Source organism: Taudactylus pleione, unplaced genomic scaffold, assembly GCF_031769625.1.
Source record: "Taudactylus pleione unplaced genomic scaffold, aTauple2 ptg000256l, whole genome shotgun sequence".
Lineage (NCBI taxonomy): Eukaryota > Metazoa > Chordata > Amphibia > Anura > Myobatrachidae > Taudactylus > Taudactylus pleione.
The window spans coordinates 9,056,321-9,200,499 of NW_028284658.1; the positions used below are offsets into that span (position 1 = coordinate 9,056,321).

A 144,179-nucleotide genomic window follows, 5' to 3' on the forward strand; every position below is an offset into this window, starting at 1 on the left:
AGTCATTTGGATGCTTCAGACATGCACATTGCAGCCTGTACAGCCTCCCACAGAGTCCTCAGTACACTTCACGCAGTACTGTACATCGCGGTACTGGAGGCCCCATCCCCTCAGCGTCACATCATGACATAATCATCTTTGGTGAAACGACACATAGGTTTTACTTGCACAATCTCCCTGAAATGATTTTTCAGAAAGCACTAATTAGGAAGTACTATATATGGGGAGAGATAAAGCGGATGCAGATAAGGTACCAACCAATCAGCTATTAACTGTCTCTTTACAGGCTGTTTGAAAAAAAATGAGTTAGGAGCTGATTGGTTGGTACTTTATCTCTCTCCAAGGATTAGTACATCTACCCATATCTACCATATGTAATAAAATAAGTATGTTTCATCAAATTATACTAGGAAATTCACTAATTTTGCTGCCACCCACGAAGCAGTATTAATTGGTCAATTGCCATTTTTGTCATCTTTATACAATCAACACAATCGACTGTCCCTTACAGCAGCAGATTACCTTTAACGTGTTTGCTAATGTTGAAAATAAGGGGTGGTATATCTTTATTACCAGTGACAATATATAATGTATACACCTGTATTTTTACTTCCATCCACTGAGCATCAGGTGTTTTTTTATCTACAACTGACATCCTTTCCACGTGAAGTTCCGTTGTGCTCATCTTAACCCATCCTCTGCGATGTAACCACTGATGATGATGTCTGCACAGCACTCTGCACCAGCCACCGCCACTGTAATTACTATGTGACGTCACAAGCACCGCCTACTACCGTCGCTGTGATGTCACATCTCCCTCCCTCAGCACTGTCAGCAGTACCAGTGACGTCACAAGCAGGTAGAGATGGCGGAGCCGGGCCCAGGGCGATCTCTGGGCTCTTACTCCCCCGTAGACTACATGAGCATCACCAGCTTTCCCCGCCTGCCTGAAGAGGAAACCGGTGGAGAGCCGGGGCCGAGGACCGGGGAGGACGATACCTTCCTGGGGGAGCATGAATCTGGTAACCTTGCGCAGACATGCTAGATGGTGTATTATACATGTGTGCATATACAGGGCATATGCATGCTTCATCTGCAATAAACACACGACAGCAAGAATAACCATCGCTGTTTCTATCCCTTGAAGTGGTTAACACATCGCATGAATCAGTGTATTTTACTTATGCATCACTTCTACCAGTGTGTCTGTCTCTCCATCACATGTACCAGTGCCTATACCTTTCCATCACATGTACCAGTGTACCTGTTTATCCATCACATGTACCAGTGTACCTGTTTATCCATCACATGTACCAGTGTACCTGTTTATCCATCACATGTACCAGTGTACCTGTTTATCCATCACATGTACCAGTGTACCTGTTTATCCATCACATGTACCAGTGTACCTGTTTATCCATCACATGTACCAGTGTACCTGTTTATCCATCACATGTACCAGTGTACCTGTTTATCCATCACATGTACCAGTGTACCTGTCTATCCATCACATGTCCCAGTGCCTATACCTTTCCATCACATGTACCAGTGTACCTGTTTATCCATCACATCTACCAGTGTACCTGTTTATCCATCACATGTACCAGTGTACCTGTTTATCCATCACATGTACCAGTATGTCTGTCTATCCATCACATGTCCCAGTGCTTATACCTTTCCATCACATGTACCAGTGTACCTGTTTATCCATCACATGTACCAGTGTACCTGTTTATCCATCACATGTACCAGTGTACCTGTCTATCCATCACATGTCCCAGTGCCTATACCTTTCCATCACATGTACCAGTGTACCTGTTTATCCATCACATCTACCAGTGTACCTGTTTATCCATCACATGTACCAGTGTACCTGTTTATCCATCACATGTACCAGTATGTCTGTCTATCCATCACATGTCCCAGTGCTTATACCTTTCCATCACATGTACCAGTGTACCTGTTTATCCATCACATGTACCAGTGTCTCTGACTATCCATCACATGTACCAGTGTCTCTATCCATCACAAGTACCAGTGTCTCTGACTATCCATCACATGTATCAGTGTCTCTGACTATCCATCACATGTGCCAGTGTCTCTATCCATCACATGTACCAGTGTCTCTGACCAGGGCCGTAACTAGGGGGGGGCTGCGGGGTCATGTGCATCGGGCGCCTTCCTCCAGCGGCACCGGCCACATACTTCTCTGTGCCGGAGGTCTGCAGATAGAGACCTCCGGCAGCGGTGCGCGCCGGACAGTGGTCACTGAAAATCGGCGCAAGATCCCGCCCTCCCTCCTCCTCTCGGAAGTTAGGGTAAGAGCTCAGGGGGGGAGGAGGGGGCGGAGAGGGACGGCAGTGCTGCACAGGGCGCACTGCCGTCTAGCTACGACGCTGCTCTGACTATCCATCACATGTACCAGTGTCTCTATCCATTACATGTACCAGTGTATCTGACTATCCATCACATGTGACAGTGTCTCTATCCATCACATGCACCAGTGTCTCTGACTATCCATCACATGTACCAGTGTCTCTATCCATCACATGTACCAGTGTCTCTATCCATTACATGTACCAGTGTCTCTGACTATCCATCACATGTACCAGTGTCTCTGACTATCCATCACATGTACCAGTGTCTCTGACTATCCATCACATGTACCAGTGTCTCTATCCATCACATGTACCAGTGTCTCTATCCATCACAAGTACCAGTGTCTCTGACTATCCATCACATGTACCAGTGTCTTTGACTATCCATCACATGTACCAGTGTCTCTATCCATCACATGTACCAGTGTCTCTATCCATCACAAGTACCAGTGTCTCTGACTATCCATCACATGTACCAGTCAGTGTCTCTATCCATTACATGTACCAGTGTCTCTGACTATCCATCACATGTACCAGTGTCTCTATCCATCACTTATACCAGTGTCTCTGACTATCCATCACATGTAACAGTGTCTCTGACTATCCATCACATGTACCAGTGTCTTTGACTATCCATCACATGTACCAGTGTCTCTATCCATCACAAGTACCAGTGTCTCTGACTATCCATCACATGTACCAGTCAGTGTCTCTATCCATTACATGTACCAGTGTCTCTGACTATCCATCACATGTACCAGTGTCTCTATCCATCACTTATACCAGTGTCTCTGACTATCCATCACATGTAACAGTGTCTCTGACTATCCATCACATGTACCAGTGTCTTTGACTATCCATCACATGTACCAGTGTCTCTATCCATCACATGTCCCAGTGTCTCTGACTATCCATCACATGTACCAGTGTCTCTATCCATCACATGTCCCAGTATCTCTGACTATCCATCACATGTACCAGTGTCTTTGACTATCCATCACATGTACCAGTGTCTCTGACTATCCATCACATGTACCAGTGTCTCTGACTATCCATCACATGTACCAGTGTCTCTATCCATCACATGTACCAGTGTCTCTGACTATCCATTACATGTACCAGTGTCTCTGCATATCCATCACATGTGCCAGTGTACTTGCCTATCCATCATATGTACTAGTGAATTTAATTATCCATCTATCCATCAGTGTATCTGCCTATACATCACATGTACCAGTGCATCAGCCTATACATCACATGTACCAGTGAACCTGTTCATCCATCGCATGCACCAGTGATCCTGTTTAACCATCATATGTACCAGTTTATTTGTCTATCCATTATATGTGCCAGTGTGTCTGTGTATCCATCACATGTACCAGTGCCTATATCTTTACATCACATGTACCAGTGTACCTTTTTAGCCATCACATGCACCAGTGAACCTGTTTATCCATCACATTTACCAGTTTATCTGTCGATCCATCACATGTACTAGTGCCTCTGCTTATCCATCACATGTACCAGTAGCGCCTCTGGCTATCCATCACATGTACCAGTGTCTCTAACTATCCCAGTGTCTCTGACTATCCATCACATGTACCAGTGTCTCTATCCATCACATGTACCAGTGTCTCTGACTATCCATCACATGTACCAGTGTCTCTATCCATCACATGTACCAGTGTCTCTGACTATCCATCACATGTACCAGTGTCTCTGACTATCCATTACATGTACCAGTGTCTCTGACTATCCATCACATGTACCAGTGAACTTGTTTATCCATCAAATGTACAGTCTATCCATCATATGTACCCGTGTCTCTGCCTATCCCTCACATGGGATTCGGTATGAAATACCGCCGGCCGCATTCCCGGCAGTGCCTGGCCGACAAAAGCAGAGTTCCCGGCAGCGGAAGCCCGACAGCGCTGGAAATCCCGATCGTCGCTAAGGTAAGTGTAAACTAACCTAACCTAACCCCCTAACCCTAACCCTCCTTAGGGGTGCCTAACCCTAACCTCCCCCCCAAGTGCCTAACCCTAAACCCCCCTCTAAGTGCCTAACCCTAACCCCCCCTTCCCCGCTGCCTAAACCTAAGTCCCCCGGCGGGGTGCCTATCCCTAAGTCCCCCCCCCGGGTGCCCTAAACCTAACCCCCCCCCCTGCGCGGCTGTGCGCTCGGGACGCCCGGCATCCCTTCTATCGGGATGCCGGCGCGCCGGTCATTTATCCCATGCCGGGAAAAAGCAGTTGGGAAGTCGGCTGTCAGGATTCCGGCAGCCGGCATCCCGGTTGTATACCCTCACATGTACCAGTGCTTCTGTTTATCCATCACATGTATCAGTGCCTCTGACTATTCATCAATTGTACCATGATATATGTCTATCCATCACATGTACCAGTGTCTCTGACTATCCATTACATGTACCAGTGTCTCTGACTATCCATCACATGTACCAGTGAACTTGTTTATCCATCAAATGTACAGTCTATCCATCATATGTACCCGTGTCTCTGCCTATCCCTCACATGGGATTTGGTATGAAATACCGCCGGCCGCATTCCCGGCAGTGCCTGGCCGACAAAAGCAGAGTTCCCGGCAGCGGAAGCCCGACAGCGCTGGAAATCCCGATCGTCGCTAAGGTAAGTGTAAACTAACCTAACCTAACCCCCTAACCCTAACCCTCCTTAGGGGTGCCTAACCCTAACCTCCCCCCCAAGTGCCTAACCCTAAACCCCCCTCTAAGTGCCTAACCCTAACCCCCCCTTCCCCGCTGCCTAAACCTAAGTCCCCCGGCGGGGTGCCTATCCCTAAGTCCCCCCCCCGGGTGCCCTAAACCTAACCCCCCCCTGCGCGGCTGTGCGCTCGGGACGCCCGGCATCCCTTCTATCGGGATGCCGGCGCGCCGGTCATTTATCCCATGCCGGGAAAAAGCAGTTGGGAAGTCGGCTGTCAGGATTCCGGCAGCCGGCATCCCGATTGTATACCCTCACATGTACCAGTGCTTCTGTTTATCCATCACATGTATCAGTGCCTCTGACTATTCATCAATTGTACCATGATATATGTCTATCCATCGCATGCACCAATGTATCTGTCTATCCATCACATGTACCAGTTTATTTGTATATCCGTAACATGTTTCTGTGTATTTGTTCATCCATCACATGTACAGTGTCTCTGACTATCCATTACATGTGCAGTGTCTCTTTCTATCCATCACATATACCGGTGTACCTGCCTATACATCACATGTACTGGTGTACCTGTCTATCCATCACCTGGTGTACCTGTCTATCAATCACATGTACCGGTCATTGTTACCTGTCTATCACTCTCATGTCCCAGTGTATGCCTATCCAGTACACTAATATATGTATCTGTCTATCCAGCACATGTACCAGTGGATCTGGCCACTGGATTGATAGTAGAAGTGAGACAGGCAATTGGTCGACAGGGACAAAATGTTGACAGAATTAAAAGGTCGACAGGTAAATTGGTCAACATGGATTTGGGTCGACAGGGTCAAAGGTCAACATGGTCAAAATTTCAAAATTTAAATAGTCAACACAGAAAAAGGTTGACACATTCTTTTTTGTTATTTTAACCCTAATCCTAACCCAACCCCAAGAGCATAACCCTACTCAGTGACAAACGCAGGATTTCTAGAGGGGGGTTTTCAAATGCCTGATTTTAAAGCGAGCTTGGCCAGTTCATGAAGAGGGCATCATTAACACTTAGGGGTCTATTTACTAAGACTCTGCATTAATGCCACTCCTGCTTTGCCTGCTACCGCTGTGAAGCAGGAGCTGGCTAACGCATCTGTTACTAAAAATAGACCAGCCGAGGAGGGTGAACGTTAAGTCGCCCCCTCGGCGGTAACAGCTGAGACTCCCTTCCCTTACAGCCCTGTGTAACTCACCATCTCCGGCCGGCTGACCGGCAGCAGCAGCAGCAGCAGCAGTGACTTTTTTTTGTCAACAAACTCTATTTACAAACGGCCAACCTGACACAGCTCAAGTCCTGCTTCTCCTGTGAGGAGAAGCAGGTATCGGCAGCTACAGGAGGCGATATCAGCACTGGAGAAGTCAGCAGCCCGGTAAGTGACATCTCCTCTAATGGAGCATACACACGGTCAGATTTGTCAGATGAACGACTTGAACGATTTAACCAAAGATTTGAACGATTGAACGATTTCTGACTGCATTAAAATTAAAGGAATCATCCAAGTCTTACTGCAAACACATCAGATATCGTTATCTGACCATCGGAAACGTGCATCGTTCAAGTCGTTCATCTGACAGATATGTCAGATTTTCCTTCAGATATGAACGATTGAACTATTTTTTAAATCGGTATCGTTCAGATCTGAAGAAAAATCTGACCGTGTGTATGCACCATTAGTAATACCTGAGACACTTGGCGCTGCCATAGGTGTTTATGGCAGTGCTTAGTGCCCCAGGTGCAGTGTGATATTTCAGCCTGCACTTAGCGCTGGCAGGCTGCAGGCAGAGAAAATCCCTTTAGTACATACTGAGAAGCGGTATATACAGGGATTTTATCTGTCTTTAGCGTTTTTCCCCCTTTTCTTCCCTTAGTAACTAGACTCCTTAAACAGCTATAATATGTGTCTTACAAAGTGCAGGGTATGTCACAATTCAGACATATACAGTGCCAGCAAACATAGATAACCCATTAGATGTGACAGTAGGGCAATCCAGCCTGAGCTGAATGTTTTTATTTCAAATGTGGGCATCATTCCAGAGCATTGAAGCAAATCTGGAAGTTTGGGGTAGCGGCAGAAGATCCTAGCACTGCCCTGGACATATATGCACACATTTTCCTGATCTCCTAGTCGGTGCAAAGGTGTAATCATTACTGGTTGTGTTAATTATTTCACAGTAAAATTGGGATTTTTGAAAAAACGTGAGCCTCCTGCGAATTTCGGGAGAGTAGGCAAGTATGGGCCTGCAAATTTCTCGTTAAATCTCCCCATCCTGCCCTCTAACATCTATTAGAGCAAATTCAGTCAGCAAAAATATGTTGTTATTGGCACACCAATACTTAAGTAGTGATTTCATCAACTCAATCCATACCTGGCTATATATTTAATCATCATCCTCTCAGGCGTTTCAAAGGGGTCCATAAACATTATGAGACTGCTGTGTGTATTTTGCCCTCCCATTATGTTTTTTTACATTTGATGTGAATCTACATTTTATGTCAATATAGCTTAATATTCTATATCAGTAGTGATCATTCCATAAAAATAACTATTAAAATATTGTTTTTACATGTATTATTATGTCAGGACTCTTCCATATTGTTTTATCAAGGTAAAGTGAGACAACATCTAAAGCAGGGATGTGGAACCTCAGGCCCAGGGGCCGTATAAGGCCCCCAGAATCATTTGGTCTGGCCCTTAGAGCTTTTTTCTCATCTGGATATCAGGGTGCATATAATGGCACCTTGCGGCCAGAATCTATGCAGCAGTGCCGCCTGGAGTGTCCTTAGGACGCTTCAGACGTCACACCGCTGCCCTTACAGCTCTCCTGAGCATCCTCAGGATGCTCCAGGCATTGCTGTAATCACTGGCGATTGTGGCCCCGTCCCCATGCGACATCACATGGAGGGGTGTGGCCTGCACCGAGTCCACGAATAATGTTATATATATAAAAATGGCCTTCGACAGAAAAAAGGATCCCCACCCCTGATCTAAAGCCTCAAAAAATACAGTGCCCCTAGAGGCCACATAATTGCTAACAACAAAGTATTGCCTTCTGTAAAAATCTTCAAAACCTGAATGTAGTACTTCTCGGAGACTGGAAGTATTATTGCTTTGCCACATGTAAATAACATCATGAATTTTTTTATATAGCACCTAATAATAGCATATTATGCAGCGTTTAACATTCCCTCTATCATTTGTACCAAAGATAAGGCTGGTGCAATTGCCCATTAGTAATGGTGACAACTATAATACCAAGCGTATGGATGAGACTTCAGAGGTTTGTGCAACGCCGCATACAGGCGAATATATACATTTAGTTCCGTGCATGCACAGCTGACTTGTGTTCAACTATTATGTTCATTTGCTCATTGCTATAGATTACAAAACGTATTTCCTCTTTTCCAGTTTTCTTAAATGTTCCCCATTATATTTTTTTAAACACTGTGTAAGTCTATAGCTGTATGATTTACAGTTATTTATTTATTAATCAATGATGTTTATTTTTAGTTATTTTTTGAGGTTTATTTGCACCTTGAAATCTTATTAATACCCCTATCTCACATAGTGAGACCCGGGTTTTTGCTATGTGTGAATGCAAACGACCCGGGTCGAAGTCTGCTCTGTACCCAGGAAATTCACAGGTTAATAAACCGGGTCGTCAGTCTGTAAGATATATTAGTGAATGGCCAGAAGACCCAACACCTCTCCCATTCATTTTATTGACAAAAATTATTTGCACATTAAGTAAAATGCCTAGTAAGGTATGCAGATTATTTTTCTTTAGTCTTCTCCATAAAGTAGTGTGTGTGTGTGTGCTGGGTTTTTTTTTTTTTTTTACCCACAATATAGTTTTATGTATAGTTTTTTTTTAGAACCAGCATTTTAAGAGTACAATAGTTACTTCATATTCGCCTACAAAGAGTTAATTAAAATGACTACAAAAAGGTAACAGTCTATATCAGAAATATTCTGATATTCGCAGATGTGACGGTAAAAGATTTCTACACAGGAAGTACGGCAAAAACTAACATACTTTAAAGATTTATGAGATATTTCAACCTGTTAAATATAACTCATTCTAATAGTTTAGTGTCACAGTACATGATAAAACATGTAAAAACAAAGACGGTATGTTTTACGCCATTACATGCTGGCTATAAAGTAACAGGCATTAGGAGGGGTATATGATAAACAATGTAAGGATGACGTATCATATTTTTTTCACTTAGTCAGGGATTTGGTGAACATAAGAGAAGCTAAAGTGAGGATGTTTGGTGTTTGTTCCTACCTGAGGCTGGAGTACAGAGGAACCCGTCCTGACAGTGTAAAGCTGTCCTGTTCTTGGTACATTTGACCACCCCCTGTGTCCTATCTGTACATCTATCCACTCTCTGCGTCATTGTGATGTGATGTTTCAGGTTCAGCATACATTCTCTGCCAACATCTTCATATCTTAACAGCAAGCAGTGTGTGTTCATTTTATGGGTGCAAAAAGTATGTGTAACTGGAATGTTCAGATTGTACCCCCACCCTCCTAGCAAGTAACTTTGCACCTTGGTAAAACCTACTATACTGCACTGCAGGTGGGGCAGATTAAAAATGTGCAGAGAGATTTAGATGTGAGAGGGGCATGTCCTAACTCAAATCTAAATTACAGTGTAAATATAAAGCTGTCCAGCATTTGTGGGCTACATGCAATAGCAGCCAGTATTTAACCTGCATGCAAAAAGCAGAAAATGTATGTGCACCCATTACATTGCTACATGGCTTGTTCAGGTGCAAAGTAACTTGTTTTTTTTTTTGCTTTGTTCCCAACTCAGAATCAGCCCCTATATCTTTAATACAGATTTGCCCTGCCATGTACTGAATACTACAGAGATAGGCACTGCACATATTGCAGAGACGTGTTTCCCTCTGTATAGTACACAATCACACACTGCCCTGTATATAGCGCAGAAACACATAATGCTCTGTATATAATACAGACACGCACTGTCCTGTATATGATGCAAAGTGCAGAGACAAGAACTGTTTTGTATATAATACAGACACGCACTGCCTTTTATATAGTGCAGAGAGACAAACTGCCCTGTATATAGTGCAGAGACACACACTGACCTATATATAGTGCAGAGACACTCACTACCCTGTATATAGTGCAGAGGCACGCCCTGACCTGTATATAGGGCCTTATTCAACAGTGCATGCTAGTACAGTGCTGAACGCAGATTCCCAATGATCGGGAATCTGCGCAGGCACCTGACCCGTTCTGCGCATGTGCAGAACGGGTCTGCGATCCCGCACGCAGACTGGCAGCAGACTGTCATTGATTGATAGTCTGCTACCGTTTGAGGGCGAGGGGGCGGCGATGACCTCCGTTTCCCGAGACGGAGGCATGTCACCGCCATTGGGGGGGAGGGAAGAGACCAGGATCTTTGTTGGCTGACGGAGATTTCCCGTCCTCTTCCTCTCATCTGCGGCGGCCGGCTTGTGTGACCCCATGGGTCCCCTTAGCCGGCTAATGTTCCACAGATTATCCGATGCTGCCTTGGACAAAGCAGCTCAAATAAGTAATGCACAGGAGGCGTGATGCCTCCTGCTGCATTACCATATCTGCAAGGATCGCAATTGCAAAGCTGCCTGTGTGCAGCTAAGCAATTGCAATCCTATCTGGATCAGGCCCGTACTGCAGAGACACTTGCTGCCCTGTATATAGTGCAGAGAAACGCACTGCCATATATATATAGTGCAAGTGCAGAAACACGCACTGCCCTGTCTATAGAGCAAGTGCAAAGACATGCACTGTCCTGTATATAGTACAAATGCAGAGACACACAGTGCCCTGTATATAGTGCAGAGACACGCACTGCCATATATATAGTGCAAGTGCAGAGACACGCACTGCCATATATATAGTGCAAGTGCAGAGACACGCACTGCCCTGTATATAGAGCAAGTGCAAAGACATGCACTGCCCTGTATATAGTGCAAATGCAGAGACACACAGTGCCCTGTATATAGTGCAGAGACACGCAGTGCCCTGTATATAGTGCAGAGAGATGTACTGATCTGTATATAGAGCAGAGACGCACACTGCCCTGTATATAGTGCACTGCCAAATATATTGTACAGAGAGACGCAGTGCCATGTATAAAGTGCAGAGACACGCTCTACCCAATATAAAGTGCAGAGACACGGACACACAGTGCCATATATATTGTACAGAGACACGCAGTGCCCTGTATATAGTGCAGAGAGATGCACTGATGAGCAGAGACACGCACTGCCCTGTACAAAGTGCAGAGACATGTACTGCCATATATATTGTACAGAGACACGCAGTGCCCTGTATATAGTGCAGAGACACGCACTGCCATGTATAAAGTGCAGAGACACACACTGCCATGTATAAAGTGCAGAGACACGTAATGCCATGTATAAAGTGCACAGACACGCACTGCCATGTATTTAGTGCAGAGACACAGAATGCCATATATATATAGTGCAGAGACACGCAGTGCCATGTATAAAGTGCAGAGACACGCACTGCCATGTATAAAGTGCAGAGACACGCAATGCCATGTATATAGTGCAGAGACACGCACTGCCATGTATTTAGTGCAGAGACACGGAATGCCATATATATATATATATATATATATATATATATAGTGCAGAGACACACACTGCCATGTACAAAGTGCAGAGACACGCACTGCCATGTATATAGTGCAGAGACACGCACTGCCATGTATTTAGTGCAGAGACACGGAATGCCATGTATAAAGTACAGAGACACGCACTGCCATGTATATAGTGCAGAGACATGGAATGCCATGTATAAAGTGCAGAGACGCACTGCCATGTATATAGTGCAGAGGCACGCACTGCATGTATAAAGTGCAGAGACGCACTGCCATGTATATAGTGTAGAGACACGGAATGCCATATATAGTGCAGAGGCACGCACTGCATGTATAAAGTGCAGAGGCACGCACTGCCATGTATAAAGTGCAGAGGCACGCACTGCCATGTATAAAGTGCAGAGGCACGCACTGCCATGTATATAGTGCAGAGACACGGAATGCCATATATATAGTGCAGAGGCACCTACTGCATGCATAAAGTGCAGAGACACGCACTGCCATGTATAAAGTGCAGAGGCACACACTGCCATGTATATAGTGCAGAGACACGGAATGCCATATATATAGTACAGAGGCACACACTGCATGTGTAAAGTGCAGAGACATGCACTGCCATGTATAAAGTGCAGAGGCATGCACTGCCATGTATATAGTGCAGAGACACGGAATGCCATATATAGACTGCAGAGGCACGGAATGCCATATATATAGTGCAGAGACATGCACTGCCATGTATAAAGTGCAGAGGCACGCACTGCCATGTATATAGTGCAGAGGCACGCACTACCATGTATATAGTGCAGAGACATGGAATGCCATATATATAGTGCAGAGGCATGCACTGCATGTATAAAGTGCAGAGACACGCACTGCCATGTATATAGTGCAGAGACACGGAATCCATGTATAAAGTGCAGAGACACGCATTTTCCTGTGTATAATACAGAGTCACGCACTGCTGTGAGTACAATACAGAGACGCTCAATGCCCTGTGTAAAATACAGAGACTCTAATGCTCTGCAGAGAGTACAAGTAAAAACACAGCTCTGTATATTAAAGGTATATAAGGGTTAAATTTAGGGATTTACTGTAGAAATCTGATATCTCTTGAATACTTTGTTAATCTCAGGACTTCAATTTTTATGTTTTAAGCAAAGGAGTTTAGGGCTATTAGCATTTGGAAGCATAGAAGAGTACATAACCTTGTTGAATCCCTCGTCAGGTATAGAGACCATTTGTCAGGGGTACCAGCTGAAAAAGAGCAGAAGCAACTCACAGCTCCACAGTTGTAGCATCACTACCCTGCTCCGCTTGTTTGCTTCTCTTTTATACGGTAAACTGTCATTTTTATTAACCATCCTTTTTTTTCTGTGGCAGGTAATCTTTTAAACGTGATAGATATTGTATTGCCATATATATATAGTGCAAGTGCAGAAACGCGCACTGCCCTGTCTATAGAGCAGGTGCAAAGACATGCACTGCCCTGTATATAGTACAAATGCAGAGACACACAGTGCCCTGTATATAGTGCAGAGACACGCACTGCCACATATATAGTGCAAGTGCAAAGACACGCACTGCCCTGTATATAGAGCAAGTGCAAAGACATGCACTGCCCTGTATATAGTGCAAATGCAGAGACACACAGTGCCCTGTATATAGTGCAGAGACACGCACTGCCACATATATAGTGCAAGTGCAAAGACACGCACTGCCCTGTATATAGAGCAAGTGCAAAGACATGCACTGCCCTGTATATAGTGCAAATGCAGAGACACACAGTGCCCTGTATATAGTGCAGAGAGATGTACTGATCTGTATATAGAGCAGAGACGCACACTGCCCTGTATATAGTGCACTGCCAAATATATTGAACAGAGAGATGCAGTGCCATGTATAAAGTGCAGAGACACGCACTACCCGGTATAAAGTGCAGAGACACGGACACACAGTGCCATATATATTGTACAGAGACACGCAGTGCCCTGTATATAGTGCAGAGAGATGCACTGATGAGCAGAGACACGCACTGCCCTGTATAAAGTGCAGAGACATGCACTGCCATATATATTGTACAGAGACACGCAGTGCCCTGTATATAGTGCAGAGACATGCACTGCCATATATATTGTACAGAGACACGCAGTGCCTTGTATAAAGTGCAGAGACATGCACTGCCATATATATTGTACAGAGACACGCAGTGCCCTGTATATAGTGCAGAGACACGCACTGCCATGTATAAAGTGCAGAGACACACACTGCCATGTATAAAGTGCAGAGACACGTAATGCCATGTATGAAGTGCACAGACACGCACTGCCATGTATTTAGTGCAGAGACACGGAATGCCATATATATATAGTGCAGAGACATGCACTGCCATGTATAAAGTGCAGAGACATGCAATGCCATGTATAAAGCGCAGAGACACACACTGCCATGTATATAGTGCAGAGACATGGAATGCCATGTATATAGTTCAGAGACACGCACTGCCATGTATTTAGTGCAGAGACACGGAATGCCATGCATAAAGTGCAGAGACACGCACTGCCATGTATATAGTGCAGAGACATGGAATGCCATGTATAAAGTGCAGAGACGCACTGCCATGTATATAGTGCAGAGGCACGCACTGCATGTATAAAGTGCAGAGACACGCACTGCCATGTATATAGTGTAGAGACACGGAATGCCATATATATAGTGCAGAGGCACGCACTGCATGTATAAAGTGCAGAGACACGCACTGCCATGTATATAGTGCAGAGACACGGAATCCTTGTATAAACTGCAGAGACACGCATTTTCCTGTGTATAATACAGAGTCATGCACTGCTGTGAGTACAATGCAGAGACACTCAATGCCCTGTGTAAAATACAGAGACACTAATGCTCTGCAGAGAGTACAAGTAAAAACACAGCTCTGTATATTAAAGGTATATAAGGGTTAAATTTAGGGATTTACTGTAGAAATCTGATATCTCTTGAGTACTGTGTTAATCTCAGGACTTCAGTTTTTATGTTTTAAGCAAAGGAGTTTAGGGCTATTAGCATCTGGAAGCATAGAAGAGCACATAACCTTGTTGAATCCCTCGTCAGGTATAGAGACCATTTGTCAGGGGTACCAGCTGAAAAAGAGCAGAAGCAACTCACAGCTCCACAGTTGTAGCATCACTACCCTGCTCCGCTTGTTTGCTTCTCTTTTATACGGTAAACTGTCATTTTTATTATCCATCTATTTTTTCTGTGGCAGGTAATCTTTTAAACGTGATAGATATTGTATTGGGGAAATGGTAGAGATCAAGCACTTGAAAAATATATATAATATTCTGCTTTTCACAGACCCAGATGCCTTCTTGAAATCAGCCCGTCTGCAGCGACTGCCATCCTCATCTTCCGAAATGGGCAGCCAGGACGCGTCCCCCCTACGAGAGACAGTCAAGGACCCTTTTAGCTCTGAGTGCAGCTGCCATCATGATGGTCTTACTGTCATTATAACTGCCTGTATCACTTTTGCTATGGGGGTCACAATAGCACTCATAATGCAGATATATTTTGGGGATCCTCAGGTGAGAATATTAAATAACATTGGCATAAAGTAATCATGGGTAAAATATATATATGGGGTCTATTTACTAAGCCTTGGATGGAGATAAAATGAACGGAGATAAAGCACTAACCAACCAGCTCCTAACAGTCATTTTGCAAACACAGCCTGTGACATTACAGGAGCTGATCGGCTGGTACTTTATCACCGTTCTCTTTATTTCCATATAAGGCTTAGTAAACAGACCCCAGTGTTGCATCAGGCTTAAGAAAAACTTTAGTACCCTCAATGTGTATAGATTATGTCTATCATGACACTATATTTGCCTTTGTCTTACATACTATTTCTTGCTTTATTTGCCCTTCTAGATTTTCCACCAGGGTGCCGTAGTGAGTGATGCTTCCCATTGTACTGCTGTGGGCATTAAAGTGTTGGAGAAGAGAGGGAGCTCTGTTGATGCAGCCATTGCGACTGCTCTATGTCTGGGAATTGTTAATCCACACATGTCAGGCATTGGGGGGTAAGTATAGAGCACACTGTACACTTCATGTTATGGAATAGGGAAGCCGCCCTCAGTTGAGTACTCTTGATTATGTTCACCTTAAAGTTCGATAGACATAAGTAAGCCATGGGGGAGAGGATCAGATTAGGAAGATTGTGTTACTAGGACATTGTGTTACTATGACAATTGCCATTGCTGGAAGACACACACACAGTCACTTAATATATATTAAAATATTTTCCCCTTGTAATTCTGCCAATAAATATCTTTTTTATATGTAATTACCTTACATCAGGATTACTTACAATAATACAAAAGACACATTTATGAGAGATTTAGATATTTGGCTGAATAAACATCCTTGAATAACAGCTTATTAAAGTTCACATACCAAATTAGTAACTATTACCCTGCTGGTCAATTGAATAAATCCCAGAGACTGAAGTGCAGAGGTGTTTGTTACACATATTATACACACTGAGTAGGGGACAAATAAATAAATATATATATATAAAATATGTTCTGTGAGACCCATTATAAACAATAACAACTTTGCAAACACTAAATACTGGATTTCTAGAGAAGGGTTTCCAAACACTTGATTCCACCACAAAACAAAAAGAAGATAAAAACTTGCCATAATAAACCTGCATCAGGATATTTGGAATAAAATATGTGGCACCATACTATGCCTCTGTGTCCTTAAACTGGGCCTCTATACCATCAGAGTGCTCCCAAATTATATTACTGTACCCCCATAAGTGTTGCAGTGCTCTCATGCCATCAGTGTACCTCCAAAGACCACACTGTGCCCCAACATATCTTCAATCATTGTGTTACCCATATACCTAATAGCGCCCCCTACATGCCAATGCTGGTACTTTGCCCTTATGCCATCTCTGTGGTCTTGTGCTATTATTATGCACAACACATTCTACTACTGATATTGTGTGCTCTAGAATAACTGCTTCCCGTTATGTTGTCATTACAGGTTGAGTCCCCCATATCCAAATATTCTGAAATACGGAATATTTTTGGCATGACTGAGTTAATGAAACCTTTGATTTTTGATGGTTCAATGTACACAAACTTTGTCTAAGGCACAAATTATTAAAACTATTGTATAAAATTACCTTCAGGCTGTGTGTATAAGGTGTATATGAAACATAACTGAATTTTATGTATGTACACAAACTTTGCTTGAGCCACAAAATTATTAAAAATATTGTATAAAATTACCTGCAGGCTGTGTGTATAAGGTGTATATAACACATAAATGCATTCTGTATGCATATATGGGTCCTGTTACCAAGATATTTTATTATGGTATGCAAATATTCCAAAATATGGAATATTCCGATATCCAAAATACCCCTGGTCCCAAGCATTTTGGATATGGGAGACTCAAACTGTATATGATACACATGCCATCACTGTGCCTCTACAGCATGACGTACACTGACAATGGGTCCCTCTATGCTATCATACCTCCCACAGACAAAATATGAGGAACCTTTTTTGAATAATGAATCTCTAGGCCTATTGCTTTTTTACCTAGAGACTGTCCTGCCCAAAACAAGTATTATTTATACCTACCTGTCCTTCTCTCTTTACATCAGAGGAGGAGTGATGCTTGTTCATGACATCCGAAACAACCTCACAGATGTTATTGATTTTCGAGAGACGGCACCATCCGGAATCCATACCGAGCTTCTAGAGTATTGGAAAAATAAGGTAACCTATGGTATTATGGGCTTCATTCAGAGGCGCCGTACGGTCTACGACCGCACGGCCGCCTCAATGTTTGTCCAGTGCGCATGCGCACGAGGGAGCCGAGTCCTTCGTGCGCATGCGTGAGACCCGCTACGACCGACAGCGCCGGTCGTAGCGGGTCTCTTTCCAAAGGGGGCGAGCTGTCGATGTTGATTGACAGCTCGCCCCGTTTGGAAGGCGGGCCGGGGGGGTGGCAGCCCAAACGGAGGCGTTCCCATGGGAACGCCTGCCGTTTGGGGGAGGCCCCAGTGACATCACTAGTGATGTCAGTGGAGAGCTTCCGGCTCTGACAGAGCCAGAAGCTCTCCGGGGCTTACGACAAGTGAGACCCTACCCTAGGGTCTCGTCGTAAGCCCCGATGGTCGCGATGGTCTATGACCATCGCGACCATCACCCTAGCGGTCGTTAGAGCTGTGGGTGTAAACCCACAGCCTAACGACCGAAACAGAGGCGGCCGGTCAGGATGCAAGCGGCCGCCCAGTTTCTGAGCGACCGCTTGCATCCTCTGACCGCCTCTGAATGAGGGCCTATGTGCTTTCATGCTTAACCATTGTCACCTTCTATTCAGTGATCCCATTGATATCTTTCTCTATTGCTATCTATTCTCAGTAAACATAACCTATAAAACTCCCGCTATGTGGCATCTCTTTATTGTTTTTAACATATATTTTGTTTCACTATTTATATTCACCTCAGAGGGCTCTATTTATTAACATTATTTTTACTAAAATAAAGTGAAAAAGGGTGTTTTCACACCCTTTTCACATTATTTTAGTTTCACCTGTAGTTATTACAGGGCAATTGGAGTAGAATTAGTAAAATTCTACTCCAACCCCCAGTATCACTTATTTTTAGTAAAGCAGATCGCATTTCCCATAATTGTAATGGGAAATGTGATCTGTGTGCAAGTTACTAAAAATAAATTGTAAAAAAATACCGGGGGAAGCCCTGTGATAATAACGCCACCTGGAGGTGGCGTTATCCAGGGTCTCCCCCGGTTACCGGGCTCCCACTCTGCTCTAACGGGGAGAGCAGAGGCGGGAGCCGGTACCAGTAATCAGCTATGTGGTCTAATCAGACCGCAAGCTGATTGCTGTTAAAAAAAGAAAAAAAAAATTAAATATGAATCCAGGGACCGGTGATCAGGCCTCCGGTGATGGCTCCTCTCCGGTCAGCTGGTCTCCCACAGTGCACTGGGGCCCGGTCATCAGGTGATCGGGCCCCAGTGCAGTATGGGAGATCACCTGATCGGGAAGCCCGGAGAAGACCACCGGAGGCCAGGAGGATGCAGGTAAGTGTAATGAAGGGAGGGGGGGTCACGGGGGGGGAGGGGGGGTCGCGGGGGTCCGCGATCGCGGGGGGCGGGGCTTAGCGTCGGTGGGGAGGTAGTAGCGGCGGTGGGTCGGCGCATGCGCAGGCTTTTAGTCGCGGTATTTTTTCCGAAAATACCGCGACTACAGTGCGGATGGGATGGGATCCGCAGGGACAGAGCTTTATCGCAAATAGTAAATCCCTGTGATATTGCCTGAATTCGCAATGCGAATTCACTCGGTAATATCACACTACAATCCGCATTCAATATGCGGATTGTAGTAAATAGAGCCCAGAGTAATTTACCACCCATAACTTTCACCGCACATTATAAAACCTCTCTTTATACTAATGTCCTGCTAGAACCATACTTGCCAACTCTCCCTGATTGTCAGGGAGTCCCTGATACAGTAGCAATCTCTCTGACTCCTTGAAGAGTCCAGTAATCTCCCTGATTGCTCCATACCCCCCTTTTGAAGCTGTTATATATATATAAAAAAACAAGAGATATATACATTCAAATGGGATCATTAGTATAATTTCCCTGCATTGGCTATAAGGTACAATGGGGCAGATGTATGAAGATCTGGGAAGTGATAAAGTGGAGAGTGATAAACGACCAACCAATCAGCTCCCAAATGTCATTTTTCAAACACAGCTTGTAACATGACAGTTGGGAGCTGATTGGTTGGTCATTTATCACTCTGCACTTTATTACTTCGCAGAGCTTCATACATCTGCCCCAATGATCCCTATGGCTACATGCATTTTCTGAAAAGTATCAGTGTGATTTCATCAGCAAATAAATCTTACTAACTGCTTTGGGGCTCATTTACATTTGGATGTTATTCAGTTTTATGACACGCCTCTCATATGTAGCAGAACACGTCCACTTTACCGCCACGCTCATAGGTGTTGCTTTCACAATCTCTCTGAAAAGCTTTTTCAAAAGTAGGCAAGTATGGCTAGAACCAGATTGTCTTTCTTTTTTAAAATGATCTTATAGCAAATTTAGGAAATATTCTGCATTATGATTTAGCTGGTTTGAGTTTCTGGAATCTGATAGATTTAAGGGCCTAATTCAGACCCGCTCGTGAGCGCTCGCAAGCGGGTCGATGTTGGCCAAGTGCGCATGCGCACGACGGAGGCCAAGCTGCCGTTATAGGTCTCGCACCAAAGGGGGTTCTGTCGATGGTGAGTGACAGCACGCCCCCTTTGGTGGGCGTGCCGGGGGTGTGGCTGCCCAGATGGACGCGTTCCCATTGGAACGCCTACCGTCTGTGGCCGGCCCACTGACATCACAAGTGATGTCAGTGGGAGTGCTTTTGGCTTTGATAGAGCCAAAAGCACTCCAGCGCTTGCGGCAACGAGACCCTACCGCAAGGGTCTCGTCGCAAGACCATCGCGACCATCATTTTGGCCGCTCGCTATAGCTGTGGGTGGTCACCCACAGCTATGCGAGCGGCCAAGAGGCCGCTCTTAAATTCAGAGGAACGGCCCTGATTCAGAGCGAGCGCTCTGTCAGAGCGTCCGGCTCTGAATCAGGGCCTAAGGGCCTCATTCAGACCCACTCGCAAGCGGCTGTCCGCTCGCAAGTGGGTCGATGGTGCGCACTGCGCATGCGCACGACGGAGGGAGCTCCGTCGTGCGCATGCGCCAGACGCGACGAGCGAAGGACTTTCCTTCGCTCGTTGTGTCTGATCAAAGGGGGCGTGCTGTCGATGTTGATTGACAGCACGCCCCCTTTGGTGGGCGTGCCGGGGGCGTGCCTGTCAGAAGCCGGCCCCACTGACATCACTAGTGATGTCAGTGGGAGTGATTTTGGCTCTGATAGAGCCAAAATCACTCCAGGGCTTGTGGTCGAAAACCCCGACCACAGGCTTCTGGTCGCACTGGCGATGGTCGCGATGGTCATGACCATCGCGACTATCATCCTGCACGCTCGTATGTGCTGTGGGTGGTGACCCACAGCTATACGAGCGTCCAGGAGGACGCTCCATTTTTATGGAGGACGGCCCTCATTCAGAGCGAGCGCTCTGCTCAGAGCGTCCGGCTCTGAATGAGGGCCTAAGTCCCTTAGCAATAACCCATAGTCCAGTTTCTGTATTTTATCTCCTGTGCTCTGACCTTTTCTGACCTTGATCCTTGTGTTGTTCTCTTTCCCACCTTCCCCTCCCCTCTTACTTGTCGTCCTTCTTTTCCCATCCTTCTCTTTCCTTCCCTTCTTTGCTTATTGCTTTGGTCTGCCCTATATATACCTCTTTACCTTCCACATTGTCTTATTGTTTTAAAAAGTCGCACAGCTGATACATCCCACGGTATGTATGTACAGAAAGCCTGATTCATTACGGATCACTATTGCGATCGGAGCTGCGACTACGCATGCAGGTCTGCTGCGAAAATATACTAATGACTGCAATCGCAAAGCTATTATAGAGACGCCCAAAGCCAGCATAGAGACGCCCACTACCGCTTGTGCACATCCGTAATCCCTCGCAGTCCTGCTTTCATATCAGTAACATAGAGTAACATCGGCCCCTCGTGCACAATTACAACAGATCTGACCATACTGTGAAATTGCTTATCTTGTTGCTAGCAGTGAGTACACAAGCTGCGTATGCCGTCGCAGTGGCTAGTTTATGTATGACCATGTAACGGTGTTCAAACGGACAGGCATGCCTGCGTTTCTCCAACCACTCCACCATCACCACCCCCAAACACGTCCCGTCACTCACTCTGCGATGTTTTTGTATCCGCGTAGGTGAACGCAGAGCGATCACAGTACTAACTCACGCACGCGCACTGTGATGTATGCGCAGTACGCAACAATCTGCTGTCTGCGTACGCTATCACAATATCGATCCATTCTGAATTAGGTCCAGAGTCGCAGTAGTGATTGAGACGCACAGTCACAGAAATGTATTGGGCATTGCTGGGAGGCGAGTGTGAGGTTAATCAAATGCATGGAGATGCACTGTCTTATGCGCGTGTTATGGTAGGTTGCAAACTGCGCGTACATTGGAGGCTATACTCTGACAGAGAATCTGCACCTAACAAGGGGCAGGTGCAAGCTTTGATGGTGCATCCGATATTGGTGCTGAAAAATGCACTAGGCTGGATTGTTGTGTCTAAAGACATTAAAAGAGTGTGTCTCAGTCGTTGCACATTGAGACGCATGCTTGTACACAAGGGCAAGGGCTTTTACCAGCATCTATATAAAGCCGTAGACGCGACTACAGCAAAAGATACTTAAGTGGTTTCAGCAGCGTGCAACTCAGAATAAGCCTCTTAAGCTCTGTCTGTCTGCTCACCCTCCTCCTGCCTGCTCACCGTACATACTTACCCTGTTCTACCCACTTACCCTCATCATCCTTGCTCACTCTACGCACTTACCTGCTTCAACCAGCTCACCCTAGGCACTTACTGTCTTCCTGCCTTTTCACCCATCGTACTTACCATCTTCCTCCCTGCTCCCCTTGGGCACTTACACTATTCTTGCTTGCTCACCCTACACTCTTACCCTCTTCCTTCCTGCTCACAATAGGCACTTACACTATTCTTGACTGCTCAACCTATGAATTTACCAAATGACAGACTGCTCCCACTATGCACTTAGCCTCATGGTACAACTTTACACTTCTTTAAGTCTGTTCACATTTACCTAATCTCTGCTAATCAACCTACGCACTTACCGTGTTCCTGATTGCTCACACTATGCACTTACTCTCTTCCTGACTGCCCACACTATGCACTTACCCTCTTCCTGACTGCCCACGCTATGCACTTGCCCATTTCCTGACTGCCCACACTGTGCACTTTCCCTCTTCCTGACTGCCCACGCTATGCACTTGCCCATTTCCTGACTGCCCACACTGTGCACTTTCCCTCTTCCTGACTGCCCACGCTATGCACTTACTCTTCTTTCAGTCTGTTCACACTGCACACGTAACCAATCACTGCTGCTAACCCTATGCACTTATCCTCTTCCTGACTGCCCACACTATGCATTTATACTTTTCCTGCTGCTCACGCTATGCACTTACATTTTTCCTGACTGCTCACACTACACTTTCCTTCTTACAGTCTACTCAACCCACACACATTACCTATTCCTGTGGAGCACTTTTCCAATTTCTACTGCTCACTCTAAGGACCTCATTCAGAGTCGGTCGAAGCGGCCGCACGGTCGTATGGGAAAAGGGGCCGGATATGCAAATGATTCCCTCGCAAGTTGCGTCCCTAAGTTCGGATCGGTAGCTGACCGACCAAGGGGAGGAAGCGGTCGGAAGACAAAAAAATACGCCCCCTTCTCGTACGCATTACACGTCAACTCCGGGCATATAAGGATTAATCGAGACCATCGGGAACCATCGGAACTGGTCGTAGAGCTTAAGGTTGACCATACCCTCTCTTAAGCTCTACGATCATGTCAGTGTAAAAACCACCCATGTCACATTTGCCTTGACGCTACTTTGTTAATTATGCACTCCCATAATCCGTATGCACTCCCATAAAACGCCGTTCGCATAATGAGGCACGCCTGCGTTCGGATCTCCACCCCCCCGTTTTCAAGCACCTTCCCCTGTTACCACCCACAAACGCCTCCATCTGTAACTCAAACTACCGAGCTGGCTGTGTTCAAGGAGAGAGAAATTTCTGATCGTAGCGGCTAGTTTGCGCACGCGCATTGCGAACTTTACGCATGCGCAGTATAGCGAACATCGATGGCGTACGACCGTGCGGCCGCTTCGACCGACTCTGAATGAGGTCCTAAGATCTCTACAAATTTCTGCTGTTCCCTCTTTGTATTTACCCTCTTCCTGCTTCCTGCTTTACTAACTTACCCAATTTCTGCTGCTCACCCTATTCATTTACACTCGTCCTGCTTCTGTCTTTGGTAACTTACCCAATTTCTGCTGCTCACTCTATTCATTTACCCTCTTCCTGCTGCTAACCCTGGTAACATACCCAATTCCTGCTGCTTTCCCTATGCATGTACCCAGTTGCTGCTTACCATACCCTTTTTCTCTCCCTATGCACTTATCATCTTTCTGTTTCGCACCTACACACTTACCCAATTCTAGCTGCACATCCTACACACCTACCCACTTTCTGCTGACCTCCTGTTTTTTACTATTGACTGTGTTTCTATTGACTGTGTTTATCTGAACCTCTCCTTCTACTCTTTTATGTGTTTTACATTTTTGAGTGAAGGGATCCATACAACTGCAAAGTTTGTAACTTACAAATAAATAAGTGCATAATAGGATATGTTTATGAAAACTGTCTTGCAGGTTATTGGGCAGTAAAGGTTGCGTTCATTTTCTAAACTGTACTAAAACAACTGAGAAATGGAATCTGATTGGTTGCTATGGAAATTACCTCTTTTTTTACACTGTGGGTCTGATTCAGAGTCACATGCACATTGTCCGTATCTGCACTGCTCTTATATATCTGCTTGTGAAAGTAGCCATCATGACTATGAGCCAACCCTATACTTGTGCAAAAGATCCGTCTAAAATCAGCCATATAACTGAATTGCCCGCATATCCGTTTACACACCCACGACACACTTCATCCTACATGCAAGTGCCCAGTTGCCGCTAGTTACACCTCCTCAGCTGCAAGTGGAGATGCAGCTGACATGTGTACGACTCTGACTTGCCCATAGTTACTAAAACTAGCGTATGCAGGCCCCGATGCGTGCACAGTTGCTAAAAGTCATGAGCTCTGGCCCTGATTCAGAGCCGCTCGCTGCCACTGCCCGCACGCTGGGATTGTGGGCGTTTTTTTTTTATCTTCGGCCACTCGCAAAGCTGTGAGAGACCACCCACAGCTTGTGCGAACGGCCAGGAGACCATCACGATATTCGCGACCATCGACCTGGCGACGAGACCCTATGGTAGGGTCTAGGCTGCCGAAAGGCCGAGTGGACTTCCTGCTCTAATAGAGCAGGAAGTTCACTACTGACATTAGTAATGATGTCAGTAAGACCTCCCTACAAACGCCAGGCGTTCCTAAGGGAATACCTGCGTTTGTCCAGCCACCCCCCCTACCACCATCGACAGCCGCCCCATTTTGTTGCGAGCCCCGTAGCGACTGAACTTCAGTCGCTCGGTGGAGCTTGCGCACGCCCGACATGGCGCCTGTGCAGTGCCTAAACATTGGGCCGCTTGCGAGTGGCTCTGAATCAGGGCCTCTGTCCGGAACTCAGATATGTATGTGACCCTAAATCAGGCCCTGTGCATGCACTTGTATTATCTCTTTTTTTTCAGCCCGGTATTCTGGTTGGTGTTCCTGGAATGTTGAAGGGGCTAGCCAAAGCTCACAAGATGTATGGGAAGTAAGTACAGATGAGGGTCATTTCCCTTTAGTACTAGAACTGTACTGTACCTACATTTCATATTTCTGCTAGGACTGTAATATAATGAGTAAAATAAGTCCGCTGTTTCAGTTAGTGATCATGAGCAACATATCATCCAGGATTGACCATGGATAGGATGGTTATTAGCTCAGCTCACAAAGGATGTATGGTTTTAATAAGTGGAATTAATACAGTTAGGGCACTTGATAACATCTGTTAATTACTATGATAACTTGTTATAGAATACAACCACTAGATCAATAGATAATAATTGTTTTTTTTTAATTTACTGATGCAGAGGAATAATCAGGTTGGATTACGTATGTATCTTTCCGCTATTCCTTTAAACCAGCCCCCTAGGAGGGCATACACAAGCTATGGTCTGGCAATTATATTAGTACTGTTGACATGCTGGCTGATTTTACTTGGACTAATTCATGCTAATTAGGGGGTTATTCAATTTGGGAGCGAAAAGTCCATGCAGGACTTTTCGCTCCACATCAGAGCTTTTCCTGGGATAAAGTATTGGGTGCGCGCCTGCTTTATCCCCGTATTGAATTAGGAAGCTGCGAAAACGGGAGCCTGCGGAAAGGTAAGTATCGCTAAAAATTTGGGAATTTTCGGGTTTTGTTCCTAGGACCCCCCTAAAGATGTCCAGACATGGGGGTTCACTCTGGGTACCCCTGTTTAGCCCTGCAGAATGTGTTCTGCATTTTTAAATATCCGCGGCAGGTGTTTTTTCCCGACATTAGAACAAGTGATGCAGAAGAGCACTTAGGTTTATTATTTCTTTTTTTTAAGTGGTCCCATCAAATTTGGGCTACATGAAAATGGGTACTAGCATATTTTTAAGTCCCTAAACTAATTTTTAAAAAATTCTGCATAAATGCACCTGCCGCTAATAGCCTATTCTAGAAAACACTTGCCACAACTGACAGAATACCCCTGAACCTATTGGACTATTTTTAAACACTGTTCCCCTGTTTATTTATTTTTGCCCCAAAATGTAATAATTTTTTTGGGGTATCCCTGTTTTTTTATTTTTTACTTTTTTTGACACAGTTCATTTTTAGGGGCTATTCCCAGGGGTGCAAGCTATTTTTTTTAAGCCTGCACCCCTTAACTCCAATTCTGCACTTTTTTTTTCACAATGTAAAACATGGTGAAAAGTTATCCCCGTTTTTTTTCAAAGACTTTTCGAAGCTGCGAAAAGTCTTTGAAATGGAATACGGGGATAATTGAAATAGGCGAAAATGACGTCATCATAATTTATCGCCGATTCTGACTTTTCGCAGCCTAATTGAATACCCCCCTTAGTGTCACTGTGCCTGAGACTTGATAGGAACAAGCCCATCTGCACCAGACTATATTTATCATTATCCTTTACACAATGTTGTTGTTTTTTTTTCCTCTAAGACTAACTTGGTTGGATGTTATTTCAAAAGTGGAAGACATTGCCAGTGGTGGATTCAATACAACACATGACTTGGGTAAGGCACTTTGCTATTAGGGGTTTGCAGAAGAAATGTGCATTATTTATAGCTTACCCTGTCCCTTGATTATCATGGCCCAGTTGCCCATCCTTGCTATTTGTGACATATGAGTGTAAAAGGGTTTATCAAAGCAAAACTACCTTGGGGTATATGTAATAGCCTGCAGGTTGTCGGTAGCTGGAAAATATTATAGATTTTATGTGTAGAGTTAAAGCAACAATAATTTAAAAGACAAAAACTACCTGTTTTTGCCTTTTAAATTACTGCCACTTTCAATCTATATGTAAGATCTACAACATTTTCCAGCAGCCGGCAAATCACATGCTATTACATATATCATCCCCTGGTCTGTCTAAAATGCTTAAACCTCCCAATAGTCTATCTCACATCACTATTAAAAAACACTGCAATCAGTGTGATCTACGTCAAGAACTAGCAGTGTTATGAAGCATACATTTACTCCCCTGACATATGCATTATACAATCACAATACAGTGTAATCATAAGCTTATGCCACACATCAACTTCATGCTTGAATGTAGCATAACAAAAAACAAGACTTTTTGACACATATTTATTTGTGAACACAAAGTGTTATTAAATGTGATTTATTATTACAAGAAATTGAAGCAAAGATTATATCTAAAATTCATAAAAAAATATAATTTGCAAAACAGGTTTTAAAATACAACAGAAATTGACTCATAATTCCTGGAATAACCAATGGGCTGAGGAGGGGCTAGTAGATTTCTCAGCAGCAGGTTGATCCCACAAAGAATTGTGGAATTGGCACTTAGTTATTTAATTTAATTGTTTTTGTTCCCTCCCTCTATGACGCAGAAGCAGGTTGGTCCTTAGATTGATCAGTCTGACTGTGACAGGACTACGGCATGGCCTAAAACTCCTATTTGTTCATATATACAAAATACACAATAACTGTCTTCAACAGCATAATAGAACTATTTCTATGTGCTAATGCACTGCTTTACTACTATTATCAAAAATATAACTAATTAATTTTAAGGACCAATGATGTTATCAGTGGTGTCATTAGGGTGGGTATCACCCAGTGCACCTACTTACCTGCTCTCACCCCCAGTCCTGGACTTCTTGCGCATGCCGAAGACATGTGCTTGCAAAAGCAATGTGACCTCGGTCTGCAAAGCCAGTCCCCCTGATGTATGCCATATTAGGGGCATAACCTCGTGTCGCGCCCCCATTTGTGGTATGCTGGGGGCTTGCCCAGCGCTCTGGGAACTTCTGGGCAGCCTGATCTCACTCCTGCTCGGTGGTACCATCCAAGGGGGTGACACTAAAAAGAGCAGCTCTGCTATTTTGGTGTCACCCCCTCGGATGGTGTCACCTGGTGCAGCCTGCACCCCTCTAGTGATGCCACTGAATGCTATATTATCTCTAGACCTTCATGATGTTACAACTGGTACATTTTTGATCAAGTACAATTATCAGATTATGCAGCTACACAAAGGCCTTCACAAACCCGAATATATATATCATTATTATTTTGATCAGTTACATGTCTCATAAACAATATCTGTTGAGATTTGATTAGCCCAAAGTCTTGTACATTAACCAGAGATTTGTACAACATTGGCATGTCCAAGAGCGCTCATAAACTCTGCTTGACTGCTCCCCAATCTGATAAAAAGAAATCAAAACATGGCAAGAGAATACAAAAAGAGATTTTGCACATAGTAATGATGCCCATACAGTAATTGGGCCCATGTTTTGTCGGGGAAACTGGGAAAACCTCAATCCTACGATCCCAACTAAAAAATTATCTGGATCAGTGAGTCTGGGATTTTTACCATGCCGGTTTTCCCCGATCTACCAATGGATCGCTGAACATCGTTGGCCACCAATCAGCAGATCGAATCGTGGATTGGATCAGCACAACGGGTAATCGGGGCCGGAGAAGAAAGGCACGCATAACTTTCGTAGAGGTATGGCCCGATATGCTTTCCCTGGTAAGGTGTGCTGTGACAACAACTCTTTTCACAACATGAACAGGCTTGTACTCAAGTAGGACATCCCCATCCCTGTTTGGGGCATGACCTCAGTGCAGCATAGGTTATTCTGGTTAGTATGTGCCAAGCTATATATACCCTTTTAAGTGGCGTAACTAGGGCGTGTGGAGCGGGGCACATGCTCTGGGTGCTGTCTGACGCAGCGGGGGAAAGGGGCTACCCATAGTGCCGAGCAGGAGGAGCGGACGGCGGCAGGCGCAGGAGCCTGGATTCTGGTTAGTATGGTTTTGTGTTTTATATGTTTTATGTGTAAGGGGCACTGCATAAGGGGCACTACTGTGGGCACTGCATAAGGGGTACTACTGGGGGCATTGCATAAGGGGCACTACTGGGGCACTGCTTAAGGGGGCACTAATACTGGGGGCACTGCATAAGGAACACTACTGGGGCACTGCATTAGGGGCACTACTACAGGGGGCACTGCATAAGGGGCACTACTACTGGGGGCACTGTATAAGGGGCACTACTGGGGGCACTGCATAAGGGACACTACTGGGGGCACTGCATAAAGGGCACTGCTGAGGGCACTACATAAGGGGCACTACTACTGGGGGCACTGCATAAGGGGCATTACTACAGGGGGAACTACTACTGGGGGCACTGCATTAGGGGCACTTCTACTGGGGGCACTTCATAAGGGGCACTATTACTGGGGGCACTGCATAAAGGGCACTACTACTGGGGGCACTGCATAAGGGGCACTACTACTGGGGCACTGCATAAAGGGCACTACTACTGGGGGCACTGTATAAGGGGCACTACCACAGGGGGCATTGTGTAAGGGGCACTTCTACTGGGGGAAGTGCATAAGGGGCACTACTACTGGGGGCATTAAGGTGCATATGGAATGGAAAGGAATGCTCCCAGAGTGACGAGAAACGGTTGACTTGTCCCCATCTTTCAGTGGCCACGCCCCTTGCACAGTTGGGGGGGGGCGCCATTTTTCATCTTGCCCTGGGCGCCAAAGACTCTAGTTACGCCACTGACCCTTTACCTAACTCTCCTCATTGTTATAGATAGAACTGCAGACATTTTTGTGTATCTGGAATTTTTAATTACAGTGAGGTTATTTACTGCCACTACTCGAAACAGGCTGTATCATATGTGCAATATTGAATGTGTTTCTCATCTTGAGGCTCATAGACAACATTACGTTGTGTATATGCAATATTTTAACAAATTGATTCAACTTTTAATTTTTTATTTAGAAAATGACTTGAAATAAATGTAACCTTTATCTGCATGTATAATATGTAGAAATAAAACAGTATTTTTTTTGTACAATGAATTAAGGGGAAAATCAGATTGTTGGTGCTTTAATTCCAAGAGACTATGTAGTTTAGTATTTAATAGCACACTTGTCAAACATGGGTGTGCTTCCAGTAATGACCTGGAATTGCCCTATAAATATATCCTATATATGTACATCATCGCAATGTCCGTCTGGCCTATTATGGTACCTGCAACATGACTAGATTTACTGCACACCTCTATGGGCTGCCAGGAAAATCTAGCGATGTTGCTGGGTTTAATGTGCCAATCCAGAATGGTACATGGCGGCCATCGCATCTAATTGAATTGCCCCTTAAAGCTTTATTTATGCACATGTGCTGGAAAAGTGGGTAAATCCACATGAAAGCTAACATTATGGTGTGAGAAACAGTTTGTGCCACTTTGTACAATTTTAAATGCGACGTAAACATTGCAGTGGTAGGGATAGCACCATTGATTTTTTTTTTACCTATTTTTAAAGCGCTTTTCATGAATGTATTAACGTGTGGAAAGTGCAAAAAAAGCAGTCAGGTAAGAATGAGTTTGATATTATCAATGGATTTCCAGAATTATTTTAACTAATCCCTATTTAAATGGTAGGGAGGCATTCAACTGCTAATTTTTCTCTATTATGCCAGCTAAGGCCGTCAGTGACTTGAAGGAAGATGGTCTGTCAATCAGTTTTCAAGAGATCTTCTTCCCACATGGACTGCCTTTGACACCAGGGACGTTTGTCAGAAGGCTAGACCTGGCAGCCATTTTGCATGAAGTAGCAGCAAGAGGGGTGGATGCATTCTACACTAGCAACTTGACACGGGAAATGGTTGCTGAGGTGAGATAAAATGGCTGTGCCACATTTGCATTATGAGTTACATTTAGAAATGCTATTCTTGCCTGAGACCAATTACATCCATCTCAAGTTATGCTAACATCTGTATAGCCTGTTTACTCACTTCTTACAATCACTCTGGAGCTGTATAGTGCCTGATGAACAGGCATTTCCTCTCCGAGGTCTTCTGCCACAATAGAGATACTCACCTTCCAGTGGCCAATAGTTTGCTTTATTACATGGCATCTATACTCTGACTTAACAGGGTGCCAGGCTGTAATTATCTGGACAAGATGAGACTTCACATGGCTTGCTCAATCAGCCTGCAACCATGCCCAGTTTCAAAATTCACCAGGCTCTATGACCTGGGAGTTATATGAAGTATTGGCCATGGCAAGGTGAGTATTCCCAGGAAGTTGAAAAGTTATCAGAGACTGGAGTGTCCCTTTCTATACATTAGCTATAATAAACATCCATCCCCTTTTTTTTTTATTTGTAACATTTTATGTTTTTACATCATGGAATCAAAATTGGTTAATTCAGAAACTTATACCACTTATCTAATTACTCTGTAGCTTAAAAATAACTGCAACTCTAATGTTAATTGTTATTGATTACAATAAAGAACATACAATAATTGATGTTAGGATACACATAAATAAAACCTGGTGCAATGTGTTATCTTCAATGGTCACATAGGGCCCAGTTCAGAGATGTACGCAAACCCCATGGAAAAAATTACCCCATCTATCCAAAAATCTCTTGCCGAATTAATTGCGTCAATCCCATGCTCTCCTCTCTTCACCCACCAACCCTTAGTTGTCTCTTTACTATTACTGAGGATGAGGTACTCACACTCCTCTGTAATGTTTCCCGTCAGCTTGTGGCATTATCCCTATTCCCTCTCAACTTCTCCATTCCCTCATCCACCCAATTCTTTCCTTCACCGTATCCATCTTTTACACTCATCCCTCTTCATTGGCATTCCCTCTTCCAGCTTTAGATTCACTCTTTAACAAACCATCCTTTGACCCCACCTCTCTCTCCAACCCTTGTGCCATTTCTGTCCTTCTATTTGCTTCCAATACTTGAGTGGCTTGTCTACAAGTGCCTGACCTGCTTCTCTCCACACTCTCTGAATGATCGCTGTGTGCAGTGTTTTTTCTACAGCAAATGTCAAATACAGTGTACAACAATGTGCAGTAAATATATATTTTGTAACTATTGAGAGACATAAAATAAATTGGCATTTAAATGGTCAGACACGTCTGCGTTTGCCTAGCCACCTACTGTTACCTCCCACAAATGCTGACTACCTGTCACTCACTTTGCGAATGGATCCTCTATATGGGCGTAATTGCAAAATAATCGATGTTAAGGATACTGCCTTTGAACCTCTATATACCCCTGCCTATACCTTCTAATATCCTACCTATAAACCTCTTAAGGATGACGCTAATTTGCGTACGCAGTCATACAGTAAATAAAGACTCCAGACCTAGAATCTGTGGTTCCAAAGCACAAAGTATTATTCAAGTAAAAGTACAGCAGTTACACGCTATGATTCTCATATAATCTTAGTGCAAAGAGATTATACAGACCCAAGTACAATTATACATACGCAGCGCTCTCTGGTCCAAATGTTAGGCATCAGCAAGAAACCCCTCGTCAATCAGCATTCAGCACAAAGACTAGGAACCCAGGGTCAGCACACATATTTATACCCCCCGGAAATAAACAACACAATAGAGAAGTTTGTTGCTAATACCATTGGTCCTAAAGGAGAGGGCATATGTTACAAGGCATTTAACAGGTTGATTCAAATAGACACAACCCAGCCTCTAACAACTGGGGGTCTCTGGTTTCCTGCCTCATGCAACATCCTAACAGTTATTCATTTTTTGTTGCTTGAAGTCTCTGTGGTCCATAGGTTGAGAATGCATGATGCGATCTCCACACCGATGGTACCGGAATACTGTTGAAAGAGTACGCATCAGAACAATACCAATCACGGCTTACTTATCATGTATAAAACCTTAGTTACCAAATAATCTTTATTTTACAGCATTTATGCTAAATGAACAAACTTAAATCTTATACGTTAAAGCTTATTAAACCTTTTATGTGAATATGTAATGTGTAAGTATGCGGGGTGTGATGTAAAGACGTTAGTTAACTTGGGGCAGATGCATGCGCATGAAGCTAATAAACAGCGTTTTCATACAGGATCTAATGCATTCGCTAATATGCGACTAGTTAACAGCGCAATTGTGCGTATTAATGTGTGTATGAGAAATGGTGCACTTAAATCTCACTTAAACTAAGTGAACACCTAGCAGTGTGGAATGCTGAGCCTTATAGTTCCATGACTGGCTCATGCCCCAGCAGCCCCCACCCTTTTCAGGCTCCGAAATACTGGTCTTTGTTCTCCCAGGGCCTGTGTGAATGCAAATTAGCACAGCTACAAGACCTGTCTCTGAGTGGGGACATAAAACTATTATACGCACACCGCGGATCTTGGAAGATCATGTGAAAGGTGTAGGATACACCAGTCCTATAAAGGCAGTCTTGAAGGGGAATTGAGACTTTACATTATCTGAGGTGTTTTTAAAAATAACATTTCAATAATACATTCTATGCATGTCTAAATATAATACATTAAATGATGGTATTTCCTAGTTCAGGGTTGTAATGCAGTTCTGTATTTACCTCGGTATTCATACTGACCACCATCATAATTTCGTTCTTTCTTTTTACTCTATTTTTACATTTTACACACTTTTACAATACAATAGGAACACACCGGACACATATGCCAATTATTAAGATGACAGTCAGTATAAGGATTAAGAATTTGCCGATGCTGGCGATCACTTCCTGGACCCATTCCCCTAGATCTGAGAACCATTTCACTGGGTTCAGCCATGAAACCCATCCTTCTATCTTCTCCCCTACTTCAGCCACTGAAGCATTATGGTTCTTACGAAATTCCCATTTTAGCTGCAGAATTTCATCCATCTTCCAGTCTATCACTTCCTTAGGGTCGCTGGTATCATTGGTGACATAGGTGCAACATTTTAATCCAAATTGGGTGGCCAACGTTACGCAATACCCTCCAGTAACAGCAGTTAAATAATTTAACACTAGCCTGTGTTGCACCAGTTCTTTCTTGTACCCTTGCAATTCTCTCCCTGTATACCTGAATGTGTCATCGTACATCTCGGTGATATTATCTATCAATTTAGCAAGTTCCTGAATATATTTAAAGTTTAATGTACCCTGAGCAATCCTGGTGAAATCCAATGCAACTAAAACTTGAAAGCCAGTTGTCTCACTAATTAACTGAGTGGCTTTGTGCACGTCACCAGGTATCATATTTCGTTTGCCTCTGTGTTCATATTGTGTGTGAAGATATGGTGACGGTGTGTTTTTATGTATACCAAGAATTTCAGCATGTGTGAGGGTCATAACTTCTGGGACTAATCTTCCCAGGTAACACAAACCTTCGGAACTCGGGGAGAGCCACTTATACGCTTTTCTTCCACATATAAAATATACATTATCAGGGAGAACATAAGGAATGGTATGCATCATTATCATTAAGCACATTTCCCTTGCAAACAATCCTATTTCTGGGTCTTCCATCTGGTACATGCAAGTTTCTGGCTGTATTATTTTAGCACAATAACCATCTGGCACCTTACCAATAATTTCTTTGGTGGAACTCAATGTATACCGATACCTAAAATGTTTCCCACTAGATTTAATTGAGCGTAACAGATCATGGTTTATGGACTCATTGGGCCTGATTCAGACCCACTCGCGAGCGGCTGTCCGCTCGCAAGTGGGTCGATGTTATGCACTGAGCATGCGCACGACGGAGGGAGCTCCGTCGTGCGCATGCGCCAGACGCGACGAGCGAAGGAAAGTCCTTCGCTCGTTGTGTCCGATCAAAGGGGGCGTGCTGTCAATGTTGATTGACAGCACGCCCCCTTTGGTGGGCGTGCCGGGGGCGTGCCTCCCTGACGGGGGCGTTCCCACGGGAACGCCTCCCGTCAGAAGCCAGCCCACTGACATCACTAGTGATGTCAGTGGGAGTGATTTTGGCTCTGATAGAGCCAAAATCACTCCGAAGCTTGCGGTTGAAAACCTCAACCGCAGGCTCCGGCTCGCAATTTCGATGGTCACGATGGTCTCGACCATCGCGGCCATCACAAAGCACGCTCGTATAGCCTGTGGGTGGTGACCCACAGCTATACGAGCGTCCAGGAGGACGCTCCATGAAAATGGAGCCCGGCCCTCATTCAGAGCGTGCGCTCTGCTCAGAGCGTACGGCTCTGAATGAGGGCCTTTATCAGCTCTTTGTGAGAAGGTCATCGTCTGATTATTCCCTGTCACTTCACAACTCCCGGGTTTATTGGGGTTGGTTATGTTTAAACACAAAAGTGATCTATCTACTTGGAATTGATAGAGTTTGAAATGAGGTGGTTTGGATGAGAGGAATTTTCCATCAAATGTTTTCCCTTTCTGTAAATCTAAAATTTCCGTGATATTCAGCGGAAATGGCACCAACCCTATGTTGGCTGTCCCTGTGGCACATGTGAACACACCCAGCAATCAGTTTGATTTAACACTTTGCCTACCATGCTATGATACTCCTCTAAAGGATACCCACCCCAGTACGGGTTATATTTAGGTTGGCACCGTTGGATACAGTTCTCATCAACTAGGGACCCACAAAGCTCACAAATACAGGAATCTTCAGACAATAAACCTCCACACCGTCCCCGAGTATGCGGAATGACAGCTCTCTTAACAATAACAGTACTAAGATTGGTCAGACACTCCCCTGATTGGCATTGCACTCCTCCTGACTCCACTCCATCAGCACTGCCATCAGCTCCCATTTCCTCAATCGGTCTCCCATCACAGAAACTGGATATTCCCGAACCGACCAGGATGGTGAACACTCTAAAAGAGAATATGAAAATGAACACAGCAGGCCCGTCCATTGTCACAACAAGACCTGCAAATTTCTCTTAGTTCAGGTATCTCACTACGACCATTTCAATCCTCCCGGAACAAGCTCGCGATCGACAGGTCCACGCTATCAGCCTTGTCTCCGACTTGTTTCTCCACTGGTTGATTGACCTTTTTGCAGTGAGTGGAATGGATCCAGGTATCTCTCTCAGCCACCTTCAAAGATGTAGTACTTGTCAGCAGCACCTGGTACAGACCTTCCCACCGATCAGTCAAACAACCTGAACGCAAGAAATTTCTGATCATAACATATTCTCCTGGTTCAACATTATGACAGTTAGTTTCAGGCATATCATGGGACAACAATTTCAGTTTCTGCTGCTGTTGCTTTAACTGCTTACTCATTGATATAAGATACTTTACAGTTACCTTGTTGTTACCCTTCAAGTCTTCCTGTGGATTTATAATCAAATGAGGTTATCTACCGAACAGTATTTCAAATGGGGACAGATTTAGAGGGGGTCTAGGAGTGGTCCTTATGCTATGTAGGACCAAAGGTAACGCTTCTGGCCATCCTAGTCCAGTCTCTGCCATGATTTTGCTTAATTTATTTTTAATAGTCCCGTTCATCCTCTCTACCTTGGCACTGGCTTGCGGTCGATAGGGGGTGTGAAGTCGGCTATTAATACCCATCAGCTTACACATATTTTGAAAAACATCACCTGTGAAATGAGTACCCCTGTCACTCTCAATGATTTTAGGGATACCGTACCTGCATACAAATTCCTGAACTATTTTCTTGGCAGTAAACGCAGCAGTATTAGTGGCCGCTGGGTAGGCCTCAACCCAATTAGAAAATACATCAGTGCACACTAATACATACTTAAGATTCCTGCAGGGTGGTAATTGGATGAAATCAATTTGTATCACCTGGAAAGGTCCATCAGTCGGTGGAATGTGGGACGGTTCGGTAGGGATTGCTTTCCCTATGTTCTTCCTCAAGCAGGTCAGACAGGACATTGCTATCTTTTCTGCTTGTGAAGAAAAACCTGGTGCAGAACCAGTATGCTCTCACCAACTTGCACATACCTTGTTTTCCCAGATGAGTCAGACCATGTACTGCCTCAGCCAGGGTGGGGTAATATGCCTTGGGGGCTACTGGTTTACCTTGTCCGTCCCTCCAGAGCCCGGAGGACTCTTGCCCACATCCCTTGGACTTCCAAATGGACTTTTCCTGAATTGAACACAAATTTTGCATCTCAATTAATTTCAGCATATCAATTGTTTGGAAAGACATAATTTTTTCAGTGGGAGAAAACATTTTTAACCCTACTGCCCATTTTGCAGCTTGATTGCTCTGTTGTTGCCCAGTGACACCGGATCATCCTCACATGTATGGGCTTTACATTTAATTACTGCCACCGCTTTGGGCAGTTGGATTGCTTCTAAAAGATGTTTTATGTGTCGGGAATGTGCAACTGGTGTGCCTGCTGCTGTCATAAAATTTCTCAGACGCCATAGAGCCCCAAAATCGTGCACCACCCCGAATGCGTACCTCGAGTCAGTGTAAATGTTAGCAGATTTGCCTGCTGCCAGTTCACACGCTCTAGTTAGTGCTACTAACTCTGCCACCTGGGCTGAGTGAGGAGGACCAAGAGGCTTAGCTTCTATGATGTCTGTGTCATTTACAACAGCATAACCTGTACATAATTCACCTGTGTCTGTTTGTCTATGACAACTCCCATCTGTATAAAAAGTCACATCCACATTCTCTAAAGGTGTGTTATGTATGTCAGGTCTAGCAGTAAAGGTCTGATTCAGATATTCCATACAATCGTGCATATCATTATGTCTGCTGAACTCACCTCCCGCCAGCAACTCGCCTCCTTCCACCCTTTGTACATCATGTTGTACATATGGTAAATACGTTGCTGGATTCAGCGTGCTGCAACGTTTAACAGTGATGTTTGCGGGTGCAATTAGAGCTAGTTCCCATTTGGTAAACCTAGCCGAAGAGACGTGTCTAGTTTGAGCTGAGTTCAACAGAGCAGATACAGCATGGGGAGTGTAGACAATCATATCATGACCCAATACTACGTCCTCACTTTTACTCACCAATAAAGCGGTAGCTGCTACACTTCTCAAACAAGTGGCGAGTGATCTTGCCACAGTGTCCAATTGGGCACTGTAGTATGCTACGGGCCTACTGGCATCACCATGTTTTTGTGTAAGGACACCTGCAGCACAACCATCGGCTTCCGTACAATACAAATCAAAAGGTTTTTCATAATCAGGTATTCCCAATACAGGAGCTTTTGTCAGACTATCCTTAAGATTAAGACAAGCCTGCTCTGTTTCCTCTGTGTGTATGACACGATCGGGCTTTGAGGAAGAGACTAATTCCTGTAAAGGCAAGGCCAAAATAGAAAAACCTGGGATCCACATTCTACAGTATCCACACATTCCCAAGAAGGTACGAATTTGCTGTTGATTCTGCGGCAGTGTCATGTTCTGTATGGCCTGGATTCTATCATTTGTAAGATGTCGTAACCCCTAGGTTAGGCAGTGTCCCAAATATTTTACTCTGGATTGGCTCGGCTGTAGTTTGTCCTTAGCCACCTTGTGTCCTGTATGCGAGAGATGAAGCAACAAAAGTTTAGTATCATTCAAACATGATATAAATGAGTCAGAACATAGCAATAAATCGTCCACATATTGAATTAAAACAGATCCATTGGCAGGTTGAAAAGATTGTAATCGTGCAATGCCTGGGAGAAGATACTGGGGCTGTCTATGAAACCTTGGGTAAACGTGTCCATGTGTGTTGTACACCTCTGTAAATGCGAATAGATACTGACAGTCAGGGTGGAGAGGCACAGAGAAGAAAGCAGAACAGAGGTCAATGACAGTGAAATGAGTTGCATTTGGTGGTATCTGCATCAGGATGACAGCTGGATTTGGCACTACAGGGAATTGGCTCTCTACTACCTTATTAACACCTCTAAGGTCTTGTACCAGCCTATAACCCCTCCCACCACTCTTCTTCACCGGGAAGATGGGACTGTTGGCTACACTAGCTGTACGAACTAAAATTCCCTGTTGCAATAATCGCTCAATTATTGTAAAAACCCCTAATTCTACCTCCTGTTTTAGTGGGTACTGGGGAATTTTTGGAGCTTGCCTACCGCTTTTTAAATTTACCATTACAGGGCTTACGTTTGCCATTAATCCAGTGTCCTGTCCATCCTTAGTCCAAAGAGAATCTGGAATTTGGGACATCATTTCATCTACCTGAGATGGATTTTCATTTAAACTTGTAGAGTGATACATTATCCTTTGGGGAGTGTCCAACATATCCCGCACCTCGTGTGCAACTCTCTCTGGGATATCTAAAAATACACCATCGGGGGTGCAATATATAACACATCCCATCTTACATAACAAGTCTCTACCCAGCAGGTTAGTAGGAATCGCAGCAGCCAGAAGGAAAGAATGCCTGGTATGCAACGGCCCAATTGTAACCTCTGTGGACTTTGTTAAAGGATAATGTTCCACTTTGCCTGTTACACCCATTGTTGGTACTGTCTCGTTGGTCACCTGTAAATTAATGGGAGATTTTATCACTGACCTGGTCGCCCCTGTGTCTACAAGAAAAGGATATTCAGTACCAGCTACATCAACCATCATGACCGGTTCTTCCCTAGTACTTCCCGTTAACCTGACTATCTGTAGACTACAGGTATGACCTGACCCCTAGCGTTGGCTGCCATTCTCCAATAAAGCATTTACGGCCACAATTGGAGTTGGTGCCTGCTGGACATTTGCTGGTCTATGTGCATATCCCTTATGGGGATGTCCAGGTCTTCCCTGATTTGAGGTTCCTACTCTTTTTACTGTACAGTTTCTACTTAAGTGTCCTGTTTGTTTACAATTAAAACATGTTCGTGGATCAGGTGAAGACACGTATTGTTGTGAGGTTTGAGCAGAGGGTAAAGGTGGTGGATATGGGTAAGGATAGGGAGGGTAAGGGTATTGTGGGGGATATGAGGTTTGTGAGTAGTATGGGACCTGTGGTTGTATAGGGTTTGTGGAATAGAGCTGTGTTTGTTGTTGCGTAGGGTTAGTGAAGGCATATAACTGTTCAGGTGTAAGTGTGTGTGCAGATGCGAGTGTGTCTGTTGGCTGTGATGTTACCGTCATTCCCTCCAGAGCTTGTATACTGACAGCCATTAGTTTTTCGCTCTGGGTCTCTCTCTTCTTTGAATTGTTTTTATCATGTTTTATGGCAGATTCTATGAGGGTATCTATTGTTACTCCCCTCCAGCCAGGTTGTGAGGTCTGAACCCGAGTCTTTAAATTCTCTTTCAGACCGTCCATGAGTACCGTGACTATCATTCCCCTGTGGTGAGTGCTATCTTTAATATCTTCTAACCCAGTGTACTGGGTGATAGCCTGCAGAGCCCGGTCGCAATAATCTTCTGCAGATTCACTCTCCTTTTGCTTAATGGTGAAAATTTTGTTCCAGTTAACTACTACCGGAAAATATATACCCAATTGAGTTACAATGCGGGAAATGTTACCTTAGTTTACTTGTTCTTTTAAGGGAACGTCACCATCCAATACACAATCCGTGATAAATTTTGTCACGTCGGTATTGCGTGGTAGACAGGCCCTTAACACCACACGCCAATCTTTATTAGTTGGCTCATGAGAACTACCCAAATTTCTCAAAAATCTTTGACATTTGGCTAGTTCCTTTTTGGGATCGGGGAAATCATTTATGATGGAATTTAGGGCCTGATTCAGAGCCGAACGCTCTGACCAGAGCGCTCGCTCTGAATCAGGGCCCTCCTCCATGAAAATGGAGCGGCCTCCTGGCCGCTCGCATAGCTGTGGGTGACCACCCACAGCTTATGCGAGTGTCCATGATGATGGTCGCGATGGTCTTGACCATCGCGACCATCGGGCTTGCGACGGAGACCCTGCGGTAGGGTCTCGCTGCTGCAAGCCCAGGAGTGATTTTGGCTCTATCAGAGCCAAAATCACTCCCACTGACATCACTAGTGATGTCAGTGGGGCCGGCTTCAGACGGTAGGCGTTCCCATGGGAACGCCTCCGTCTGGCAGGCACGCCCCCGGCACGCCCACCAAAGGGGGCGTACTGTCAATCAACATCGACAGCACGCCCCCTTTGGTGCGAGACCCGAAGCTATGGAGAGTCCGTCGCTCGCCGGGTCTCGCGCATGCGCACCCGGCACGACGGGCTCCCTCCGTCGTGCGCATGCGCAGTGGGGGAACATCGGCCTGCTTGCGAGCGTCCTGCGCTCACGAGTGGGTCTGAATGACCCCCTTAGTTCTGCTCTTGTCCAGGGACAATGCATTACTACTTCCCTCGTGGGCACTACACCGTTCGCATCTGCATTTCCATTCGGAACGGTTATTGTCCGAATGGGATGCAGACCGGTAGCGCTGCTACCTTTGACCTTGTTACCTGGCTGGGGGTTTAATCTGCTGCTGCTACGTATGGTATTAACAACTTCCTCTATGGGTGCAGAGGGTGTTAGCACTTCCCTTGCTGTTACCGATGAAGATGGCGGCACCACTCGTGATTGTGGTGATGCAACATCTATCATTTGCACAGCATGGGAAATGGCAGACATTACAATAGGCTCATCATCCACATCATAAACATTTTATTTATGGTTGCTTAGGAGAGGGTACAAATTGCTTGTTACATTTTTATGGGTATATGTGGTAACTGTACTTGCACCTCCATCCACATAAGGTGGGGGTGGTGAGCGTGAACTGCTGGCAATACTCTCCACAACGCTACCTTACTGCACGTGCGCGCCATTTTGCGGCTCGCCTGTATTGCCATGTAGCGTCGCGGATGTATTCTCAGGCAATGCACTCGCAACGCTAGTTTGCGTCGCTTGCACATTTTTAAGCCACGCATCCCCTTCATACTGCCACAACTTTAAACATTCATAATATTTTACCTTTTTCTCTCGGGAGCGCATCACACTGATGTGATCCCGGACATTATCTAGTACATTTTTATCAAAACTACCAATTCTGGGAAACGGTCTAACACTCTTCATCGTCATTTTAAACCATACATCACAATACCTTATCACATAAGTACCGTACTTAGTATGCATAATACGACGGGCCGATCCAAACGGCGCTTCCATTAGCAGCACATCATTGTCTAACATCTCTATTGTTTGCATGGCCCCCATTCTGAGACAACTCCTATGCTTTTCAATAAAGATTTAAACTGGTGAAAGACAATCAAGATACTTTCACTTACCTGTGGACGATTTAAGTCGGCGGCGCCCACACACCTGGATAAGATTTGAAAAAGGCAACTTCCACACCCGGATAAGATTTAGTAAGGCAACTTCCACACCTATGGAAGTTTATGTCGGCTACTTCCACGCACCTCTCTACAACAAAGACAACATGTACACCTGCTACTGTGTATAGAACGGTAAGCTGCTTACCGAGCGACTAGCACTTAGCCCTTAAAGGTCATACGGTACCTCTAACTGTAGGGAACAAGTTACCCCTACCAATAAATACTCACTGTTACACACTTTTTCCTGCGCAGAAAAATACACATTAACCCAGATATTGATAACAATTGAAAAATGTAAACCTCAACGGCTTTATTTAAACACGTGGCAGCACAACCGGAAGTACGTATACGCTATTGTGCGACCAGTCACATACACAATAATGCGACTACCACACAACCGTATGACAACTTTTTAGCTGCGTACGCAAAAGTGCGTCTTTACTGTGCGCAAAACTGCGACTCAGCCACGTGCTCAATACTGTGGCACCCCTTTAAATGTTAGGTTCTATCAACAAAGGAAAACAAACTTTTTCCTCTCTTGTCCCTGGATTCTAGTCAGCTTCCTTGGCTCACACGAAAACGGATAGCGATCTTTCAGCACAAAGCGGTTGCAGGTAAACCCTGCATGTGGCCACTCCACCCTTTGCTGAGATATCGATAGCCGTATGTGCCGTGTGAGTAGGTAAGTGACTTCACGACGAGCCCCCAACTAAGGATACTGCTTTTGAACCTCTATATACCCCTGCCTATGCCTTCTAATATCCTACCTATAAACCTCTAAGGATGACGCTAATTTGCGTACGCAGTCATACAGTAAATAAAGACTCCAGACCTAGAATCTGTGGTTCCAAAGCACAAAGTATTATTCAAGTAAAAGTACAGCAGTTACACGCTATGATCCTCATATAATCTTATCGCAAAGAGATTATACAGACCCAAGTACAATTATACGCAGCGCTCTCTAGTCCAGATGTTAGGCATCAGCAAGAAACCCCTCGTTAATCAGCATTCAGCACAAAGACTAGGAACCCAGGGTCAGCACACATATTTATACCCCAAAAAAATAAACAACACAATAGAGAAGTTTGTTGCTAATACCATTGGTCCTAAAGGAGAGGGCATATGTTACAAGGCATTTAACAGGTTGATTCAAATAGACACAACCCAGCCTCTAACAACTGGGGGTCTCTGGTTTCCTGCCTCATGCAACATCCTAACATTTTTTCTTTTTTGTTGCTTGAAGTCTCTGCGATCCATAAGTTGAGAATGCATGATGCGATCTCCACACCAATGGTACCGGAATACTGTTGAAAGAGTACGCATCAGAACAATACCAATCATGGCTTACTTATCATGTATAAAACCTTAGTTACCAAATAATCTTTATTTTACAGCATTTATGCTAAATGAACAAACTTAAATCTTATACGTTAAAGCTTATTAAACCTTTTATGTGAATATGTAATGTGTAAGTATGCGGGGTGTGATGTAAAGACGCTAGTTAATTTGGGGCAGATGCATGCGCATGAAGCTAATAAACAGCGTTTTCATACAGGATCTTATGCATTCGCTAATATACGACTAGTTAACAGCGCAATTGTGCGTATTAATGTGTGTATGAGAAATGGTGCACTTAAATCTCACTTAAACTAAGTGAACACCTAGCAGTGTGGAATGCTGAGCCTTATAGTTCCATGACTGGCTCATGCCCCAGCAGCCCCCACCCTTTTCAGGCTCCGAAATACTGGTCTTTGTTCTCCCAGGGCCTGTGTGAATGCAAATTAGCACAGCTACAAGACCCAAACCTCAGATAACACTCTTGGCTTTGAAGGTATTTTATTGTAGGAAGCCTGCTAATGTAAGGTGCTACAAACGAACCTCTTGCTGTATTCAAGCAGGGCCACCTGGGGTAAGAGCAGACGTTATGTCTATGAAGCTTGTCTACACAGGCTAGTTGTCACGTGGCCATTTGCTCTGTTTAGCTAATGCAATCCAATTTTGACATACTGTACAGCCATTTCTGAAATATATATCCTTTAGGGGACTTATAATAATATACACACTTTATCCAGAGCACCCAAACTACGTAAAGTCATGAAATGGGCTTTTGATGAATCGCCGTAACTTATGGCAATGGTCACAGATGCAATCGCATGATGCTAATATTAATATCGCCACATGTAGTAAAGTGTGAGTTTATCTAAAATGGCGCTTAGGCGGCCATTCGCAAAATTCCAGCTTTAACAGTCCACCCTTTGATAGCGAACAACATGCTATCACAATCTGATTTTAAAATATAATTTAGGCTTACATTTATATACTATTTAGTGTTATTATGGGATGGCACAAGGTGGTTCTTAATCCATCAATAATGTGTCTCTGAGTGGAGACATAAAACTACTATTATACGCACACCGCGGATCTTAGCTTAGGCGGCCATTCGCAAAATTCCAGCTTCGACAATGTGGATGCACAGTGCGGCTTACACACATGCACAATGGCAATCTATTGCTCAATCTGCATGATTGCTTACATCTTTAAATCAGGCCCAGTGTCCCTAGCATAAGGAATAGTAGCAAAGTTTAATGCTGTGGGGATGCTTCTCTGCTTCAAGTATTGGAAAACTTGTCAGAAATAGAGCACCAAATGGATGGAACAAGCTGGAGACACATCTTGGAGGAAAACCTTCTGTAGTCTGCAAGAGACCCAGGACTTGGTAAAAGAGTGGCTCTCAAACTCAGTCCTCAGGAACCCAAACAGTTCATGTTTTCAAGGTCACCTTAAAAATGTTGGTAGGTGACCTGGAAAACGTGAACTGTTTGGGGTCCTAAGGAGCGAATTTGAGAACCACTGTGGTAAAAGATTTGTATTCCAGCAGAGCCATAATGTGGAACATACAATAGAAACCACATTAGTGTGTCTGAAATCCCCCAAAACAATGGGATTTCAGACACATTTAAACACCATTCTATTGATCTGATGATCACCAACTGTCATTATCCAGCCTGATGGAGCTCGAGCAACATTCAAAAGCAGAGCTGGTGCATATTGCAGTGATGTGCAAAGCTGGAAAAAACTTACCCAAGTAGACTCAGCTGTAATTGCAGCTAAACCTATGAGGGCCAAATTCAGTGAGAGGTGAAAAGCTGCGATTGGCAATAAGCGCAATGTTTTTGCCTCATTCGCGTGTTTTGAGGTGAAGTTTTCGTTTGCTTACTCAATGCGCGCACCGGCTTTTCGCCCTATTCAATTGTAAAATAGACAAAAACGCATATGGGCGAATGCAGCGAATAGCGGACCTGGAGAAAAGGTCAGTTTTTTGGGGGGAAATCAGTCTGGACTCCCAATAATGCTTAACTCACCCAGGGAATCAATATAGAAGTGTATTATTAGCCATAAGAAAAGTAATTAGGAATCTTATTTTGAGTCAAAGGGCTGTTATATGCATATTTGCATAAGTGTGGAAAAATTATGTTAAGCAATGTCTTTTGGGAAAAATATAGCTGTAGTTAAATTGGGGGTACATGTAAATGGGTACTAGTATATTTTGGGGTTTGTAAAGTGCATAATAATTTTTATTTAAATACACCTGCTGCAGCCTCCTGCAATCCTAAAAACCTGTCCTATCCATAGAGCACCCCAAAATGCCTATCCCAGTACTTTAGCCCAATTTTCAAACACTTATTTTATTTCCACCCCAAAAATGTCATGGCCTTTTTAGGATTTATTTAGAATTCTTTACATATTTTTTGTGTTTGGGGGGGGGGGGGAGGTGACGACCAAAGGGTTCTGAACCAAGTCCCCACTTTTTTTTACTAGAAAATAGGGATTTTGCACTTCTTTTCTCCTGCCTGTTGGTGGAGAAACATTTTCGCCTGTTGTTGCCTATGGAGTTTTTGCCTAGGCGATACTTCGGAAACAGGCGAAAACTTATCGCCGATCACGGCTTTTTGCCTCTAATTGACTACGGGCCCAGGTATTAAAACAACAGGTTAAATACTTGTAATCAATTAGTGTCTGTTTTTACTTTATTTGCGATTAAGAAAAAAATCTGTCTGTTTTTTTAATTTCACATTGCAGCAAATGCTTAATCAGTACAATTGATTTAAAATTGATAGTTCTGCTAAATCTTGAACAAAACAAATAATTTCCCAGTGTGTCTAATTATACAGTTATTTGCTGTTTTTCCAGTGTTTTGCATTCATTGGACACCACTGGTATCCATATCTACATATTTTCTTCTTAAACGGGTACACACTAGATGATATGTCGTCTGATCCAGCGGTGTGCCGGCTATGTCGCTGATGATGCGCTTGTCAGCATGGCCCCCGCCTTCACTCCAACGCTCCCGGAATCGTTTAGTGTGTATGCACCGCCGGGTCCCGTTGTTAGCGAGATCAGGCTGGGTACACATCGTTTAGTGTGTACCCAGCTTTTTATATAAACCATGGTTTCTCAGGAAGGCCATTTTATAATGCTGTATTTTCTATGTAATATTGCAGCTTTTCTAATTTCTCAATGATGCTTTCTATATTGCTGGTTAAAATTAGTTGTGTAACCTTATGTGGGGATAATGTGAGGGTATATATGTTTGAGTTGTTATAATTTGAAAACAAATCCTTTAGATAATTGGAGTTGTCGTGTCAGATATATGTTGCCAGGACAGAGGCTGACACCATGGGGGGTTTTAGCATACTTTATAAGAAATCTTTAGAATTATTGTAAAATAATATTTTGCCTTCTAGTGTACTGTTAGCTTTTCTGCTCAACTGATTTTTAAATGTAAAAATGTCTGTATATAACATTGCACTGTAGCATTACAGTTAATTTTTCCAATAACAGCCAAATAAAGCTTCAAATATAGGTCTAGGTGCAATAACAACTAATGGAAGTCTATTTCTCAGTGTACTCAGTGATGTGATACAGACTCTTTAATGAACAGAGGGAGTTCTGAAGCAGCAGAAGACTGTTTAATCCATGTTATTGTCATTAAAGATTTCCAGATATTACATACGGGATACGTTTAAGATGCCGGCGGTCGCAATCCCAACCGCCGGCATCTAGAATCCTTAATCCTGGCTAGGGTTAAATCCAGACGCATGTCATTTTCCCGACGCCGGCACACCGGCGCCTGGCATCCCGATCGAAAGGATGCCGGGCGCCGCAAGCGGACAGCTGCGGGGGGGGGAGGGTTAGGTTTAGGCCACCCGGGGGGGACAGGGCTAGGCACCCCACCGGGAGGGTTAGGGTTAGCCTAGGGGGAGGGAGGGATAGGGTTAGGCACCCCCCCCCTGGGTCTTAGGGTTAGGCACCCCCCCTGGGATTTAGGTTTAGGCAGCGGGGAAGGGGGGTTAGGGTTAGGCACTTAGAGGGGGGATAAGGGTTAGGCACTTGGGGGGGAGGTTAGGGTTAGGCACCCCTAAGGAGGGTTAGGGGGTTAGAATAGAATAGTTTATACTTACCTTTAGACGATCGGGATGTCCAGCGCTGTCGGTCTTCTGCTGCCGGGCTCACTGTTTTGTCGTGCTGCCGCAGCCGGGATTCGTACTGCCGGTCATGTGGCAGCCGGCATTCCATACCGAATGCGCACAGTGTTATGCAATTACGCAACCTGTGGATTTGCAAGGTGCAGGGAACCTGTTGTGGTTGTCACAGATACTCACTCATTGATCTATGTATAATACTAACTCAGGAACCTTTGTAAAAACTATTGTCCAGTTGTTTGATACACGATTCACAATCTGGGATTTCCTAGTAACTGTTTTTTTTTTGTCAGATCAATGCACAAGGTGGAGTGATTTCAGAAGAAGATTTCAGCAACTACACTGTTTCTGTGGAAAAACCTGTGCAAACTGTCTATCAAGGTAGTTGCAATGTTAAAACCATTTTAAAAAGCATACACTCACATGTGTAAAAGATTTTTTTCTTTTTAAATACAGTAATGACTTTTGGTAATATCAGGATCTCTTCTGAAGACTAGCAGCCCTCCTGGGCTGTTTATATATATATACATATATATATATATATATATATATATATATATATATATAAAATTTACTCAAAGATAAGTAGTTGCCCTGGTGCCTTCCTGAAATGTAATGTATATGTTGTTGTGTAGGAGGCACTGACACCATGAGATATACAGTATATATATATATATATATATATATATATATATATATATATATATAATCCAAACTGACCGGCACTTGAAAAACATATAGTCCAATATTTGCCCAGGTGCCCTCCACACACCATGAAGTGTCACAACCGGCGGCACTCACGGGACTTTGTAGTAATTTAAAATATCCACTGCTTGTCTCAGGACATAGTTTTCCAACGTTTCAGATCATTTTTAATCTTTTATCAAGGATAAAAGGACAATTTTGCCAAGGTAGAAAATATCTTTTTCTGGACCTCAGTCAGAATTAGGAGTACTCCCAGCTAGAAGATTCAATACCATGACTGCATGCAGCTGCAGCCTGTATAAGAAAACGCAGCCTATTAGTTGCATTTGCTGCTCACTCTAAATGTGGCCCATAGTAAGTAGTTATGTAATACTGGGCATACACTATACAATTATCTGTCAGATATCTGTCCAATATGGCTGGTTGAAATGAAAACCTGGTAATGTATGGGCGCAAATGAGATTCTACCAGCTGCTCCAAATCTCATATACAACAACAATTGTACAAATTGGTTAAATATGTTTGATTTAACTAATTTGTCTGCACAAACATTTTTGACTGTTTTCCAGTGTTCATGAGTAAATGGTCACTTATCATTTGCTCCCATATTTTCATTCCAACCAGCCAGATTGGACAGATATCTGACAGGTAATTGTATAGTGTATGCCCAGCATAAGTCATCTAATTTAACCTTGTGAAATATTACTTATCCATGGTCTGTAATAATGTCTTTTGTAATGCAGGTAACTTATAATCATCTGCATTACTAAAGTCACACCTGGAACAGCTAATAAGAGAGAATGAGTTTATCTATCAGATCTTATTGCATATATTATTGCTAGATTTTACTATTTGGGGCGTTTTTATACTTTGATGTTCTTAATGGTAAGCCATTTTTGATTATATATATTAATCTCTGCATATATACTTCGGCTCCATATTTATTAAACAACTAGAATTTATGTGAGGTGTGCCAATAATCTATTTTTATATTTAATTTGCCTGTGTTTATTTCATTCCATTTGAATAACACTGGTATTTAACACTTTCAGGCCTTTGCTTGCTCTCACTTGGATTGGCAGTCCTTTAGTTCACAGCTGCTAACAATTGTTAACCATTTAGGTCTAGCACTGCCAGGGTCCTACAGTAATGTTTTCCATATTGTATATTATGATTATGCTTGCTCAGTTAGTTTACATGTAGGTAGTCAGTAACAGGTTGTGTCTGCTTACATAACTACACGCATTTATAAAAATGTTTATGTAATATATTGCTGTATTGTAATTAGCAAAGACAGAAATATATAGATATTGTATGTACCGTATATACTCGAGTATAATTTTACCACAAAAAACTGGGAAAACGTATTGACTCGAGTATAAGCCTAGGGTGGGAAATGCAGCAGCTACTGGTAGTAATCCCTCCCCTGGTACTGCCCCCAGTAGTAATATTCCCCCCCTGGTAGTGCCCCCATTAGTAATCCCCCCTGGTAGTGCCCCCAGTAGTAATATCACCCCCTGGTAGTGCCCCCAGTAGTAATATCCCCCCTGGTAGTGCCCCCAGTAGTAATCCCCCCCTGGTAGTGCCCCCAGTAGTAATCCCCCCCTGGTAGTGCCCCCAGTAGTAATCCCCCCCTGGTAGTGCCCCCAGTAGTAATCCCCCCCTGGTACTGCCCCCAGTAGTAGCCCCCCCCCGTAGCGAGAGACGTAATAAAAGAAAAACAAACACTTACCTGAAACCCCGCTCCTGGTCCCGACGTTGCTACTGGCTCCTCCGGCCACTTTGCATTATGGGAGAGACGTCATGACATCATGATGTCTCTCCCATTACCCACTGCGGGAGCCGGAACAGACTCTCATCGGCTGCTAATTACAACAAACACACAGCTGCCGTTGCCGGAAGCTGTGTGTTTGGCACTGTGTAGTGCTGACCGAACTCCGTCCAGTCAGCGCTACACATGCGGTGCAGCTGTGTCACAGAGACACAGTCTGCACTGCGGCCCGCATGGTATGCAGCTGAGTGAGGTGCCCTCCGATATGTGGCACCCTACTCAGCTGTGTAACGGGAGAACGGGCCCTGGTCCTGGACCATCACTCGAGTATAAGCTGAGGCTTATACTCGAGTGTATACGGTACTTTATTTCATATTAAGAGCACATGGTTTTATTTGCAATTTAAGAAAAACTGACTATTGGGGGCTACAACTTGTTCTTCATTCTTGGGCCCTTTTACTGTTTCTCCCCTGGGCTCAGCATGAAAATGTAATGTGACTTTATTTGTGCAGGTGCAGCTAGATTTCCATCACAAGCAGGCACATTGGCTCTGCTGAACAAGATGGCAGCTAGATTTCCATCACAAGCAGGCACATTGGCTCTGCTGAACAAGATGGCAGCTAAATTTCCATCACAGGACTGCACATGGGCTTTCTTCTCCCAAAAACCAGGACATGCACAATGAAACCCGTTTTGTCTTTCAGTTCAGCCAAATATGCTTTGGTGCGAATGTGTCAGTCCCCGAGCACACCCTGCTCTATCTATAGGGCCTGTGAAAGAGTTGGTGCACCAGTGCTCCTAATGCAGAAACAATATTTACTTTTGCAGTGTGAGATTATTGTAAGGAGGCAAAAGAGTGGAGAGATGCATTTTTTAAGGGCATTCCATGCTGCACTGAGGGATGCACAGCCATTCCCTCTAACAAAAAGACTAAAATTTGCACCAGCACAGAGCTATTAGTCTTCAGGTTTCACCCTATACTTTGAATAGGATTTGTTTTATGCCTTCTTCAGAGAAATAAGTTCACTCCCAGAAATGTTATAAAAAGCTTTATACACACAGTAGTGTCACTTGTAGTAAAGGCAGCTCCCTCAGACTCAAGACTAATTTAAGCTATACTGTATATGAGGCGTAATCAGTATTTTAAGAAAAAATTAAAATATTTATTTTAATGAAAGGGATGATGTGAGTTTGAACTTTGATGTGATAATTACACTACTGTACAGTGCATCTCTTGATATTTTACCTCCTTAATGCACACTGCAGGGGACATCTAGATTTTAGAGGGTTAGGGATGGGAGACATGCACCTTTGAAAAGGCTCACTGCACTGTTCAGTCATAGTGGTACAAAACCAAAGCTTTTACGTTGCGTATAGACTATGCTACTATATTCATCCAGTGGCAAGGACATAGTGGATGAATGGATAGTGCTGTGCCAACATCTAGCATTGGACATTTTTCTTTGAAGAGAATTATAATGTGTTGTCTTGTTTTATAGGTCATCTTGTGTTTGCCCCACCTGCCCCACATTCTGGCCCTGCCCTCATAACTGCTCTCAATATACTGGAAGGGGCTAATCTCACCAAGCACACGTCTCGCTCTAGTGCCCTGCATTGGATAGCAGAGGTGAGTTTGAGGCTTACCAGTTCCTGTAATGTGTGATATGAAGTAGTTAATTGGACTAACATTGATAACTAAGAACTAATATTGATGTGCTCTGTTATGGATTCTCAAACCTTTCTTAATGAAAAGTCTGTCATCTTCATAAGTAACTGAAGGTTATTTGCAGTATCTTCATCTCCCAACAGAAGACTATGACTACAGATGTCTATTATAGCAATCTCATAAGTATTAAAATGTAGAGTTGCACCCCCAGACCAAACGTTTCCTACGTTAAATTACGTAAAATTATTAATTTAAGCAAAGTGTGCTTACATGTCACCCTTAGGTTCAGTTATGTTGAGGTGGACAGGGTTGTCCTTCTCTTTGTCCACATATTTTATGATTGCCAACCATCAGCACTGGTTTTGCCTATCACATTGACTATACATAATTTTATCTTGTCCTGGACAACCAACATGTGGCACCTGTGCAAGTCCCACATGGCACCCAGTTTGGGGACCTTGCCTTACAGGTGCTTTAGAGAGTGCTGGGAGTTGCAGAGTGATAATATTGGGTGGTGAGGTTACTGCCATGTACATTGCAACTCTGGTTACACAAAGGGCACTAACTGCTCACTGTGAAGTATAGTTTCAGTACAGAAGTTATCATATAAAATACAGTTACCACAGCTGCGAAAAGGGGCTCCACTGGCACAAATCCCTGCAGTGTTGTGAAATGTGTCTCATATTGCAGACTATTGCAGACCAAGCCTCATCCGCTCTTTTTACACCATAGCTTTAGGTGGAACGGGATGTAAGTTTGAGTTCATGCCTTTATTTGTGGCGGTGCTGAGAAAGTGCCGGGGATCGCTGTAAGGTCACCAAGGCCATCAGCACTTTGTGACAAACTTCCCCATTGTACAGGTGCCGTAACTAGCCTTTTTGGTGTCCTGACCAGGGAGAGCATTGGCGCCCCCCCCCTCCTCCCATTTTTTAAATAGGGACATAAGATAGTGCACCTGAGAAAGGGCCATGGCCTCATGGGGAAGGACCAGGGAGGAGATAGGGGAGGCCAAGAGATGCTGGGGATAAAAGAAGAGGAAGCTACAAGTGAGAATGATAATAAACAGGAAAATTGACAGGGCCAAACAGCGCCCCCTGCCCTGCGGTGCCCTGTGCCATGGCACTGATCGCACTACCCTAGTTACGGCCCTGTACAGGTGGAGACCACTGTAATCTCTACATGACTTGATGAATGTCGCCTCCTTGGCAGTACTTCCATGTAAATTTGAATTTCTACAAAACAGTATAATTTGTTTGTTTGTTTTCCTGGTAATAATGCACTATTATATATCTACAGTATTTTTATGTACCAATATTACTTGTTTTTGAAGTACAGTTTAAGCACCTTTGAGGAATTGTAACTTGGTTATCTCAGAATAAAATAAGAATATATTGATGTGAGAAGATCTAACATTTTATGAAAGAATGTAGAGAAACACAGATTTTCTTACTTCTAATAGTTGTAAGACTCTAGGTAAATGCAATAGATTGCAAGCTGCAGGAAATGTAATAGACTGCGAGCTGCAGGTAGCCACGAGGTTTGAAATAGCAGCTTGTAGGTATTACACTATGGGGCATATACAATTGGGCGTGAGGTTTAGCGAGTTAAAAACCTTGCGCACCTTGCGGCCAATTCCAGAATACCGCGGGTATGCACACTCCCGCTACCCGCGGTATTCAATTAAAAAAATAGTGGTCGCTGGGTTTTCAGCTCTGAAAATCCTGTGCTGCATAAAATGAAAAGAGGGGGCTGCTGGGAGTCCCAGGGGATGATGGGAGGAGCAAGGGCTGCTGAAAGATGTAGTTCTCCCAGCGCTCATTCCGGGGGGGCCACACACACCGCACCGGGGGTCACACACACTCATGCACACACACACTCACTCATACACACTTACATACACCACACACACTGACATACTCACCCTGCTGCTGAAGAGCCGGCCCCTGATGCTGGATGCAGAAGACAGCGCTGAGGAAGGTGAGTAATTAAGGACTAATTAAGCTAATTGGATACTTCCAATTGCTTAATTAGTCCTCGGGGGGGGGGGGGGGGGGTGCCACGGGGGTGTCAGAGCAAATCCCGGTGATTTTTCCTTAAATTATCGATTGTAGGAAAAGTCACGCTTCCTCAGGAGGTGCGTGAAAAAAAACCTCCCGGTGTGTTTTTAAAAAACCACGCACCTAATAGAATAGCAAATAGCCCGCAACTGCAGGAAAAACCTCGCAGGTGCTGTTTTTTTTGCTATTCTCGCACACAATTGAATATGCCCCTATATGTCAGTAAGCAACACCACAGTGATCCATTATCTCTGTTTAATCATTTATTTTTTGTTTGTTTTTACTGCAGACTCTAAAAATAGCTCTTGGTTGTGCCAGCAAATTAGGGGATCCCTCTTTTGACCAAACAGTGGCTGGTTACGTAGCAGAGATACTGAGGTGAATACAGCCAAGCAGAGTTCCATACTTCACTCACCCTGTAACACAACATAACTTTTTGAAGGAATCTGTGAAGTCAACTCTCCATTCTCTTCCATTTCCGTCACCGGGGCTCATTTACTAACCATAATAATGCTGAGGTGCTTCTTTTCTGGTGGTCAGGTGCCTGTTTATGTGAGGAGTTGTTGTGAAGACATGAATGTTCCTGAAGTTCACTAAAATGCTGTTCCTGCACATAAATTAATGCTTAGTTTTGTTGGACAAGAATCTAATAAATGGCATGGTACGAAGGTGCATATTTATGATTACGGTGACATTAATCAGACCTCAGGCACCTCTTGCAGTTGAATGCCTTTCATGTTATCATTAATTGAAAAAATATGAGATATGGTAAGAACTTACCCTTGTTATCTCTATTTCTACGAAGTCCATAGGGTTCCACAGGATACCTTGGGGGTATAGGTGTGACGTCAGTCGCAGGGCAGCAAAGAGTTAAGCTTTCAGCCTCCCAGGATGCACTAGGTCCCCCTCCTATATCCCGCCCCCGGGCCAAGGCACCTCAGTTAGTTACCAAGCCATAGGCCGGAGGAGGAGAAGGAAGAGAGAGAACAAAGATCTGGACACATACAAGAATCACATTCTCACCAGAGGGAGACGGAAAACCGGTGACCAGAGCAAAGCCCATCTGCAGAACAGGTGCGACAGGGCGGGAGTCCTGTGGAACCCTATGGACTTCATAGAAATAGAGATAACAAGGGTAAGTTCTTACCATATCTCATATTTTCTACTTCAGGGTCCATAGGGTATCCACAGGATACCTTGGGGATGTCCCAAAGCAGTATCCTTTAAGGGTGGGGACGCTCCTGTGCAGAAATGAGAATCCGCCGCCCGAAGGAAGCATCCTGAGAGGCGAAGGTGTCAAACCTGTAATACCTCACGAAGGTATGGACAGAAGACCACGTAGCAGCCTTGCAGATCTGAACTGCCGAGGCACCACGTCGAGCTGCCCACGAAGGACCCACAGACCTAGTGGAATGAGCCTTCAGAGAAGGAGGGACCGGTAGGCCTTCATGAAGATAAGCTTCAGAAATAGCCATACGGATCCAGGCTGCCAAAGTTTGCTTTGAAGCAGGCCAACCCTTTTTACGGAAGCCATAGAGGACAAACAAAGCGTCCGACTTCCTAAACGAAGAAGTGCGGTCAACATAAGTCCTTAAGAACCGCACAACATCCAAAGAGGCCTCACCCACGGAAAGACCCGGTGAGTTAAAGGCCGGTACAACTATTTCCTCGTTAACATGAAACTGGGAAACAACTTTGGGAAGAAACTCGGGCCGAGTGCGGAGCACTGCCCTGTTCCCATGAAAAACCAAGAAAGGGGGTCTACAAGAAAGAGCCCCTAACTCAGAAACACGTCTGGCCGAAGCAATGGCCAGAAGGAAAACAGTCTTAGCTGTTAGCCATTTAATATCCACTGAGCCCAGTGGTTCAAATGGCGGTCCTTGGAGAGCCCTCAGGACCACAGCCAAATCCCAAGGCACCACAGGTGGAACAAAGGGCGGCTGAATACGGAGAACACCTTGCATAAAGGTGCGCACATCTGGGATTGTAGCAATCCTACGGTGAAACCAGACAGATAGGGCCGAAACCTGTACCTTCAAAGAAGCAAGGCGAAGCCCATGATCTAGTCCCTCTTGCAGGAAGGCGAGAATCCGAGACAGACGAAACTCCCGCGGTGCATAACCTCTCGGTCGACACCACTGGAAGAACGTATGCCACACGCGATGGTATATCCTCGCGGAAGACGGTTTCCAAGCTTGTAACATGGTACGCACCACAGAGCTGGAAAACCCCCGGGACCTCAGCATGGCCGTCTCAACAGCCACGCCGGCAAAGACAGCCGAGTCAGGTCCGGGTGAAGACAAGGACCCTGAGACAGAAGGTCCGGTCGTAGCGGCAACCGCAGAGGACTGTCCACGGACAGACCCTGAAGGTCTGAGAACCAGTGCCGTCTGGGCCACGCGGGAGCTATCAACAGGAGCGTCCCTCCTTCCTGTTTGAATTTCCAGATTACCCGTGGAAGAAGGGAGACCGGAGGGAACAGGTATGCGAACCGGAACGTCCACCGGACGGACAGAGCATCCACCAGAGACGCCCCTTCGTCTCTTGTGCGAGACCCGTACACCGGCAACTTGTTGTTGTGCTGGGACGCCATGAGGTCGATTTCTGGAAGACCCCACCTGTCCACCAGTAGTTGAAAAACGTCCGGGTGCAGGGACCTTTCCCCTGGATGAACGTCCTGGCGACTTAGAAAGTCCGCCTCCCAATTTAGCACTCCCGGGATGAAGACCGCTGATATGGCCGGAAGATTGCGCTCCGCCCAAACCAGGATCCGAGAGACCTCTACGAGAGCCGCCCGACTGCGAGTTCCTCCTTGCCTGTTTATGTAGGCCACGGTGGTAGCGTTGTCCGACTGGACCTGCACCGGGTGACCCTGGAGAAACCGCTGTGCCTGCAGGAGAGCATTGAAGACCGCACGGAGTTAAAAGATATTTATTGGAAGCTCCGCTTCTGTCGGCGTCCACCTGCCCTGGAACAAGTGTGGACCCGAAACTGCTCCCCAGCCCCGAAGACTGGCGTCCGTTGTCAACAGGACCCAATTTGGAACCCAGAACGGACGTCCCTTGTTGAGGTGGGTCGTCTTTAACCACCAGGCAAGGGACAGGCGAACCTCCGGGGTGAGCACAATCGTCTGGAACTTCAGAGACTGAGGCAGCCCGTTCCACTTGGACAGGATCAGGTGCTGCAGAGGTCTGGAGTGAAACTGGGCGTATTCCACAATGTCGAACACCGACACCATGGAGCCCAGTAACCTCATCGCCGAGTGTAAGGACACCCGGCGGCTGTGCAGACAACTGCGCACCCTTGACTGTAAAGCAGAGATCTTGTCCTCCGTCACGAAGATCCTTTGCTGTCCCGAGTCCAATAAGGCTCCAAGATGCAGAATCCTCCGAGACGGGATTAGAGTGGACTTCTGCCAGTTGATTAGCCAGCCGTGCCGTTGCAGCAGTGCAATGGTCAGGTCCAAGTGGTGTAACAGGAGCTCTGGAGATCCTGCCACCAATAACAGGTCGTCCAAGTACGGCAACATGCGGACTCCTTGCAGCCGCAGAGAAGCCGCCATGACCGCCATCACCTTGGTGAAAACACGTGGTGCTGTCGCCAGGCCAAAAGGTAACGCCCGAAACTGGAAGTGGTCGCTGCGGATTGCAAACCGAAGGAACTCTTGATGGCGCAAAAGAATAGGGACATGCCGGTAAGCGTCCTGTATGTCCAATGACACCATGTAGTCCTCAGGTTCCAGCGCCAGAATGATGGACCGTAGGGTCTCCATCCGAAACTTCGGGACCCGCAAAGACTTGTTGAGTGCTTTGAGGTTGAGAATCGGACGATATGACCCATTGGGTTTCTGTACCAAAAATAGATTTGAATAGAAACCCTGGCCCCTCTGGGAGAATGGAACAGGCACTATAACTCCAGCCTGGAGCATAGTGTGCAATACCTTCCGCAGCTCCGTAGCCTTGTTCCGGTCTGATGGTAGACCCGTGGTGAAGAATCGAGCCGGGGGTCTGTGCCGGAAGGAGAGGGCGTACCCGTGGGAGACCACCTCCAGAACCCAAGTGTCTGTCGTAGTGAACGACCAACACCGGGAGAACTGCAGCAGGCGGCCTCCCACCCTGGGATCCCCCAAGGGGAGACCCGGACCGTCAGGCCGCAGGCTTGTCATCTGGCTTGGGGGCCGGACGTCTGGTACTCCATGCCTGTTTCCGGGGCTTGACCGATTTCTTAGGGCCAGCCTGTCGAGGAAACGACTGTGGTTTGGGCCTGCCCTGGGCCCTAGATGACCGAAAGGACCATGGTCCAGAACCAGAAGGAGCAGCGGCCGACGGGAGACAAGCAGATTTGGCTGCCGCCAGCGTGGCCACAATCTTATCCAGATCCGGACCGAAGAGAACTTCTCCGGTAAACGGCAACGCTTCCAGACCTTTCTTGGAATCTGCGTCCGCCTTCCAGGATCGCAGCCACAAGGTGCGACGAGCAGCTGCCGCTGCTGAAGAAATTCTAGACACCAGAGTACTAATGTCTAGAGCCGCCTCGTTGATGTAGGTGGCCGAATCATGGAGATTGCCAATCAACTCCGCCTGTTCGGCCGGACAGTCGGATTCAAAAGAAGCCTCTAATGAATCCGCCCAGCGCTCCATCGCTCTGGCAACCCAGCAAATGGCCATAGCCGGCCGTGCTGCCCCCCCTGCAAGGGAATAAGCGGACTTCAGGCAGATTTCTACCTTGCGGTCCGTAGCATCCTTAAGGGAGGACATGGATGGCATCGGCAATGTGGCACCACGGACAAGACGGGTCACGTGAGAATCCACCTGTGGAGGGGATTCCCACTTAGCAAAATAATTATCCGCGAACGGATAAGCCACCGCCAGGCGTCTCTGCGGCTGGTATCTTTTGCCAGGTTGTTTCCACGCCTCCTCTAAATGGTCCACCAACTGACCCGAAAGAGGAAAGACTGTGGCATCGCCCTTCACATCTTTGAAAAAGGCATACTTAGATTTAGCCGCTGGGGGAACTTCGTCCTCAATCACCAAGGCTGTGCGGACCGCCCGAATAAGTCCAGGAATATATACTTTGGACTTAGCATCAGCGTCCTTAGTATGGAGAGGTTCCTGATCGTAAGGATCCAGAATCTCCCCATCATCAGACGTCCCTTCGTCATCCTCATAAGGAGCGGACAGAGACGCCACCGGCCTTTTATGAGGCCGCATCACAGACTCCCCTTGCAACACATCCGACAAGTGCTGTACAGAACTCGTCAGGGAGTTAACCCACGCTGGCTCCTGAGAACCCGGGAGCGGGGAAATAGGGAGACTGTGGGGTACCACCAATTGTCGTGGGAACCCCTGCATGGGTGACGACACCACAGACTGCTGGGACAAACCCATCGGAGTAAACGCGGGCTGCGGAGCTAACTGGCCCACTAAAGCTGTTAACGCCTGAGCGAAACAAGCCCAGGGCGGCTCCTGTACCGGTGCTGTAACCGTAATAGGCCGCGCCATGGACAAACACTGCCGGCAAAGGCCCTCCGCGCTACCCTCCCCCTCCGCTAACGGTACTTTGCACGTGGTACACTGTAGCCGGAGGGGAAAATCACTTTCAGACATGATGGCACCACGTATGTGACCTCTCTCACCAATTAAGTATTAAATAGGCGAGAGACCACCCTGCAGCACCGCACCGCAAGGGCTTTAGCAGAAAGAACAGGGACAGTAATAAAGCTGACAGTTTAGAGAAGAAAAGTTACAGGCAGCGCTAGCACAGTCACATACAATGCAGAGAAATAACAATTCCTGCACTAACAGCGCTGATCACTCAACTACACAGACACAGGGCCTGGTAGGACACAGCGCTGCATACACAGACCTGAGCCACAGCGGAGGAGAGGTATGCGGGGGGACCCAGACCACGATGCTTCCTTCCAGACTTCCAGCAGCGTTCACCATGCGTTGCAGAGAAGATGGCCGCCGAGGAGCAGAGAGAAGCTGGCGTGGGGGAGGAGCGCTGACACAGGACCAGTCAGCACAGTGCAGAGGGCTGTGTGCAGCGGGGGAGGCGCCGGCTGTGAGACAGGGAAGGCGCGCTCCCCTGGCATGCATTTAACCCCTGGGACGCCGCAGCGCTACCGCTCTGCTGCGGTCCGCTGTCCCAGGGGGTAGTGGAAAGCGCAGGTTCAGTACCTGGCTCCACGCTGCAGCCAGTCCCCAGGGAGCCCCCTGCCTGGGGACTTAGGACCATGTGACCAGCGGGGACCCACCGCGGGACCCCGCTGCTTACCTTTGTCCCCCTTGGATCCGGCCATGGTCCGGAACATCTGGGGTCACCGCTAGCTGTGACCCCAGATGCTCACCAGCATCCCCGGATCGGTACCGGCGTTCTGGTACCGGCGGGGGTGTAGGGAAGACAGCATGGACGTCAGGACTGACTGTCCATGCTGTACATCCAGATGTGCAGCCACAGCTGCACTGAAGAAAGCTTCAGGGGCTCTTCTAGCCCCCACTCCGACAGGTGCACCCGACGCCGGCCGGGCACCAAACTAAACTGAGGTGCCTTGGCCCGGGGGCGGGGTATAGGAGGGGGACCTAGTGCATCCTGGGAGGCTGAAAGCTTAACTCTTTGGTGCTCTGCGACTGACGTCACACCTATACCCCCAAGGTATCCTGTGGATACCCTATGGACCCTGAAGTAGAAAAGACATTAATTTGAACAGATAAACCAGTGTAAATAAAGAGCTGTATTGTAGGTTGAAAAAAGCAAACGCTTTAATAATGAAGTGAGTTATGAAAATAGTAGGTGGTACCCTGCGGTGGAAGTTTCATTGTTGAGAACATATGAATATTTGTCATAGGGAAGATTTATCAAACTTTCTCAAAAAGACAGGTGGAGTTGTTGTCCATAGTAACCAATCAGATTGTAGCTTTCATTTATGTGGTACATTCTGTGAAATGATGGCTAGAATCTGATTGGTTGCTATGGCAACCTCCACTTTTACTCTTTAGAAGGCTTGGTAAATCTCCACACAAAATACAAAAACTTACCACATTTATTTCCTCTTAGTGTAACTACCCATTTAATTGTGGAAGATAACTGCAAGATGAGCCCTAAGCCAGAGACATATGTATCCTATACTTAGTGCCTCCACTTAGTGCTAGTTGTCAAATTATTAAACACACTGGAAACTCTGGCGTTAACTTTTGACAAAGGGATGATGGTGCCCGACTATGGCCGCTGGTCGGCCATCTTTCCTATATCTATAGTCCATAATATGCTATGTACCTGGAGAATTGTCTTTTGGTAATAGTCCCGGAGGTGGAGCCATTACTAGGCTAAAGTGGAAGCACAGCAGGATCTATGTCACTATATAAACATCTCTCTTTTTACTGTATTTATTTCATACTTAATGGCTTACAGTAGATGAAAATTAACTCTTACAGCTGTAGAGGTGTATATTAAGCATACTTAATCTACTTCCTACTAGAATGTATTAATTATCAACAGTATGCCTGTACTATTCTGCATGCATCAGTTTATGGCTACTTATAGTAGTGTGATTAAGCACTTATGCAGCAGCTACAGCCAGTGGCAAGTCTCTATAACTGCACAGATAGATGCCTTGTACAATATGTAGCTATAGTTATCAGTTAGATACATTGTATGTTGGGTACAGCATTTGGAATATGTGGCTGACTGAATGCGAACTTCTTTTGAAGAATTTATAGGAAATGGCTTAATACGGTAACTGGATGTTATAGAAAACCGTACTGGTAAATAGTGGGGACCAGTCCATTCACTAGAGCAGGGGTGGGGAACCTTTTTTCTGCCGAAGGCCATTAGGATATACATAACATTATTTGCGGCACACCCCCTCCGATGTCACATGAGGACGGAGCCACAATCGCCAGTGATTACAGCAATGTCTGAAGCATCCTGAGGGTGCTCCTGGGAGCTGTAGGGGCAGCGGTGTGACCGTCTGAAGCGTCCTAAGGACACTCCAGGCGGCACTGCTGCATAGATTCTGGCCGCAAGGTGCCATTATATGCACCCTGCTATCCAGATAAGGCTAGCAGAAAAAAGCTCCAAGGGCCAGACCAAATCCCTCCGCAGGCCTTATATGGCCCCTGGGCCTGAGGTTGCCCGTCCCTGCACTAGAGCAATATATTTTGGGCAATAACATGACTTGCTTTCAGATAATGTGTTAAACATTAATATAATTCTACAGTTCTGTAAAAAAATAAGAAAATGTTTGTTATTCAATGTTTTGATTTCCCCTCCAGAAGCCTATGCATACACACCTGTACGATATCGGCCCGATTTGGCCTATTTAGCCAAATCGGAACAACAAATCGGGTAAATCGTGCAGTGTGTATGCCCAATTTGCGCGTACCCGCGGTCGTATGCGATATTGTGCCATTGGCTGTGCTGCACAGTCAATCATACGATATCGCATGTGAGCCTGTACAAGTTAATGAAGGACGGAACAGTGATTGTTGCGTCTTTCATTAAATCTTTCAAGTGTGTACCGACAATCATGTGATGTCCAGGGTGAAGGCAAATCACCCTGAACATCGGCACGATTGCCGGTCGTTTAGGTGTGTACCCTGCCTAAGGCCTTAAGATATATTTGGCTTTTCTCAATAGAATAGTTTGGATAACACTGAGCAATTCAGGTGTATAGATAAATACTTAAGAAACTGTTGGATGATGAAAAGCATGTTTAGTTATAGGAGATAAATAAGGGGGAGCACAATAGAGGCACAGTAAAAGACTATGGGGTCTATTTACTAAGCAGTGTTAGGAGACAGAGTGAAAAGTGGTAAGAAAGTGATAAGGTGCCAGCCAGTCAGCTCCCAACTGTCCTTTTTCTAACACAGCCTGTGAGATGACAGTTGGGAGCTGATTGGCTGGCACCTTATCACTTTTCACTCTGTCTCCTAACACTGCTTAGTAAATAGACCACTATATCTAGCATTGGGTGGAAATGTGTTGGTTAGGACAAGAAGAGAATTTATAGCTATGTACGACATAGAGCATAATGAGAATTTATAGAAGCATAACTTGAGTTCCCTTCTGTCAGTAAGGCGGAATCTACTTTTTTCCGGAAGAAGATTAATGAGTACCATGCTGCCTATCCTAGTGATTATGCATCCTTCCGCACTCTGCACGTGGGACCAGCCGCAAGCCAGGCCTTAGTTATTGGTCCAGATGACTTCATTGTGGCTGTTGTCAGGTAAGTAACAGTGGCGACTTCGTCCAAGTGGAACATAAGTTTTGTTCTCATTCCATCTAATGTTCTTTTCCCATTTTTAGCTCCCTAAACCGCCCCTTCGGCAGTATGATTATGACCCCATCAGGGATTCTTCTCAACAGCCAGATACTGGATTTTTCCTGGAGCAATAAAAGCACCAACATCTCTTCCCCGAACCCTGTAAGTCTCACCCTCTGTGCTGTTAGCATTTGTTCTGTGCTAGAATCTGGAGTATGCTAATAATAAGGCAACACAAAATGCAGTATAACTGAAAAGCATAGTTACCACCAACAATTACAGTGATTAAGGCACAACATTTTTATGTTGTACTATAAACAATTTATTAGCAATTTAAATATAAATGTCTTGTCCTAAATATAGAAGAAATGACATGTATAACTGGACACATTCTGCATTAATACATGTTCTGTCATCAGCTTCTAGTCTGATAGCATTGCTGCTCCTTTACTTGCGCTTGTCTTGTCTGCAGCAAAACATTGTTGAGCCAGGAAAAAGACCTCTGTCTTTCCTGCTGCCCACAGTGGTGAGGCCAGCGCAGGGCCTGTGTGGTACGTACCTGGCCCTCGGAGGATCGAACGGGGAACGAGCACTGTCTGGTATCACTCAGGTACGGCAGGTCATTTGCTTGGCTGAGAATTTTATAATACACCACTCCTATTAGCATGCCAGTGAGGAAACTTCCAAACCACATTGATTGGGTATGGGCCCTTGGACAACATACAAGATATTCATCAGAGTGTCATTTAAAGGGACTTTGGCCTGGAAGATGTTGATAATGCTTTTACATTTGTATCTAAATAAAACATGCAGGATCACAGCTTCTGGTGGTGATGAGAAGGTGGGGCTCCATATTTGCTACATAGGGAAATATAGGTCATATTAAAGGAGGAGTTATCCTAATAGGCAGACATCTTATTACAGCTCGTAGTTAGTGACTGTACATTAATATTAGGGTTTCACCAAATCCATATTTTAGGACACAGCTGAATACCAAATTGTGTTAGAAAAGATCTGAATTACAATGAAACAGGAATATCTTTTATATATAATTTTGCCTTTTCAATACTTATGTGTCATGCGCATTTCACAATTTTATAAGGCAATCATTAAAAAATCAACCTCATTGCATCCTAAAATCAGTATGTGCCACAGAAAATGTTACTTGTAATATTTATGAATGTGACGGAGATGCTCTCTCCCTGGACACATATACATGTCACCCACTGGCTGAGAGATGGTTCTACGTGTCTCCAATAAATACATTTCAAGTTGCTGTTTCTGGAATTCTCCATTTTTAGCTCTCTATAATACTTTTTATCTCATGCATTCCTCTGTATAGCATTACTATCCGCTCTCCCGTTTCTTTATCCCCAGGTGCTGCTAAACGTCTTATCATTTAATAAGAACCTGAGTGACAGTGTAGCCCAGGGGCGTCTGCATCCAGATCTTGAGACCAACTTTCTGCAAGTGGACAGTGAGTTGTCCAAAGTTTCTTCCACTCCTCTTACAGTCAGAGATATTTTTGAGTTACAGTGTTTATATTGAACTGTATTGTTAAGCTACAGACATTTATAAGCTACTAATAGAAGGTTAATAAGAAACATACACCCACCTCTGAATAGCCCACAATGCTACCCTACCAAAAACACGTCCTTGGAACACCTGGTCTATGTGAGAATGCCCTATTGTCTCCCAGTTACACCCACTCAGTGCAAGTTGCTCAGATGCAGAAACCCCTTGTACAGTAGTTGCTTAAAGTTGCATATGCGCGGCAGAGCCGTAACTAGACTCTTTGGTGCCCTGTGCCAGAAAGAGCATTGGCGCCCCCCTCATTTTTTAAAGGGACATAATGCACCCAAAAAAGGGCCATGGCTTCATGGGGAAGGGCCAGGGAAGAGATAGGAGAGGCCAGGAGATGCTGGGGATGAAATAAGAGGAAGCTACAAGCAAGAATAATAATAAACAGAAATTTGACAGGCCCAAACAGCGCCCCCTGACCTGCGGTGCCCTGTGTGATGGCACCGGCCGCACTACCCTAGCTACTGCCCTGATGCTCGGCTACAGAGCATGCACAGAGCGAAAACTCTCAAGATCCGTCCACGAAACAGACCCATAATGTACCTAGAATTACTGGGGAAAAAATAGACCTTTGTACCTTTTGATACATATTTATTGTGTAATTTTGCCATGTGAAACACATTTGTGAAAATGACTGTACAGTAGACAAAAATTAACTATTAGTAGTGAGTGTGACACTCCTGGTGAGATTGTATACAAACATAAAGATTGTTATTGTTATGGGTGTGGCATATGGAGGAGATGTACTAAGCCTTGGAGAGAAATAAAGTGGAGAGAGATAAAGTACCAACCAATTCGCTCCTAACTGTCCCTGTACAGGCTGTTAGGAGCTAATTGGTTGGTACTTTATCTCTCTCCAAGACTTGATACATATATGTATATGTCTCATATATATATACTTTGCAGACAACACATTTGGACACCTCTGTTTGGATGAAATGAAATTATATACATTTGAAAAAAAAATATTAGGTGATTACTTTTTAAACTGCATCATTGAAATGTAATGATAATAACATGAAATAGAATAACAAGCCACAATACCGAAGGAGAAGTTTAGGGAGTCTCCATCATAAAACAATAAACACCAGAAAAATTCAGAAAATAATGATTTTATTTTTTGATATTGTAATTAATAATAGAAGCCTTAGGCCCTAGGGCCTGATTCTGAGTTGGATGGATCTCTGTTGCAGATGGCGACTTTTGCTATGCACAGATGCTAAATGCATTTTTGCGTATGTTCGTCCTCCCGAGTCTAATAAATATATGCCAGATCTATCCTTTCGTGGTATGGACATTCCGGGTGGGAACTGGGTGGCGACAAAGCGATCACACAGGACTGATCTGACTTGTGGGAGTGTCATGATGGTTTCGTGGGCGTGTAGCTAAAGCTCTGTGCGATCATGAGTCACAGGCACGGCAAGCTCTTGCTCCTAGCATGAGGCTGGTGCAAGCAGGGGTATATCTAGGGATCCGAGCACCCCTGGCAGTGTAATGGACTGGTGCCCCACTCCCCTCATAATTTCAGGCAGTGCAACCCAGTAGTAGTCCTCCCGATGCAGTGCCCCAGTAGTAGTCCTCCTTATGCAGTGCCCCCAGTAGTAGTCTCCGCTATACAGTGCCCCCAGTAGCAGCCATCCCCTATGCAGAGCCCCCAGTAGTAATCCCCCCTATGCTGCATTGCCCCCAGTAGTAGTCCCTCCTATACAGTGCCCCCAGTAGTAATATCCCCTATGCTGCATTGCCCCCAGTAGTAGTCCCTCCTATACAGTGCCCCCAGTAGTAATATCCCCTATGCTGCATTGCCCCAAGTAGTAATCCCTCCTATACTGCATTGCCCCCAATAGTAGTCCTCCCTATACAGTGCCCCCAGTAGTAGTCTCCCGTATACAGTGCCCCCAGTAGCAGCCACACACCCCCATAAAGTGGCTCCAGTAGCGGCCCCCCTATACAGTGCCCCCAGTAGTAGTCCCCCCCTATACAGTGCCCCCAGTAGTCATGACGTCTCTCCCATCACCAGCCGCAGGGGGAGCCGGAAGACGGAGCCCATGAGTGAGCTCCAGTCGGCTCTCTCCGTGGACGACACAGCAGCCAATGAGAGTGTCTGACTCTCATTGGCTGGCTGCTATAGCAAACACACAGCTGCCACTGGCGGCTGTGTGTTTGTAACTGTGTAGGGTAGACCACTCTCACTGCGGTCTGCCCTACACTTGTGGGGCCCGGGGCACTAGCGGTGGGTGTGGTGCAAGGCACCGGCTGCACCGCCACTAGTCCCGGCCTGATTCTACCCCTTGGCTGCTGGTGGCACTGCCGGATGGCGCCCCCCTTTGACTGGCCCCCCTGGGTGCAAGTGCAGATACTAATGATGACGGTTGCGGTGGTTTGTGTAAGATCAGTGGGCAGTTTGGATCCCCGCATTAGCTGTACAGAATCTGGCCTTAGCATTAGGTAGTAAGTCTGGTTTTCCCAGCTTCCTGCAAATACGGCCACTTTGCGTCTGAATCAGCCCCTTAATATACAGCATTCAAATAAGTTATAGCTAATTAGTAGGAAGGGAACCCTCAACATTTTAAGTTTAATCATCACTTCACTATATCTATTATATAATTTTCTCCTGTGTCCGACTAGCACAAGCTGCCTGATCCTGGACACAGCATCTCTTCCCCCTCCCCGACCCCACCCAGAACTGCATATCTGTACAAACTTGTACTCTCCTGTGCCAACACCCCTGTCCCCTACACACAACATCCAGTGTAGGAGGGCAATACAAGAGAGAGACAAGAGGGGGACAGATACGATAGAGAGGCAGATGGAGGTGGGGGACAGGCAAGTAAGAACTGGAGGAGGGGTGACAGGGATGTGAGAGACAGGAGGAGAGGGGACATGTTTGTGAGAGATGGGAGGATGGGGGACATGGATGTCTGAGATGGGAGCAGGGGGGCCAGAGATGTAAAAGACGGGAGGAGGGGGGGCACACATATGAGAGACGGGAGGATGGGGGACAGGGATGTGAGAGACGGGAGGAGGGGGGACAGAGATATGAGAGATGGGAGGAGGGGGGACAGGGATGTGAGAGAAGAGAGGAGGGGGGACAGGGATGTGAGAGACGGGAGGAGGGGGGACAGAGATATGAGAGACGGGAAAAGGTAGGACAGGGATGTGAGAGACGGGAGGAAGGGGGACAGAGATGTGACAAACTTGTACTCTTCTGTCCCCCATACACAACATTCAGGGTAGGTGGGAAATATAAGAGACATGAGGGGGACAGATATGATAGAGAGGCAGATGGAGGTGGGGGACAGCCATTTGAGAACGGGAGGAGGAGGGACTGGGATGTGAGAGATGGAAGGATGGTGGACAGAGATGTGAGAGATGGCATGAGGGGGGCAGGAATGTGAGAGATGGGAGGAGGGGGAACAGAGCTGTGAGAGAAAGGAGGGGGAACAGATGTGAGAACGGGAAGAGGGGGGACAGGTGTGAGACGGGAGGATGGGGGGCAGAGATGTGAGAGACGGGAGGAGGGGGAACAGGGATGCAAGAGGCGGGAGGACAGAGATGTGAGAGACAGGAGGAGAGGGGACAGATATGAGAGGAGGGGGGACAGGAACGTGAGACAGATGTTAGAGATGGGAGGAAGGGGGGCAGGGATGTGAGAGATGGGAGGAGATGAGAGGGAGAAACACGGGGATAGGCTCAAGGGGGACAGAGATGAGACAAGTGGAGGGGACAGAGATGACTAAGATGGGGGTGATGGATCAAAAATGACAGAAGGGGGGGAGGGGGTACAGAAATGGGGGAGGAACAACGATGAAAGATAGACAAATAGTGGGGGGACGGGGAGGGGGCAAAGATGGGAAGGTGGGGAAGAGAAAAAAATACTACGCACAATTGGGCAGGATAATTGGCAACCTGACAAATGACTTGTTCAAAATACTCGTTTTAAATATTTGACTAGGCTATTAATATTTGTCAATATGGATTGAGGTGATATAGAACTATCCACATATAAATTAATCTGATGAAGAAAATAAGAGTATGGACATATAATAATTTTTTCATTCCCCTTACTGTGAGAGAGGTGGGCAGGTGAGATCATACATCTAGTTGTATCCTGAAGATGGCTGTAGTCACTTGTGTCTTCAGGAATATTTTAAATGAAGATCTCTGCTGATAGAGAAAAGGTTCTGCAGGTGAGCATGTATGTATTGTAATAATAAGATAAATGTGTGTCTAGTACTGTATTGTTTTATCTTATTAATCTTGAATAAATATTTGTGTTATAAACAAGGAGGGATGAAAGGAAGTTGGTGTAGAATATGTTGCAGTGCTATAAAAATACCTAGCGATATATAGATACACACATACAATTGCTCTGCAAATGTATCACAGATAGAAAACAGGTTTATATTGTCAGGGATTTATTTATTTGCTTATATATAATAAGTAAAGATACATATTAGGCCCACATTTTATGAAACACATCTTCTTATTGGGATGTAGTCTGAACACCGGCGCTGAAATCTCATCAGGTCGGGATCCCGGCACCAGTATCCTGACTGCCGGCATCCCGAAGGTAAGTATCGGGGTGTTAGGGGGAGGTTAGGGTGCGGGCTTAGGCACTAAGGGGAGGGTTAGGTTTAGGATGCGGGGAGGGGAGGATAGGTTTTAGGCTCTAGGTTGGGAGGTTAGGTTTAGGCACCGTGGAGGTGGTGTTAGGTTTATTGTTCAGGGAGGGGGAGTTTAAGCTTAGGCACTAGGGGGGAAGGTTAGGGTTAGGCACTGGGGAGGGAGGGTTATGGTGGGGGTTAGAAAAGCACTTACCTGTCTTCCCTATGGGTGTCGGTAATATAACAGCCGGAATTTCATACCCAACCCTTCTTATTATAGGACAGCCTACTCACTATGCAGTATAGGAATCATATATACACGTTTTTAGTGATGATTTTCATTCTTATATGTCTAGTTATATGGAGAGTCTGCACCCTCATCTTGGTCTGTAAACTGATCTAATATCTTCTGCCTGTAGGCTTCCCCTGATATTTAATTACTCGTCAGTACACTGTGATCAGGGGTGTATTAAGAGAGGAGGAGGCCCTTGTGCACTGCCCATCCGGGACCCCCTCCACTCTCCCCTGCGGTAGGCAGCAGACTGACGGCTGCCCGCAGGAACAGTAGACTCTGGGCACTAGTCTGTGCCCAGAGTCTACTGCGCATGCGCAGGTCGCTGGGAAAATGGTGCGGCGCCATTTTCCTGGCGATGTCCTCACTGTGCATGCGCAAAACGCCGGGAAAATGGCTGCGGCAGCCATTTTCAGACATTTTGTGCAGGGCTGAAACACCCGAGGTGGGACCTCTGAGAGGTAAGTATTAGATAATATGGGTGCAGGGTGTGCGGTTGGGCCCTCCCTGGACCCATTATAAATACGCCCCTGACTGTGATAAATAATTACTCTTCTTTTTAACTCTGATACATAGAAGAATAAATATAAGAATATTTCTTCCTCAGGTGACTTTCCAGAAAATGACACTCAAGGCCTAGAATCCAGAGGACATCAGCTTGATAGAACGGACATCCTGTCCTTGGTGCACGGCTCACGTAGAAGCAACGATCTAATCATTGGCATTAAGGACCCCCGAAGTACTGATGCTGAAGCTGCCACCATTTTGTAAAGCAACACCTGGCTGGAGCAAAAATAACCAGGACATTGAAACCACATTCCTCTGATGTTTCCCAATGTTTTTTTAAAGTGTGATATCTTTCATTAGCACATGAACTTTGGCAAGTTGATCGAACCAAAATATACTGGAGAAATCAAATTGTAATTGGTCACCTTTGCAGCGAATGTTTACAGTCTCTCAGATTAGCATGGTGTGAGGTACTGGAGAAGAAGGTGATTAGTGAAACTAAATTTTTGTATGCTTTCAACCCCAAACAATACAAAATGAATACAATTTTAATTATAGTGTTGGGAATGCCTTTTTCTACATCATTTTCCTAAAATCCACCTTGTACTGTCTGAGCAGTTTACTTTTTATCTATTTATTTGGTTAAAATTACACTCATAAAAACCTTAGACACCTGAAAAAAAGGCATGCCAAAGTGAGCAAAGGATTCTGGTCACAGAAGAATGAGCAGAGTGATTTTTTTCATGGTTTCTGGGCCTGATTCAGAGTTGTATGCTAATACAGCCACAGCTGGAAATGTGTACGCAGTGACTGTGCGAAAATATGCACATGCCGCAGCCACCGGGATATATATTGAGATGCCCACCAGCGGCTATGCAAATCTAAGCGACTGCGTACAAAGACGCAACATTGGCCGCAGATCAGTCAAGTAACCCTATGGTCGCGCAGAATGTCCTTGGGAACAGAGACACCCGAGCAATTTTTATTGTGTACGGATCGCAGGCAGAGATACGCCCCAAAAACAGTCGCAACATGTCTGAAATTTATCCGTCACACCCCCTCCCCCATTACCGGCTACAAACGGTTACTGCAAGCTACGAAAATGAAACTTAGCGCATGCACAGAGCAACTCGGAATGCACAGATCACCAATAATCGCTCAACTGCGTGAACATCAGCATGGCATACATCTCTGAATCAGGCCCACAGTTACACACATATAGCAGTGATCACTTTAGTAATATGTACACAACTGTGGTGATTATCACTGTAGTAATATATACACAACTGTGGTGGTTATCACTAGTAATATGTACACAACTGTGGTGATTATCACTGTAGTAATATGTACACAACTGTGGTGATTATGTGATCACTAGTAGTATGTACACAACTGTGGTGGTTATCACTAGTAATATGTACACAACTGTGGTGATTATCACTGTAGTAATATGTACACAACTGTGGTGATTATGTGATCACTGTAGTAATATGTACACAACTGTGGAGATTTTATAACTTTGAGCACTTTTCAAGGAATCCAATGAAAAATCGATGGTCCTAATTTAGGGATAAGCAGTCAATTTATGTAGCGTAAATGTTTGCACATATGTATGCAAGTACATCATAATATCTCTGTCTAGATTTGTATGCATCTTAGACTCAAGGTCCCTCGCGCATGGTGAAGTACTGTAGAATGGGTACAGACATGTTAGATAAGTGCAGTACGTAGAACATGCTCCCCTGGATATACAAATGAATTAGACATGGATGCATATCCATGCATGCTTCTTAGAAGGTATACATTTTATGGTTACTAAAGACCTGGTGTAAAGATGATGGTAACGTCTGCAGCCATATCTATTCACATATGATAATTCTATTTCAAATTAAGTCACGGGCCTCCTGCTTAGATTATGTATTTGTAATTTCCATTTGGACTACTAATGCAAGACGATTTTTACAGCGATAAACAACAGGTGTAAAGGTGTTTGTATTTCATTACACTTTATAAAGAAAATGTGACTGGCATTTATTAGAACCACTTAACTGACAAAAAATTTTGCCAAAAACTGCTCCGAAATTGTTGGGTTTTTCTATGATTGAATTGGGTCGAGAACATGTATTTAAAACTTATCCAACAAGATTTTATTTAAAAACATTTTTTAAAGACAGTATATCATAAAAATAGCAATTTTGTATGGTATACTGTAGTGATAACCATCGATGCATGTACCATCAATGACCGATGGTTTTGAACCGTCATTAGAAAACCTTGCCATCAGACACACGCCATCGATGGTTATAAACCATCGATGGTTGAGGGCTGTGCCTAGTATACTCCGCATTAACTTTCTTCAAAAAACCAAAATAGTTTTTTCCCCGATATGTCAAAATCAATAAGTATCAATACTATTACGGACAGCCAGGGCGCTGCTATATATGCCCTTGGGAAGGCCATCGGTGGGTTGTCCATCAATGGTAACCATTGATGGCGCCACCGGTGATTACCATCGATGGCACAACAACTATCTATGGTGAACCATCGATGGTTTGCAGCTTTCGATGACCACCGCTGTTGGGGGCACGGCAAGCCGAGCAAAATCGCAGGGGGGGCTTAGAGACCACCGGGGACAAGGCTAAGCACCGTCCCATCCATGCTTATCCATCGATGGCTGAGAACCATTGGCTCTCTGCAATTGATGGCAAAACCGTTGACCATTGGCAGTTAACCATCGATGTGTAGTATCAATGGTCGATGGCCGTACCTAATCTGTCCTGGCAGCTGCTTCGGCTTATATTCACAGGGGGGCAGGCGCTGATTGGCATCCCTACATGTCGGCTGCTTCACTCTGCAGCTGCCAGGTAATCACAGGGGGGCAGACGCACATTGGCCTTCACTTCCCCGGCGGCTAATCACAGGGGAGGGCGGGGTACTCACAAGGGGATGGGTGCTGGCTGGCCTCTCTTCCCTGGCAGGCTGCTTCACTGTGGAGCCGCCAGGTACTCACTGGGGAGCGGGCGCTGACTTGCCCTTCACTTCTCCGGCGGCTGCTTCACTCTGCAGCCGCTGGGTATGCACAGGGGACGGTACGCTGACTGACAGAGCAGCCGCCTGGAGGGAGGTGCCGCCTAGATGCCGAATCACTGCAATCAGCAGTGATTGGCAGACACTGGGGGGATATTCAATGATGCAAAGGGGCCCGTAGGTCCCACTGAGACTGGCGGCTGCTGGAAAATTGTCTTCATCAGATGCGACCATGTCAGGGAAAGCCCAGCCTGGTGTGGTCGCATTTGATGCGACCATGCCAGGCAAGTGGTTAATATACTATTCTCCCATATGCATAGGACCAGATTAGAGTTGTGCGCAAACCCGATGGTTTGTGTATATAACGCCGATGTTAGAAGATCTGAGCATTCAGAGGATATGTCCTGTACATGGGCAGATCTTCTGCGATCTCGCTCAGTGCCCAGACACCGCAGCCTGATTGACAGGCTGCGTCAGAGAGCATCCCAGAAAACAGGCCCTGTCGGACACGTTTTCTGGACATGCTGTAGCCAGTCGGCGCGTCTTTGTATCCAGCTTGACTGGCTTTAGCTGTGTGAAACCACCGGCCATACGGAGTACCCTGAAATTTATTCAGATGGTCACACAGAGTGATCAGATGCTGCGTCCTTGGACACAGGTGCGGATCATAGAAGCCGGTAGGTGGCATCTATTTTTACAAGATGCCTCCTGCAGCATTAGCATATTATTGCACAGTAGCTGCAGCCAAGACTCTGAATCAGGCTCATAGTACACTTTAATACATTATTATATTGTGTACAAATAAAAGAATGCGACTTTCTCATTTATCACATACACTATCAAGCCGCGTCTCTGCGCTATCGTTAGATGTATGAGAATGTATCTAACTTTGGGCCTGATTTAGTACGAATCGCAACTGCGATCACGGCTGCGATTATGCGCGCAGTCTCACTGCGATGATATGCTATTCCATTTCGTTCGCTATGCCGTCGCAGCACAACATAAGGACGCCCACCCTACCTTACACACATACGTAATAAGACTGCAAAACTATCGGTAACAGAGTACAATCGGAGCCTCAACACATGCAGTGAAAAGCCAAGCTGAGTAGGGCATCGCAGTGGATAATTTATGCACGCCCCTGCAATGGCGTTCAAACGCACTGGCACACATGCATTTCGCAGACCACCACCCCCCCCCCGGCCACCACCCCCAAATGGTACCTGTCAATCACTCTGCGATGGGTCTGCGCTAGTCACTGTGATCACAGTCCTGATCGCAGTGGCTGGTTCGTGTACTGCGATGCATACGCATGCGCAAAACGCAACAATCAGCCGATAGCGTGCGTAATCACAGTTGCGATCTTTGCTGAATCAGGCCCTCTATTGCCTATGATAGTGACAAGATTGGCTTATTCATGTTATAAGTCTATGACATAGTGCCACTTCTCTGTATAAGCTACACGTGCTTTGTTACTATAGAGGGGTTGGCAAAATGTGTTTGTATAAATGCTAGATCATAATTCACTTTCCTTTATTATGTCTCTGACACCTGATAGAAACAGTCCCAATGCCTCATCGCTACCTCCAGGCTGTGCTACCCTGCAGCAAGAGAAACAGACACCACAATCTGTAGCTCATTTCTGTCTGTGTCACGAAATATAGTAGGAGGGGAAAGACAAGTTTTTGCTCCCCTCTGTGACATTCATTTGCTGGAGAAGGAATGTGTGTGTAGACTATCTGGTGCCAAATGTAAGAATATTGTTTTGCATGAATCCAGGAACTAGATCACTGTTTGATTGTCTTAAATCTTCTGTGATAACTAAATGCTTTCTCTACTCTTAAGCTGCATCAAGGGCCACAGTGATTCAAAATGTTTTTTATGCGGTTTTTAATTATTGCCAATCTGTGTTTCCCTAATAAAAAATAAATGAAAATTATTTAATTCAGCTGTTTATGTTTGTGTAATAGAAGCCATTAATTTAATGTAATTTCAGGTTTTATACCTGTATACCTGTATGACAGGCATATTTTACCCACCTATTACGATCACAGTGACTACGCAGACCCATCACAGAGTGATTGACAGGAAGTGCCGTTTGTGGGTGGGTACGGGGGAACATGGGCGTGCATAAATTAACCACTGCGATGCCTTACGCAGTCTTGAGTACTCATAGCGTGCAATGAAGTTAGCAATTCCTGAGTAAGGTCAGAGCTTGTGCGAGTGTGCGTGAGGCTGCGATGGTACTCGATAGTACCAATGGTTTTGCAGTCTTGCTAAGGGTTACGGATGTGTGTAAGGTAAAGTGGGCATAGCGATCGCAATGGACTAGCATACTATCGCAGTGGGACTGCGTGCGTAATCGCTATTGCAATCACAGTTGCGAATGGTAATGAATCAGACCCTGGAACTAAAAATGTAGGAGAGTCTGGCGGAGAAAGGCAGAGAATCACAGGAAAATGGTGCAGCTCTAAGAATTCCTTCACACACATGTGAGAGGTGATAATGAGTAAGGTATTGTGCATCAGGTACCAGTATTGTGCAGATGGGTGAATACTTGGAGATCAGCTTACATTTATAGAGTGCAATAGAATCACGTATAGCTGTGTAGGTTAGACATAATATGTAGTATTTTGTCCTAAATGCTGGGAGGATGAAGCTTGAGGACTGTCATGATGGGGACACCGATAAGATGAGGTGGTGTTCGTGTTTAGTAGCAGTACTCATAGTAGAATGAAGTAGGGCCTATCTGTAGAGAAAAAGAGTGGGCGTAAAAATCTGACTGGGATATATTATGGTCTTTAAATTGGTAGTACAGGTTTTAACCATTGCTGACATTTAACTGTGGCCTGCTATCACTTGCATTTCTACTTCAGGGTCCATAGGGTATCCACAGGATACCTTGGGGGTATAGGTGTGACGTCAGTCGCTGGGCACCATAGAGTTAAGCTTTTCAGCCTCCCAGGATGCACTAGGGTCCCCCTCCTATACCCCGCCCCCGAGCCAAGGCACCTTAGTTTAGTTTGGTGCCCGGCCGGCGTCGGGTGCACCTGTCGGAGTGGGGGGCTAGAAGAGCCCCTGAAGCTTTCTTCAGTGCAGCTGTGGCTGCACATCTGGATGTACAGCATGGACAGTCAGTCCTGACGTCCATGCTGTCTTCCCTACACCCCCGCCGGTACCAGAACGCCGGTACCGATCCGGGGATGCTGGTCAGCTAGCGGTGACCCCAGATGTTCCGGACCATGGCCGGATCCAAGGGGGACAAAGGTAAGCAGCGGGGTCCCGCGGTGGGTCCCCGCTGGTCACATGGTCCTAAGTCCCCAGGCAGGGGGCTCCCTGGGGACTGGCTGCAGCGTGGAGCCAGGCGACCAACCTGCGCTTTCCACTACCCCCTGGGACAGCGGACCGCAGCAGAGCGGTAGCGCTGCGGCGTCCCAGGGGTTAAATGCATGCCAGGGGAGCACGCCTTCCCTGTCTCACAGCCGGCGCCTCCCCCGCTGCACACAGCCCTCTCTGCATGCTGCCGACTGGTCCTGTGGCAGCGCTCCTCCCCCAGGCCAGCCTCCTCTCTGCTCCTCGGCGGCCATCTTCTCCAGAACGCATGGTGAACGCTGCTGGAAGCGCTGGACGGAAGCATCGTGGTCTGGGTCCCCCCGCATACCTCTCCTCCGCTGTGGCTCAGGTCTGTGTATGCAGCGCTGTGTCCTACCAGGCCCTGTGTCTGTGTAGTTGAGTGATCAGCGCTGTTAGTGCAGGAATTGTTATTTCTCTGCATTGTATGTGACTGTGCTAGCGCTGCCTGTAACTTTTCTTCTCTAAACTGTCAGCTTTATTACTGTCCCTGTTCTTTCTGCTAAAGCCCTTGCGGTGCGGTGCTGCAGGGTGGTCTCTCGCCTATTTAATACTTAATTGGTGAGAGAGGTCACATACGTGGTGCCATCATGTCTGAAAGTGATTTTCCCCTCCGGCTACAGTGTACCACGTGCAAAGTACCGTTAGCGGAGGGGGAGGGTAGCGCGGAGGGCCTTTGCCGGCAGTGTTTGTCCATGGCGCGGCCTATTACGGTTACAGCACCGGTACAGGAGCCGCCCTGGGCTTGTTTCGCTCAGGCGTTAACAGCTTTAGTGGGCCAGTTAGCTCCGCAGCCCGCGTTTACTCCGATGGGTTTGTCCCAGCAGTCTGTGGTGTCGTCACCCATGCAGGGGTTCCCACGACAATTGGTGGTACCCCACAGTCTCCCTATTTCCCCGCTCCCGGGTTCTCAGGAGCCAGCGTGGGTTAACTCCCTGACGAGTTCTGTACAGCACTTGTCGGATGTGTTGCAAGGGGAGTCTGTGATGCGGCCTCATAAAAGGCCGGTGGCGTCTCTGTCCGCTCCTTATGAGGATGACGAAGGGACGTCTGATGATGGGGAGATTCTGGATCCTTACGATCAGGAACCTCTCCATACTAAGGACGCTGATGCTAAGTCCAAAGTATATATTCCTGGACTTATTCGGGCGGTCCGCACAGCCTTGGTGATTGAGGACGAAGTTCCCCCAGCGGCTAAATCTAAGTATGCCTTTTTCAAAGATGTGAAGGGCGATGCCACAGTCTTTCCTCTTTCGGGTCAGTTGGTGGACCATTTAGAGGAGGCGTGGAAACAACCTGGCAAAAGATACCAGCCGCAGAGACGCCTGGTGGTGGCTTATCAGTTCGCGGATAATTATTTTGCTAAGTGGGAATCCCCTCCACAGGTGGATTCTCACGTGACCAGTCTTGTCCGTAGTGCCACATTGCCGATGCCATCCATGTCCTCCCTTAAGGATGCTACGGACCGCAAGGTAGAAATCTTCCTGAAGTCCACTTATTCCCTTGCAGGGGGGGCAGCACGGCCGGCTATGGCCATTTGCTGGGTTGCCAGAGCGATGGAGCGCTGGGCGGATTCATTAGAGGCTTCTTTTGAATCCGACTGTCCGGCCGAACAGGCGGAGTTGATTGGCAATCTCCGTGATTCGGCCACCTACATCAACGAGGCGGCTCTAGACATTAGTACTCTGGTGTCTAGAATTTCTTCAGCAGCGGTAGCTGTTCGTCGCACCTTGTGGCTGCGATCCTGGAAGGCGGACGCAGATTCCAAGAAAGGTCTGGAAGCGTTGCCGTTTACCGGAGAAGTTCTCTTCGGTCCGGATCTGGATAAGATTGTGGCCACGCTGGCGGCAGCCAAATCTGCTTGTCTCCCGTCGGCCGCTGCTCCTTTTGGTTCGGGACCATCGTCCTTTCGGTCATCTAGGGCCCAGGGCAGGCCCAAACCACAGTCGTTTCCTCGACAGTCTGGCCCTAAGAAATCGGTCAAGCCCCGGAAGCAGGCATGGAGTACCAGACGTCCGGCCCCCAAGCCAGATGACAAGCCTGCGGCCTGACGGTCGGGCCTCCCTTTGGGGGATCCCAGGGTGGGAGGCCGCCTGCTACAGTTCGCCCAGTGTTGGTCGACCACTACGACAGACACTTGGGTTCTGGAGGTGGTTTCCCACGGATACGCCCTCTCCTTCCGGCACAGACCCCCGGCTCGCTTCTTCACCACGGGTCTACCATCAGACCGGAACAAGGCTACGGAGCTGCGGAAGGTATTGCACACTATGCTCCAGGCTGGAGTTATAGTGCCTGTTCCAGTCTCCCAGAGGGGCCAGGGTTTCTATTCAAATCTATTTTTGGTACAGAAACCCAATGGGTCATATCGTCCGATTCTCAACCTCAAAGCACTCAACAAGTCTTTGCGGGTCCCGAAGTTTCGGATGGAGACCCTACGGTCCATCATTCTGGCGCTGGAACCTGGGGACTACATGGTGTCATTGGACATACAGGACGCTTACCTGCATGTCCCTATTCTTTTGCGCCATCAAAAGTTCCTCAGGTTTGCAATCCGCAGCGACCACTTCCAGTTTCGGGCGTTACCTTTTGGCCTGGCAACAGCACCACGTGTTTTCACCAAGGTGATGGCGGTCATGGCGGCTTCTCTGCGGCTGCAGGGAGTCCGCATGTTGCCGTATTTGGACGACCTGTTATTGGTGGCAGGATCTCCAGAGCTCCTGTTACGCCACTTGGACCTGACCATTGCACTGCTGCAACGGCACGGCTGGCTAATCAACTGGCAGAAGTCCACTCTAATCCCGTCTCGGAGGATTCTGCATCTTGGAGCCTTATTGGGCTCGGGACAGCAAAGGATCTTCGTGACGGAGGACAAGATCTCTGCTTTACAGTCAAGGGTGCGCAGTTGCCTGCACAGCCGCCGGGTGTCCTTACACTCGGCGATGAGGTTACTGGGCTCCATGGTGTCGGTGTTCGACATGGTGGAATACGCCCAGTTTCACTCCAGACCTCTGCAGCACCTGATCCTGTCCAAGTGTAACGGGCTGCCTCAGTCTCTGAAGTCCCAGACGATAGTGCTCACCCAGGAGGTTCACCTGTCCCTTGCGTGGTGGTTACAGACGACCCACCTCAACAAGGGACGTCCGTTCTGGGTTCCAAATTGGGTCCTGTTGACAACGGACGCCAGTCTTCGGGGCTGGGGAGCAGTTTCGGGTCCACACTTGTTCCAGGGCAGGTGGACGCCGACAGAAGCGGAGCTTCCAATAAATATCTTGGAACTCCGTGCGGTCTTCAATGCTCTCCAGCAGGCACAGCGGTTTCTCCAGGGTCGCCCGGTGCAGGTCCAGTCGGACAACGCTACCACCGTGGCCTACATAAACAGGCAAGGAGGAACTCGCAGTCGGGCGGCTCTCGTAGAGGTCTCTTGGATCCTGGTTTGGGCGGAGCGCAATCTTCCGGCCATATCAGCGGTCTTCATCCCGGGAGTGCTAAATTGGGAGGCGGACTTTCTAAGTCACCAGGACGTTCATCCAGGGGAATGGTCCCTGCACCCGGACGTTTTTCAACTACTGGTGGACAAGTGGGGTCTTCCAGAAATCGACCTCATGGCGTCCCGGCACAACAACAAGTTGCCGGTGTACGGGTCTCGCACAAGAGACGAAGGGGCGTCTCTGGTGGATGCTCTGTCCGTCCAGTGGACGTTCCGGTTCGCATACCTCTTCCCTCCAGTCTCCCTTCTTCCACGGGTAATCCGGACGGCACTGGTTCTCAGACCTTCAGGGTCTGTCCGTGGACAGTCCTCTGCGGTTGCCGCTACGACCGGACCTTCTGTCTCAGGGTCCTTGCCTTCACCCGGACCTGACTCGGCTGTCTTTGACGGCGTGGCTGTTGAGACGGCCATGCTGAGGTCCCGGGGGTTTTCCAGCTCTGTGGTGCGTACCATGTTACGAGCTCGGAAACCGTCTTCCGCGAGGATATACCATCGCGTGTGGCATACGTTCTTCCAGTGGTGTCGACCGAGAGGTTATGCACCGCGGGAGTTTCGTCTGTCTCGGATTCTCGCCTTCCTGCAAGCGGGACTAGATCATGGGCTTCGCCTTGCTTCTTTGAAGGTACAGGTTTCGGCCCTATCTGTCTGGTTTCACCGTAGGATTGCTACAATCCCGGATGTGCGCACCTTTATGCAGGGTGTTCTCCGCATTCAGCCGCCCTTTGTTCCACCTGTGGCGCCTTGGGATTTGGCTGTGGTCCTGAGGGCTCTCCAAGGACCGCCGTTTGAACCACTGGGCTCAGTGGATCTTAAATGGCTAACAGCTAAGACTGTTTTCCTTCTGGCCATTGCTTCGGCCAGACGTGTTTCTGAGTTAGGGGCTCTTTCTTGTAGACCCCCTTTCTTGGTTTTTCATGGGAACAGGGCAGTCGCACTCGGCCCGAGTTTCTTCCCAAAGTTGTTTCCCAGTTTCATGTTAACGAGGAAATAGTTGTTCCGGCCTTTAACTCACCGGGTCTTTCCGTGGGTGAGGCCTCTTTGGATGTTGTGCGGGCCTTAAGGACTTATGTTGACCGCACTTCTTCGTTTAGGAAGTCGGACGCTTTGTTTGTCCTCTATGGCTTCCGTAAAAAGGGTTGGCCTGCTTCAAAGCAAACTTTGGCAGCCTGGATCCGTATGGCTATTTCTGAAGCTTATCTTCATGAAGGCCTACCGGTCCCTCCTTCTCTGAAGGCTCATTCCACTAGGTCTGTGGGTCCTTCGTGGGCAGCTCGACGTGGTGCCTCGGCAGTTCAGATCTGCAAGGCTGCTATGTGGTCCTCTGTCCATACCTTTGTGAGGTATTACAGGTTTGACACCTTCGCCTCTCAGGATGCTTCCTTCGGGCGGCGGATTCTCCTTTCTGCACAGGAGCGTCCCCACCCTTAAAGGATACTGCTTTGGGACATCCCCAAGGTATCCTGTGGATACCCTATGGACCCTGAAGTAGAAAATATGAGATATGGTAAGAACTTACCCTTGTTATCTCTATTTCTACGAAATCCATAGGGTTCCACAGGACTCCTGCCCTGTCGCACCTGTGCTGCAGATGGGCTTTGCTCTGGTCACCGGTTTTCCGTCTCCCTCTGGTGAGAATGTGATTCTTGTATGTGTCCAGATCTTTTTTCTCTCTCTTCCTTCTCCTCCTCCGGCCTATGGCTTGATAACTAACTGAGGTGCCTTGGCTCGGGGGCGGGGTATAGGAGGGGGACCCTAGTGCATCCTGGGAGGCTGAAAAGCTTAACTCTATGGTGCCCAGCGACTGACGTCACACCTATACCCCCAAGGTATCCTGTGGAACCCTATGGACTTCGTAGAAATAGAGATAACAAGGGTAAGTTCTTACCATATCTCATATTTTTGTGTTTCTTATCTTGCTTGCTCTGACCTAATACATTTGGTTACTGCAGAGTCGGGTCCGCAAAGCGATTTTAGACTGAAACTGCTCTGGGTTCACTTAACCACCATTTTAAAAGCACATAGCAAAGTGGTGATGAGGCCAAGGAGTCTGAGTCAAGGCTGATGCAGGCTTAATAGATTCAGGAGCTATCATCACACTAATGGAAGTAGTAGTAGTAGTAGTTGAGCTGAGGGTATCAGAAGGGTCCATGTGAAAATAAAATCCAACCTGGCTGCTTTAGAAGGGCTGGGTGGCCAGCATATCTACACTTCATTACATCAAGATTAGGATAGAATGTCACTGGCAGTTAGGCCACTGCCAACCCAGTACCTCTGTGTATTACAGGAGGACTGTTAGTGGATATTAGGGGAGAATTGCTGTGTAACAATAGACCTGCAGTGTTAGGTCAGAGGGCTCAGGGCTGCCCAAGGTGACTGGGGCCTAACGGTCTGCTGGCTTCAGATGTTGCTCTGAGTTCACGAGCTGATTGTAGTGGATTGGGAATACCCTTAATTAGCTGTACTGTAAAACAAAGTTCTGGCTAAGTAGCTAAGGGGTAGATAGAGAGCTGCAGAGGACCCATAACTGTGCTGAGGTGTGATAAAAGGGAAGAAAAGATGGGAGTGAGGTTGATGGCCTCCATGACGCCCTCTGAATGGAAAGGTGCTAGGGTTGATCAGGAGTCATGCTCAAAGGCCCAGGTGATGGTATTCAGTTGATTATATTCTATAATTATTTATAGAACATAGGTTTCCGGGATGTTGGTGGTTGACAGATTCAGGCTCACACAGTAGCGCACTGGTAAGTACCGAGTTGGACACAATTGCACAGCTGCGATGAGGAGCGATTTGCTCTCCCCGGTGTTTTAGGGTACAAATACAGTATTTTGAAACTGTGGTCATGTGACCATTGATCTCACATTTCCTGCCCAATTCATATTGTCTGTGCTATATACATAAATATGCTCTGAGCACATGAAAGTTCCCGTGCTCCTGTAATTTAGCTTCCACTGGGATTTCTTGTGTAACAGACTTCTAGCTTGCTTCTCATTCCTGAACCTTTGCTTGTGACCTTGACCTCGAATTGCCTTGATCACCCTTCTGATTTTACACCTTATCTACCCGTTACCGAACCTAGATTCACTGGCGCTCCCTATTGACTTTTGTCTTATCAGACTGTCATGCCGGTAACCTGGGCAGAGAGCTGCAGTCACCTGCAGTGGAGCACATACTACATTGTAGGGGTGCTTAGTAAAGACCAGTGGCATGTTAGCTTCTGTGCCTCTGTTCCAGCTGGCACCAATTCCAGTTATTCTTCAGACAGTTTCTTATTCACAGATAATCAACTGATGTTTTCTAAGGGTTAAATTCATTAATAAACTTGTTTCATAGTTCAAATACATAGGTGGGGTTGTTCTGCATTGGATGCAGTTGAACAGAGCTTGGCACAAAATATTTCTGGGCACCGAAAAAAAAGCTGTGGTCAATTTTGCCGATATTAGTGATATTTGCAAAGGGTTAATTTACTTTGGGCCATTTACTTCACTGTGCAGATACCCAGGTGGATTGTCATGTACAGTATACAGCTGGGCTATTTAATTGGCGGCCCATAGATCAGATGCAACCGGCAAACCGCTGCGATACAGCCCGTGAGCAGTATCAGACACACTCTGCCCTACAGCCAATCAACAGGGAGGCGTGCTCTGCAGCCAATCAATTCCTCAAAGCCCCTGTGAAGCGTGTCTCTCCATCCAATAGCCAATGGTACAGTCAGCTGCAGAGGACTATAAGAAGGGGTAGGAAAAGCAGGGCATTGGTGCTTCTCAGTCATTGCTGGATGCAGCAGAACTCACTGTGCACAGACAAAAGACCGCTCAGCATCACCAAAGAAAGGAGCTGAGGAGAAGAGGCATCCTCCTTGCTATCTGGACCTCAACAGTCATGAGCCAGCCAGTTCAGCTGCGGTCTCATTCCATCATACCACTGGGACAGTGCATGCAAGTTACTTTTGCTGTTATACTCAGTGGTTGTCCAAGTTATCAGGTTATACTATTGTGCTGACTTGTATTGGCTTCCCTGCACTATGTGCTATTGTTTTGGGCTGGTTCAGAGAAGGGTGCTGGTTCCAGGGCTAGGGTTCAGTCTGTGCACTGAGGTGTTCAGTAGCTGTATTACCTATCCTGGTTTTCAGTTTCTGAGTTCCTCAATGGTTCCAGTTTCAGGTCTTGCGTCAGAGCTGTACAAGAGTTGCAACTTTTGCAAGTTGTACTCTGACTACATAACTAATTAGTAATTCATGGCTTGAGTTCCTATCAACAGTAATATACTATTCTGATTTCCAGGGGTCACCCTTGTCGCTGGAGTATATTCCTGGTCCTACTGGCCTTCACAGCTCACTAGACGTGGGGTTGCCCAGTGGACCTGGTCTGTTCACCCCGGTTTCAGTCCAGTATCCTTGCATATCACAAGTATGTGGTTCCTACACTGGCACTAGTGTTCCTAGCTCCTGTTCATACCCATGAGCCAGACTTTCATCAAGCCACCTAATTTCTTATGCACATCAGTCAGACCTAAGGATTCAGTGCCGGAACTACAAAATAACCAGACCGTGACAAGATTCTTTTTAAAAGGTCTGATCCTGATTCCTGTGTCCTGGTGATTTTACTGCATGTGCCTTGCATGGTCTGTGTATCTGGAGACCCCAGTCTGCTTGGAACCTGTATCTTGTCTCTAAATCCGTGAACCATTGTATAGTTAGCTGTTCCATATATATTTATTTTTACCATCTGCAAGATTTATATCCAGCTTCTAAGGGTTTATCAAAGTACCAACAGGCCGACACCAATAGGGTAAAAATACAGAGGTTGGGCTATACTGACAGTGCAGGGGCGGATCTAAGGAGGAGGGACCCCATATCTATAACTTGCCTGGGGCCCCATGAAATAATAATCCGGCTCTGCCACCCAGACTGTCCAGGCTCTTATGGCTCTGCTCTGAACCTTCTAATTCTTACAGATAACAAACTATACCTTTGATTGTTTAGAGGTATTTACTTATCTAGGCCATTGTTTCTGCCCTACTCTCCAACATGGGATATTGAGCCTCTTCTTGGTATTCAGGCTACTATGCCTGCCACCTCTGACACTTTCTGCTTGTCCAGGAAACTAGCATCACTGCTCACCTTGACTTTCATGGACAAGAGGTGTCAATTATCTTCCTAATATCTTAGATCCTTGGATGACCCTGACCAGTTTCCATGTCATACTCAGAGGTTACACAAAAAACAGCTCTATTCATAACACCCTAGTGGAGTTAGACCTATTTAGAGACCAGCCAGAGCCTAGTCTTTGCCTGGTGGAATGTTAAACAACTTGTATCTCACTGTCAAGGCTTCATGCAGAGGTGACATTTCCCAGCTTTTCATCAGCTGCCATAAGTCTTTTTGCCCTGCTAGACCTTCCACAATATTAGGATGGATAGATTCTGCCAGGTGTAGACACTTAATTTTTTTAAAAGGCCATTCCCTCCACAGTGCTGCTGTCACTTCTGCAGGTGCCAAATTATTTCCATTACAGACCATAATGCTGGTAGTCTGCTGGTCTACCACACATACTTTTGTTGCGCACTATTGGAGACCTTCTAATCCCCAAAAGGATTGAGGACCTGATTCAGACTCGCTCACTAAGTTGCGCTCGCTCGCTGTGTGCGATTTTCGCCCATCTGGCACACGTATAATTCGCAGTGCACGTGCACATGCCAGTCTTTGCGATCTGATTTTGGTTGCTCGTAAGCCACTATCAGGTCGCTACTTTGAGTGACAGATAGTGCCATTTGTGGGTGGTAACAGGAGAGGGTGCTTGTGAACGGGGGAGTGGTGCTGCGAACGCAAGCGTGCCAGGCCGCCAAAACGCAGTTTAAAGGGCGTGCATAAATAGCAAAGTAGCGTCATTATACACGTCACCTGCATGTATTTCAGCCCGCACTGATCGCCGTGCTTGCGGCGGGGAAGGCAACCTCAAAGGCTGCGAGCAGCTCCGATGGCTCTCGATGTTACCGATTAATCCTACAATTCCTGAAGATGACGTGTGTTGCGAGTGGCAAGGGGGTGTCTTTATACACTAGCGAGCGCTCATTGCCGTAGCTCGCTAAGACATAGAGGGCGTCCTTACGCACCGCAGTGCGAGCGCTTAATTTAAATATCCGGCCCCTTTTCGCCAGCGAGCGACCGCATCTTGCGAGCGGGTCTGAGTGAGCTCCTGAGTTCCTTAGAGCAGGCAGCAGAAATGTGGTAGTCTACCCATCAGCTAGGTGGCAAGCCTCCCGACGAACAAACAGTTTACTTTGTACACCTATCAGCCAGAACATTAAAATCACCTGCCTAATATTGTTTATTGTATCATGCCAACGAAATAGCTTTGACCTGTCGAGGCATGTACTCCATAAGACCTCCGAAGGTGTCCTGTGGTATCTGGCACCAAGATGTTAGCAGCAAATCCTTTAAGTTGCGAGGTGGGGCCTCCATGGCTCAGACTTGAACTCTTTGTCATGTTACTCAAACCATTCCTGAACAATTTTTGCAGTGTGGCAGGACGCATTATCCTGCTGAAAGAGGCCACTGCCATCAGAGAATACTGTTGCCATGAAGGGGTGTACTTGGTCTGTAACAATGTTTAGTGGGTGGTATGTATCAAAGTAACATCCACATGAATGCCAGGACCCAAGGTAGAACATTGCTCAGAGCATCATGCTGCCTCCGCCAGTTGCCTTCTTCCCTGGTGCCATCTCTTCCCCAGGTAAATTACGCACATGCACCCGGCGTGTCATATGTTACGCATCAAGCACTTTGTGTTCTGACACCTTTCTATCATAGCCAGCATTAACTTTTTCACTAATTTATGCTCTTCTGTGGGATAGGACCAGACAAATCTCGACCGCTACCACAATTGGAAACGGTTCCAAAAGTAGTAAGTAGCCCGTCAAACCCTCAGATCGCCAAAACTCATGCTAAGCCGCCACGCACCACTCTCCCTCAAAGAATGCGCTGAAACCCAATGCCCCTGGTGCGTCCGTATGCAAATGAGGCTCGGAATTGGCCACTGGCAGTGGAAGCCAAATGCGAACCCCGTTAAATTCCCATAGAAATCTGAACCAGACCCTATAATCATCTTTCATTTCAACAGAAAGGCGAATCATATAGTGGGGCTTTTTTACACCTGAGGCTTGCTCTAACCACGACAAAAAACTTTGCCCACTGGAATGACGTGACAAGGGAAATTGAGCAAACCTAGCAAGGACTGCAGCTGCTTCAAAGAGACCTTTTTAACTGAAACAAAATTAACAACTACTCACTAAGCAAATTGGTGTAGACTTCAATACCCAGATAAGACAATCTGGTAATCGGCCCCTCTGTTTTTTTCTGAGCAATGGGAACTCCCATTACTGAGAAAAATGCCGGAACCGAAAAAAGCAGTTCGCTACAAATATCACTATCGCTCGGTCCTATTGGTAAAAAGTAATGGGCAACACCTGACTGTTTACTAACCGCCTGAACATACCACTGCAAAAAGGAGCTAAAACGCTCAAAAAAGGAGCAAGAAATAGAACAGCTCACAGGTAGACATTTGTCTACATTGTATGAACTGCCTACCTTAAAACCCATATATCTAAATGAACAGGGATGTAGGGGAAGCAACCTAAAAGCAGACTCAATATCTATCTTTGCTAACAAAGCCGCTTTCCCAAAACCCTGCACGATACTAGTGGCATCCTCAAATGATTGGTAAATGACGCTGCAATCCTCTGGATCTAAAGCGTCATTCACCGAACCACACTCCGGGTAAGACAGATGTTGTATTAACCTGAATTTCCCCGGCTCCTTCTTTGGCACCACACCAAGAGGTGAAATACAAAGATCCGTCAATGGAGGCGAGGTAAAAGTGCCACACATTCTACCCAATCTGACCTCAATCTATTTTCTCTGCAACCACCTCTGGTAAATCCCTAGCTGATTTTAAATTCCTTTTGGCTAGAACTAAAACCGGACGAACTAACGGCAATCTAAAACTCTCTTTGAAACCTTGTAATAAAAATTCTGCCTCCTCCCTAAGAGGATAACGGTTCAACCAACACTCTAAAACATCGCCATTAAATGGAGACATAGCTTTACTTATAAGCAGGGCGCTGGTCTCCCTTTCCAGCTGCGTGACCACCGGGACGACATGCAATCCTTTGCTGGGTGACTTCCCCCGCAAAGCATACAGATGTATCGATAGCGGCAGCCTGTCCCTCTGCCGCACTGTGTGTTGTTAAACACATAACACTTTCCTCTTCCCACTGTGTTAAATCCCGATCAGGCCAAAAAGGGCTGCTTACGCCCCACAACAGTTTCTGCAGTGGGCCGAGCATGCTGCGTGACCTCCAACCACACCTCTATGTCTTTGAAACCAATATTAAAAACTTTGTCCATCTTGCTTTTTTCTAAAAAGCTCGTCATATTGCCTCCAGACATTAAATCTAGCAGAAACGTACATGCCTAGCACCAAATGCAATTATTTGAATACATTCAAACAGTCTGGCCGTGTTTCAATGTAACATGCTGCAAATACGTACATCCCAGAAAGCCAATTCTGTTAACTCCTCCTGGTCTCTTCAGCTGCCTGTCTCCCAGATTTCGCTAAATCCAACGCCTTCTTAGTGTCATGAGTGATTGTGATCATGTCGGCATACCGACCTTTTCTTCTTCGCTCTCTAACCTTGGACCTAACCCCCCTCAAAATTGCAGTGTTGGAGCAGTGAACCGCATCCCCTGACACATCCAGAACTGAACTGGCCGCTATACTACCCGCTCTTTTAGGACTCTTGCCCTTTAATTGCTGCACAAAGCACTTCATTAGCTTACGCGGCTTTTCCGCGGAGCTAGAAGAATCAGAAGATTCTTCAGGAAGCGATATCGGAGCGCTAACATTAGCAGAAGTGTTCTTCTCACCTGATCCAGATGTCGAAGGTACCACCACCCCGACCGCAAATGTAGAAGCCGGTTCCTCGTTGTACCGTGCGCTCGCCTCTCTATGACACACGACTGTGGATGCTGAAGCAGCCGCTACTGTATGAACCAAAGGAACCTGCAAACTTGAAACATCCGCATTAGAGACAGAAACTTCAGGAACACTAGCAGCAACTTGCGGCGCCAGAACAATCTGTTGCAATGGGGTTGCAGGGGGCCTGCATTGGAACAGGGGGCAATGCTGGTGGAGGAGCCTGTGGAAGGGAGAGTTGGACCACTTGCTGTGGACTTGCATGCTGGCCAGGCACGTATTGTACTTGTGAGCACAAGGGTTAAAAGTGCAGGGACAGGAACATAATGCTGGGTGAATTGTCCCGCTGCAAGTGCAAAGGGGGGGCCGCAAAACTGCTAACACCCGCGAATTGGGAATGCAATGGCTGTCGGCCAAAACCTTGGTTAAAATAAGGGGACCAATAAGGAGAGGGCACGGGCACGGGCACACTGGCTGGTACTAAATTTAAAGCCTGCATACCTCCCTGAGCCCCCACCAGGTGGAGCAACTAACCTGTGAAAGCAGACTCCACCAGGTGAAGATTGACAGCTTCCCAACTGCCTACCAAAATGGCCCCTGGGAGAGGACTGCACACTATTTACTGGAGATATGTTTAACCCCTTGGCTCCTGGAACCGTGAGGGGTGAACCTGAGGAGGTTAGAACCTCCTCCGTCTCTAAAATTATGCCAGCGACAAGGTGGGCGGGGCTTTCGGCAGGGTTGACTGGCTAAAATCTCCAGCAGGGACCATTGAAGCAAGCGGGCTGGGGGTGCCTGAACCGCCCGCCGAGCTCCTTGCCAGCCAGGCTTGAAAATGTTGGCGGGGGTTGCGTGGGGCTAGCTACAGCCACCGCGGAGGCTGACAAGGGGCGGAGGCCACAGGCGTGCACCGTGGGTGACAGAGGAAGCAGCAGCAAACGTTAGAGGTCTCGCTGCTTCTACCAGGCGGCGGGGAGGGGAAGCATTACGGCGGTGAAGAGGCATGGTGAGACAATAGAGGTGAGTAGGGAAACAAAAGTGTGTTAACAGCAGAAAACGGGAGGAGGAGGGGGGAGGAAAGAAAATAATTAAATAAAGCAATGAAAGGAAAAGGTGGGAAAATATGAAGGGCAAAGCAAAAACAGCTTAATAATATGAGATATGGTAAGAACTTACCTTTGTTATCTCTATTTCTACGAAGTCCATAGGGTTCCACAGGATACCTTGGGGTATAGGTGTGACGTCAGTCATCGGGCACCATAGAGTTAAGCTTTCAGCCTCCCAGGATGCACTAGGGTCCCCCTCCTATACCCCGCCCCTGAGCCAAGGCACCTCAGTTAGTTACCAAGCCATAGGCCGGAGGAGGAGAAGGAAGAGAGAGAAAGAAAGAAGATCTGGATACACACAAGAATCACACTCTCACCAGAGGGAGACGGGAAAACCGGTGACCAGGCCAAAGCCCATCTGCAGCACAGGTGCAACAGGGCGGGAGTCCTGTGGAACCCTATGGACTTTGTAGAAAAAGAGATAACAAAGGTAAGTTCTTACCATATCCCATATTTTCTACTTCAGGGTCCATAGGGTATCCACAGGATACCTTGGGGATGTCCCAAAGCAGTATCCTTTAAGGGTGGGGACGCTCCTGTGCAGAAAGGAGAATCCGCCGCCCGAAGGAAGCATCCTGACAGGAGAAGGTGTCAAACCTGTAATACCTCACGAAGGTATGGACAGAGGACCACGTAGCAGCCTTGCAGATCTGGACTGCCCACGAAGGACCCACAGACCTAGTGGAATGAGCCTTCAAAGAAGGAGGAACCGGCAGACCTTCATGAAGATAAGCTTCAGAAATAGCCATACGGATCCAGGCTGCCAAAGTTTGCTTTGAAGCAGGCCAACCCTTTTTACGGAAGCCATAGAGGACAAACAAGGCGTCCGACTTCCTAAACGAAGAAGTGCGGTCAACATAAGTCTTCAAGGCCCGCACAACATCCAAAGTGGCCTCACCCACTGAAAGACCAGGTGAGTTAAAGGCCGGAACAACTATTTCCTCGTTAACATGAAACTGGGAAACAACTTTGGGTAGAAATTCAGTCCGAGTGCGGAGCACTGCCCTGTTCCCATGAAAAATCAAGAAAGGGGGTCTACAAGAGAGAGCCCCTAAATCAGAAACACGTCTGGCCGAAGCTATGGCCAGAAGGAAAACAGTCTTAGCTGTTAGCCATTTAAGATCCACTGAGCCCAGTGGTTCAAACGGCGGTCCCTGGAGAGCCCTCAGGACCACAGCCAAATCCCAAGGCGCCACAGGTGGTACAAAGGGCGGCTGAATGCGGAGAACACCTTGCATAAAGGTGCGCATATCCGGGATTGTAGCAATCCTACGGTGAAACCAGACAGACAGGGCCGAAACCTGTACCTTCAAAGAAGCAAGGCGAAGCCCATGATCTAGTCCCGCTTGTAGGAAGGCAAGTATCCTAGACAGACGAAACTCCCGCGGTGCATAACCTCTCGGTCAACACCATTGGAAGAACGTATGCCACATGCGATGGTATATAAACGCAGACGACGGTTTCCGAGCTCGCAACATGGTACGCACCACAGAGCTGGAAAACCCCCTGGACCTCAACATGGCTGTCTCAACAGCCACGCCGTCAAAGACAGCCAAGCCAGGTCCGGGTGAAGACAAGGACCCTGCGACAGAGGGTCCAGTCGTAGCGGCAACTGCAGAGGACTGTCCACGGACAGACCCTGAAGGTCTGAGAACCAGTGCCGTCTGGGCCACGCGGGAGCCATCAACAGGTGCGTCCCTCCTTCCTGTTTGAATTTCCGGATTACCCGTGGAAGAAGGGAAACCGGAGGAAACAGGTATGCGAACCGGAACATCCACCGGACGGACAGAGCATCCCCTAGAGACGCCTCTTCGTCTCTTGTGCGAGACCCGTACACCGGCAACTACTTGTTGTGCCGGGACGCCATGAGGTCGATCTCTGGAAGACCCCACCTGTCCACCAGCAGTTGAAAAACATCCGGGTGCAGGGACCATTCCCCCGGATGAACGTCCTGGCGACTTAGAAAGTCCGCCTCCCAATTTAGCACTCCCAGGATGAAGACCGCTGATATGGCCGGAAGATTGCGCTCCGCCCATACCAGGATCCGAGACACCTCTACGAGAGCCGCCCGACTTCGGGTTCCTCCTTGCCTGTTTATGTAGGCCACGGTGGTAGCGTTGTCCGACTGGACCTGCACCGGACGACCCTGGAGAACCCGATGTGCCTGCTGGAGAGCATTGAAGACCGCACGGAGTTCCAAGATATTTATTGGAAGCTCCGCTTCTGTCGGCGTCCACCTGCCCTGGAACAAGTGTGGACCCGAAACTGCTCCCCAGCCCCGAAGACTGGCGTCCGTTGTCAACAGGACCCAATTTGGTACCCAGAACGGACGTCCCTTGCTGAGATGGGTCGTCTGCAACCACCAGGCAAGGGACAGGCGAACCTCCGGGGTGAGCACTATCGTCTGGGACTTTAGAGACTGAGGCAGCCCGTTCCAGGATCAGGTGCTGCAGAGGTCTAGAGTGAAACTGGGCATATTCCACCATGTTGAACACCGACACCATGGAGCCCAGTAACCTCATCGCCGAGTGTAGAGACACCCGGCGGCTGTGCAGACAACTGCGCACCCTCGACTGTAAAGCAGAGATCTTTTCCTCCGTCACAAAGATCCTTTGCTGTCCCGAGTCCAATAAGGCTCCGAGGTGCAGAATCCGCCGAGACGGGATTAGAGTGGACTTCTGCCAGTTGATTAACCAGCCGTGCCGTTGCAGCAGCGCAATGGTCAGGTCCAAGTGGCGTAGAAGGAGCTCTGGAGATCCTGCCACTAATAACAGGTCGTCCAAGTACGGCAACATGCGGACTCCCTGCAGCCGCAGAGAAGCCGCCATGACCGCCATCACCTTGGTGAACACACGCGGTGCTGTCGCCAGGCCAAAAGGTAACGCCCGAAACTGAAAGTGGTCGCTGCGGATTGCAAACCTGAGGAACTGTTGATGGCGCAAAAGAATAGAGAAATGCAGGTAAGCGTCCTGTATGTCCAATGACACCATGTAGTCCCCAGGTTCCAGCGCCAGAATGATGGACCGTAGGGTCTCCATCCGAAACTTCAGCACCCGCAAAGACTTGTTGAGAGCTTTGAGGTTGAGAATCGGACGATATGACCCATTGGGTTTCTGCACCAAAAAAAGATTTGAATAGAAACCCTGGCCCCTCTGGGAGAATGGAACAGGCACTATAACTCCAGCCCGGAGCATAGTGTGCAAGACCTTCCGCAGCTCCGTGAACTTGTTCCGGTCTGATGGTAGACCCGTGGTGAAGAATCGAGCCGGGGGTCTGTGCCGGAAAGAGAGGGCGTACCCGTGGGAGACCACCTCGAGAACCCAAGTGTCTGTCGTGGTGACCCACCAACACCGGGCGAACTGGAGCAGGCGGCCTCCCACTTTGGGATCCCCCAATGGGAGGCCCGGACCGTCAGGCCGCAAGCTTGTCATCAGGCTTAGGGGCCGGAAGTCTGGTACTCCATGTCTGCTTCCGGGGCTTGGCCGATTTTTTGGGACCAGCCTGTCGGGGAATAGACTGTGGTTTGGGCCTGCCCTGGGCCCTATAAGACCGAAAGGACGATGGTCCTGAGCCAGAAGGAGACCGGCGGCCGACGGGAGACATGCCGATTTGGCTGCCGCCAGTGTGGCCACAATCTTGTCCAGATCTGGACCGAAGAGAACTTCTCCGTTAAAGGGCAACGCCTCCAAAACCTTTTTGGAGTCAGCGTCCGCCTTCCAGGATCGCAACCACAAGGTGTGACGAGCAGCCACCGCTGCTGAAGAAATTCGAGACACCAGTGTACTAATGTCTAAGGCCGCCTCGTTGATATAAGTGACCGAATCACGGAGATTACCAATCAACTCCGTTTGTTCGGCCGGACAGTCGGAATCAAAGGACACCTCCAATGAATCCGCCCAGCGCTCCATCGCTCTGGCAACCCAGCAAATGGCCATAGTCGGCCGCGCTGCCCCCCCCGCAAGGGAATAAGCGGACTTCAGGCAGATCTCCACCTTAAGGGAGGACATGGATGGCATCGGCAATGTGGCACTACGGACAAGACGTGTCACATGAGAATCCACCTGTGGAGGGGATTCCCACAGCAAAATAATTATCCGCGAACGGATAAGCCACTGCCAGGCGCCTCTGCGGCTGGTATCGCTTGCCAGGCTGTTTCCACGCCTCCTCTAAAAGGTCCATTAACTGACCCGAAAGAGGAAAGAGTGTGTCGCGTCACCCTTCACATCCTTAAAAAAGGCATACTTGGATTTAGCAGCTGGGGGAACTTCGTCCTTAATCACCAAGGCTATGCGGACTGCCCGAATAAGTCCAGGAATATATACCTTGGACCTAGCGTCAGCGTCCTTAGTATGGAGAGGTTCCTGATCGTAAGGATCCAGAATCTCCCCATCATCAGACGTCCCTTCGTCATCCTCATAAGGAGCCGACAGAGACGCCACCGGCGTTTATGTGGCCGCATCACAGTCTCCCCCTGCAACACATCCGACAAGTGCTGTACAGAACTCGTCAGGGAGTTAACCCACACCGGCTCCTGAGAAACCGGGAGAGGGGAAATAGGGAGACTGTGGGGTACCACCAATTGTCTTGGGAAACCCTGCATGGGTGACGACACCACTGACTGCTGGGACAAACCCATCTGTGTAAACGCGGGCTGCGGAGCTAACTGGCCCACTAAGGTTGTAAGCGCCTGAGCGAAACAAGCCCAGGGCGGCTCCTGTACCGGTGCTGTAACCGTAATAGGCCGCGCCATTGACAAACACTGCCGGCAGAGGCCCTCCGCGCTACCCTCCCCCTCCGCTAAAGGTACTTTACACGTAGTACACTGTAGCCGGAGAGGAAAATCACTTTCAGACATGATGGTACTAAGTATGTGACCCCTCTCACCAATTGTATTTTAAAGAGGTGAGAGACCACCCTGCAGCACCGCACCGCAAGGGCTTAGCAGAAAGAACAGGGACAGTAATAAAGCTGACAGTCAGAATAGAAGATACAGGCAGCAGCGCTAGCACAGTCACATACAATGCAAAGAAAATCAATTCCTGCACTAACCAGCGCTGATCACTCAACTACGCAGACACAGGGTCTGGTAGGACACAGCGCTGCATACACAGACCTGACCACAGCGGAGGAGAGGTATGCGGGGGGACCCAGACCAAGATGCTTCCTTCCAGGCTTCCAGCAGCATTCACCATGCGTTCAGGAAGATGGCCGCCGAGGAGCAGAGAGGAGGCTGGCCTGGGGGAGGAGCGCTGCCACAGGGCCAGTCGGCAGAGTGCAGAGAGGGCTGTGTGCAGTGGGGGAGGCGCCGGCTGTGAGACAGGGAAGGCGCGCTCCCCTGGCATGCATTTAACCCCCGGGACGCCGCAGCGCTACCGCTCTGCTGCGGTCCGCTGTCCCAGGGGGGGTAGTGGAAGCGCAGGTTCTTACCTGGCTCCACGCTGCAGCCAGTCCCCAGGGAGCCCCCTGCCTGGGGACTCTGGACCATGTAACAGCGGGGACCCACCGCGGGACCCCGCTGCTTACCTTGCTGTCCCCCTTGAATCCGGCCATAGTCCGGAACATCTGGGGTCACCGCTAGCTGTGACCCCAGATGCTCACCAGCATCCCCGGATCGGTACCGGCGTTCTGGTACCGGCGGGGGTGTAGGGAAGACAGCATGGACGTCAGGACTGACTGTCCATGCTGTACATCCAGATGTGCAGCCACAGCTGCATGCAGAAAAGCTTCAGGGGCTCTTCTTAGCCCCCACTCCAACAGGTGCACCCGACTCCAGCCGGGCACCAAACTAAACTGAAGTGCCTTGGCTCGGGGGCGGGGTATAGGAGGGGGACCCTAGTGGATCCTGGGAGGCTGAAAGCTTAACTCTATGGTGCCCGATGACTGACGTCACACCTATACCCCAAGGTATCCTGTGGATACCCTATGGACTCTGAAGTAGAAAAAAGAAATTAGAATATAGAGGGACAGAAAGAAAAACCACAATATATATAGTGACACTTAACAGTCCGGATCACAAACTGGAAAGAGGAAGTTAACCCCTCCTCCAGCCTTAATATAACACTGCTAAACACTGCCTAAACGGAGCAGCTAATAGGCTAGCTATCTTGATTGATACCATGCAACAACCAATTATGAATGATCAACACCAAACCAGCTCTAATATTGCTCCAATAAAAAACAGTGTGCTTATATCCTCTCAAACTTATGCAAGCATTCAAGTATTTTTTTCTCCGTTACACCTCTCCACTTTAGTTAGGATTGGCATCTGCAAGCGTCTGTAAAATGTGACAAGGGGTGGGCTTGGTGCGCATGCGACTACATGTGTATGTGACCAGCATACACGTGCACCTGCTTTCTTGACATATGCATTTTTTGTGCTTGTGCATTAGTGACAAATCACAGAAGTCACGCCGGCCTGCTCCCCTTGCTGTGGTGAAGCTGTTTGCTAGGTGGCAATCCTATTCCCTAGAACAAAGGAAATTTGCAGACTACTGTATCTGCTGTGATTGATTTATTTCCAGCCACCAGTTGACAAAAAACAACCCGGGGCACACAGTTGCATACAATATGGTTGTCTTTCTAGATAATTGTTAAATCAACTGCAAATCTAAATTGTTATTCTGTGATTCAACTACCTGTCCCACAATCATTTAATACTTTTAAATAGGCAATACTTACATTTGTGCCCACTTTGGTGCAAGTTCTTGTGCCTAGAAACACCTAATATCAGGCTTGATTCAACAGTATTCAAACAGGGCAAATGTGCATATATAAATGTGCACTGTGAAGTAAGGAGCCTGAAGTCATTTAACCCACTGAGATATAATTTACTTTTTTAAGCAGGAAAAATGTACCACAATGCCAGTTTTACGCCTGCAGGGGCATATCTACCCACTGAACAGGATGGCACTCGCCAGGGGCACCGGCCAAAGGAGGGCGGCATCCGGCAGTTCCGCCAGAAGCCAAGGTGTGGACTACCCCAGGGGCGGAACTAGTGGCGGTGCGCTGTGGTGCAAGGTCCATAGCCGCCACTGCACCCACCGCTAGTCCCCAGGGCCCCACAAGTGTAGGGCAGACCGCAGTGAGAGCCCTACACAGTAACAAACACACAACTGCCAGCGGGTTATGTTTAAGGTTCCCGGGGGGGAGGTTAGGTTTAGGCTAGGGGAAGGGGGGGTTAGCGTTAGGCACCCCAACGGGGGACTTAGGGTTAAGCATCCCCCCGGGGGACTTAGGTTTAGGCAGCGGGGAAGGGGGGATTACGGTTAGGCACTGGGGGGGAAGGTTAGGGTTAGGCACCCCTAAGGGAGGGTTAGGGTTAGGTAGTAGAAATAGGTTAGTATATACTTACCTTTGACGATCGGGATTTCCTCCTCTGCCGGGATGCCGCTGTCAAGATTCCAACCGATTCCATTACTACTGGGGGCAATGCATAAGGGGGACTACTACTATTTGCAATACATAGGGGGATTACTACTGGGAGCACTGCATGGGGGGGGTCGCAACTGGGGGCACTGCATAGGGGGGACTACTACTGGGGGCACTGCATAGGGGGGACTACATAGGGGGGTAGCTGGGGAATCATTTTAAGTACTTATTTAATGTATAGTGTAATTATTCAGAAATTATGGGGGGAGGGGGGCACCAGTTCATTAGTTTCCCAGGGGTGCTCGGATCCCTAGATAGACCCCTGCCTGCCTGTGTAAAAATTTCCGTTGGATTTCATGATCCACTTTGGTCCTGGTATCTTTATTCTATCCAGCAAAACCCTGTCTGCCGAATCAGTGCTAATAGGGCTTGATTCAGTGTTAATATGCAGAGCCAAACCTTTGCTCAGTTTAATACCCCTTTTCAGACAAGCAGCAAAATCATGTGAACGCGCAGCAACCCGGGATTTTGCTTAGTCTGAAAGGGTCCTTAAAAAAAACCAGAGTCGAGAATTTCAACCCAGGTAGTTACAAGGGTTGAACCCGGGATCTACCGGGTCGCGGTGCAGTGTAAACGGGTATGTGCAGTGTAGATGTGCAATGACGTGGCCGACCAGGGAACAAGCCACCTGTCTGAAAGGGGTCTGAGCTGGTTCGCATCTGGGTTGGACCCATATTCAAAATCCTGGGTGCAGTCCAGCATTTTCATCTGAAAGGGGTAGGATATGGAAAGTGGGGAACGATTTGATCCCACACTACTGATGGCCATTCCCTGTGTAGACTGGTAGGGTTGCAGGGTATGTGTAAATGTAATAGCCTGCAAGTTGCAGGCAGTCACAAGATGTTGGCGATTTAGCTGCTAGAAGTAAAACAGCAATTTTAAAAAACTAAATTGCAGCTATTAAAAAAAAAAAAAATTAACTGCGCTCATATAACCTTATTTGGAGGAAGTCTCTATAAAGACCGGTATGCTCAATATAAATTTGCTTGAGAATTGATATTATGATATATATATATATATATAGATCCAAGCCTGCCGGCACTCAGCCACACTATACTGTAATGTCCACAGCTGATCCCGGTGCCATATCACATGTACACATGTATTCGTCCAAACAGAAGATCGGCACTCACAGGATACCATCCAAAGTTTATTATAACCACATAACAAGGTCGGTCTACGTAACGTTTCAGGGCCTCAGCCCCTTCGTCAGGACCTATGTACACCAAAAGACACACAAACACAGACAACACTTACCCATCCTAAATACCCACTGCTGGCGTGACCGCTACCACCATCCACATCCGGCCGCCAGTGAACCGGCAACTCCAGCCGCGTCACTTCCGGGATCCGCATGCTTCAGTTGCCTAGCAACCATCTGGCTTGCGTCCCACACGGAGCGAGCAGCCAGGTGCGCCTCTTCAATCAGCTAGCACGGATGGGTCAGGGGACCCGATCACTCCTACCTGTATAAGATTAAAATGCACATCATTTAATAATTACACAACAAACAATTACACATACAGAAATACAAACATATAAAAAGAGAACCAGAGAATACATGATCAGACATGTTATTACCCTAATCAGGTTCCTTATATAAGACTATTCCAATTGATTTTTTCATTTAGGCCTCTTGGCCAAACAGTGTCAAGCCGGAATATCCAGCGCGCTTCCAATACAAGGAGTTTTTTTATTCTATCTCCTCCTCTCAATGACTCAGGGACATGGTCAATAATCTGATATTTAAGAGCGGAAAGGGGATGGTTGCAATTCTTAAAATGTTTCGCTACAGGTTGTTCAATATCTGTACCCATATTGGCTAAATTAATCGCTGACCTATGTAACGCCATCCTATCACGAAACTTCCGTGATGTTTGGCCCACATAGTACAGACTACATGGACACCAAATAATATACACAACAAAAGATGATAAACATGTCAAGACGTAATGAATATCAAAAGTTTTATCTAGATGGGGATGCTTAAAGCTACGGGATGACACCAAATATCTACAAGTAGTGCAGTTGTGACAGGAATAACACCCTGGAGGTTTCACATAAGTATTAGGGGGAACAGGGATCCCTCTACCAGTAATATCCGTGATCATAAGCCGATCTTTAAGATTGCGGCCCCTACGGAAAGCAGCCACTGGTCTCATATTCTTAAATACAGGTAGTTCAGGGTCAGGAGAAACTATTGGCCAAAGTGCCTTAGTGGCATGTCTAATAACCGGACTGGCCACCGTATAATCGCTAGACCATGGAATCATCCTGTCACCACCCCTATCTCTGGACGATAGTAATTCCTCCCTGGACATACATAACACCTTCTTTTTTTGTTGTTGCAAAGTGTTATAATCATAACCTCTACTGGAATATTTGGCAATCAACTCATCCAATTTACCTGGGACTCTAGATCTATCACTCATAATCCTAGACACTCTCATCATTTGTGAGAGAGGCAAGCCTTTTTTAAGGGCAGGTGGATGATGGCTACTCGCCATCAGAAAAGTATTCCGATCCACATCCTTACAAAAAACATCTGTACTAATCCTCCTATTATAGATCGTGAGTTGTACATCTAAGAAGGATGCTGTGTCACTGCTAAAGGCATACGTGAACTTAATCGAGGAGTCTGAACCATTGATGCCATTAAGCAATGACACCAATCGTTCAGCACCACCTGTCCACAGCACAAATATATCATCTATATACCTAGTGTAAATAGGCATATAGCACTTCACCTCTGGATTATGTAGAAACATCTTATTTTCCTGATCAAACATGAAAATATTAGCATAAGACGGGGCCACAGAGGACCCCATAGCGCATCCGCGCAACTGCAAATAATAGTCACCATCGTATAAAAAATAATTTTTAAACAAGGTAAATTCCAATAAAGACATAAATAAATCAATGTCCATCACACTAGGGTCAAGATATTGAGATACAAAGCTTTTCATAACCTCCAGACCCTCTCCATGGGGAATGGAAGTGTATAAACTACAAATGTCCAGGCAGCAAAGCAGAGAACCCTCTGGCACCTCTTTGATCTCATCTAATAATTTCAAGAAACTCGTGGTATCCTTCAAAAACGAGTTTAGTAGCAATAGTAAAGGCTGGAGCAGAAAATCTAAGAATTGCGCCACAGGCTGTAACAGAGAGTCTCTGGCCGAAATGATCGGTCTACCTGGGGTTTTTTTATTATCCTTATGCAGCTTTGGTAACGTATATAGTACTGGGACCTTGGGATGTTCATTATATATGGTTTTCATCAGTTTAAGAGATAGTTTATTCTCAGAGACTGCCCGGTCCAATAGCGTCTTGAGTTCTTGTTGATACTGCTTCGTTGGATCAAACCGGAGTTTTTTTATAAACCTCCACTTCCGCAAGTTGTGCAACAATCTCATCTCTGTAGTCTTGAATGTCCTGCACTACAATTGCCTCCCCCTTATCGGCGGGTCTGATGACGATATCCTGATATGATCCCAAGTCCTTTAATGCAATGGTTTCTGCCTTGGATAAATTTTTCATAACTTTCCCAGGGGCCGCCACAAATCTAGTGACCGCATCATCCAGAAGCCTGTTGAAAGTTCTTAGTGAAGAATTAGTTGAAGTTGGATCAAATACAGATCTGGAGGCTTTCTTCAAATATCCATCAATCGCCGAGGACTCTGGAGTAGATGTTTTATATTGAAAATGCTCCTTGAGCCTTAAATTGCGAGAGAATTTGTGTTGATCTCGTTTCCAATTAAAGTTGTCATGAAAGTTAGTCGGCACAAACGACAGTCCTTTATTTAGGACCTGTACCTCAATGTCCTTTAGAGCTCTTTTAGACAGGTTAAAAATTAACGTCTCCTTTTGGGAGGATTCTTCGGTGGCATTCTTTTGCCCCCTCCTGTTCTGTCGCCCCCTACGGGTGGTAGTTCTTCCAAACCTGTATTGGTTATAATTGGGGTTTGGCCTAAAGGGACATTACTTGGTACGGAAGCCTCATCTGATTCTGAAAACAAAAATTCACTGTCACTATTACTAGTGACATTATAATTGCGTTCACGCTCGTCCACATTTCTAGGCTGCCAGGGACGTCTTTTGCGTGCGGGATTTCGATTAAAGTTCATCGCATTGCCACCAGCCAACCACTTATATACCCGATTCTCATCGTAGTCTTGATCCACAGTGTATTTTTTATTTTTCTTGAATCTAATCAAGTCGTTCTTATATTTGTCACACTGTTGTTGTAACTTAATCCATAAATGTTGATTAGATGCATCCTCAAAGGTCAATTTGTGTTCTTTTTCTAAATTACTGATTTTACTTCTGGTGACCAACAATTCATGGCCCGCTTCTTCAACCACTAATACCATCAGGTCAAGGGCACATTAATTCAGTATGCCAATCCACTTCCTAACAAAATCGGGGTTCTGACGTCCAATCGTAGGGACATTGTTTACCCTGAACCCACGGGGTATTTTTCTCTCGCGTACATATTCCGAGAGTGACACTCCATGAAGCAAATAGTCCGTTTCTCTTCTCCTTAATTTAAACAACTGGTGATATATATCCTACAATTTCAGTTTGGGGTCTGATAATGTAAATATCTCTTTAAATAAAATCCCATCGATCTCAGCAGCCGAATAGCTAAACAATTCTCCTGCTGGTACATTAAAACTTCTACAGCCTGCTGTTTCAGGCATAAGCTCCTGGATCCATGATGTATTCACACCCACTCCAGTGCTGACCAAAAAATCACAACGGTGCAAAATAAATCCCACAGGGGTAAATATCCAGGCAAAAATAGGTAAAATGTCCAGAATACAGCCTCAACCACCGTCCACAACTTCAATAACGATTCAGGTGCCTTGCAACAGGTAATACCAAAGGTATTACAATATGTATAGATCCAAGCCTGCCGGCACTCAGCCACACTATACTGTAATGTCCACAGCTGATCCCGGTGCCATATCACATGTACACATGTATTCGTCCAAACAGAAGATCGGCACTCACAGGATACCATCCAACGAAGTTTATTATAACCACATAACAAGGTCGGTCTACGTAACGTTTCAGGGCCTCAGCCCCTTCGTCAGGACCTATGTACACCAAAAGACACACAAACACAGACAACACTTACCCATCCTAAATACCCACTGCTGGCGTGACCGCTACCACCATCCACATCCGGCCGCCAGTGAACCGGCAACTCCAGCCGCGTCTCTTCCGGGATCCGCATGCTTCCGTTGCCTAGCAACCATCTGGCTTGCGTCCCACACGGAGCGAGCAGCCAGGTGCGCCTCTTCAATCAGCTAGCACGGACGGGTCAGGGGACCCGATCACTCCCACCTGTATAAGATTAAAATGCACATCATTTAATAATTACACAACAAACAATTACACATACAGAAATACAAACATATAAAAAGAGAACAAGAGAATACATGATCAGACATGTTATTACCCTAATCAGGTTCCTTATATAAGACTATTCCAATTGATTTTTTCATTTAGGCCTCTTGGCCAAACATATATAATGGTAACCACGAATGGGGAGACCAGCACACCAGATGAAATATCAACATTTTTTTTTTATATAGAATGCAAGTAAAAACATGAGCATTGGTGTCCAGAGGTAAATTTTCAGTCACATGTAATCGTGCATAACAAGATATACTTATCAAAGTCTGTGTGAGCAACACACTGGCACCAAATATAGTATAAGCCGCCTTAGTAGATGGCTGTCCATCTACTTGCATTCTATATAAAAAAACATTTTTTGATATTTCATCTGGTGTGCTGGTCTCCCCATTCGTGGTTACCATTATACAATTCCATATGTCTGTGCACCCAGCATTCATTTATTATATTTGAGTGTGCAATACTTCTCTCTCTCTATATATATATATATATATATATATATATATACACACACACACACACACACACACATATATATATATACACACACAGTCAGGTTCATAAATATTGGGACATTGACAGAATTTTCAGATTTTGGCCTCTATTCACCACCACAATGGCTTTAAAATGAAACAAACAAGATGTGATTTAACTGCAGACTTTCAGATTTAATTTGAGGGTAATTACATCCAAATCAGGTGAACGGTGTAGGAATTACAATGGTTTCTATATGTGCCTCCCACTTTTTAAGGGGTCAAAAGTAATGGGACAAACTAAACAATCCTAAATCTAACTTTCCCTTTTTAATACTTTGTTGCAAATCCTTTGCAGGCAATTACAGCCTGAAGTCTGGAACGCATAGACATCACCAGACGCTGGGTTTCATCCCTGGTGATGCTCTGCCAGGCCTCTACTGCAAATGTCTTCAGTTCCTGCTTGTTCTTGGGGCATTTTCCCTTCAGTTTTGTCTTCATCAAGTGAAATGCATGCTCAATCGGATTCAGGTCAGGGGATAGACTTGGCCATTGCATAACATTCCACTTTTTAGCCATAAAAAACTCTTTGTTTGCTTTTGCAGTATGCTTCGGGTCATTGTCCATCTGCACTGTGAAGCGCCGTCCAATGAGTTCTGAAGTATTTGACTGAATATGAGCATATAATATTGCCCGAAACACTTCAGAATTCATTCTGCTGCTTTTGTCAGCAGTCACATCATCAATAAATACAAGGGAACCAGTTCCATTGGCAGCCATACATGCCCACGCCATGACACTACCACCACCATGCTTCACTGATGAGGTGGTATGTTTTGGATCATGAGCAGTTCCTTTCCTTCTCTTCTCTTCCCATCACTCTGGTACAAGTTGATCTTTGACTCATCTGTCAATAGGATGTTGTTCCAGAACTGTAATGGCTTTTTTACATGTTGTTTGGCAAACTGTAATCTGGTCTTCCTGTTTTTGTGGCTTACCAATGGTTTGCATCTTGTGGTGAACTCTCTATATTCACTCTTGTGAAGTCTTCTCTTGATTGTTGACTTTGACACATATACATCTACCTCCTGGAGAGTGTTCTTGATTTGGCCAATTGTTGTGAAGGGGTTTTTCTTCACCAGGGAAATAATTATTTTGGTCATCCACCACAATTGTTTTCCGTGGTCTTCCGAATCTTTTGGTGTTGCTGAGCTCTCGGGTGCGTTCTTTCTTTTTAAGAATGTGCCAAACAGCTGATTTGGCCACACCTAATGTTTTTGCTATCTCTCTGATGGGTTTGTTTTGATTTTTCAGCCTAATGATGGCTTGCTTCACTGATAGTGACACCTCTTTGGATCTCATATTGAGAGTTGACAGCAACTGATTCCAAATGCAAATGTCACACCTAGAATCAACTCCAGACCTTTTACCTGCTTAATTGATAATGAAATAACGAGGGAATAGCCCACACCTGTCCATGAAATAGCTTTTGAGTTGATAGTCCCATTACTTTTGGCCCCTTAAAAAGTGGGAGGCACATATTGAAACCGTTGTAATTCCTACACCGTTCACCCGATTTGGATGTAAGTACCCTCAAATTAAATCTGAAAGTCTGCAGTTAAAGCACATCTTGTTTGTTTCATTTCAAAACCATTGTGGTGGTGAACAGAGGCCAAAATCTGAAAATTCTGTCAATGTCCCAATATTTATGGACCTGACTGTATATGTATACACACACACATATACACAGAGGGTAAAATAAGTATTGAACACATCAACATTTTTCTCAGTAAATATATTTCTAATGAGGCTGTTGAAATTAAATGTTCACCAAATGTCAGCAACAACCCATGCAATCCACAAATGCACATAAATCAAACCATAGATGTCCATAAATTAAGTTATGTTTAATAATGTGAAATGACAAAGGGAAAAAGTATTGAACACGCTTACTGAAACATATTTAATACTTAGTACAAAAGCCTTTGTTGGTAATGACAGCTTCAAGACGCCTCCTATATGGAGAAACTGGTCGCATGCATTGCTCAGGTGTGATTTTGGCCCATTCTTTCACACAGTCTTCAAATCTTGAAGGTTCCATGGGCCTCTTCTATGAACTCTGATCCTGATTCAGAATCATATAGCTCCCTCTACAAAACTAACTACCCCCCTTATCAATTCTATTGTTAAGGACTTACAGAAGTGGCGTTCATATTTCCTGTCATGGATCGGCTGTATAAACGCTGTTAAGATGAGCATCCTTCCAAAACTACTGTATCTATTCCAGACACTTCCAGTGCCCATTCCCTTACATACTCTCAATACTCTCCAAACCACACTAATTTGTTATGACAAACCACACTTATTTGGAATGACAAAAAAACCCAAATTCGACAAGATATCCTCGCCAAGCACACATGGAATGGAGGTCTAGGGTTACCCATCCTCCACCGATTTTATAAAGCCTCCCAACTGAGCCAAATGACTGCTTGGCACTCTACTCGCCATGTTAAACGTTGGGTTGACTTGGAAAGTGACATGGCCCGACACACACTCGATCTCTTATCTACCATGGCTACCCCGTAAACTAAGGCCAAAACTGGCTTGCTTGACTCCCATTATTTCCCTGACACTTAACAATTGGGACTAACTTAACAAAAAATTTAATCTCTCTTCACAATCATCTCCCTTAACCCCCATTTGGAATAATCCTACTTTTCCAATGGGCTTATCTGCCACAATGGCTCGTCCCTGGGTTTCAGCTTTTATTTCCAGATTTAATCATATTGTCAAGAATTCTGCCCCTCTATCATTCGCCGACATTCAGGAAAAGTACAAAATCCCCAACTCACTCCATTATTAATACTTACAGATCTGCCATTTTACCACCTCATCTTCTCCTGCCTGCTCCCCATCTGCTTCCTCCCCCCTAGAAAATATGAGATATGGTAAGAACTTACCCTTGTTATCTCTATTTCTACGAAGTCCATAGGGTTCCACAGGATACCTTGGGGTATAGGTGTGACGTCAGTCGCAGGGCACCAAAGAGTTAAGCTTTCAGCCTCCCAGGATGCACTAGGTCCCCCTCCTATACCCCGCCCCCGGGCCAAGGCACCTCAGTTAGTTACCAAGCCATAGGCCGGAGGAGGAGAAGGAAGAGAGAGAACAAAGATCTGGACACATACAAGAATCACATTCTCACCAGAGGGAGACGGAAAACCGGTGACCAGAGCAAAGCCCATCTGCCGCACAGGTGCGACAGGGCGGGAGTCCTGTGGAACCCTATGGACTTCGTAGAAATAGAGATAACAAGGGTAAGTTCTTACCATATCTCATATTTTCTACTTCAGGGTCCATAGGGTATCCACAGGATACCTTGGGGATGTCCCAAAGCAGCTGCCCACGAAGGACCCACAGACCTAGTGGAATGAGCCTTCAGAGAAGGAGGGACCGGTAGGCCTTCATGAAGATAAGCTTCAGAAATAGCCATACGGATCCAGGCTGCCAAAGTTTGCTTTGAAGCAGGCCAACCCTTTTTACAGAAGCCATAGAGGACAACAAAGCGTCCGACTTCCTAAACAAAGAAGTGCGGTCAACATAAGTCCTTAAGGCCCGCACAACATCCACAGAGGCCTCACCCACGGAAAGACCCGGTGAGTTAAAGGCCGGAACAACTATTTCCTCGTTAACATGAAACTGGGAAACAACTTTGGGAAGAAACTCGGGCCGAGTGCGGAGCACTGCCCTGTTCCCATGAAAAACCAAGAAAGGGGGTCTACAAGAAAGAGCCCCTAACTCAGAAACACGTCTGGCTGAAGCAACGGCCAGAAGGAAAACAGTCTTAGCTGTTAGCCATTTAATATCCACTGAGCCCAGTGGTTCAAACGGCGGTCCTTGGAGAGCCCTCAGGACCACAGCCAAATCCCAAGGCGCCACAGGTGGAACAAAGGGCGGCTGAATACGGAGAACACCTTGCATAAAGGTGCGCACATCCGGGATTGTAGCAATCCTACTGTGAAACCAGACAGATAGGGCCGAAACCTGTACCTTCAAAGAAGCAAGGCGAAGCCCATGATCTAGTCCCGCTTGCAGGAAGGCGAGAATCCGAGACAGACGAAACTCCCGCGGTGCATAACCTCTCGGTCGACACCACTGGAAGAACGTATGCCACACGCGATGGTATATCCTCGCGGAAGACGGTTTCCGAGCTCGTAACATGGTACGCACCACAGAGCTGGAAAACCCCCAGGACCTCAGCATGGCCGTCTCAACAGCCACGCCGCCAAAGACAGCCGAGTCAGGTCCGGGTGAAGACAAGGACCCTGAGACAGAAGGTCCAGTCGTAGCGGCAACCACAGAGGACTGTCCACGGACAGACCCTGAAGGTCTGAGAACCAGTGCCGTCTGGGCCACGCGGGAGCTATCAACAGGAGCGTCCCTCCTTCCTGTTTGAATTTCCGGATTACCCGTGGAAGAAGGGAGACCGGAGGGAACAGGTATGCGAACCTGAACGTCCACCGGACGGACAGAGCATCCACCAGAGACGCCCCTTCGTCTCTTGTGCGAGACCCGTACACCGGCAACTTGTTGTTGTGCCGGGACGCCATGAGGTCGATTTCTGGAAGACCCCACCTGTCCACCAGTAGTTGAAAAACGTCCGGGTGCAGGGACCATTCCCCTGGATGAACGTCCTGGCGACTTAGAAAGTCCGCCTCCCAATTTAGCACTCCCGGGATGAAGACCGCTGATATGGCCGGAAGATTGCGCTCCGCCCAAACCAGGATCCGAGAGACCTCTACGAGAGCCGCCCGACTGCGAGTTCCTCCTTGCCTGTTTATGTAGGCCACGGTGGTAGCATTGTCCGACTGGACCTGCACCGGGTGACCCTGGAGAAACCGCTGTGCCTGCAGGAGAGCATTGAAGACCGCACGGAGTTCCAAGATATTTATTGGAAGCTCCGCTTCTGTCGGCGTCCACCTGCCCTGGAACAAGTGTGGACCCGAAACTGCTCCCCAGCCCCGAAGACTGGCGTCCGTTGTCAACAGGACCCAATTTGGAACCCAGAACGGACGTCCCTTGTTGAGGTGGGTCGTCTTTAACCACCACGCAAGGGACAGGCGAACCTCCGGGGTGAGCACAATCGTCTGGAACTTCAGAGACTGAGGCAGCCCGTTCCACTTGGACAGGATCAGGTGCTGCAGAGGTCTGGAGTGAAACTGGGCGTATTCCACCATGTCGAACACCGACACCATGGAGCCCAGTAACCTCATCGCCGAGTGTAAGGACACCCGGCGGCTGTGCAGACAACTGCGCACCCTTGACTGTAAAGCAGAGATCTTGTCCTCCGTCACGAAGATCCTTTGCTGTCCCGAGTCCAATAAGGCTCCAAGATGCAGAATCCTCCGAGACGGGATTAGAGTGGACTTCTGCCAGTTGATTAGCCAGCCGTGCCGTTGCAGCAGTGCAATGGTCAGGTCCAAGTGGTGTAACAGGAGCTCTGGAGATCCTGCCACCAATAACAGGTCGTCCAAGTACGGCAACATGCGGACTCCTTGCAGCCGCAGAGAAGCCGCCATGACCGCCATAGCGTCCTGTATGTCCAATGACACCATGTAGTCCCCAGGTTCCAGCGCCAGAATGATGGACCGTAGGGTCTCCATCCGAAACTTCGGGACCCGCAAAGACTTGTTGAGTGCTTTGAGGTTGAGAATCGGACGATATGACCCATTGGGTTTCTGTACCAAAAATAGATTTGAATAGAAACCCTGGCCCCTCTGGGAGAATGGAACAGGCACTATAACTCCAGCCTGGAGCATAGTGTGCAATACCTTCCGCAGCTCCGTAGCCTTGTTCCGGTCTGATGGTAGACCCGTGGTGAAGAATCGAGCCGGGGGTCTGTGCCGAAAGGAGAGGGCGTACCCGTGAGAGACCACCTCCAGAACCCAAGTGTCTGTCGTAGTGAACGACCAACACCGGGAGAACTGCAGCAGGCGGCCTCCCACCCTGGGATCCCCCAAGGGGAGACCCGGACCGTCAGGCCGCAGGCTTGTCATCTGGCTTGGGGACGTCTGGTACTCCATGCCTGTTTCCGGGGCTTGACCGATTTCTTAGGGCCAGCCTGTCGAGGAAACGACTGTGGTTTGGGCCTGCCCTGAGCCCTAGATGACCGAAAGGACGATGGTCCAGAACCAGAAGGAGCAGCGGCCGACGGGAGACAAGCAGATTTGGCTGCCGCCAGCGTGGCCACAATCTTATCCAGATCCGGACCGAAGAGAACTTCTCCGGTAAACGGCAACGCTTCCAGACCTTTCTTGGATCTGCGTCCGCCTTCCAGGATCGCAGCCACAAGGTGCGACGAGCAGCTACCGCTGCTGAAGAAATTCTAGACACCAGAGTACTAATGTCTAGAGCCGCCTCGTTGATGTAGGTGGCCGAATCACGGAGATTGCCAATCAACTCCGCCTGTTCGGCCGGACAGTCGGATTCAAAAGAAGCCTCTAATGAATCCGCCCAGCGCTCCATCGCTCTGGCAACCCAGCAAATGGCCATAGCCGGCCGTGCTGTCCCCCCTGCAAGGAAATAAGCGGACTTCAGGCAGATTTCTACCTTGCGGTCCGTAGCATCCTTAAGGGAGGACATGGATGGCATCGGCAATGTGGCACTACGGACAAGACGGGTCACGTGAGAATCCACCTGTGGAGGGGATTCACACTTAGCAAAATAATTATCCGCGAACGGATAAGCCACCGCCAGGCGTCTCTGCGGCTGGTATCTTTTGCCAGGTTGTTTCCACGCCTCCTCTAAATGGTCCACCAACTGACCCGAAAGAGGAAAGACTGTGGCATCGCCCTTCACATCTTTGAAAAAGGCATACTTAGATTTAGCCGCTGGGGGAACTTCGTCCTCAATCACCAAGGCTGTGCGGACCGCCCGAATAAGTCCAGGAATATATACTTTGGACTTAGCATCAGCGTCCTTAGTATGGAGAGGTTCCTGATCGTAAGGATCCAGAATCTCCCCATCATCAGACGTCCCTTCGTCATCCTCATAAGGAGCGGACAGAGACGCCACCGGCCTTTTATGAGGCCGCATCACAGACTCCCCTTGCAACACATCCGACAAGTGCTGTACAGAACTCGTCAGGGAGTTAACCCACGCTGGCTCCTGAGAACCCGGGAGCGGGGAAATAGGGAGACTGTGGGGTACCACCAATTGTCGTGGGAACCCCTGCATGGGTGACGACACCACAGACTGCTGGGACAAACCCATCGGAGTAAACGCGGGCTGCGGAGCTAACTGGCCCACTAAAGCTGTTAACGCCTGAGCGAAACAAGCCCAGGGCGGCTCCTGTACCGGTGCTGTAACCGTAATAGGCCGCGCCATGGACAAACACTGCCGGCAAAGGCCCTCCGCGCTACCCTCCCCCTCCGCTAACGGTACTTTGCACGTGGTACACTGTAGCCGGAGGGGAAAATCACTTTCAGACATGATGGCACCACGTATGTGACCTCTCTCACCAATTAAGTATTAAATAGGCGAGAGACCACCCTGCAGCACCGCACCGCAAGGGCTTTAGCAGAAAGAACAGGGACAGTATAAAGCTGACAGTTTAGAGAAGAAAAGTTACAGGCAGCGCTAGCACAGTCACATACAATGCAGAGAAATAACAATTCCTGCACTAACAGCGCTGATCACTCAACTACACAGACACAGGGCCTGGTAGGACACAGCGCTGCATACACAGACCTGAGCCACAGCGGAGGAGAGGTATGCGGGGGGACCCAGACCACGATGCTTCCTTCCAGACTTCCAGCAGCGTTCACCATGCGTTGCAGAGAAGATGGCCGCCGAGGAGCAGAGAGAAGCTGGCCTGGGGGAGGAGCGCTGACACAGGACCAGTCAGCACAGTGCAGAGAGGGCTGTGTGCAGCGGGGGAGGCGCCGGCTGTGAGACAGGGAAGGCGCGCTCCCCTGGCATGCATTTAACCCCTGGGACGCCGCAGCGCTACCGCTCTGCTGCGGTCCACTGTCCCAGGGGGTAGTGGAAGCGCAGGTTGGTCGCCTGGCTCCACGCTGCAGCCAGTCCCCAGGGAGCCCCCTGCCTGGGGACTTAGGACCATGTGATCAGCGGGGACCCACCGCGGGACCCCGCTGCTTACCTCTGTCCCCCTTGAATCCGGCCATGGTCCGGAGCATCTGGGGTCACCGCTAGCTGTGACCCCAGACGCCCACCAGCATCCCCGGATCAGTACCGGCGTTCTGGTACCGGCGGGGTGTAGGGAAGACAGCATGGACGTCAGGACTGACTGTCCATGCTGTTCATCCAGATGTGCAGCCACAGCTGCATGAAGAAAAAGCTTCAGGGGCTCTTCTAGCCCCCACTCCAACAGGTGCACCCGACTCCGGCCGGGCACCAAACTAAACTGAGGTGCCTTGGCCCGGGGGCGGGGTATAGGAGGGGGACCTAGTGCATCCTGGGAGGCTGAAAGCTTAACTCTTTGGTGCCCTGCAACTGACGTCACACCTATACCCCAAGGTATCCTGTGGATACCCTATGGACCCTGAAGTAGAAAGATTTAGTATTTATAGATCTAACGATAAAGGGGCTATTTCACAATTGTATCATTCTATTCTAGCATTGGTCTCCCCCACTCAAGGCTCATGAACAGGCTCTAATAGAGCCGGAAGCTCTCTCACTGACATCACTGGTGATGTCAGTGGGGCCGCCCGCAAACGGCAGGTGTTTGCTTGGGAACGCCTCCGTTTGTGAAGCCACCACCCGGCCACGCCTACAAAATGGGGCGAGCTGTCGATCAACATCGACAGCCGCCCCTTTTGTAGTGAGCCACGGACCAAGAGATTTTCTCTCTTGCTCCGGGGCTTGCGTATGCACAGTGCGGCCGCTGCGCATGTGCAGAGCACACCATCGACCCGCTCGCGAGCGCTCAAGCGCTTGCGAGCAGGTCTGAATCAGGTCCTCTGATCTTTAGTTCTTTCCATAGATTTACAATTGGATTCAAGGCAGGTGATTGGCTGGGCCATTCTAGCAGCTTTATTTTCTTTCTCTGAAACCAATTGACAGTGTCTTTGGCTGTGTGTTTGGGATCATTGGGCCTGATTCAGACCCACTCGCGAGCGGCTGTCCGCTCACAAGTGGATCGATGGTGTGCACTGCGCATGCGCACGACGGAGGGAGCTCCGTCGTGCGCATGCGCGAGATGGGACGAGCGAAGGACTTTCCTTCGCTCGTTGTGTCTGATCAAAGGGGGCGTGCTGTCGATGTTGATTGACAGCACGCCCCCTTTGGTGGGCGTGCTGGGGGCGTGGCTCCCAGATGGGGGCGTTCCCAAGGGAACGCCTACCGTCAGAAGCCGGCCCCACTGACATCACTAGTGATGTCAGTGGAAGTGATTTTGGCTCTGATAGAGCCAAAATCACTCCGGGCCTTGCGGTTGAGAAACTCAACCGCAGGCTTCGGCTCGCAGTGGCGATGGTCACGATGGTCAAGACCATCGCGACCATCAACCTGCACGCTCGTATAGGCTGTGGGTGGTGACCCACAGCTATACGAGCGTCCAGGAGGACGCTCCATAATTATGACGGTGGGCCCTGATTCAGAGCGAACGCTCTGGTCAGAGCGTCCGGCTCTGAATCAGGGCCATTGTGTTGCGGAATTGTCCACCCTCATTTCATCTTCAGCATCCTGGTAGATGGCAGCATATTTTTATCAAGAATGTCTCTGTACATTTTTCCATTCATCCTTCCTTCAACTATATGAAGTATGCCAGTACTGTATGCTGAAAAACAGCCCCACACCATGATGTTCCCACCTCCAAACTTCACTGTTGGTATGGTATTTTTGTGGTAATGTGCACTGCCATTTCTCCTCCAAACATGGTTTGTATTATGGCATCCAAAGAGTTAAATTTTGGTCTCATCTGACCAGACTATGGCCTTCATTCAGAGGCGGCCGTACGGTCTACGATATATTCCTCCCATTTACATCCCTGGCCTCATCTCCCTTCACTCGCCTGTCCGCCCTCTTCCCTCAACAAATGCACGCCGCCTCTCATGCCAACTGATTACTTCCTCCCACTCCCGCCTCCAAGATTTTGCCCGTGCTGCTCCCGACCTTTGGAACTCTCTTCCTCTCCCCATCAGACTCTCCACCTCTTTACAATCCTTCAAACGGGCTTTCAAGACCCACTACTTCATCAAAGCCTTCCAGCTCCCATTCTAACTTGCTGCAACATGCTCCTTCCTCCCTGTTTACCCCATCTGTGGCACACCTGTTTGTCTGCCCCTCCCCTTTAGAATGTAAGCTCTTAGGAGCGTGGCCCTCTCCCCTCTTGTGCTTCTCCTTACTTTACTTTCATCTACTTCTTACCCCCCACCAGGGCACCTAACACTTGGTTGCTTGAGCTCTGTTGCATATCTAGGTGTTATGGTAACTTATGTAGCAATGTATATTATCCATGTCCTTGTCCTATATTATACAGTAAGTCGCTTGTCAAATTATTTATGTACTTTGTAAGGCGCTGCGGAACACTTGTGGCGCCATATAAATAAAGGATAATAATAATAATTATGGACATCTATGCTTTGATTTCTTTGCATGTGTGGATTGCATGGGTTGTTGCTGACATTTGGTGAACATTTCATTACAATAGTCCCATTAGAAATATATTTACTGAGAAAAATGTTAATGTGTTCAATACTTATTTTACCCGCTGTATATACGAGTATGTCGTATAATATTTGTATGCTGACCTCAACTTTTCAGGCTATGGGGATGATGTATCATTTACACACTACTTTTGCGGAAAAATCCGCCTATTATCACAGATCTTTGCAATGTGGAATTTTTTTTTTATATGCAGACTGTAGCAAAAGGATTCCCAGTAAAATCACAATGCGAAAACCACTGCGGAATGCAAACAAGTTTAGAGATACGATGGTTTTCATTTTAGCTTATAGCAAATTTGTAGACTATTATCCTGGAATCTGTTCCATTGGGCAAGTGCTGGGAAGACGTGGAGCATGTACAGTCATCCAAACCACAAACAATAGACCCTGTCACTTTGGGTGATTTGTAATACATTCCCACAATCTATCATTTCAAATTGCCACAAACTGGTGCACAACCCATAATTGATAAATATGGCCATAGTTTAATAAATTATAACATTCCCAAACTTCCAACAAATGGTCTAAAAAAACTTGCAACTTATACAATATTACTTACTTGTATGCAACAATTAACTCTGGGTGCACCACCAACCCAAGTGATATACCTTACTCCTAATTTAAGGAAGTATACACCTGATTCAGCAAGGAACGCAGTTGCTAATACACACGCATCGCAGTGCACAAACTAGCTATTGCGATCGGAACTGCGATTGCAGAGGCTACGCAGAGCCCTCGCAGAGTGATTAACAGGAGCAAAGTTTGTTGGTGGTGACGTGGGGTGGTCGGGGAGACGCAGGCGTGCCAGTGCAAGCGTACACCCCGCTGCAGGGGCATGCATAAATTATCCACTGCAATGCCATATGCAGTGTGAGGTCTCATTGCGTGCGTGGTTAGTAATTTCTGAGTAAGGTCAGGGCTTGTGCAAGTCTACGTGAGGCTGCGATGGTACTCGATTGTACCGATGGTTTTGCTATTCTGCTAAGCATTATGGATGTGTGTAAGGTAAAGTGGCGTCCTTATGTTGTGCTGAGTTTGCATTGCGATTGCAATGGATTAGCATGCTATCGCCAGTTGAACTGCGTACGTACGCGATATTGCGATCTGTAATGAATCAGGCCCTATAAACCATATATTGTTGGTTTTCTAAAATATGTGAAACTAATCCTTCAGGATTAATGTTAGCTCTTGTGCGGAATCATACATTTTTGTTAACATACAGTGCAATGTGTCTACTATTATTTCAAACTATAAAGAAATTTTGATTACCCTATACCAGTAAGATAGGATTACAGTTACTCAAAAATATATCCTATATTGTGGATCCATTTACTTATACGTGAAGAATAATTAATAATTATTATAGATTCATTGGAAGCGGTGTGGCATACTGTGTATAAAGGACACTACTGCTGTGTAGCATACTGTGTGTAAAGGGCGCTACTGCTGTGTGACATACTGTGTGGAAAAAAAGGACACTACTGCTGTGTGACATACTGTGTATAAAGGGCACTACTGCTGTGTGACATACTGTGTGTAAAAAAAGGACACTACTGCTGTGTGACATACTGTGTATAAAGGGCACTACTGCTGTGTGACATACTGTGTGTAAAAAAAGGACACTACTGCTGTGTGACATACTGTGTATAAAGGGCACTACTGCTGTGTAGCATACTGTGTGTAAAGGGCACTACTGCTGTGTGACATACTGTGTGTAAAAAAAGGACACTACTGCTGTGTGACATACTGTGTATAAAGGGCACTACTGCTGTGTGACATACTGTGTGTAAAAAAAGGACACTACTGCTGTGTGACATACTGTGTATAAAGGGCACTACTGCTGTGTAGCATACTGTGTGTAAAGGGTGCTACTGCTGTGTGACATACTGTGTATAAAGGACACTACTGCTGTGTAGCATACTGTGTATAAAGGACACTACTGCTGTTTGGCATACTGTGTATAAAGGGCACTACTGCTGTGTGGCATACTGTGTATAAAGGGCACTACTGCTGTGTGGCATACTCTGTATGAAGGATACTACTGCTGTGTGGCATACTCTGTATAAAGGACACTACTGCTGTGTGGCATGCTCTGTATAAAGGACACTACTGCTGTGTGGCATGCTCTGTATAAAGGATACTACTGCTGTGTGGCATACTCTGTATAAAGGACACTACTGCTGTGTGGCATACTCTGTATAAAGGACACTACTGCTGTGTGGCATACTCTGTATAAAGGACACTACTGCTGTGTGGCATACTCTGTATAAAGGATACTACTGCTGTGTGGCATACTCTGTATAAAGGACACTACTGCTGTGTGGCATACTCTGTATAAAGGATACTACTGCTGTGTGGCATACTCTGTATAAAGGATACTACTGCTGTGTGGCATACTCTGTATGAAGGATACTACTGCTGTGTGGCATACTCTGTATGAAGGATACTACTGCTGTGTGGCATACTCTGTATGAAGGATACTACTGCTGTGTGGCATACTCTGTATAAAGGACACTACTGCTGTGTGGCATACTCTGTATGAAGGACACTACTGCTGTGTGGCATACTCTGTATAAAGGACACTACTGCTGTGTGGCATACTCTGTATAAAGGACACTACTGCTGTGTGGCATACTCTGTATAAAGGATACTACTGCTGTGTGGCATACTCTGTATAAAGGACACTACTGCTGTGTGGCATACTCTGTATAAAGGATACTACTGCTGTGTGGCATACTCTGTATAAAGGATACTACTGCTGTGTGGCATACTCTGTATGAAGGATACTACTGCTGTGTGGCATACTCTGTATGAAGGATACTACTGCTGTGTGGCATACTGTGTATGAAGGATACTACTGCTGTGTGGCATACTCTGTATAAAGGACACTACTGCTGTGTGGCATACTCTGTATAAAGGATACTACTGCTGTGTGGCATACTCTGTATGAAGGATACTACTGCTGTGTGGCATACTCTGTATGAAGGATACTACTGCTGTGTGGCATACTCTGTATGAAGGATACTACTGCTGTGTGGCATACTCTGTATAAAGGACACTACTGCTGTGTGGCATACTCTGTATAAAGGATACTACTGCTGTGTGGCATACTCTGTATAAAGGATACTACTGCTGTGTGGCATACTCTGTATGAAGGATACTACTGCTGTGTGGCATACTCTGTATGAAGGATACTACTGCTGTGTGGCATACTCTGTATGAAGGATACTACTGCTGTGTGGCATACTCTGTATAAAGGACACTACTGCTGTGTGGCATACTCTGTATAAAGGATACTACTGCTGTGTGGCATACTCTGTATGAAGGATACTACTGCTGTGTGGCATACTCTGTATGAAGGATACTACTGCTGTGTGGCATACTCTGTATGAAGGATACTACTGCTGTGTGGCATACGGTTGTACCCTGAATAACTATGGACCAGGCTTAGATTTATTTTATGGTTTGCAAGTTGCAAGACCCAACTCTGTATATTAATTTTGCGGATACTCCATGCATGTTTTGTACAAATCAGTGACACATACTCTGGAAAACACAAGGATCCAGTCAAATAGGAAAGGACAGGCTATGTCCCAGAGCGGAGGTTACTGTATATCACCACACATCACACACACAGCTACCTACCAGGGCAGCAGAAACAGCAAGGGAGGGATGCTAGCCTCAGCTTCTCTGCTCTAAGCACCGCCCACTTTTGGATCAAGCCATTCCCACTGTAGTCCTCTGCTGAAATAGAATGACGTCACGTTCTCGCTCTCTATTAGACAGCTAGGCTGTACCATGTTTGTAGGGGTGTTGCAGTGTGGTTTTCTTTCCATTTCAGCTTTCCTCACGAATCGTTCGAGTACGGCAATCCCCGATCGCGCAGGAATTGGTACACTCTGGGCCTCGTTGCTGTTCGTTGTTCCCGGGAGCGGAAGGAGCTGAGAGTCCGGTAAATAGGTGAGGGAGGCATTTGCAATAGAGGCCAAGGGAGCCGGGGTAGGAACACATACATATACATATGTAGTATTTGTAGTAGGGACGTAATAGTTAAGAGCGGGCGAATTGCAAACGCTGTGACCATTGCAGGGTGCACAGCATAATGATGTTGTGCACTATATATATATATATATATATATATATATATATATATATATATATATATATATATATATATATATATGTGTGTGTCTGTATGTATGCATGCTCTAGTGGCAATACGAATGTGTTTCTACCTCCACTACCTGGCTCTGTCATTGTATTGCTCATATTGATATGATGATACTTTTATATTGGTCTGATCATAGGCCACTCCCAGGATGCATTAGGCCATACAGTGACAATATTGAGTGGCCATGAACAAAATCGTTCTTGTTTTCGTTCAGTGTTTCTGCTCAGTGTCGTTAACGACCCTGAGCACACCCCTGTCGGGGACACGCGGGACGATTTAGTTCATGGAGCGAAACGTCCCGTGTGTACGCACATTTTGAGTCATTCCATGTCAAGTGGACCAGTTTTGAAGATCATACCCACCTGCTGACTGCACTGCGGGGTCGGTGACAGTTGCACCCACTCCCTCTTTGGTGTTAATAGTTTTGCTACTATTTCATATTGTGAACTAAAATTTTCCAAAAGTTAGTCTAACAAATATGCCAACCTGCAACCTTCATGTATAATTCTATCAAATTTGAAGATGGTCAGGTGGAGATCCCTGGTCCATTTGACTTGGACGGACCCCTTTGTAACATTTTTAATCCATTTACATGAATAGCTTTGCAGACTTGCAAAAAGTTTAGCGGAATACAATAGGTGCGTATACATAGACATGTGAGCAGATGGGTTCTAAAGACTACAGAAAATGTTTGGTATGGTGCGTACACACAGTACGATAAAAATGCACAATATGAACAATAATGATATCGACATGATCGTTAATTTTTTGGTGACCAGCGATGCGCGGGCATGCATGGGCGATAACTATATCGACCATCGCCTGTGCATGCATGGCAAACATAGGAACCTGCGATCGTTGATTGTGGCTCGCTGGCCCGTCGGTGGTGTGCTGGATGAACGATAACGATCATCCAGCACACCGGGAAGATGCAGGACGATCAGTCAGCGATATCGTTAACGCTGACTGATCGTACCGTGTGTACGCACCTGTAGAGTGGTGCATAGGGACATCCGGTGAGTTCAATGGATGGGGAGGCACTGGCTAGTATCCGAACTAGATTTACACACACTTATATGTACCAGCCCACACACATTCCCCATAGCACAGATCCCACTCACACATATCTCCCACTGGCACAAAAGATTTCCCCCACACACAGATCTCCTCCTAGCAGCAGACCCTCCACACCTTTTTCTCCTTTCTGTGTTTCCTCTGTTTTTATTTATTTATTTATATATATATATATATATATAGTGATGTGCGGTCAGGTGAGGCAGAACCTTTCCTGTCATACTTATATTTTTTTATTTATTTATATAATATAATATTTACCAGTTATTTATATAGAGCACACATATTCCGCAGTGCTTTACAGAGAATATTTGGCCATTTACATCAGCCCCTCTCCCAGTGGATCTTACTCTATATTGCCTATCACATGCGCACGCACATACACACTAGGGTTAATTTGTGTTGGGGGCCAATTAACCTACCAGTATATTTTTTGGAGTGTGGGAGGAAACCGGAGTACCTGGAGGAAACCCACATACAAACTCCGCACAGGTAGGGCCGTGGTGGGAATCGAACTCATGACTTCAGCGCTGTGAGGCAGTAACGCTAACCATTACACCGTCTGTGCTGCCCGTCTGTGAGCATACTTGGGTATACTCCAGAGTTTTGACTATAAACATTATAAGAAAAATGTTAAGAAAATATTATTAATATCTTCTTTGTATTCTTCTAATCATTTTTATAGTCAAAACTCTGTAGTAATAAGTGTATGGTAGGTGAGGCACTGCCTCCCCTGTCTACCTTTTCCGCACATCCCTGATCAAAACACACCAAATTTCCAGCACTATATACTGCTGCACCTTTGTATAATGCCCACATGAACCCTCGGGTTCATAAATGTTTCTGTAACTCTGGCTCTGATACTAGCCAGTGCCTCCTCAGCCATTTACCTCACCACATGTCACTGACATATATATACACACACACACACACGTATATTTTGTATCCATTTCTTGCAAAACTGACTAGAGGTGCAGTACTTCAACCTTTCATACTTGATTGAAATTTTTTTTTTAATGGTAATATGAAGTAGTTATCAAATGTTTCATAATAAATTAGCACTGTGTCATTGGAGTCTGTGACTATTTTATTTTACTTTTTTCTTAAATACTAAAATGCAAGTATACAACAACAATGATTGTAAACCCGTGGCTGTGTGTATTTTTTATTTATTTTTCATTGAAAATGTGCTGTTTTGAATCACTTCAAAAACATGAACAATCCCTCTAAATGATGGTATCGAGTGTAGAAGGACATTTGGTTCTTCCTTTTTTTTTTTTTTTTAAAGGGCCTTTACATTTTACAGTGGTTCCACAGGTTGACCCGAAACCTAACTGGGCCCTTCAAAAATAAACTTTGCACAAGGAAAGAATACAGAACAAAAATAACACCTTGACATAAAGTCCCTCAAACCATACTACAATTGGGTATGCGTCATATATATTCACTAAATACTGTATAAATGTTTGTGCTTGGTATAATTTCTTGGTTTTTAAATGGTGGTGGACCAGTCTCAGTCCAATTCAGTACTGATGAGGAATCTACTGCCGTAGTTCTTCAACCAGGACCCATCAAATTATTTATATATATATATATATATATATATATATATATACACCCACCCCCACCCCTTGTCTATACACTATGTAGGGTGAGGGCTGCATGTTAAGCTTGGTGGCATCTTTATATGGTTATCCTATTCTCTTTATAGGGTGAAATCTTGGAGCTCCAGCTTGTAAATCAGTGTGAAGATGCCTGCTGCTGCCTTTTTGCTTAAGAGAGCAAGCTGTGTAGAAACGTAGACTGGAGAAGACTTTGTAACCGTATTGGTAATTGGAACATGGAAAATCTGTGTAGTTTGTCTCAGTAATTGCTGCACAGGTTTGTTTCAATCTGGCAAGAATTATTTTTCCAACCTTTGCTTTTTAGAGAACCAGATAGAAACAACTGCAAGCTATGGACTCACAAAAACTACCTGACCTAGGAGAAACAGATGTTGGACTCCAATCCCTGCCTGACTTAGAACACGAGAGAGATGATGACTCTGGGATAGAAGATGAGCTCAGAGTAGAAGACACAGACTCAACCATCTTTGTGTCATTTAAAGGGGACATTGGGGATGCAGACTTACAAAACAAACTGGAGAAGATATTGTATGGAGTACCTGATCTAATTAGCATGGGTAATCCTTCTAATTCAAATAATAGCAACTTTTAATGTTCTTGACTTGTTCTGTGCCTTCATTTTAACAATTTTTTTTTAATTTTTTTTATATAGTTATCCCATTTTTGATTTTCTATGGAACGGTCTTGCCAATTAAAAATGAGCAAAGTGGTGTTCTCTCTCTTCTCTTGTGGGTTTATTGATGGTAGTTGGTATTTACATCATGGGGAGCTTACTCAGTGCTTGTTTAATTTGTTTATTTAATTAAACTATTAGAAGTTTGTTGCCTAAGATTTCATGTCTCTACCATTTTAGAGTCCAGCCACATGAAAGTTCAGAAGGTGGAGCCATGGAATAGTGTTCGGGTCACGTTCAACATCCCCAGAGAAGCTGCTGAACGTCTGCGCCTCCTAGCTCAGGGCAACAACCAGCAACTGCGGGATCTAGGAATCCTGTCAGTGCAGATTGAAGGTATGAATACTGAGAAGAATCACTTTTTGTACTGTATTGTTTTTGAATGTGGTTGGTTACTAACTTCTCAAAGTAGTTTACTAATGGTAGCGATGTTTAATGAGTCATCAGTATAGTTTGGGAACTAATGTTGTAACATACTTTAGATCTGCCATAGCTTAGCAAGCTATTGCTGTGTAAATCTGCAGCAACTCTATTTAGGTCTGTGTATATACTAAGCCATAGTCAGTGACTTCAATAAATGTTCAGAAAGGGGAAACTATTAAATTATTTGACATGTTCTGGATAACATAAAAAAGACTGCATTTCACCATTTCTTTGATTTTTTTATTGTGTGTAGCTTATCTATTACTGTTCAGTTGGCTATACACCTACTTCCCTTTATAAAAGACCTGTCAGCCCCCCATAAAAACATTTGAGTCTTGGGGAGCAGCTTTGCACTTGCCTGTCATAGGTGTATTTCACCTCGACTCCAGTGGGGTTTTCCTCCTAATCCTCTGAGATTCAAAGTTTTATAGATGAACAAATATTATATTTAGACACCATTTGGGTCATTCTGAAATGGAACGCTTTAAAGATTTGATTGTATTTCCCAGTCCACCCTCCTATACTCTCACAAGAGGGGCCACTCACCCGACCTGGCAGGGAGAGCCTTTTTGTCCTGCTGATACTTTGCAGCCGAATGATGAAACCCAGAAAACAGATTCTCCCTCCGGCTGGCAACAAACGTCACAAGGTCTTCTGAATTCACAGTACCCTCAATACACAGTTCTCCCGAAGCACTAAGCTACCAACCAGTGGCGTACCGTTCCAAACCTCAATGTGAGACCCCCCTCCTCTCTAGACATCATGCAGTAGGCTGGGTAATGGAACACCTAGAACTACCAAATCGGCACTTTTTCACCCATACTGAGGATGTCCATAATCCTGCAGCACTGCCAAAAATTAGAGTTTTCTGCTGTCTGTGCATGTGACTTCTGCTTTTTGAAGATCCCACTTAGTATTTAGGTGCTTCCTCACCAGGACCCTCCTTTCAGCCTGATTTCTATATACTGGTATGTACACCATAGAGTATCAATAGGTCCACCTCTGCTCACAAGACTGTAGCGTTCTTTAACAATAGGGGCCACACTTGGTCCTTCAACAGTGTGCTGCTAGGTTATATATGTTGGGACTTTAGGTACTACCTCTCATAGGTGAATGCAGTATCCTTTAGTTTGTAAAAGGAATAGGAAACTCTTACCTATTCACTAGCGCCTCACATACCATCCACATTGTGATCACAGTGACTTCAGGCTATGCACTTGCTCATTTGTTGCTCTCACCATTCATCTCGGAGTAGTCCCACAAGGCTTTGACTGCATAGCGACCATAAATCAGGAGCCCATTCATCTATAGAGCTGAACTATGCGAACCATCAACAACAGACATGCTCAGACAACATAAATGATAGCCTTATAATTGGCGCACAGCCTTCCCACTGAATAGCTAATTATTGGTCTGAGTCAGAGGTACACTTAGTGTTGATGCCACACACAAGCGCCCAATGCTTTCAGTCTGCGCATGTGCCTGAGACGCACTGCGCATGCGTCCCGATTGGTTATTATGGAAGGTGGGTTAGAATTCGGCACTGAGGGGGAGGGTTAGGTTTAGGCACTATGGGGGTGAGGTTAGGTTTAGGGTGCGGGGAGAGAGTGTTAGGATACGGTGTCAGTATCCTAACCCTGTCAGAATGCTGGAAATGGGATTCTGCCCACCGCGATCCCGAGTGCCACCATCCTATACCCAACCCCTTTTATCTATGTAACCATATATATTATGTAATCTCTTAGAGCATGTGTCTTAACTGCAGGGAAAGCCATCGTTGTCCTTCCACTCCCAGCTCTCACTGTCAGGGATTGGTTGCAGCACAGCGCATCTCTGGGGACACGGCCCAGCACGCATCACTAACAGCGCCGCTGTCATTCAAATAGTCACCGAACATGTGCCGGTCAGTGAGCGCTGATTTGTATGACAGCGGCGCTATTTTCAAGCAAGAGCTACACTGCATGCCAGGCTGGTGCGGCTGCCTGTTGAGGGGGGCCAGGCAGCAGGTGGGGGCTGCTAGAGGGACACAGTTCGGTAAGAGGTTGCTGGGGAGGGGAATGCATAATGTATAAGGGGCATAACTGTGCGGCATAAAATCTAAATGCTGTGCATTACTGTGTGGCATAGTGTGTAAATGCCGGGATTTACTGTGTGGCATAAATGTGTAATAAGAGGCAGTACTGTGTGACGTAACAGGAATAAGGCATGGTATCCAGTGAAAAGCTAGAACAGCCATCCCCACTAGTGGGCCGCATGGTATGGCATGTATTCACACTGCAGGCAGAGTTTGAGGGCAGCCCAGCATCTCCGTCAGTGCTGGGCATGCCCCATACAGTGATGAAAAGGGGACGCATCTCAAGGACATGCCCCCTTTTCTAAATGACCACACCCCTTTTTCGGTAAGGCTCGCAAAGTGTCCTTTTCTGAAAGATACCCCCTGCCTGCCCTAACATGAAGACTAGGGCATTGCAAACAATATCTGGAATGGGGGATGTAGTTGAAAAGCCGGCGGACGGGATCCCGGCCGCCTATATACCGACGCCGGAATCCCAACCGTTGGTAAAATGCAGCTGCCGCTTCCCTGAATGGGATCAGGATAGCGGCGTCAGCATCCTGATCGCCGGAACGCTGAACGTCCGGAAGCTGGGTAAATATCACTGTCCCCGGGGATAGAGGGGTTAGGTTTAGGCACCCCCAAGGGGAGATTAGGGTTAGCTATCCCCAAGGGGGAGGGTTAGTTTTATGGTACGGGAAGGGGGGGGGTTAGGGTTAGGCACCACCGGGGGATGGTTAGGCACTGGGGGGTGGGTTAGTATTAGGCACCACTAAGGGAGGGTTAGGGGTGGGGGGAGGGTTAGGGTACTTACCTGCCCTGTCGGGATCTTAAATGCATAGGGATGCCGCTGTCGGGATTTGAACCGGTGACTATTGAGTCGTCGGTATTTCATACCAAACCCATCTGGAATATCTGCTGTGGTCCCCTGTACAAACATCCCAGTAGTTTTTAATATTTACATACGGCCTCCAAAAATGGTTGCCTTCCAGGATATACCATATATATCCTTTGATTAAATATGCCTCTTACTACCTAATGCCTTATTCATAGGCTAACCATACTATTCCTTTAAAACGGGATACTCGAATTAAACAGTTTCTGTGGCTGGCTGACTTCAAGCTTGGGTTTCACCTGGTTTTAATGAGCCACAGAACCTATGTAATCCATGTGTCCCAGTTTAAAGGGATGATATGGTAAGCCTACTTATTCACTAAGTGATATCACTTGTAAGATCATGGAGGCGTTAAACATGCATTTAAGGGGTATGTGGGGATGGAATCTGTGTGAGATGCCGGCGGTCCAAATACCGACTCCGGAATCCCGATTGTGAAGAATCCCGATGGGCCGGAAAGTACCCTCATCCTCTCGGACTCCTGATGTCGGTATCCTGATATCTTTGGGATGGCGGCGTTGGTATTTTAAAGGGTGTCGTTATATTGACGTCTGGGATCCCGTCCACTGCCATCTTGACCGCATACCTGTGGGGAGGTCTGAGAGGCATATGGGGAGCTCTAAAGCATAAATTATGATGGGACCCAGAAATGGTCAGGTAGGACCCCATTTTTTATTTATTTTTTTGAAGTGGAAGGTCCCTGGGACACGCATTTTGTCACTCAGCGTGATCACTGCTGGTTCCTGTAACTGTCTCATTCCCTGGGCTGCATGTCTTCTAGTCAGCTTCTGTATGACATCCTGACACAGATCCCAATTTTCCAGACTGCCATGTCTGGAGATGCCATTGCATGCTTAAGTTTCTCCTGAACCTGGGCATAAATTGTTTAATTAGAGGAAAGTTTAGCATTAAGCTAGCCTGGGCACCCGCTAATGCAGAGTTTCCCAAAGTCCGTCATCAAGTCATCCTAATAGTCCAGGCTTTAAGGATATCCATACTTGTGCGCAAATGGTATAATCAAACTGACTGAGGTAGTAATAAAGTTCTTTGCTTAAGCAAGGATATCTGTAAAACCTGGACAGTTGAGGTTCTTTGAGGACTGAGGGCCTGATTCAGAGCCGGACGCTCTTAACGAGCGCCCGCTCTGAATCAGGGCTTGTTTTTTTTGTTTTTTTTTCAAAGCGGCCTTTTGGACGCTCGCATAGCTGTGGGTTACCACCCACAGCTTTTGCGAGCGTCCATGATGGTCAAGACCATCGCGACCATCGGGCTTGCGACGAGACCCTGCCGTAGGGTCTCGGTGACCGCAAGCCCTGGAGTGATTTTGGCTCTATCAGAGCCAAAATCACTCCCACTGACATCACTAGTGATGTCAGTGGGGCCTGACCCAGACGGTAGGCGTTCCCATGGGAACGCCTCCGTCTGGCAGGCACGCCCACCAAAGGGGGCGTGCTGTCACTCACCATCGACAGCACGCCCCCTTTGGTGCGAGACCCATAATGACGGCTACCCCGTCGTTATTCGGGTCTCGCGCATGCGCACGACGGAGCTCCCTCCGTCATGCTCATGCGCACTAGGGCACCATCGACCCGCTTGAGAGCGCTCAGCATCAGGCCCTGAGTTTGGGAACCACTGTGCTAATGTATGATGAGAGGAATATTTCAAAATGTATGTTTACATCTTGTTTTTATCATTACCAATACAGGGTGTGGGTAAAAAAACAACAACTTTTGGGTCATGGCTTGGTTATTGTGCAACAAATCAGACATTTACTTTTCTTATGCATTTAGATTTTTTTTTTTTTCTAAATTACAGCCTATCTGTACATTGCATCACTGTTAAATAAGCCTTACAGAATCCTATTGTGATGTACATGCTTTAGCCTTGGTGTGCATTCCAGATTGCAATTTGCTTAATCTTTAATATGTGAAGGTATTTTTTATTTTTTTTAAAGTTTTTTTTATTTCTAATTCATGTAACAAATCTAAATGAATTGTACTGTATGAAGTGCACATGTGTTACATACATAGAAACATGTGCTTCTGGGGTGTTTATAATGCACCATACTATGAATATGTAAAATAAATAAATGGGACAGTTGGATTAGAATTGTTTTATACTTTGATTATGTATATAAGTATTATTTGTATTCATTGCTTACAGTCAGGAAATGTTTTATCAACTGTTGCTTTCCTCATATAGCATTTCATTATTGTAAAGTGCCAGCAGTAATAGCTCAATGAGCTTTCTCAGACGTATCGGATGATTAAAAAGATTAGGACATAAAAAATAACGTTGACATAATGAAAAGTCAATGAATACTAATTTCTTACTCTTTATTATCTCAAAACTGGTCATTGCTCATTCCTGGCTTTACCCTGTCGTAAAGCTTAAATCGATCTAAAAATATATTTAATTGGGCAATAATTTATTACCCAGTATATTAAAGGGGTTAGACGCCCTCAGCCACATCATATTATTTATTGCGGCTGGCTGCAGAACTAAACAACAGCAGTGCGCTGGCTGAAGGGGCATTCCAGAATTGGATGTGACCACTATGTTACTATCTCTTGCCCTTGAATTACTTCTTTGGCCAGGTACCTTTGACTTCTGGCAGGACTGGCAGTCGGTGGCGATAACTATTGCATGCCATATTAGAGGTTTCCATGTTTTAGAAGGATGTAACGCTCCTCTTCCTATATGTCCACATTGGTACATCCCTTCCTTGGTATCTCCAGTTTGTGTATTTTTTTTTTTATTTTTTTTTGTTACATGTAATTCATTTAATTTTTATGCATATCTGTCCTGGGTTTTAGTTTTAACTTGCTGATTGAACATGTATATCCAGTGCTTGACAAGGTTTTGGGCATCCCTAAAACTATAATAGGGAATGGTATCGAAATACCGGCAGCTCTTAAGCCTAACACCCCCCCCCCCCCCCTACCCCTTCTCCGGGGACATGACAATACTTACCCGGCCTTGAACATTCGAGATTCCGGCGGTTCGGGATAACAAAGCCAGTATCCTGATCTCATCCAGGATATCAGTGTGGACATTATGCTGGGCGGTGGGATTCCGACGTCTGTATATCGACGGCCAGCATCCCGTCCGCCGGCAATATCACTACATTCCCTATAGTAGTATGTATGTATGTATGTATGTATGTTGGTTTAAAAGTTGTGGGAGCCATAGAAATGGGAAGCTCTGTACACATTTGGCAATGTACACTTTGTAGGAAAGTAACACCCGCCAGATGCCATGAATTAAGCCTGGTTGATAAATTCACATTTACTCGTATTTTATAAACCAAGACTGGACAAATCAAAAGTAGCCAGTGTTACTAATGACTTATGGCCTATAACTTTTTAGTGTGAATGGATGAGCATCTTATCTAGCTCGATAACATATCCTGTTGGTTCATAGATTTCACTTAGAGGCTTGTGAATTCAATCTATTTTTTTCCTACATAGTCCCAGGAATGCCAGCCTCTAAGGACTATTTCACACACAACAGTTTTGTTCATCCGGATAAAAATAGTTGTTTTTTTCGCCGCTGTTTAACTTCAGTAGAAGTTACAAATACACTAGGGCTTCCACACGGCACAGTTGCCGTGTTGCAGTCATGATAGCCACAGACTAGGACGGCTGAGGTCCACGGTTCAAGTTTTAAAGATTGAAAAGAGACTCAAACACACGGCAATAACATTATAGACAGCACAAAACCGTGTGAAAGGGACTGATCCACAGGAAAAAACCTAACGTTTTTTTTCTGTCCGGACAAAACCGTGTGTGTGAAATGGCCCTTACAGTCACACTACACATTGATATAATGCAAATGTCTATGATGTTTAAATGTTGATAGTTTATGTCCAAGATGGTAAAGGTCAGTTAACAGTTGCACAGTGTAAAGATCCCATTACTGGCATTGAGAAGTTTTGAAAATCTATTTGTGGGTTTTACGGGTACTTTTACAGAGTTACATCTGGATATCTGTGTGGCAGCGAGCAAAAATCAGCTATTCCGGAAGCCGCAAGTTATTCGCACCTAATTGAATGGACCCGAATTAGTCCGTTCTGGGCAGAAAGTTTTTTGGCTCATGGCCGTGCTTTGGGTTAGGTGTAATGATATGACTTAGGCTGGGTACACACCTGCACGATATCAGCCAGATTTGTCCAAATCGGAACGACAAATCTGGCATATCGTTCAGTGTGTATGTCCGATTTGCGCGCTCCCGTGGTCGCATGCAATATCGTGTGATTGGACGTGCTGCACGGCCAATCGCATGATATCTCCTGTGAGGCTGTACATATTAAGGAAGGACAGAACAGTGGGCCTGATTCAGACCCGGTCGCAAGCGCTGAGCGCTCTCAACCGGGTCGATGGTGGCCCAGAGCGCATGCCGACGCATGCGCGAGACCCGGATAGCGACGGGTAGTCCGTCGCTCCGGGTCTCGTACCAAAGGGGGCGTGCTGTCGATGTTAAGTGACAGCACGCCCCCTTTGGTGGGCGGGCCGGGGGAGTGGCTGCCCAAACAGAGGCGTTCCCATGTGAACGCCTCCGTTTGGGGCCGGCCCCATTGACATCACGAGTGATGTCAGTGGGAGATATTTCGGCTGTGTCAGAGCCGAAATCTCTCTGGGGCTTGCGGCAACGAGACCCTATCACAAGGGTCTCGTCGTAAGCCCGATGGTCGCGATGGTCTTGACTATCGCGACCATCTTCCTGGCCGCTCACTATAGCTGTGGGTGGTCACCCACAGCTTTGCGAGTGGCCAGGAGGCCGTTCTAAAAAAAAAAAAAATATCCCGGCCCTGATTCAGAGCGAGCGCTCTGTCAGAGCGTCCGGCTCTGAATCAGGGCCAGTGATCCTTCCGTCGTTCATTAAATCTTTTAAGTGTGTACTGGCAATCATGCGATGTCCAGGGTGAATGCAAGTCACCCTGAACATCAGCACGATTGCTGGTCATTCAGGTGTGTACCCACCCTTACTCTGAACAAAATGTGTACAAATTAGTCTTTGTTTTTATGAATCATGTAGTTATAATGAGCTGGCTGACTGGAGACTGTCCCAATATGCATATTTTTTTTGTTGTCCTTAACAACCAGCTACCTTTCTTTTCAAAGTGGCAAGTTTAAGCACAGGGACCTGGGGATGGGAACTGAGAGGGCTGGCCAAGCACATCAGGTACCCTGATCAGCAATAGGAGCTGCCAGTAAGGATGTTCATATGTGACTATCTCCCCTAAACATCAGGTTTTTACACTAGATATAGTTTTACATAATAAACTGGGCACTTGTTAAGGTTTTCTCTAAGTCTGTCATGCTAGATGTTTACTGAACCATTGCTCAACCTAGGAGGGGCTTAAGTCCAATGAACATATAGCACGGGAGACTTTGTGAGGTAGGCAGGAGCTATGACATTATGGCAAGTGATGATTCTGATGTCCTTTCAAACTGTCTACTATAACACATTACATGCTCAAATCGCTTTACCCACCACACACACGTCTAGGAATCTTCTTACTGTTACTTGCATAAGTTTGCATTATATTTACACCATATTCTCCCTTTTTTTCCCTTCTTTTTTAACCTTGTTGTATTTACATTTATTGTGTTCATGCTGCAACTTCTTGTTTCATAGTCTTTACCGCTTATATTTAGGTTTACTTTTGCATGTTTCCTATATTGCTACTCCTATGTGGTCTAAACACTGGCCTTTCTACCAAATGGGTCCTGTTTCTGATATTTTGCTTGTTCTGTTTCATTGCCCAACTTTCTTGTTGGATGGAAAGATCTAATCGTGCTGGTGAATTGGTGTACAGCTTGTCTGCTAATCTGGGTATAAGTTAGCCAAGCAGGTTTTGATTAAACCTCTTATGAACTCGCAGTGTAGTTGCTGATCTAAATCTGTGAAGACTCATCCTTTCTACTTCAGGGTCCATAGGGTATCCACAGGATACCTTGGGGTATAGGTGTGACGTCAGTTATCGGGCACCATAGAGTTAAGCTTTCAGCCTCCCAGGATGCACTAGGGTCCCCCTCCTATACCCCGCCCCCGAGCCAAGGCATCTCAGTTTAGTTTGGTGCCCGGCCGGAGTCGGGTGCACCTGTTGGAGTGGGGGCTAAGAAGAGCCCCTGAAGTTTTCTTCATACAGCTGTGGCTGCACATCTGGAAGTACAGCATGGACAGTCAGTCCTGACGTCCATGCTGTCTTCCCTACACCCCCGCCGGTACCGATCCGGGGATGCTGGTAGGCATCTGGGGTCACAGCTAGCGGTGACCCCAGATGTTCAGGACCATGGCCGGAATCAAGGGGGACAGCAAGGTAAGCAGCGGGGTCCGGCGGTGGGTCCCCGTTGTTACATGGTCCAGAGTCCCCAGGCAGGGGGCTCCCTGGGGACTGGCTGCAGCGTGGAGCCAGGTATATAACCTGCGTTTCCACTACCCCCCTGGGACAGCGGACCGCAGCAGAGCGGTAGCGCTGCGGCGTCCCGGGGGTTAAATGCATGCCAGGGGAGCGCGCCTTCCCTGTCTCACAGCCGGCGCCTCCCCCGCTGCACAGCCCTCTCTGCAACACGCCGACTGGCCCTGTGGCAGCGCTCCTCCCCCAGGCCAGCCTCCTCTCTGCTCCTCGGCGGCCATCTTCAAGAACGCATGGTGAACGCTGCTGGAAGTCTGGACGGAGGCATCGTGGTCTGGGTCCCCCCGCATACCTCTCCTCCGCTGTGGTCAGGTCTGTGTATGGAGCGCTGTGTCCTACCAGACTCTGTGTCTGTGTAGTTGATTTATCAGCGCTGATTAGTGCAGGAATTGAGTTTCTTTGCATTGTATGTGACTGTGCTAGTGCTGCTGCCTGTACTTTCCATTTCTGACTGTCAGCCTTATTACTGTCCCTGTTCTTTCTGCTAAAGCCCTTGCGGTGCTGCAGGGTGGTCTCTCGCCTTTTTAAAAAAATTGGTGAGAGGGGTCACATACTTTCTACCATTATGATTGAAAGTAACTTTCCACTCCGGCTGCAGTGTACTACGTGTAAAGTACCTTTAGCGGAGGGGGAGGGTAGCGCGGAGGGCCTCTGCCGGCAGTGTTTGTCGTTGGCGCGGCCTATTACGGTTACAGCACCAGTACAGGAAACGCCCTGGGCTTGTTTCGCTCAGGCGCTTACAACCTTAGTGGGCCAGTTAGCTCCGCAGCCTGCGTTTACGCAGATGGGTTTGTCCCAGCAATCAGTGGTGTCGTCACCCATGCAGGGTTTCCCAAGACAATTGGTGGTACCCCGCAGTCTCCCTATTTCCCCTCTCCCGGTTTCTCAGAAGCCGGCGTGGGTTAACTCCCTGACGAGTTCTGTACAGCACTTGTCGGATGTGTTGCAAGGGGAGTCTGTGATGCGGCCACATAAACGGCCCGTGGCGTCTCTGTCGGCTCCTTATGAGGATGACGAAGGGACGTCTGATGATGGGGAGATTCTGGATCCTTACGATCAGGAACCTCTCCGTACTAAGGAAGCGGACGCTAGGTCCAAGGTATATATTCCTGGACTTACTCGGGCAGTCCGCACAGCCTTGGAGATTGAGGACGAAGTTCCCCCAGCGGCTAAATCCAAGTATGCCTTTTTTAAGGATGTGAAGGGTGACGCCACAGTCTTTCCTCTTTCGGGTCAGTTGGTGGACCATTTAGAGGAGGCGTGGAAACAGCCTGGCAAGCGATACCAGCCGCAGAGGCGTCTGGCGGTGGCTTATCCGTTCGCGGATAATTATTTTGCTAAGTGGGAATCCCCTCCACAGGTGGATTCTCATGTGACACGTCTTGTCCGTAGTGCCACATTACCAATGCCATCCATGTCCTCCCTTAAGGATGCTACGGACCGCAAGGTGGAGATCTGCCTGAAGTCCGCTTATTCCCTTGCTGGGGGGGGCAGCGCGGCCGGCTATGGTCATTTGCTGGGTTGCCAGAGCGATGGAGCGCTGGGCGGATTCGTTGGAGGCGTCCTTCGATTCCGACTGTCTGGCTGAGCAGGCGGAGTTGATTGGTAATCTCCGTGATTCGGCCACTTATATCAACGAGGCGGCCTTAGACATTAGTACCCTGGTGTCTCGAATTTCTTCAGCAGCGGTGGCTGCTCGTCGCACCTTGTGGTTGCGATCCTGGAAGGCGGATGCTGATTCAAAAAAGGTTTTGGAGGCGTTGCCCTTTAACGGAGAAGTTCTCTTCGGTCCAGATCTGGACAAGATTGTAGCCACACTGCGGTAGCCAAATCGGCATGTCTCCCGTCGGCCGCTGTCCCTTCTGGTTCAGGACCATCGTCCTTTCGGTCTTATAGGGCCCCAGACGTCCGGCCCCTAAGCCAGATGACAAGCCTGCGGCCTGACGGTCCGGGCCTCCCTTTGGGGGATCCCAAAGTGGGAGGCCGCCTGCTGCAGTTCGCCCGGTGTTGGTCGGTCACCACGACAGACACTTGGGTTCTCGAGGTGGTCTCCCACGGGTATGCCCTCTCCTTCCGGCACAGACCCCCGGCTCGATTTTTCACCACGGGTCTACCATCAGACCGGAACAAGGCTACGGAGCTGCGGAAGGTCTTGCACACTATGCTCCAGGCTGGAGTTATAGTGCCTGTTCCATTCTCCCAGAGGGGCCAGGGTTTCTATTCCAATCTATTTTTGGTGCAGAAACCCAATGGGTCGTATCGTCCGATTCTCAACCTCAGGGCTCTCAACAGGTCTTTGCGGGTGCCGAAGTTTCGGATGGAGACCCTACGGTCCATCATTCTGGCGCTGGAACCTGGGGACTACATGGTGTCATTGGACATACAGGACGCTTACCTGCATGTCCCTATTCTTTTGCGCCATCAGAGGTTCCTCTGGTTTGCAATCCACAGCGACCACTTTCAGTTCCGGGCGTTACCTTTTGGCCTGGCGACAGCACCACGGGTTTTCACCAAGGTGATGGCGGTCATGGCGGCTTCCCTGCGGCTGCAGGGGGTCCGCATGTTGCCGTACTTGGACGACCTTCTATTAGTGGCAGGATCTCCGGAGCTCCTTCTGCGCCACTTGGACCTGACCATTGCGCTACTGCAACGGCACGGCTGGTTAATAAACTGGCAGAAGTCCACTCTAATCCCGTCTCGGCGGATTCTGCACCTCGGAGCCTTATTGGACTCGGGACAGCAAAGGATCTTTGTGACGGGGGAAAAGATCTCTGCTTTACAGTCGAGGGTGCGCAGTTGTCTGCACAGCCGCCGGGTGTCTCTACACTCGGCGATGAGGTTACTGGGCTCCATGGTGTCGGTGTTCGACATGGTGGAATATGCCCAGTTTCACTCCATACCTCTGCAGCACCTGATCCTGTCCAAGTGGAACGGGCTGCCTCAGTATCTAAAATCCCAGACGATAGTGCTCACCCCGGAGGTTCGCCTGTCCCTTGCCTGGTGGTTGCAGACGACCCATCTCAACAAGGGACGTCTGTTCTGGGTACCGAATTGGGTCCTGTTGACAACAGACGCCAGTCTTCGGGGCTGGGGATCAGTTTAGGGTCCACACTTGTTCCAGGGCAGGTGGACTCCGACAGAAGCAGAGCTTCCAATAAACATCTTGGAACTCCGAGCGGTTTTCAATGCTCTCCAGCAGGCACATCGGGTTCTCCAGGGTCGCCCAGTGCAGGTCCAGTCGGACAACGCTACCACCGTGGCCTACATAAACCGGCAAGGAGGAACCTGAAGTCGGGCGGCTCTCGTAGAGGTGTCTCGGATCCTGGTATGGGCGGAGCGCAATCTTCCGGCTATATCAGCTGTCTTCATCCCGAGAGTGCTAAATTGGGAGGCGGACTTTCTCAGTCGCCAGGACGTTCATCCGGGGGAATGGTCCCTGCACCCGGACGTTTTTCAACTTCTGGTGGACAAGTGGGGTCTTCCAGAGATCAACCTCATGGCATCCCGGCACAACAACAAGTTGCCAGTGTACGGGTCTCGCACAAGAGACGAAAAGGCGTCTCTGGTGGATGCTCTGTCCGTCCGGTGGACGTTCCGGTTCGCTTACCTGTTTCCTCCGGTTTCCCTTCTTCCACGGGTAATCCGGAAATTCAAACAGGAAGGAGGGACGCTCCTGTTGATAGCTCCCGCATGGCCCAGACGGCACTGGTTCTCAGACCTTCAGGGTCTGTCCGTGGACAGTCCTCTGCGGTTGCCGCTACGACCGGACCTTCTGTCGCAGGGTCCTTGTCTTCACCCGGACCTGACTCGGCTGTCTTGACGGCGTGGCTGTTGAGACAGCCATGTTAAGGTCCAGGGGGTTTTCCAGCTCTGTAGTGCGTACCATGTTAATAGCTCGGAAACCGTCTTCCGCGAGGATATACCATCGCGTGTGGCATACGTTCTTCCAGTGGTGTCGACCGAGAGGTTATGCACCGCGGGAGTTTCGTCTGTCTCGGATACTCGCCTTCCTACAAGCGGGACTAGACCATGGGCTTCGCCTTGCTTCTTTGAAGGTACAGGTTTCGGCCCTATCTGTCTGGTTTCACCGTAGGATTGCTACAATCCCTGATGTGCGCACCTTTATGCAGGGCGTTCTGCGAATTCAGCCGCCTTTTGTTCCACCTGTTGCGCCTTGGGACTTGACTGTGGTCCTGAGGGCTCTCCAAGGACCGCCGTTTGAATCACTGGGCTCAGTGGATCTTAAATGGCTAACTGCTAGGACTGTTCTCCTTCTGGCCATAGCTTTGGCCAGACGTGTTTCTGATTTAGGGGCTCTTTCTTGTAGACCCCCTTTCTCGATTTTTCATTCGAACAAGGCAGTGTTACGCACTCGTCCTGATTTTCTTCCCAAAGTTGTTTCCCAGTTTCATGTTAACGAGGAAATAGTTGTTCCGGCTTTTAACTCACCTGGCCTTTCAGTGGGTGAGGCCACTTTGGATGTTGTGCGGGCCTTGAAGACTTATGTTGACCGCACTTCTTCGTTTAGGAAGTCGGATGCCTTGTTTGTCCTCTATGGCTTCCGTAAAAAGGGTTGGCCTGCTTCAAAGCAAACTTTGGCAGCCTGGATCCGTATGGCTATTTCTGAAGCTTATATTCATGAAGGCCTACCGGTTCCTCCTTCTGTGAAGGCTCATTCCACTAGGTCTGTGGGTCCTTCGTGGGCAGCTCGATGTGGTGCCTCTGCAGTCCAGATCTGCAAGGCTACTACGTGGTCCTCTGTCCATACCTTCGTGAAGTATTACAGGTTTGACACCTTCGCCACTCAGGATGCTTCCTTCGGGCGGCGGATTCTCCTTTCAGCACATGGACCCTGAAGTAGAAAATATGAGATATGGTAAGAACTTACCTTTGTTATCTCTATTTCTACGAAGTCCATAGGGTTCCACAGGACTCCCGCCCTGTCGCACCTGTGCTGCAGATGGGCTTTGCTCTAGTCACCGGTTTTTCAGTCTCCCTCTGATGAGAATGTGATTCTTGTGTGTATCCAGTTCTTTATTGTCTCTCTTCCTTCTCCTCCTCCGGCCTATGGCTTGGTACAAAACTGAGATGCCTTGGCTCGGGGGCGGGGTATAGGAGGGGGACCCTAGTGCATCCTGGGAGGCTGAAAGCTTAACTCTATGGTGCCCGATGACTGACGTCACACCTATACCCCAAGGTATCCTGTGGAACCCTATGGACTTCGTAGAAATAGAGATAACAAAGGTAAGTTCTTACCATATCTCATATTTTTTTGTTTTTTTTCTTTACATTGTACAGTATGCCAGCTAGCAGATCAGATTTTGCCTGTGCCCGGGTTTATGGAATCTGAGGTGGAGAAATCAGTCTGGCCAGACTTCTGGTTCAGTGGCAGCTGGTCAGCTTGAATCAACTTGATGTAGAAGCTTTGCCTCATCTGTGCAGGGGCTGATTGATGCACTCTTGCAAAAATCTTTGACCGTTACAGCCTGTATCACATATGTGCAGGTGCTTTAGGCTTCGGGTGTCACATTGCTTCCAGTTAGGAAGGTGAAGTGGCATCCAATTCAGACTTTGAAGATTCCTGGACTCTAAGTTCATGGCGCTTCTTGGTTAAGCATTCAGTGAAGTGTCTGGTTTTCTTTCTTACCTCTGGATATGTAGTATCTGGTTGTCTAGGTATGGGTGAGGCCAAACTGTAAGTTCCGGCTCCTCTGCAGTTTTTTTTTTTTTTTCAAGCTGTATTTTCCTTTAGAGGATACCACTCACTGGGAATCTTGGTCCTTTAATTTATCAAATGACGTGAGGCATCCTGGGCCCCTTGATGGGCTCAGCAGAGAGACAAGCAGCTTTCTTCTGGCTTCAAAGAAGCCTGAAAAAAGATAACATGACTGGCAACAGTTCCACCCAAGATGTTAGATGTCAGGAGCTTGTATGCTTTTTCAGGGTAAGTGGTTCAATTCCACTACATATCCCAGTCTCAAGCCACCTCTCACCCAAGCACATGTCCTAGATCTCTGATGGGTTTTCACTACAGTTATTCCTGCAACAGGGCAAAGCATATTGCTCTGCAGGACTTCATTCAGCCTTTAATCTTCTTGCTGGTTGTCATTCCAGGCAAATGGGTTTGGGTTTTACTCCAGTCTATTCCTTGTGCAGAAACCAGATATTTTCTTTGTCCCATTCCGAAGTACTTAAATACCCAGCTTCAGAATGTATTTGCTTTCTCCAGTTTGCTGTTCAGAACCAGCATTACCAGCTCAGGGCCCTTCAACATTTTAGAATGGACTCTAGTGACAATGTACTCTGGATTGGAGGGGTGACTCAGATTTCTGTAAAAATGAGTCCAACAATACTACACTGGTGTACTGCAGTCATCAAGGGTCTCCCTCGGCCATGAGAACCACTGGATCAATAGGTGGAGCAAAACATTACTGCCATCATGGCTATGTTCATTCAGATTACTTGAAAGCGACTGCCAGGAACTTGATCCTGAAGGTTTTTCTTCAACTTGTTGAAAGGTGGATTCAGCCAGATGTCTCTGTTGAACATCAACTTTTGGTCCTATTTGCAAAAGTTATGTGCCAAAGCCAGGGATCCAAGGGCATTTCTGTTAGACACCATGTCAGTGCCATGTCATACTTTATTTCCTACAGTGGCAGTGCTCTCAAGGATGCTTAAGAATGTAAAGCAGGATGGGATTCTAGTTCTCCTAGTAGCTCCGGACTGGTCACATTTGGTGTGGGTACACTGGCATTTTCAATCTTCACTTGAGTTTATAATGGCTGGCTTTAAAGGCGTGGCATGATCCTTTGAGCAAAGGGCTTCCCTCAAAATGTGTTTGACTATGCTTAAGGTTAGGAAACCAGTTGTCAGAAATTAACATAGAGTATGGAAAACCTACATCTTGTGCGGTGATAGGAGGGCTTTACTATTTAATTCGTCCACATTGCTACTGTTTTTACAGGAAGGTCCGGACGGTTGGTTTAGACCAAGTTGCCAGAAGGTTCAGGTTTTGGATCTTTCACATTTATTTACTGTCAAGACATTTTTGCAGAGTGTTTGGTGTGTAAAGCCTCCATTTGTGTCTCTTATAGTTCCTTAGGATCTTAATCTGGTTTTGACTGCCTTACAGCACCTTCCCTCAGAGCTGTGCGATTCATTGCAGTTCCTAGAAGACAGGTTTTTTTTTTTTCTTTTGACAGTTTATTTTATTTGGCGAGTTTCAGAGCAGGGTCCTCAGTCCTGTAAGTCTTTAATTTTCTATGAGGTTTGTGCCTTTATTAGGACCAAGCCTTCGTTTTAGCCTAAGGTTATCTCCTGTTTTCACATTAAAATAGATTTTGTGATTCCAGCCTTAGGAGTTCATAGGTCTCCAGAGGATGGGGATTCTTTTTGTTCATTGGATGTGCTCATGGCGTTAAGACATATAAGCATGTTGTGCCCCCCTCCCCAGCAGTCTCTGCAGTAAGTGTTCGGCCGTTCGGCTGATCACCCGTACATACAACATGATGAGCAGATATAGCTGTGCTGCACAGTGACACGATATGTCTGTGAATGACCTCGTTCACAGACGAATCGTCTGTACACACTGGCCGACATGATATATCCGATATGTTGGCCAGTGTGTAACCAGCATGACAAACAGTTTCTTTGTCTTTATCCTGTGGGGCTTGGTTAAACATAACTGACATTTAGTGGGTATCTCTGACCATCACCTTCTCTCTTTTAACGTATCCCCCTCTTCTTCCCCTCCTCTACCTCCTAAGGCCACCATCACTAAGCATAACATTGAGGCTATTGATATTGTTTCCTGCTTGACTCACTTTTGTCCCCTAGCCTCACTCTCTCCTGCCCTGAGCAAACACCCCCTTCCCCTAGCCTAAACCTAACCTCCCAGGGGGGTGCCTAACCCTAAGTCCCCCCTGGGAGCCCCTAATTTAACCCTCACTGCCGTAGGTCTAATGACAGGCGTCAGGATTTCAATGCCTGTCATTAGTGCCTTGCCGGGATTAGACAGTCGGGAAGCTGGCGGTCGGGATAACGTCCGTTGGCTTCCCGACTGCTTCCCGGAGAGGAGGACCATCCGTGGGTCCACAGTGGATGTTCCTTCTTTGGTGAGGGTGGTTAAATCAATCCTAGATATTCAGGATGATGAACCAGCCCCTAGTAAGACGGCTCCTGTGTTTAAACACCAGAAGGTGGCCAAAACGGAGTTTCCTAAATCCGAGCAGCTCACTGAGCTTATGGAAGAGGCATGGGGTAACCCGGATAGAGGGTTTTATGTGCATAAATGATTAACATCGTTGTATCCTTTCCCAGCTCCTGAATGTACTAAGTGGGAGATACCTCCTACTGTGGATGCTCATGTGACGCACTTAGTCAGAAATGCTACGTTGCCTATTCCGTCAGCATAGTCTCGTATCCCACTTTCGACTTGGCGGAGTATGCTCCGTTTCATTCCAGGCCTCTTTAAAAATTGATTCTCTCCAGGTGGAACGGACAGTATCGGCTAATAAGGTCCCAGAGCATCCTTCTCGCTTCAGAGGTTTGTCTCTCCCTCCTGTGGTGGCTGAAAAGGATCATCTGGACAAAGGACGCCCATTCTGGATTGCAAATTGGGTGCTTCTCGCCACGGACGCCAGTCTTTGCAGATGGAGGGCAGTGACGGGTCATCACAGCTTTCAGGGAAGATAGACAAATTAGAAAAGTCATCTGCCAATAAACATTCTGGAACTGCGAGCAGTATACAAAGCACTTATCATGGCACAGGACCTGCTCCAAGGCAAGCCGGTCCACATCCAGCCCGACAACGCGACTATAGTGGCCTATCTCAATCATCAGGAGGCACGCGAAGTTCTGAGAGTTCAGCCTCCTTTTGTCCCAGCAGTAGCACTGTGGGATCTGTCTTTTGGATCTTAAGGGGCTACAAGCTCCCCCATTTCAACCTCTGGACTCTGTAGGCTTGAAATGGTTGACAGGGAAGACCCTTTTCTCCTCGCTATCTCTGATTTGGCAGAGCTTTCTTTTTGCTCCCCATTTTTGATTTTTCACCAGGATAGAGCTGTTATCTTCCTTAGATAGTGTACCGTTTTCATGTAAATGAAGAAATTGTAGTTCCAGCTTTTCAGGCTCCATACATCAAGCCATGTAGTTCATGCTCTCCGTATCTATGTGGAGCGTACAAACTCTGGGCCTGATTCAGAGCCGCTCGTAAGCGGCCACTCGTTCGCTCCGAGCGATGTTCGCACAACTGCGCATGCGTATGGGTCGTAATACGCATGCGCCAACCAGTCATTGCGGTTGGAAATCGAGCACTCGCAAAACAGCGAGTGCCTGCTAATTTGAGTGACAGGATGAGGCGTTTGTGGGTGGTAACAGGGGAAGGTGCTTGAAAACGGAGAGTGGTGATCCGAACGCAGGCGTGCCAAACGGTCAAAACGGGCGTTTTAAGGGTGTGCATAATTAACAAAGCAGCGTCATCGACCACGTCACTTGGTTGTTTCTTAGCCTGAACTGTTCACATGATTGCGGTAGGAAAATCCAACCACAAGCACTGCGAGCAGTTCAGACGCCTTTCGATGTACTCGATTAATCTAATAAATAGCGGGGATGACGTAGGATGCGAGTGGCCAGGGGGCGTCTTTACAAAATAGCGAGCGCATGTTTCGTTCGCTCGCTCAGACATAGAGGCGTCAACGGACCGCAAAGAGCGAGCGCTCAATTTAAATATCCGGCCCCTTTTTCCGAGCGAGCGCAAATAGCGTCCGGCTCTGAATCGGGCCCTCTGTTCGAAAACCAAATGCTCTTTTTGTATAATATGGTTTTCACAAATGAGGATGGCCTCCTAACAAGCAGACCTTGGCTCGATTGGTTATGTATGACTCTCAAGTCTACACCGGCTGATCTCCCTGTCCCAAACACTGTGACAGCACATTCTACTCGGTCTATAGGGCCATCGTGGGCATCTAGTCGTTGTGCCTTTGCTGAACAATTGTGTGAGGCGGCCACGTGGTCTTCTATCCACACTTTTCTTAGGTTTTACGCCTTTGATACTTTTTGCCTCTCAGGATGCTTCCTTTGGGCCAGCCACAAGTTCTCCTTTCTGCTCAGGACCGTCCCCCACCCTCAGGGGAACTGCTTTAGGACATCCCCATGGTATCCCTGTGGATCCCTATGGACCCTGAAGAAGAAGAAAATAAGTGCTATGGTAGAGTTACAATTAATAACTCTTTTTTTTCGAGGTCCACAGGGCACCCATCTTGACGCACCTGGCTGCATTGGGTATTTTCTGTCACGGATTCCCTCATCTTGTGTGAGAGTGCTTCTGGTGTACAATTGTTCTTCCTTCTCCTCTTTCCTTCTCCTGCCTTGAGGCTTGCTTACCTGAAGGTCTGTGGCTGGGGGCGGGGTATATATGGAGGAGGACCCAAGGCATCCTGGCAGCTGAAAGCTTTAACTGATTGTCGCCTGGATCTCTCCAACCACATTACCCCATGGTATCCCTGTGAAACCTATGGATCTTGAAGAAAAACAGGGCTGATCTATTTTTTTTTTATTTATTAATTTTCCTTAGATTTCGACATTCGCCTGTTTGTGTTTCCATCTGCTTCTGTAGAGATACATTTGTTTTCTCTGTTGTATTTCAGGAGAAGGGGCCATCAACCTAGCATTAGCCCAGAATCCTGCGCAGGAGGTGAGGATGAACGGTCCAGTAGCAGCAAATAATGCTATGAGAATTGATCCAAATTTTGCAGTGCAAAACAGAGCAGGTATGTGACAAATCCTGGCTCCATTCTAAATGATGTTTTGGAATTGTGTGAACCTTCCATGTTAGAGGTGTTCTGTGCTTACATTGTTAAATCTCCTCCCCAATTTATTGGGTATCAGGTCAAATACTGCTCCCAGTTTGCATGGAAATAATTTGTATGGTCTGTAGTCGCATTTATGTTGCTCTCGTGTTTCCCAGATACAACATATGTGATAAAATAAAGTAGAATATAACTGGCTGGAACCATTAACTAAACACATTGCAAATAGAAATAATAATTTCAATTATGATTGGGGAGGAGGGAGTTAATAATTAACGTAACCTAGTTACAAGCAGGATTGAACTGCATTGCCTCCAAAATTACTGAACTAGTGTTGTATGCTTTATTTTGTAGGCTATTGAATATTGAGAGCTTATAGACTACAGTTTCTTTTGGGTACAGTTTTAGCAATTTAGTACAATGAATCTTGCCCATTACAATATGGTGAAACAGCTAGTTGATATCTATGGCATTATTGCTTTGAATGGCAAATCTGAAATATGTACCCGAGTTAATTGTTCCACACACGTAAAGTGTACGTATTGAATCAGATGGTTGCCTCATATGATTCAAAAATATGCTTTTTACCAGAGAAATGTAGTATTCTGTTGATTCTTGATTTCCCTATAGAAGTGTAAATTCTAGTTGTGAATGTTCTTTTGCAGGCCTTATCAGGATGAGCAACCCGGCCGCAGCGAGCATGATGTCCCATGGCTCTCATGTTTCAGCTTCTATGATGGTGGCTGCCAGCGGAAGCACTGAAATCCAACAAAGGACCCCCAGGCCGCCTCAACAGCAAGGTAGTGTTAGGGTAAAATTACATAGCTTCTAGCATAGCAAAAGTTCAATTAAAAGATTTGCACTTTTGTGAACCAGGCAGAGACTGTACTATAAAAAACAGCGTGTATCTTCTTTTCCTGGGAACCAGTCAGACTCCTCTGGAATATTCCGGAACTGATGCAGATTGCACACAAGTCTGTCTTACAGATGGATCTTGTAATATATGGCACTATGTGCAATTCAGGGCTGTACAGAATATGGGCGCCTCTCCACTTGCTGCTAGAAGGGCGAAAGTTGGTGGTAATTGTGCGTTTGCACGTACGCTAAGCTTAGTGAGGGAAAGTTGTTCATACTCTTAAATCAGTCTGATTTCAGACTGATCACTTGCACCAGGTATAGGACCAGTGCAAGTGCTGATGTTGGCTATTTCCTCAAGCATATGGGACAGGATGGTGTGGTCGCAATTTGGCATATGGGTGAATATCCACATATAGGGCTCTTATTCAGAGATGGGAGCTATTAGCATTGCTGCTGCGTCAGTGGAGGTGTCTGAGGAGAAAAGATGCATTGCAGATCCGAGTGCGGCAGAAGACGCAGCCACTGGAAAAGAGGATGGCACCATCCCCATTGCCCCATTGCCCCCAATCAGGCTGCAGCTCAGTGGGCACTGCGTGTAACGACACAGGGCCCGTTCTGCACATGCGCAGAACGAGTCCTGCCCCCCCACCATTGGGTTTGCGTTCATCTCTGAATGAGGCCCGTAGTTCCATTCACGCAAGTCAAGCGTGGCTAGTTTGCATCAGCTCCTCCATGAGAACCATGCATACAGATCAAATTGGGCATTCCTTTAATTGCTAGTCATACAGAATAGCGTTGACATCCATTTCTTGACTAGAACCAATTTAATATTTTGCCTTGGTTGGGGTTTGCTAGAATAAATTAATTTTTTTACTCTATTACATTTTTATATTTTCTACTTCAGGGTCCATAGGGGGTCCACAGGGTTGACCTTGGGGTATAGGTTGGGAACCAAATCCGGGCACCACGCAGTTAAAGCTTTTAGCTCCCAGGATGCACTTGGGTCCACTCTCCCTATAACCCCACCCCCAGCCAGAGGCACCTCAGTTTAAGTTG

At 46.7% G+C, this 144,179-nt stretch overlaps 2 protein-coding genes and 1 long non-coding RNA gene across 6 annotated transcripts in view; 2 read left to right on the forward strand and 1 right to left on the reverse strand.

The window, feature by feature from the left end:
- Window positions 1–829: 829 nt before the first annotated feature.
- On the forward strand, window positions 830–75,143 carry GGT7 (gamma-glutamyltransferase 7). Its single transcript, XM_088480632.1, has 15 exons — window positions 830–1,022; window positions 15,108–15,334; window positions 15,681–15,832; window positions 17,434–17,548; window positions 25,174–25,241; window positions 26,679–26,752; window positions 30,711–30,904; window positions 48,018–48,105; window positions 51,700–51,827; window positions 54,213–54,301; window positions 62,997–63,149; window positions 63,230–63,347; window positions 63,658–63,795; window positions 64,563–64,662; window positions 70,273–75,143. Exons 1-15 carry the CDS (start codon window positions 866–868, stop codon window positions 70,434–70,436), a joined length of 1,965 nt encoding a protein of 654 aa, XP_088336758.1. The 5' UTR covers window positions 830–865; the 3' UTR covers window positions 70,437–75,143.
- Window positions 75,144–98,690: 23,547 nt separating this feature from the next.
- Window positions 98,691–117,854, reverse strand: LOC148514925 (uncharacterized). Its single transcript, XR_015879448.1, has 3 exons — window positions 117,768–117,854; window positions 102,684–102,892; window positions 98,691–99,009 (listed from the first exon to the last, which is right to left on the reverse strand). It is a non-coding gene; the product is annotated as an uncharacterized LOC148514925 (long non-coding RNA).
- A 122-nt stretch (window positions 117,855–117,976) lies between these two features.
- Window positions 117,977–144,179, forward strand: part of NCOA6 (nuclear receptor coactivator 6) — a 49,091-nt gene continuing 22,888 nt past the window's right edge. For 2 of the 4 annotated variants that reach the window (XM_088480633.1, XM_088480636.1), the window contains exons 1-6: window positions 117,977–118,082; window positions 121,079–121,196; window positions 121,297–121,549; window positions 121,846–122,001; window positions 142,104–142,226; window positions 142,931–143,065. In XM_088480633.1, the coding sequence (XP_088336759.1) occupies window positions 121,324–121,549; window positions 121,846–122,001; window positions 142,104–142,226; window positions 142,931–143,065 (640 nt within the window). In that variant the 5' untranslated portion in view covers window positions 117,977–118,082; window positions 121,079–121,196; window positions 121,297–121,323. Of the gene's footprint in view, window positions 118,122–121,078; window positions 121,197–121,296; window positions 121,550–121,845; window positions 122,002–142,103; window positions 142,227–142,930; window positions 143,066–144,179 lie in introns of all 4 variants that reach the window. The other 2 variants (XM_088480635.1, XM_088480634.1) reach the window with 2 other exon arrangements.

Excerpts from the sequence above, each read along its gene's own strand:
- GGT7 (XM_088480632.1), top strand. The coding sequence starts at position 866 with ATGGCGGAGCCGGGCCCAGGGCGATCTCTGGGCTCTTACTCCCCCGTA. Across the intron at positions 1,023-15,107 it reads CCTGGGGGAGCATGAATCTG|ACCCAGATGCCTTCTTGAAA; the intron begins GTAACCTTGCGC and ends TGCTTTTCACAG. Across the intron at positions 30,905-48,017 it reads CACGGGAAATGGTTGCTGAG|ATCAATGCACAAGGTGGAGT; the intron begins GTGAGATAAAAT and ends TTTTTTTGTCAG.